The following is a 121896-nucleotide window of genomic DNA, read 5'->3' as shown; positions in this document are numbered from 1 at the left end:
CCTTCAACTGTGGAAAATTAAACCACGCATTCCACTAGTTGATGATTTGCTAGAATACAGCAATAAATGATAGAGCCATTTTTCTGCTCAGATAACAATTAGCCTTCAAAGTATTTTTCCATATAAGTCTCACAACTGTAAAGAATTGTAAGTAACTCATTACATTTTACATACGCCTTATATATAGGTTGCAAAGGCTAACAATTAAATTTATGGCCATGAAGTGTATAGGTTCAACTTTCCTATTTTTGGATCTGTTTAATATGTAGACATTAGTATTAAAGGTTACTAGATTTTCAATGAATTTCCATTGTTGGCAGAGCAACATCATAATTAAAATCATATTTGCACTCTCTTTTTCCCATTATGAATTTGATAAAGGACAAGGAGCAGTCAAAGTAAAATACTTCTTCCAGTAATGCCGATGATCATTTTACAGGACAAATGTATAGGCTGGTTTGCTGGTGGCTGTACTGCACTTAGAAAGATAAAGTGCCACTGTTCACTGAGCACCAAGAAACTCCTCCATGCTGGTGTCAAATAATCAAAGTCCATTTCCAGCTGAAATTTGTTGCATTGCAGGGCTTTTTTCCCAAAAATAATTGAAATTGGAATGATATTAAGAATATTAGCAGAGCTACAAAACAAGCTGAAATAAACTGCACATTTACAACAGAATATCAACATCCAGAATGTTATGTTCAGTCTAATTAGACCAACAAATCAAATAGTGCTTCTTGATATTCTAAATATAAAATTTTGAGAACAAAAATGGATCTTGTATGGAAAACAGTAAGTGAGAGGGAGTTGCAATATCAAAATAGGAATGTGGGTATAGTGTCCCTCACTGACTGACAGCTCCGATGTGGAGTAATAAAGATATGTGCTAAAAGCCTTTCCTGGTAGATCGAACCATTTTACTACCAGCTTCTGTCTGAAACACACTGAGACACAAACTGTTACTAAAAACAAAGACCATTACAGCTTTCACACAAGGTTTTAGAACAGAAATTACTTTGTCATGGTCATTACAGCTAAAAAGGCCAAATAATATCTTTTTTGATTTGTGTTTTGTCATTCTGTGCAACTTTATACATAAAAATATAGCTTAATGTGGAAACCTAATGCGTTTTCAATCTAAAGTTTACATTTCCAAGAAACAAATCCCTAAAATCAGCTTTCCATTTAACATACTAGAATCCACACTCAATTTCTCAACAATCCAGACAAGACTTTTGTTTATGTCTTTTTATCTTTCACATATTTTCCAAATATATACTTGCATCCATATATATTGGAATTGTGAAATCCTTAAAAGTAAAATTGCAAGACCCAACAAAAGACATGAAAAAAAATACACACAGTAACAGTTCAGCCCAATAGGCTGAATTCTCTTAAACCATATCTTAAGCCATGAATAGAAGGAATAATACTGTGAAATCACGGTTCTAATTATAAAACAGTATTAACCAGCATCTGATTGTTAAAACTTACCCCCAAAACAGATAAAAGTAGAATGACTTAGCTTTTGTACATTTTCTGAACGGCTCCACAAAGCTCCATATCAGGTGCAGTATTTACATTCTTTAATCGGTAGCGGTGAAAAAGAATCTATTTAAGTGCAGGACATTCCTAGTGTTGCAGTAGTAATTTTTTTCATTTAGAAGTCTCAAATTTACATGTCTTTTGTCTTTTTCTGAAGAGAGCTTTATTGCAAGCATGGTGGCGTGTGCCAGCCACCACCGTCACTTGGGGAGGACGGAAGAGTCCGGGTTAAAGAGCTCCTTGTAGAGAGGAGGAAACAGGCTGTTGGCTGTCTCTGGGTGCAACAGCTTGAATGCCTGGAGCTTGTCAGTGTGCAGGTTGCAAAGTGCAGTTAAAGTTGGTAACCTGGAGATCAACTGAAAGAAGAAAAAAAGTACATAGTCTTAAATGCAACTGCAAACAATGCTCTATTGACCTCATTTGTTGGGCCAGTACAAATCTTTACTGTAAACCTTGTCTACCATGTCTGGCTAGGCCACCTTTAAATGTAGGAGTACGGGGGAGCAGGATTATGTCTTTCATCCTGTTGGGCCTATCCCACTGTTCTAAATTATGGCTGATCATCTATCTCAACTACAAATTTTCAAACTATCCCCACATTTAGATTAGATTCCCTAAAGTGTAGAAACAGACCATTTGGCCCAATAAGTCCACACCAACCCTCCAGAGAGTAACCCTGACTAATGCACCTAACACTAGAGGGAATTTAGCATGGCCAATTCACCTGACCCAGACATTTTTGGACTGTGGGAGCAAACCGGAGCACCGGGAGGAGACCCACACAGACACTGGGAGAATGTGCAAACTCCACACAGACAGTCACCCAATGCAGGAATTGAACCCAGGTCCCTGGCACTGTGAGGCAGCAGTGCTAACCCCTGAGCCACCGTGCCACCCTAATATCCCTTGATTTCATTAGTAACTAGAAATCCATCAAGCTCTTCCTTAATGTTGAGCTTCCGCAACCCACTTGGGTAGAGAATTCCAAACATTCACTTTCCTCTGAGTGAAAATGTTCCTCCTCATATCAGTCCTAAATGACTTGCCTTTTATTTTGAGGCTGTGTCTGGTGCTAGATCCCACAGCCAGGGGAAACATCTTTTCTGCATCTATTCCATCTACCTCTTTAAGAGTTTTGTAAGTTTGGATGATATTCCCTCTTATTCATCCACAGAAGACAAGGCAATTCTTCTCATTAGACAATCCCACTGTCCCAAGCATTAGCTTGGTGAAGCTCTGTTGCACTCCTTCTATAGCAAGGATATAGGTGAGGAGATCAGGAGTGCACACAATACTCTAGCTGTGGCCTCATGAATGTTATACACAATTGACTTCTTTGCTCCCATGTTCAAATGCTCTTATGATACAGTGATTACCTTGCAAATTGCGTGCTACTGCTGGCAAGATCTCAGAGACTTATGAACAAGGACAACTGAATCCCTTTGGACATCAACAGCTTTTTGAACAATAAAATGTAATTTGACCCAGGTTGATTCTTGGATTTATTTTTGCTCCTTTCCACTTTAATTTTTTTTTTGTTTCTGATCCTTCATGTGCAGGTAGCACCTACACCATAACTGCGCTGAAAACCTCAGAAATTTGAAACCTTCCCTTTCACTACATTTTTCTAGTCACATGTTCCTTTGCTCAAACTTCCTATTTCTATCCTCACTCATATATGGTACAGCAAACAATGATGAGCCTGCTGCTTAGAGGTCTTGCTTTTCAGTGTCTTGCCTAGATTAATAAATTTTACTTTTAGGACTTCAACTCTCTGTATATTTATGTCATTGTTGCCAATGTGTGCCACAATCTCTAGGTCCTCACCTTTCCCCAAAAGTCCTATAGCTGTGCTGTTACTTCCTTGACCTGGAACCAGGGATGCAAAATACTGGAGCCATGTCTATACCTACAGATAAATCCATCTGTTCCTCTAACTATTGAATCATCTTGTTTTCAACACTGAAGATAAATTAATTTGCACTTTTTTGTCATTACTGAGTGACTTCATCCAGTTTCTTATAGGCCAAATTTCTTCCTGTATATAATGCTTCTTCCATAACTTTCACACTCCCATTTGACCAATTGGGGCGGCTCAAAGAATACCTTTGCTAATGTGTCGTCATCCAGGTGATTTTTATGAATCACATGCTGTAGTGCAAAATAAACTTTTTCCTGTAGCTTTTGAACCTTCCTTGGTTCCATCAACCATGGTCGATCTGAAGGAAGTGGAAAGAATACAGATGTAAAGCCACAAAACTCATTCTCTTCTCTTTTATAAGGTATTTCCTTTTAAATAGTGAATGAACTTAGGAACATGAGTTGGTCCTTGAGCCCATCAAGCCTGCTACACCATTCAATAATATTATGATTGATTTGGTTGTGGTGTCAGTTCTCCTTTCCTGCCTTCACTCCATACCCCTCCACTTTCCTTGTGGAGAATTTAGCTCAGCATGGAATAAATTTAAAGAGCCAAATTCCACTACCTTCTATGGAAGTAAATTCCACAGTCTAATAACTCTTTGACAGAAAATACTTTACCCTCATCTCTGACTTTAAGGGTAAACCTCTTATTCATATTCTACACCCCCAGTTCTATTCTCACCCACATGTGGAAAAAAACCTCTCTTTATCCACTCAATCTAGTTCCCTCAAGATCTTAAATATTTCATTAAAATCACCCATCAATCTTCTAAACTTCAATAGATGTAGGCCTAGCCTGTTCAATCTTTCCTCATGAGTCAAGTTCCTCATACAAGGAATCAGTTGAGTATATTTTCTCTGATCTACTGCTGAAGAAATTTTAATATTTTTTTAAATAAGGAGACCAAAACTATACATGGTACTCTAGACGTTGTTTCACCAACACCCTGTACAGCTGTAGTCAAACTTTCCTACTTTATTTTCCATTCACTCAATAAACAGTAAACAGCAACATTTCATTTACCTTTATAATCATTTGCTGTACCTGCATACTAGCTTTCTGTGATTCATATAGCAGGACACCCAAAACACTCTTTATCATCGAGTTCTGCAATCTCTCTCTATTTAAATGGTATATTGCTTTTATATTCTTCCTGCTAAAACAAACAAGTTCATGTTGACCTGTACTGTAGTTCACGTGTCAAACTTTTGACAACTTGCTTAAAGCATCCATACCCATTTCTAGACATTACCTTCAACTGACAATGTGTTTTTAACCTATCTTAATGTTACTAAAAAATTAGCATGCACATTCAGTCCCTTCATCAATCATTAACGTAGATTGTAAATAGATGAGGCCACAGCACTAATCCCTCTCTGGCACTCCACTCGTTACAGCTTGCCAACTTAGAAAGGATAAATTTATCCCAGATATCTGATTCGTGTTAGCTAACAAAATCTTCATCAACACAAATACGTTACCCCCTATACCATGTCATTTCATCTTATGCAGCAACCTGTGATGTGGAATCTTATCAAATACCTTCTGCAAACCCAAAGTATTCCATCTATTGTCCAAAAGTCTAACTGATCAGTTAAACTCAACTTCTGATTCACAAATCAATGTTGGCTCTACCTAATCAATTCATGATTTATAAGTATCCTGTTAACTTGTTTATCAATGCTCTTTTTTTTGTATGAGTATGTTAAACTAATTAGCCAATGATTTCTTACTTTTTGCCCCCTTTCTTTCTTGAATATGAGTGCTATGTTTACTATTTTCAAATTGTTGGGAACATTCCAGAACTAAGAAATTTTAAAACATTATACCAGTGCAACTACAATTCTTGACTCCAACACTTTGAAGACCCTGGGATTCAGGTCATCCTAATGGTTTGCCGACCATGCTTTCCCTGGTAATATTGAAGCTGTAAAGTTCATCCTCTATCCATTTTTGATTTTCAGTTACCTTTGGGAAATTTCTTTAAGTCTTCTATAGGTAGAAGATACCTTTCAAAGCCTCTGCCATTATCAATTCCCCAGACTCACTCCTTCAAGAATCATCACTGGCTTTAGTTACTTTTATCCTATTCTCATTCTTGTAGAAACTCTTGCAACCTATTATTATGTTACAAGCTAACTTCTTCTCATTTTCTACTTGCTGCTCCTTTATAGTCACTTTTTGTTAGTTCTTAATGTCCATCCAATCTTCTGACCTACAATAATCTTTGCAGTTTGTACAGTGTTTCTTCCAATTTCATTATCTCCTTATCTTCAGTATTTAGTCACAAATATTGCATCCTTCTCAAAGACCTTTTCTTTCTCACTGGGATAAATCTTTGCTCAGAGTTATATGTCTCCTTAAAGTACTGCCATACAAACTCTATTGTCCTATGTTTTAATCTCGTTCCCTAATTTACCTGAGCTAACTCTACCTTTATACCCTCGCAGTTACCTTAATTTAGCTTTAAAACATTTCTCATGGACACACTTTTCTCACTTTCAGATTAAATATTAAGTTCTATCATTTTGTGTTCACTGTCAGCTAAAGGCTTCTTTATCAGGAGGTGATAAACTGGAATACCCTTTAATTCCAAATACAATAATTTAAAAACACTTGTACATAAAGACCTGATGAAGGGCTTTTGCCCGAAACGTCGATTTTCCTGCTCCTCCGATGCTGCCTGAACTGCTGTGTTTTTCCAGCACCACTCTAATCCATAAAGACACTAACCTGGTGATATCAGAACAGCAGCTGAAAACAAAGCAATTTCTTCCTCAGTCAGCTGAAGGGAGCACAAACTCTTAGCAAAGTCAAATATAGCATTGACTAGGTCATCACATCCTGAAAGGAAATAGATATGAACGTTACAATCAATATTACCAAATCAACTAAACGTGTATATATATATATATATATATATGAGTTACACTTCTTTAAATTCTATCAATACTAATTTAGAAAAATCAATCTTATTTCATGGAGTAGCAATATAACAGCATGGCAAGCTAATAGGGCCAGTTTTTGTATAACATAATGGTTGTAGTGTGCTCCAGCTGTCTGCAAGGGTCATTGTTGTGAAACGATTCAGAATCAGTGAATAGCCAGGATTACTTATTTGAGGTCAAGAATTCAATTGCTACCAGTAGGGAAAATGACTTTGACCTTAGATAAAGTAATGGAGATTTAGATTAGATTAGATTAGATTAGATTAGATTTACAGTGTGGAAACAGGCCCTTCGGCCCAACAAGTCCACACCGACCCGCCAAAGCGAAACCCACCCGTACCCCTACATTTACCCCTTACCTAACACTATGGGCAATTTAGCATGGCCAATTCACCTGACCCGCACATCTTTGGACTGTGGGAGGAAACCGGAGCACCCGGAGAAAACCCATGCTGACTTGGAAACAGATCACTGTTCCTTTACTGTTGCTGGGTCAACCTCCTGGAATTCCCTCTCTAACAGCATTGCAGCTCTACATACAGCACATTGACTCCAGCAGTTCAAGAAGGGCAACAGCAATGTCAGTCAGACAGTCAGTACCATCTATCTCCCACCAGTTAATAAAAATTAAATCATGCCTAATATCCGATTAAATTCAAATAATTCAGTAGGTACGGGCAGCGATGACAAGGCCTGTAGATACAAGAAGAACTGGCCCTAGGACCTGACTGAAAGTCAGGAAGAAATAATTAATTATCTCACAAACAGGTCAAGATTTCCTTCACAGCTCATTTATTCTCTAGACAATTATTCATAACTTTAGATTTTGTCCAGCAGTATCAATGCTTCCTTTTTCTGTTTCTTCGCTCTGTCCTCAAGGCAGCATGGAACATTAGCTTCTTTCTATTTGTATTCACATTCAAAACCTGGGACCACTCTCACATCAATTATCCATTCTTGATCAAACTTGCTTCTTCTCCTTGTCATTGTATATGTTATGCTAAGATGCCTCACATTGTTTGAAAACACCTACAGCACAACATGCATTAATCTGCTTCTATTCTTCTGCATGCGAAGATGGGAGAAAACAGTTGGGAAATAAGGATGGGAAGAGGAAGAAGTTCTATCTCTACATGGCAAGTCAGACTCATGGAAGGGGCCACCGTCAGTATCAGGAGCAGAGGAGAATACAGTACTGGAGATGCCCAAACTGGAGGTCCGACATAACAGCCGTTTAGGAATTCTCTTTTCCTTCTTTTCCTCTAGAACCCCTATAGTGCAGATTGAGGCCATTTGGCCTATTAGGTCCACACTAACTCTCCAAAGAACATCCAACACAAAAGTCCCAGCCCCTTCATCCTATCCTTGTTACCTCACACATCTTTGGATTGTGGGAGGAAACTGGAACACCCAGCCAAAGCACACACGAAGAACATGCAAACTCCATACAGACACAAGGCTGGAATCGAATCGGGGTCCCTGGTGCTGTGAGGCAGTTCTGTTGACCACTATGCCATCGTGCCTCCCAACTCTATCTCTGATACATTCATGCTATCAAATCAGGATAGTGGTTTGTGCTGGCATTCATCTGCTACTGTTTACCTTTACCACTAAATGCTACCCTTTTTATTGTCCTCTTTTGATAGGTCCTTCAGATAACTTTGATCTTTCTGCCTCAAAGAATAAGGGAGAGAACATCACAAAGAGATGCATTTATTCACCCTCTTACCAGCATAGAAAGTGGCGTCTGGTGTGGTATAGGTGGTGCATTAGAGTGGTTTACATTTTGTACTTCATTCAACAAAAGTCAGCAGAACTAGATATTTTGTGGAAAGGATTCAGAATAGTTCCAGAGTTGGGGAAATTTTAATTACAAGGTTAGGTTGGAAAAGCTGAGGTTGTCTAACTTGGATTGATGGGTGATTTGATAAACGTGTTCAAAATTATGACAGGCTCAGATAAGGTAGATAAGGAAAATCTCTTTCAATTAGTTGTTGGTAACAGAGCCATGTGACATGGATTAAATGTTTTAAGTTCACGAGAAATATGAGGAAGAACAACTTTTATGCAATTGTTAGTAATGACCTGGAAATCACTACCCTTAAGGATGGTGAAAGCAGAAATAATGAGTTCAAAAGGAAATTGAAGGGTTATGAGGATTAAGCTGGAGATAAACTGACTAGATTGTCCTGCAGAGAGCTGGCATAGACTTAATGAGTAAGATGGTTTACTTCGGTACTGTAAATGACTTGACTCTAAAGCTCATCAAAACATTCAAGTTTCAGTGAAAAGGGTCACTGACACGCAATTTACTACAATGCTAACTAACATTCATGCAGACCGGTTAATGCTGAGAAATATCTTAACTTATTTTATAAAGCTGTCACCAAAAAGATGTTTAGTTTAATCAGGTGGTCTACTCAAAACCTTGACAAATTCTTTATTTTAAAATTATACTCAATGTCCTACATACAATATCCAATCTTGCACAGGCCTTTCCTTTGATCTTTTTCCCCTGTAATTTCACCAATTAAAATCTTCAGGAGTGTATTGGGATTTTTCTGTAAAGTCTTGAAGGAAGAGCCTTGGAGACCCCAAGAATCTCTGTGGAAATTCATTTTCTGACTGTCGTTATAACCCCAGAGGACCACAGACTATTATTCCAATAGAAAGATATAAATGGTGGTGTGTTTTAACTGAGCATCACCACCTACATTCACTCTAATTTGTGGACCACCAAGGTCCATGTATACTAAACCTAGAAATCAACACTTGAAATGGTGTTGACACATCAGTTGGTGTGCATGAACACTCAATGTATCTGCATGGCCACATAACATAGAGGGAGGTTTGGTCATCATGTTTCAGGCGAGGGTGCAATTGAGAAGGCAGGACCTTCATGGTGACCTCTGCCTGTGTGGAAATTGAACCCACAAGTCGCTGCAGTCGTCACTGCAAACAAGCTGTCCAGCCAACTGAACAAACTGACCAAATTCAGTCCCAGCTTTCCCTTTTACCCGCCTTCAAAGAGTATTCTTTATTTTGTTCAGAATGCTAACATTTACTTTCCATTATTCTGGTTCCCAATGTGTATTTTATAAACAGGGCATCTTTGTGCAGATCCTGGAAACACACCATTCCTAGTCAGGCTAAGAAACACCTCATTCCCTCCATTTCTTTTATCTGACCCATTGACATTCTTTTATTCTTGTCCTCATTAAGACAGAAGATAAGATGGGTAAAGATTATTTCTAATGGTTGACAAATACAATTCTTTTAATAATTTGTTCTTCAGACTGGTGAAACACCTCTTATGTGGCATCATGTAAAGCATCTTCTGCAAATTTATACATACATTATTCAACTAATTGCCTTGATTTATGCACTTCATGACTTTCTCAAAACATTCAACCAAATTAGTTAAAATCAAACTTTTATACAAATCTATGCTTTAAATTAAGGGGAGGTAGGTATAGGACAGATGTTAGGGGTGGATTCTTTACTCAGTGAGTCGTGAGTTCATGGAATGCCTTGCCAGTAGCAGTGGTGGACTCTCCCTCTTTATGGGCATTTAAACGGGCATTGGATAGGCATATGGAGGATAGTGGGCTAGTGCAGGTTAGGTGGGCTTGGGTCGGCGCAACATCGAGGGCCAAAGGGCCTGTACTGCGCTGTATTTTTCTATGTTCGATGTTCTATGCTGACTGTGCTCTACTGTCCCATTCTCAGTGTCACTAATTTCACTTCATATTATGGACTCTTAACAGTGTGTGAAAGTTACTTTTAAGAGTCTGAGCCATTGGGGGAAGCCTTGTTTGTTAATAACATCAATTTTAAATTCTGGCATGCACTTGGCCACATTTTTCTGATTGGTCAAAGATTAAAAGGTGATGTACCTCTATGCCTTGGAAGCAAGACTGCCCTTTCTCTAGCACCATGGATTCATTAATCTTTTGAAGTTACACCCTGAAGATAACCAGACCTAAGATAGGAGCAATTCACTAAGCTTAACTCTTACTGTGATAGTAATGTAACAATTGTACAGTTCAGTCCAATGGCACAGTTGCTACAAGAAAAAATTATTGAGGATAGTATGACTAGTTCCCTTGTTATCAACTCCCTGACCTTCTGAATTGCATTCTTACAGGTCTCGTGATCTTGTTTTACTTTTATTCCCATTATTTTTTTAATGCACAAAGATGTTTTAGATTAATTTTATTCAGCTTCCATTGCTTGAAGGTGTGGTATTACTGAAATCTATATAGAGTCATAGAGATGTTCAGCATGGAAACAAACCCTTCAGTCCAACCAATCCATGCCGACTAGATATTCTAACCCAATCTAAATCTCACCTGCCAGCACCCGGCCCATATCCCTCCAAACGCCTCTTAAATGTTGCAATTGTAACAGCCTCCACCACATCCTTTGGCAACTCATTCCATACACGTACCACCCTCTGTATGGAAACGTTGCCCCAAAGGTCTCTTTTATGTCTTTCGCCTCTCACCCTAAATCTATGCCCTCTAGTTCCGTAATTAGATTACTTACTTACTTACAGTGTGGAAACAGGCCCTTCGGCCCAACAAGTCCACACCGACCTGCCGAAGCACAACCCAACCAAACCAATTCCCCTACACTTACCCTTTCACCTAACACTATGGGCAATTTAGCATGGCCAATTCACCTAACCTGTACATTTTTGGATTGTGGAAGGACCTGGAGGAAACCCACGCAGACACGGGGAGAATGTGCAAACTCCACACAGTCAGTCGCCTGAGGCAGGAATTGAACCCGTGTCTCAGGCGCTGTGAGGCAGCAGTGATAACCACTGTGCCACCGTGGACTCCCTGACCCCAGGGAAAAGACTTTGCCTATTCACCTTATCCATGCCCCTCATAATTTTGTAAATCTCTATAAGGTCACCCTCAGCCTCCGGCGCTCCAGGAAAAACAGCTCCAGTCTGTTCAGCCTCTCCATACAGCTCAAATCCTCCAACCCTGGCAACATCCTTGTAAATCTTTTCTGAACTCTTTCAAGTTTCATAATATTTTTCCAATAAGAAGGAGACCAGAACTGAATACAATATTCCAACAGTGGCCTAACCAATGTCCTGTACAGCTGCAGCATGACCTCCCAACTCCTGTACTTAATACTCTGGCCAATAAAGGAAAGCATACCAAATGCCTTCTTCACTATCCTATCTACCTGTGACTCCACTTTCAAGGAGCTGTGAAGTTGCACTCCAAGGTCTCTTTGTTCAGCAACACTCTCTAGGACCTTACCATTAAGTGTATAGGTCCTGCTAAAATTTGCTTTCCCAAAATGCAGAACCTGGCATTTATGTGAATTAAACTACAACTGCCACTTCTCAGCCCATTGCCCCATCTGGTCCAGATCCTGTTGTAATCTGAGATATCCCTCTTCGCTGTCCACTACACCTCCAATTTTGGTGTCACCTGCAAACTTACTAACTATATCTCTTATGCTCACACCCAAATCATTTATGTAAATGACACAAAGTAGAGGACCCGCACCGATCCTTGTGGCACTCGACTGGTCACAGGCCTCCAGTCTGAAAACAACCCTCCACCACCACCCTCTGTCTTCTACCTTTGAACCAGTTCTGTATCCAAATAGCTAGTTCTCCCTATATTCTGTGAGATCTAAGCTTGCTAACAGGTCTCTCATGGAGAACCTTGTCGAATGCTTTACTGAAGTCCATATGGATCACATCTACTGCTCTGCGCTCATCAATCCTCTTTGTTACTTCCTCAAAAAACTCAATCAAGTTTGTGAGACATGATTTCCCACGCACAAAGCCATGTTGACTATCCCTAAGCAGTGCTTGCCTTTCCAAATACAAGTACATCCTGTCCCTCAGGATTCCCTCCAACAACTTGCCCACCACCAACATCAGGCTCACTGGTCATACTGGAATTGTCTCAAATTATAATTAATAAAAAGGCTTTTTCTTACCGAGAGCTTTGAATGTTTGCATGCCTCCATATTTTCCTTCAAAAAGCACTGTGTTGTTCAGTGGATTAAAGGCACGGCACATTCTGACCAACACCACCTCCAAACAACCTAACATACAGAGAAACACCATTGAAAAAAATATGCAGTGGTGAGACAGCACTGTTGATCCAAAAGTCAAAAAGTGTTAAGAAGATGCTTAATTTAAATTACCAACGTTAAAGCTAAAGAATTCCTAACAATTTGCTAAGTTTAAGCTGATTTCCTAATGTGAAAAGTTGAACAGAATGAATTGAATGAATGAACAGAAAAGATATGAAGGTGCACAGATAGGTTCCTAGAAAGAAATATACAAATCTTAAAAGACTTGTCAAGTGTTTACTTGCCTAACATGAATTTAACAAAGTTTGTTTCATGAGATGAATAGCACTTTGGTAATTTCAAAGGCCATGTGTCCCAAGTTATTATTGTTAACATTATGGGGAAATGATATGAAAATGTTGTCATTTTACATGACATTGCATTGTTATTTAATGTTCACCTCAAGGACAAAATTTTAAGCATTTTTCTTCACCAGTACACCTATATAATTTTAAGAAACTTGTTTAAATATTCTAGTTATTCCAGAGTGATGGTGCATTGGACATTCTATTTCCTTCCAGTTTACTCTTCTTTCCTCTTCTCTTGAAGGCAGTAACTGTTGCTGTGGTATATTTCCCAATATTATGTTATCTAATCCAATTCTGTTATTCAAATGACGAAGACATTACCTTTGAGAAAGATCACTTTCTTATCAGGCATGCTTATTTAATAACAGGTAAAACCATAAGCAGAGATTAGGCGAAGGAAGGTTTGCTCTTTCTGCAGTCAAGATCACACATCATTGTTTGTAGAATCATGAGTTCATAGTCTACTCCATCACAAATTACATTATCTTCAAATAATCCTCGTCATTTGTAAGGAGTTATGTAATTAATTAAACTTCTCTGCTCTTTCTGCACAGTCCAGCAATGTTCAATTCTCTTAGAAGTTACTATTGAATGTCCTACCACCATTCTTTTAGGGAGGGCATTTCATGCCATAACTGATGCCAATTGTAGTACTTTTACTGTTGATGTTTCAGCCGTCAGTTGATTTAGCACAGACTGTGCAAGTAAACTGGAACCTTCCAGAACTGTACAGCTCAGGAAAATGTCATTTGGTGCATCTATTCACTAAGCAACCAAAACCCCTGACTAAACCTGTTGTAGTATGGCACAGATTTCAGATCAGAGAAGCCTAAATCTTTTAGACAGTCATGTGACATCCCAGCATGTGACATCCCTTTATTGTGTATATAATATTGCAACATATTATAACATCAGTTAGCTGGGTATGCCTGTGATTTGCAGCTTTGTAAATAGTTATAAATAAACCTCAAGTTTTCTATCTCTCAAGAACCCAACTATCTGCATATATGTTTCTTTTAAAAATGTGCTTAAAGGATGTGGGTGTTGGTAGATGAGCGGTTGTTTCCCAGACCTTATTGCCTAGAGGGTAGTTACGAGTCATACAGTATATGCCAGACCAGAGAAGGGTGGCAAATTTTCTTCCTTTTAAAGGACATTAGTGAAATGGTTGGTTTATGACAATTGATATTAACATAAGGGTTCTTAGGATTTGAACCATTATTCCCAGGACATTAATCTAAGATTCTGGAATACTAGCCCAGTAATACCACTTATGCCATGATCTCCCCTTAGGGTGTGTTAATATATATAATGCTGGTTAACATATATAAAAACACACCTCAAAAATGTTAACAGTTGTACGATGCTTTGTATTGTTAAAAGATTCATAGGCCCCTTAAAAACTGGCAATGATGATAGTACAAGTGAAAATACAAAAATAGACACATTAAATAATGACTTTGCCTCACTGTCTACTCTGCAGAATTAGGATTGCATGCTGGATGTCCCAAAGAAACTAATGGCACTTCAGGGATGGAGTGACATTACTAAAATGAGTGTATGCAAATTAAATTAATTGAAGAAAATAATGGCAATAAGAATAACAAATCCCCAGTAGAAGAAAGCTCCCTCTAAGTGTTTAAAGGAAGTGGGTAAGAACATTGCTGATGTTCTAATCATGATCTTTTCAAGTTCTCTTGCATGGACCATTTCTTTGGATTAGCAAAGTGCACATTGGACTCTACCATTATTTAAATGAGCCAAAAGAGGAAAGCCAATGTATTATTAACTAGTAGCCAACCATTCATTTTGGAAAGTCTATCATTTTAAGATGAAGTGACTGAACATCTTCTGTTTTAGCTGATGAGAAAGCCAGCATGCTTTGTGAAGAATAGTTTCTACCTGAGGAACCTGAATGAATTTTATAAAGAAGTGACGAATTTGGTAGACATGTAAATGTCTATTAATGCTATTTATATCAATCTCCAGAAGCAGAAGACAACAATTCCCATTAGAGACTTCAGCTGTTGATTGAAGAGAGAAATAACTGACCTGTTTAAGACATTGCCTGTTCAGCAGAATACAGTGAATGGGACAATGGATGAGATTAAGGCTCTGTCTCTTTTGTCATGTCAATGTGAAAGATCCCATGGCACTATTTCAAAGAAGATCACAGGAATTGACCTCCAGTATCCTGACCGAAATTTATCCCGTAATAAACTATACAGAAACAGATTTTCCTGTTGTGGAGTCTTGTCGTGCATATTTTGCTTGCCACTTATCCTACATTACAACAGTAATTCCACTTCCAAAAATACTTGATAGGCTAGTAAAGTGTTTTGGGATATTTTGAGCTTGTGTTATATAACTGCATATCTTTATTTTTAATTCCTTTTCTAAAGGACTGAACTTGAGATTAAATTAGGTTCCCTGCAGTGTGGAACAGACTATTTGGCCCAACAAGTCCACACTGACCCTCCAAAGAGTAACCTACCCACACCCATTTTCCACTGACTAATGCACCTAACACTATGAGCAATTTAGCATGACAGATTTACCTAACCTGCACATGTTTAGATTGTGGGAGGAAACTGGAGCACCCAGAGGAAATGTACACAGACACGGGAAGAATGTGCAAACTCCACATTGACAGTCACTTGAGGCAGAAATCAAACCTGGGTCCCTGGCGCGGTGAGGCAGCAGTGCTAACTACTGAGCCACTGTGCTCTTCAGAAGTTTTGCTTTTTTTAAATACTGATGAGGCATGGACATCACTGGCTGGGCCAGCATTTATTGCCTGACCTACTTGCCCTTGACAAGGTGGTGTAAAGCTGCTTTCTTGAACACAATGGCCGAGCAGAGGCTGATAGCCAAGTTGCGTACCCATGAGAATTTGGATTCATGTCACACTACAGGTGACCCCACTGCACCACACACACACACACACACACACACACACACCTCTCTGGGGTGAATTTGCTTTTGCAGAATTGCACTGGCAGATACATTCTACTTTGTTCAGAAAGCACACAAGCTGTAGGCAGTCAGTATTTTTTATAATCTATGTGATTTTTTAAAATTCCTACTTTGGAAATAGAACCTGTCTGACTCAAGATTGGAATACATAGAGACTCTAACCTCACACCTTTAATGCATTGTCTGAGCTGAGATGTCACCTTTTTTAAAATAAAACCTTAAGTTAACTCAAGAATGTGACTTGAAACAAAGTCTTGAATGTGGATCTACACATTAATGAATTGAAACCTGCAACTCATTCTAAAAGATGAAAATCTTAACAGCAATCTAGGTTTGTTCAATACATCACATCAGTGTATGATACTATGATTATTTGCTATAAGTTCTGTGTGCTATGATTCTACTCCACTAGTCACCTGATGAAGGAGCAGCGCTCAAAAAGCTCATGCTTCCAAATAAACCTATTGTGACTCTAACCTGGTGTCGTGTGATTTTTAACTTTGTCCACCCCAGTCCAACTCTGGCACCTCCACTTCTTGAACTACTGCAGTCCTTGTGCTGTAGGTAGACTCACAATGCTGATAGGAATGGAGTTCCAGGATTTTGACCCAGTTACACTGAAGGAACAGTGATATATTTCCAAATCAGGATGGTGAGTGCTTGGAAGGGAACTTGCAGGTAGTGGTGTTCTTATGTGTCTGCTGCCTGCTATACAAAGCATTGGATAGACCACATCAGTCATGCTTTGACAGTTCTGAGCACACACATTAGGAAGGATAAGTGCAGTTTGACTGACCAGAATAATATCTGAACTTCAAAAATTAAATTATTATCCAAGGGTATTAATGGGGGTGTGACAAAGGTGATTGTGTTGAGCTACATTGTGGATCAGAATGATTGCCTTGAATTATGAACAAGCTTCAGGGTTATGTATGTTAATCCAATTGGGTAAAGACTTGTTACTTTGACTGGAATGTTTGGTAGGTGTTGCTTAATGCCTGAATTAGCGTGCATTAATGCCTTCAATTCCTTGTGACAGTGTAGATGTCAGAGGAAAATTCAAAGGGAAGCAAAGCCCAGATGTGTACCAGCATCAGCCTGTACAATTCAGTCTTCCATTTCATCTTAACTTTCATTAGGCTAAAATGATAAAAGCGAATCATTTGACAACAGAAGATATGATCAAAGATGAAATAATAGCATTGTATCACTGACTCCATAATTGTGGTTGCTTGTGAAAGTAATCACAGAAAATAATTGCATTGCCTCTTAAGTATTTTTGCCATAACCCAAAACTTAACTGAAACCTTACTCATTACTGAAATATATTTGCAACCCATACCTGATTTGAGGAGGAGTATTTGATCATTCTGACACAAGTCCATGAACCCTGTAATGCGTTTGGCGAACTCGACTACGTACTGTATTGCGTGCGTGACCTGAATTGCACATTGTTGCCATATGACTTCCCTCACCTTTTAAAAGAGAAAAACACAGTAATGGGAGGGAAAGATGAAGCAAACTACACAGAACATTTGAGGTGTGTTAGAAACAAATGTCAGAAAGAAGAGCAATAGCATTTTGAGGGGGATACCAAGGAGAAAGTTATGATATCGTTCCTGAAATTAACATTCAACTTTCCCGAGCCAGTTCAGCTATATGTGTTAGAATGGGAATGAGTAAAGGACTGGAAGTACCATCATCTTTCTCCTGGTATTCTGTTCAATTCTGATTTGAATGTTTAGGAACTCTGGGCCACACCTGCCGCCTTGACTTTCTCTCTACTTTCCTTGTCCACTTTTCATTTTTATCCACATCAACTTGGAATTCTTTTTAGAAATCTATTTTTAAAAAATGCTTTCGCCTAACTAAAAATACCACATTGCCACTGCTTTTTAAAATATACTTTTAAACTTAACAATTGCCTCTTTTGATACCATAAGTAACATATAAATCCTCTTTTCTCCTCATTTTATTCACTTTCAATTCTAATAAATGATCTATATCTGAAATGTTATTTGTGTTTGACTTTATGAATCAACCTTTTGTGTTGTTTTAACATCCTGTGTTTTAATATATTCTGAATTTAACATTTGGACACTTTATCTGCTTTCGCAGTATATAATGTATAAAATGTGGTAAATTCTGTACCATTGTTTTAATTAAAGTTAAAACTTGACTTGTCACTTAATGGAGAAAGTGAGGACTGCAGATGCTGGAGATCAGAGTCAAAAAGAGCTGATGAAGAGCTTATACTGGAAAGGTTGTCATTTAACAGTCGAATTTTAGCTTCACTGTTCTGTGGTTTCTTTGAACAGCACAGGTCCGCATTATAGACCATAACTATTTAGCTCCATTTTGCAAAACAAATATTCAAAATAAATCTGACACGCCAGTGGCACCAATCACCAATATAACCCCAAATCTTAGAACGGTATCTGTGTGATTATTTTTCACAGTCAAATACACCAGGAATGATTCCATGGTCTGTGACTCCTGACATGAGTGCCATTTGCTGGAAGCATATCTGAGGAGATTACAAGTGCCAGTGATCATCATTTTTCATCAATGGGTAGAAAATCATTGTCTCCCTCTGAGCACCGTTCTCTACTCATGAAAACAGAGAGAGCCCAGCAATTACAGTTAACAAAATCTGCAAATGATATTTTGGCCTTGAAGCTTTTGAAATAAAAACCGAATGAATCAGGCAGTACATAGTTTGAGCAAGGAGGGAACTTGAAAACCAAATGATTTTATATTTATTCCAAACTTTCTTTGAAGGGACCTCACTTTTCTTCTTCTGACCCAATTCGTATCATAAGGATGACAATTGTTACTATATTTCCCTTTCAACACAAACTTTACCACCTCTGTTATCATTTGCTATTCTCAAGCTAATCTGACCCTCACGTTCACCTTTCCATATTGCTTTATCCTGAGCTTTAAACCCATTCTGCAGCCTGTACATTGAGATACTAATCTAGAGGACCTCATGATTTTGGATATTTGCAAATGCATTGCGTCTCTAAGGCTGCTTGCTCTTTATCTCAAAGTAAGGTTGTTCGACTCCTTTCGAACTGTAACATTCCTCTATTTACATCTGTGCCTAATAATTTCTTAATACAGGTCACTAGTGTGGTGTCTAAGACTTCTCATTTCACATGTTTATTCTAGGCTGATATTTCCTTTCTTGCTGAAGTTTCCATGTCATTCATGTGTTCAGTTACATCATCATGATTTAATTGGATCTCGTTATATCAAACCTTTTAATCGAAAAACGTTGAAGAGCAATGTAAATATCAATGGTTACCTTGTTTTGGTAAGTTTTTATTTCTTCATATGTGTGCGTCTGCCATGCCAACTGTTGAAGTTCTTCCACTGTATACTGACATGTCTCCAAGTGGGACTTGATTATATTCTGTGCAATACGATCTAAGGATTACAATATATAAATTTAAGAAGTAAATTATTTGATATATTTATGTAGTTAAATTCTACTACCCTGATTGTCTGAAGATGGTTGTTCTATACATGGTAAAAACTTCAGCTGGCAATTTATAATTTTGGTTTTTAACACTTTAAAAACTCAGAGGATCGATGCATTTCTCAAGCTGAAATATCACAGTATTAGCTTCTACAATTCTATTAGAGTTTGGTCTTGGACATCCCCTCCATAAGAACATAAACAAATTACAAGCAGGAAAAGGCTACTTGGTCAATGAACTTGGGACTTGTCAACTGATTTAATCACATCCAAATGCTTTCACAAAAGGCCTCAATGATTTTATTCTCCAGGAGCACATCAATTCAATCATCTTCACTATTAATTTTAATGGTTCAATGGCATAATTTAGTCCATAAGTCTTCCCTAGTTACAGTAAAGTGATTCTGCATTACACTTCCCTCCAAATTCCTAAATATTAACTTGTGCCCCCTCTATTATTTGAAAACTTTGCTTGGTTTAGTTTTTGGTAGCATTCCTGGCAGTGAACCAAAGGGTTATGGGCTCAAATCCCAGTCCAGGAATTGAACAATGTATTCTTACACTCCAGTACATGTGTACTTAGGTGGTCTTTCAAATAAAGCATTAAATTCAGCTCTGATCTGCACTTTATAATTGATGTTGATGCTGAATAAGATAGATGCAGAACAGGTCCAGCAACTAAATCTTGGGCATCCATGAAGCAGCACCAGAACTGCATTCAAGAACAATCTGTAACATCATTCCCTCGCCAGCATAATGCTCAATCATCCATTTTCACCAATTCAAATGATAAATGCTAGCTCAATGAAGAGTGGCTGAGAGGAAGCCAGGAGCAGCACCTAAAAAAGAAAATGCCAGCCTGGTGAAGTTATAACATAAAACTATTCATAAGCCAAACAGCAGAAGCAGAATGAGGTGGTAAGAATCACAAAATCCCTACAGTGTGGAAACAGGTCATTTGGCCCATTGAGTCCACACCAACCTCTAAAGGACATCCCACTCAGATGCACTGGCCTCCTACCCTACCCCTGTAATCCCGAATTTCCCATGGCTAATCCCCCAGAACATCTCTGGACACTATGGGCAATTTAGCATGATCAATCCAGCTAACCTGCACATCTTTGGATTGTGGGAGGAAACCGGAGCACCCAAAGGAAACTCACGCAGACATGGGGAGAATATGCAAACAGACAGTCACTCGAGTGTGGAAATGAACCCGAGTCCCTGGTGCTGTGAGGTAACAATGTTAACTACTGAGCTACTGCGCTGCCCCAAACTGATAGAGATCATTCCAGGAGTGGTAATCTGAAGCTTTAACTAACTGACAGCCTGCTTTAGGAGGAGAAAAACCTCCCTTCACCTTTGCCCTCAGGCCTCAACCATAGCCAGCAGGATCAAACCTGTGCAGGGAAACCCCAATGGATTTTGAGAACTAAGTGATCCCACAACTAACTGATCAAATCAAAATTCTGCAGTCCTCTCACAGCAAGCTGTGAATGATGATGGAAAGTTAAATAAATAAATAGAAGAGTTGACTCCACAAAAATCCCTATCCTGAATGTTAGAGTATGAGCAAGTTGTAATGACATGAGAATAATTTGCTCACCGACGCTCAGTTTGACTAATGCCAGAGCCATTCAGCTCCTGACATAAATACAGACTTCTCCAAACATGGCTAAAAAGTCTGAACTGTCAGCATGACTGCCCTTGATATCAAAGTCGAAAAGTATGACGTTGGAAAAGCACTGCAGGTCAGGCAGCATCTGAACAGCAGGGGAGTTGACCCTTCTGCTTTTGCCCAAAATGCTGACTCTCCGGCTCCTCGGATGCTGCATGACCTGCTGTGTTTTTCCAGTGCTGCACGTTTTACTCTGACCTCCAGCATCTGCAATCCTCACTTTCTCCTGCCCTTGATATCAAGGTAACTGTGACTAACTGTTGCATCAAGGAATTTGAGCAAAGCTAGAATTACAGGCAAAATCCTCCCGTTGCAGTCATTCCTTGCAAAAAGCTATAGTTTTTGGAAGTCATGCCTTATCAATTGCAGTACAACTCTGGAGGACCATCTCAGGATTTGTTTTTCATTTGAAGCAGGTGGGACTTGAACCTGGCTCTCTCAGTCTAGGGGTAGGAACACCGCTACCACAGCAGAATTTTCCAGACTAACCATCTTCAGCTACCTCATCAATTATCTTTCTTCCTTCATGAAGTCAGAAGTGGGGAGGTTTGGGATGATTAAATTATTGCATAATGTTCAGCATCAGCTGTATTCCTCAAATTCTGAGGCAATCCATGCCTATATTGAGGAAGACCTAGATACCATTCAGACTGACAAGTAGCAAGTATCAAGCATTGATAATCTGCAACATGAGAGATTCTAATCATCATTCAATGACATTATCATTGCTGAAGCCCCCACTATCATCAACCTGGGAGTAATTATTGACAAGAATGGTTCAGGCTTTTATATGCTATTGCTAAAGAAACGGAGTCAGAGCCTGAGAGTTCTGTGGATCTGGTCACTCATCAAATAGTTATTTCTGGGACCTTGTTGTACAAAATCAGTGCCCATCATTCCTAATTTGTAACAGTGACTGCACTTGTTGGCTGTGAAGAGCTTTGTGCTATCCTAAGATTGTGACGCAAATGTGGCATCAAGTTCAATAATGACTGAGATCAGTGAGTGGTGAAAATCGCCTCTTTATTGAGCATCAACAGTGGCACAGTTTGAGGCAGTGATGGAACTCAAAGTACAGTCTTACAGTTGCCTCATTTATACACAGTTTTTACAAACATTAAAATTATAGCGCTATGGTCACATCTTTGTTATCTATTGTACATAAGTTTGCGTGACATCTGTCCTGTGGAAGCAGGAGATGGTTTAAGTACTTGTTAAATGCTAGCTGTTACTCCTCTTGGGATGAGAATGTCTGTCCAGTCTGAGCTTGCATAATGAAGAGGTGTTAGTCCTTTTGTGTTTAAAGTTAATAATGTTCGTAAAAATCCTTGACCTGTACGATCTAAATAAGGAAGAAATTATACATGTAGTACAAGATGGTAGTCCAAAATAAAAGTCAGAAATGCATAGTACAGTGTTAAAGAAATAGGTAGTGTATAAGGAAATTTCAAAGAGATAAAGAACAGCAAACTGAAAGGACATGCTGGTGGATGAAACTGTTTGATGTTCTGCATCCTTTTCAGGACCTGAGAGATGATTGCTAAGGGCTGATTAATATTATAACCTTTCCATAGTTTTGAGTGAGTTATGGAGATATGATGATAAGCTGGGCATTGTTCTGAGTCGGTTGCAGTATTAACACTTATTCAGAGGTAGCCTTTGATACAGAAACAGGTCTAAATGCTGCTTGAAGGGCTGAAAGGAGTTACCCCTCATGCTTCCTTTGAATCTCCCTCCTCTCACCTTAAAAATGTGCCCCCAGTCATGAAATCATCTGTCCTAGGGAAAAGACAACTACCATTAACTCTACCTTTACCCCTCATAATTTTATAAACTTCTATTAGGTTGTCTCTCAATCTCCAATGCTCCAGTGAAAGATGTTCAGGCAATCCAACCTTTTGTTATAACTCAAACCTTCCATACCCGGCAACATCCTGGTAAATTTCTTTTGAACCCTCTCCCATTTAATAATATCCTTCTTATAACTGGGCGACTAGAACTGGACACAGTATTCCAGAAGAGGCCTTACTAATGTCCTGAACATTTCCAACTCCCATACTCAAAGAACTGTGCCATGAAAGCAAGCGTGCTAAGCATCTTTGTAACTACCCTGTCTCTATGTGACACAACTTCAAAGAATTATGTACTGAACTCCTAGGTCCCTCTGTTCTACAACTCTACCTCAGGCACTACCATTAATTGTATAAGCCCTACCTTGTTTGTTGTGTGAAAACGCAATATCTCATTTTTAACCAGATTGAACTCCATCTGCTATTGTTCAGCCCATTGATTCATTTGATCAAGATCCCTTTGTAATCTTAGAAAACCATCAACTTTGGTGTCATCCACAAACTTACTAATAATGCCTTTTATATTCTCATCAAAATCATTTATATAGATGACAAACAAAAGAGGACCCAGAACCGGTCCCTGCGGAACACCATTGATGACAGGCCTCCAGTCTGAAGAGCAACCCTCCACCAACACTCTCTGCGTGACAAAGCCTAATGTATTGATTCCAGAGTCTTGGTCAACACAGATTATGGATCTGATCATCAGCTTTTCCAGACCAAGGTTAAGGCCTTATGGTGGAATGAAACATGGGAAGAGAAACCTTTGCAAATAGTGACTAGATTGTTTACTCAAGAACTTCAGTACATCTGAACAAGTCTTACAGTAGGAAATGGCTTCAAATAGAGAAACAGAACCAACCTGATAAAGATTTTCATATGGCAAAAAAATACTGCATTGAATGAAGTCTGTCTAAAAGCTGATGTAGGCACAAGGTCCAATATAACAAGTATTTGGGACTAGCAGAAGAACACTGAACAGCAAAGCAGATGGACTATCAGGGAGTGGGTTATAAAGTGTGACAAATGCTTGCAGGGCAGCCAAAAGGAATTTGTTGAAAGAATTGGTTTAGGCAACAGATGATATGGGTCAGAAAGGATAGCACAAAGAAACATAAAGGCTGTCACAGCTTCTTCAAAAGAAAGAAGTGTGGCAGTTAGTATTGATATGAAAGGGGCAGATGAGAATATGCTGTTTGAGATTTGTCATGACCATAGATTATGCAGCCATGAACTCTGAATTCATACGAGCTTGCTTCGTGCCCCCTTTAATTTTAAAGTAACGATTGCCATGATAATAGTTCATCGAGCCAAACCACTTTTGGGTATACTGAACTTTTAAGTGCAACATGCGTTGTATAACAGAAAGAAATAAGGCAAAAGATGAGGATGCTAGTTCAGTGGTTATCTAAAATTTCTGTGTGGATTGAGTTGAGTCCACAGAATGGAATGTTGAACTTGAAGTGTATCAAGAAAGTTTCAGACAGCAATATTTCAAAGGGAGAGAAATGTCAATCAAAAGCAAAACTGAACCCCGATCTCCTATGGATTGCGTAGCAAACTGTGAACATGATATGAGTTGAAAGATGGACACCTCTTTCTGGGTGAAAGATATACTCACATTTTATCCTTTCAGGAATACACAAAGAGGTTATCAGAACCACAGTCTTGGCAGTGTGATTAATTAAAGGAGATTGTGCTCACTTTATTGTCCCCATTCAAATGTCCCGAGTTGACAGCTTATAGTTTGGGAAATAAAATAGAACAGTAAATGTTGATTGCTAAAGTAAACTAGGCAATAAGGAAGCTGTAGAATGGAAAAGTGACAGAGTCAAATGAAATATCAGCTGAAGCTCTGATGCCTGGAGGAATAATAGCATTCAAAACTTTGAAATAAGTCAAAACCTCATGTAGAAAAGTGAAACTTGATCAAATTAATGCCTAGTTTCAGAAAGCTTTGATAAAGGTTTGTGATCCCTGACACTGCACAAAGGATAAAATAATTTTTCTGAAATATCAGGTCTCAAAATTGGTCCGAGAAATGATCAAAGACTCATGCTTCATTACTTCAGAAGTAAAAGGAACAGATTTGTTTCACCACATGCAAAAGGTCTCATTTTAGTGCTGCACAATATAACTGAGAGCTACATGGAGCAAGATGACAAGGAACTGTGGTTCCTCTTTGTAGAAGTCTTTGCTTCGGTCCATGTGCAAAACCTTGAATGGAATTGAAGCACTACTTTGACTCATTCAGAGACATCATAAACTTGCAAAAGATATGGTGCATATACTTGGGGACAAGGCAGAACCATTCAGTTACAGCAAAGAAATCTGATGAGTTTATCTACAGTCAGCATCTACTCCCTGTGCACATGAGAAAAATTCCAGAGAGAAGTTAGCTTTGCTCTCCCAGAACATTTTGGGATCTGTGGTGGTGACCATAACATCTGGAGGCCTACAGATCACTCACTTGTGTGAGTACTTCTTTTTATAACCAAATAGTACATTTCCTTGTCCCCTCAAGAACATTCTCTCTTTCCAAGCCTGCTACATTTTCTATTATTAATATTGCCACTGGACTTCCCATTTTCCATGACTACCTTTCCCTAAACATTTTGTATCATTGAATGTCTCACCCTCACCATTTAAAGTGATGTTTTTGTTATTGCTTTGGTATTGTATTCTTGTAAATCAGCAACTTGATTTAACATACTTTGTTAGTTTATAAATACGCATTTCAAATGTATCAATGTATTCCTCATAGGCTTTTTTCGATTACTCCTTCCCAGTATGATGGTACTTACTTTTCTAGTATTATTCATTTCACTCCTTTATGCAGCTTAATCCTCTTTACTATTTCTTTATGCGAGTGTCCTTCAATCGATCAAATTACTTGGTAATAGTATTCCACAAAAATATTTATAAATTAGAAACTTGTATCACTGCATACAGTATTTTTGTAGTCACACAGGGAAGCCAATGAATTGTAAAAAGATAATGTCTGGTTGGTTTGCACCTTCTGGCATTATTAATGTAATTGATCAGCCAGCAATTGTTTTTGTGCTTAATTTTCAGGGTCAACTGCTGCAGAGACTTGTGACTGGCCTTGGTATCTTTCACTTGACACCTCCTTCGATGATGACAATTTGGATGTCTCTGGTGGTAGCATCCTACCTGTCTTCTGCACCTGGCACCAGTGCAATTGCACAAACTCACTGTCGATTGAGTAAGAGGCAGGATCACAGCAAGAGGATCACAGACATGCGTGCAGATGTAGATAAGGGAGTCAGTAATGGTCGGAGGGCAGTTGCAGTCCTGGCTGATGCAAGGTGTCAGTGGGAGTCACACTCAACCTGGTGCACTAGCAGACCTAAACAGGAAAGAATCTGATAGAAATACTGCTTTGGTTTAAGCTGATGTATAAAGGTGATGTCTCAGATATCTCCCTCTCACACATTGTCACTCTCTTCATGGAAAATGCAATGGTACAGAGTGGCAAGATAGCACAGTGATGCCTGTTAGCAGCACTAACCTGCAAACCATCTCTGCCACGAGACACTCACTGAAGCTGGGAGTAGTACAAGGTTGTTTGTGGTCCAAGACAGAATTACGAGTGTAGCTCAGTTTATAGGAAGCAGACAATGCCATGTTGCGCTAAGAGGCAGGGGAAATTGCAGGCTGACACATTCAAGAATCGTCATCAGCAGCTCCCCAAACCTTCCATCAGTACAAGAGAGTCGTATACCCTCTGGCCCACCCAGGTTGATGGCTGATCGAAGACCTCGGGAGAAAGAGGGTTACTGCCTGCTCCCACGTCATCTGCAGATGCTAGGGATGCACCTCATTGTAGCAGTAGGAAATGTTTCAAAAAGTACACTTCTACAGGGTAAGGTAGCGTTGTTATTCATATAATTACATGAAGTAAGAAGCATTGATGTCACATTAAGATGTGGTTATGCTTGATTCAGCATGCATTTCTTTCATATCAGCCTATCCCCTTTAGAAATGTGTGATGTTTAATATCATGTGGTTTAAGGAGCCCACTTGTAGATTGAGATGCTTGTCTCTGTATGGTGACCGAGGAAGTGTATCATGAGCTCTTGGCTACAATGGCTAAGGATGTTGACTTAATCGTATTTAATAGTGATTAGGTGGTTGGAACTGGATCACTGATGTAACTTCTATGTCATGCACATAAGCAGCACTTGCTGATATCAATCGCCTTCCACGTCACTCTCTACTTCCCTGTCCTCTTCACCAGCTGAGGTTTCTGCCTTCTCTTCTTTCTCTGGTCTGATCTTATCATCTCACTGTGATGGTGTTGTTTTGCAGTCATAGCACATGATGACTATACTTTAACTGAGTTAAAAATCACGCAACACCAGATTGTAGTCCAATAGGTCTAATTAGAAGCACACTTGCTTTCGGAGCGATGCTCCTTCATCAGGTGGTAGTCCATAACCTGGTGTTGCGTGATTTTTAACTTTGTACACCCCAGTCCAACACCGGCATCTCCGAATCACGAATACTTTAACTGGGTCACATACCAAAAGTACCATAAGAGCAATCAAGACAAGAGATGCTCAACTTCAACAAGCTGCAAATGTGTTGCTGGTCAAAGCACAGCAGGTTAGGCAGCATCTCAGGAATAGAGAATTCGACGTTTCGAGCATAAGCCCTTCATCAGGAATAAGAGAGAGAGAGCCAAGCCGGCTGAGATAAAAGGTAGGGAGGAGGGACTAGGGGGAGGGGCGATGGAGGTGGGATAACATGGTTTATGGCTAGGCCAACTACTTCTTGTCATTTTTATTAATGATTTGGATATGAACAGAGGAGGTATAGTTAGTAAGCTTTCAGATGATACCTAAATTGGAGGTGTAGTGGACAGTGAAGAAGGCTACCTCAGAATATAACAGGTTCTGGATCAGATGGGCCAATGAGCTGAGAAATGGCAGATGGAGTTTAATTTAGATAAATGCAACTTGCTACATTTTGGGAAAGCAAATCTTAGCAGGACTTATTCACTTAATAGTAAGGTCCTAGGGAATGTTGCTGAACAAAGAGACCTTGGAGTGCAGGTTCATAGCTCCTTGAAAGTAGAGTCACAGGTAGATAGGATAGTGAAGAAGGTGTTTGGTATGCTTTCCTTTATTGAGTTGGGAGGTCATGTTGCAGCTGTACAGAATGTTGGTTCAGCCACTTTTGGAATATTGCATGCAATTCTGGTCCCCTTCCTATCAGAAGGATGTTGTGAAACTTGAAAGGGTTCAGAAAAGACTTACAAGGATGTTGCCAGGGTTGGGGGATTTCAGCTATTGGGAGAGGCTGAACAGACTGGGCCTGTTTTCCCTGGAGCATCAAAGGTTGAGGGGTGACCTTTTGGAGGTTTATAAAATCATGAGGGCATGGATAGACAAATAGACGAGGTCTCTTCCCTGAGGTGGGGGAGTCGAGAACTAGAGGGCATAGGTTTAGGGTGAGAGGGGAAAGATATAACAGGGACCTAACGGGCAACCTTTTCATGCAGAAGGTGGTACGTGTATGGAATGAGCTGCCAGAGGAAGTGGAGGAGGGGTACAATTGCAACATTTAAAAGGCATTTGGATGAATAGATGAATAGGAAGGTTTCAGAGGAATATGGGCTGGGTGCTGGCAAATGGGACTACATCAGGTTGGGATATCTGGTCAGCATGGACGAGTTGGAACAAAGGGTCTATTACTGTGCTGTAGGACACAAATGATTTCCCAAAAATGTTCAGGAACTAAAGGTCTAATGTGAGGGAAAAATTAAAGAAAAATCAGTATTAGTAAGAAAACAGTGGTACAGAAATTAACGTGGTTAAAAGGCTAACAAATCCCTTAGGCCTGATAATCTGCGAAAGGAAGTGGCACTGGAAATATTGAATCCATTGGGTCATCATTCAAAATTCTATCGACTCTGGACAGTTTCTACAGATTGGGGGGGGTTGCCTTTATTTAAAAATGGAGGGAAAGAATACAGCCCAGTTATCTTAAAGTCATGGGAAAATTGTAGTGTCTATCATGAAAGACATGATGATAGAACACTTGGAAAACATTAACAGAATTAAATAAAGTCAGCTTGGATTTATGAAAGGGAAATCATGATTACCCAAACTTCTAGAATTATTTGAGCATGTAACTCAATAAATAAGGGATGATGTATTTGGATTTCATAAACATTTTTGTTAAGGTCCAACGGAAGAGGTGAATGTGCAAAATTGTACCTGGGATTAAAGGTAAAATGTCTCTTGGATTGAGAATTGGTTGACAGTCTAGAAACAAAGATTGGGAATAAATGGGTCTTTTCTCAGGTTGAAGGCAATGACAAATGGTGTATTGTAGGGACCAATGCTTGGGCCCCAGCTATTCACAAAATAGATTAATGATTTAGAGAAGGGAACTAAAATGTTAACATTTCCAAGTTTGTCGATGGCATGAATCTAGGTGTGATTTTGAGTTCTGAGGAAGATGCAAGGAGGCTACATGGTAATCTAGGCAGATTGAGTAATGTAAGTCATGGTAAGTGGCTTATAACATGGCTAAATGGTGAGTTATACACTTTGGTGTGAAAAACAGAAAGGTAGAGTATAATTTAAGTAGTGATATATTGGAAAACGAGGACATACAAATGATGTACAAAGGGATCTGGCTGCACTATACAGCAGTCAGTGTAAGTAAACAGTTAAATGCAGCAAGTAACTAACAAGCTAAAATAGTTTTCTCATTTTCGTTGCAAGGGGATTTGAGTTCCGAAATAAGGATGTTGGATTGAAGTCATACAGGGCCTAGAAGGACAACACCTGAAATATTGCTCCTGGTTTTTTTCTCCTTACCTTAGGGAGAATACACTTGCCACAGATTAATAGATTAATGGATACGTAATTGCTATGACAGGGACTGGTTGCAGGATGACTAAGACTGGGAAGTGAATAGTAAAGGATCATAGATACTGAGGGGAGATAAGTAAAAAGGAAAATAAACTGTGCAGATGCTGAAAACGAGTAAAGGGATCAGTTGATCAGTAAAAGAGGATCCACGATTAAACAAACAAGATGTAGAGTCTGATCGGGTGGGGAAAAGAACTGCGAGGGACAGCAAATATTGTTCAGAGTGGTTTACAGGCCACCTGTATGTGGCACTTAGCATAGATCAGAAAATTATATCTGCATACAAGGAAATGTAGTATTCATGGGTGACTTAGTCCACAAATAGACTGATTAAATCTAATTCTGGATTAGTGGTGCTGGAAGAGCACAGCAGTTCAGGCAGCATCCAACGGGCAGCGAAATCGACGTTTCGGGCAAAAGCCCTTCATCAGGAATTTTACCTTGTTTTTACCTGATTAAATCTAATGAAAACCAACATAATGGAAAAATAATTCTTGGAATATATTTTCATTTTTTTAAAAAACTAATACATTGAGGAATCAACTAGGGCATGGGCTATTTTGGATCTAATGATCATAGCATAATTTTTCCATTGACAGTGGGGGCTTAAATCTAAACAAGAGCTTGCAAGTTTGGGGAAGATGATGACATAGTGCACTGGAAAAATACATTGAAAGCTTTGGTGCTACATAAGCAATGGCTGGTATTTAAATAGTTGATGTTTAGTTTTCAAAAATCATACATTCCTTTATGACAAAAGTACCCAACAGAAAAAGTGAGAGCCATAGCCATGAAGAAAAATTAAAGCTAGAATAAAATCAAAGGAGAGGCTAATAAAGTTGCCAAAGATAAAGTTGCAAGGCTGAGGAATGAGACTATTTTGAATTTCAGCAAAGGAGGGCAAAGAAAATGACAAAGAAAGTCAGAATAGAGTTTGCATGTAAACTAATAAGAAACATAAAAACAGAATGTTACAGGTTTTATAGCTATGTAATAAAAGGAAATTGTTACCAAGGACAGATGTGGGTCCAATTCAGACTCGGACAGGAGAGCTTAACAGGAAAACGAGTAATGACAGAGATGTTAAGAAATATTTTATGTCTACCTTCCTGGAGGAAGGCACACTGCCTCCCTGAAATAAGATCCAAGAGCTTAGAGTGTGGAACACAAATAAATTATTATTAAAAGAATAATATTTGAAAAATTAATGGGACTAAAAGTTGCCAAATCTCTAGGGCCCAATGATTACCCTTAATTGTTTTGGCCTGAACTTATTTCACCACCGTCTGGAAGAAATAATTTCTCATCTCAGCTCTGAATAGCCAACCCTTCCTAAGTATGAAGTGACCTCTTGTTCTGGGCACCTCGGTCTTCAGGAACAACCATCCTGCATTTATCAGTAAGAAGTTTTAAGTTTTCTATGAGATCTCCCCTCATTCATTTAAACTCCATTCGTTTAAACTGAATATAGTCCTAACTGATCCAACCTCTTTTCACATGTCAGTCCTACCATCCCAGAAATCAGTCTGGTAAACCTTTGGTACCCTCTCTCCATAGCCCTACCATCCTTGTTTGGATTAGGAGTCCAAAACTGCACACAGTATTCCAGGTGGTCTCATCAACGTCCACACAATTGCAGCAAGACATCCTTGCTCTTGTACTCAAATGTTAGCTTGATATTAATAGTGGAGAAAGTACAAGGATTGATGATTAAGGATGTGATTACTAGATATTTCAAAAAAGAATAATCTGATTCATCAGAGTCAAAATGATTTTTATGAAGAGGAAATCATGTTTGATAAATGTGATAGAATTTCTTGACAATGTTACTGGTAGAATTGATTAGGGTGGGGGCAGGGTGGTGGGGACCCGATAGAGGTGACGCATTTGGATTTTTGCAGAAAAAATGGATGATTCCTAGGTTGGCAGACTGTGACCATTGGCGTACTGCAAGGATTTGTGTTTGGGTCCTAGCTGATCACAATCTAGATCAATGATTTGGAGTTGGAGATCAATTGTAACGTTTCTAATTCGGAATGAGACTTCAAGAGGATTTAGAAAGGCTGGGTCTCTGGGGAGAAGCATGACGAATTGAATATAACGTGGATGTGTGCAAGATTATAGATCTTCTGAGGAAGAAAACATGTGAAGAATATTTCTTTACAAAGTGAATGCTCTTGAGTGCTTCAGAACTCATATTGGACTCAAAACTCAATTTCTCTCTCTATAGATGTACCAGACCTGCTGAGTTGCTCCACCCTTTTCTGAGAGAGATTGGAAAGTGTAGATGTCCAAAGAAAACCAGTCATCCTTGTTCATAAGTCACTGAAAAAGTTAACAAAGGTTCAGAGCCCAATTTGGAAGCTAGATGATAGATTTGCCCTTTATTGCAAGAGGATTTGAGTACAGGAGCAAAGAAATTTTGCTTCAAATGTGCATAGTACTATTTGCAGCTCTGGTCCATTTGCCTTAAGGAGGATAGAGTTGCCAAGAGGGAGAGCAGTATAAATTCACCAGACTGATCTCTCAGATGGTATGACTATCCTCTCAGGAGACATTGAGGAAAATGGGCCCCATGTTCTCTGCTGCGTAAAGGAATGAGAGGCATTATCATAAAACAAACTTATAGGAATAGATAGAGTAATACAGAAAGAATTTTTCAGTAGCTGTGGTGTCTAAAACCAAGAGATAGAATGTCAGAGTGGTAAATGATTGGAATTATTTACCCTAGTGGGCTGTGGCAGTCCAGGTATTAAATAAGTCTAAGACAGCAATGTAGTGTGGATGTAGATTAGTTTTTGCTGGTGCAGACTCCCTTGCCCAAAAGGACCTCTTCTGTACTGTATGATTCTGTGATAGATTTTTAAGTTCTAATGATATCAAGGGAAAAGGGAACATGGCATTGATGTTGATAATTAACCAATGTCGAGAATGGGAAGGAGCTTTGAGGTAATGAATGAGTTACACCATGACTGCATACCTATGGCTGTATTACAAGTCCCCATCAAGAGCTTTGTTTCTTCTGACTAAAGGTTAACAGCATATTAAGCAAACATTTCTTTCCATTAATAACCTGGGTCAGTGGCTCAACAGAAACAGTCTATTACAGCTTGAACACAGAGAAAGCTGGCAATGGCTGTTTTTCTCCTTGTAGTTCATGTCTAGCTGTTCTCATTCATCTGAAATGTTATGAATTATCCATCCCTTCTGTACTGTCTTTGCCAGCACTTTGATGCAGTAGTGAGTAGCTGGTTGGAAGATGCCCTGAGTGTTATTACATTATTGAATGCTGGAAGGAATTGGTCATGTAGTAAGTCAGAGCTGCAGTAACTTCAACATTTAGGGCATTGGATATCTACCATAAGCTTGTTGATTTAGATCTTCTTGTATTGTAGGGCAGTTCTTCCTAGAAAGGCATCATCACTTTAGCTCTTGTCTCTCTGACGTTTGGTGATTTGCCAGGATGGTTTTGAGAACTGCTAAGTGCACCTTAGGCCTGTATCTGCTTCTGTCATTTTGCTCTTTCTTGTTGCTGCCACTTGGATGCTCACATTAATTGTGGTGAAGCTTTGTATTCTTGCGAAGTGCTGACCCTCTTTAGGATTCAAGAGTGAAGCTACGCAGAGTAAATAATTTCTATGGCGCAAGTATCTTCAACCCGAAATATTCAACTGATCCACCTCAGCCATCTCCTGAGGTCCCCAGTATTACATTTGCCAACCTTCAGTCATTTCTTGATTGTCCTTGACATCAAAGCAGCATTTGACTAAATTTGGCACCAAATTTGAATATCAAGAAATGGCTGAAGGTACTTGATACTGTAAAGATCTAAGTGTCCTAAGAACATTTTGTTAATAGCAATGAAGACTTGTGTAGCAGAATTGCGATCTGGTCAAGCTGCTCCAATGCAGATACAACATTGGCATCTACCCAACAATGCGGAAAATTGCCTGGGTGTGTCTCATCACAAGTTCAATATGTCCAACGAACATCTGGTCAGGTTATGATCAAAGTGATGGAAGATCTCTGTTGTTGCACATGGTCATACCCTGGCAAATGTGGTGCGACCATTATTTATCCAACCCTGAATGTTATACAGATCTGGCTGCAGTTGTGCAAGGACAGTTTCAGCATCTGCTACATCATGAGTGGTGCTGAAAATTGCTCAATTGTTTGCAAACATCTTAGGCCTCATGATATCTATGCCAGAACTAGGCAGGGTAAATGCAGAAAGGACGTCATGATGACAGGGGAGTTTGGAACTGGGGTTGCAATTATTGGTTACAGGCTAGGCAATTTAGGATTGAGAGGAGGAGAAATTTCTTCACCGACAGTACTGAGCCTGTGGTATTCTTTACCACAGAAAGCAGACGAGGACAAGACATTGAATGTTTACGAAAAAAGATATAGTTTTGAGGGTTAAAGGGATCAAAGGGTATGAAATGAAAGCAGGAACACGGTACTGAGTCGGATGAAGGGCCATGATCATATTGAATGGCAAAGCAGGGTTGAAGGGCCAAATGGCCTAATTCTGCTCTTATACCTTATGGTATTACAGTCTTATGGCCTCCCCCTGTTCCTATTTGCTTCGTTTCTATGTGGTAGGTTGTTGGTCCTAGAACACTATCCTAAGGACCTCATGCAGAGATATCCTGTGACAGATGATTTACCTCCAACAACCAAAACTATCTTCCTGTGTCAGATAGGACTCCAACCATAGGAGAGTTTTACCCCTGATTGCTTTGGTTTTGCTCGGGCTCCTTGGTGCCAAATTTAGTCAAATGCTGCTTTGATGTCAAGGACAATCATCCATGCTTTCCCTCTCTGATTCAGCTTTTTTCCTTCTGTGTTCAGAACAAGTCTATTATGAGGTTAAGAGCTGAGTGGGCCTGTTTGAACCTAAAGTGAGCGTCAGTGAGCAGGTCGTTGCTGAGTAAGCACCTTCAATCGCTTTGATAATAACCTGACAAGGTGACAATTTGATACATTGACCCTGTGACGAGACCCAGCTGGGCAATTTTCCACACTGTGGGTAGATGCCAGTGTTGTAGCTGTATTGGAGACTCTTGACAAAGTCACAGTTTGTTCTCTAGCACAAAGAATTATGATGCATAGACTTTGCAGTATCTCGCATCTTTAAACATTTCTTGATATCACATGGAGTGAATTGAATTGACTGAAGACTGACAGTTGTAACACTGGAGACTTTGGGAGGAGGCGAAGACTATCTTCTAGATATTTCATGTTGAAGATGTTTGCACAATACCAGTTGTTTGCTCTGTCCATCTTCACCCTTGAATGTTGAAGAGATGACAGAAATACCAAGCTGCACATAATAATTGGCCCCACTGCCCTGCTATATGCTGACCCTTTAATTATTGAAAGGATTTTGAGCTTAGTCATTTCCTACCTCAGACTCCATCCCTCAAAGTGAATAGAGAAAAACAAATCTCCAAACATTATGCAGCTCCATATAGCTCACTTTCCTACAAGTCCAAGTTATTCTTGCATTGACTCATGTAGTCATGAATCATGATCTACATATAGATCACTAGCATTCAATGGGTTGATTCTTAAAAGTACTGGAGACTACAATTTTGTTCATGAAAAAGCTGTTTTAAATGCTAAAAAGAATTATGTTTATGCATATATTTATGCATGCTATTGGCTTTGAATACTAATAAAGAGCCCTCAATATCTGGTGGGTTTTCTGTTTGCTTAGTCTTCCATCATTGGTATAATTGGAAGCTTATTTCCCCATTGCCAGCAACCTGATGCATGGCTTCTTATGTAATTCTTTGAATCTGTGTGCCACCTTGCTTTCTCTAGCAGCCTTCAGAAAATACAATCTAAAGTCACAGTGAACTTTCATCTGATTACTGGCACTGGGAAATGAACTCCTGCTCCTCTTGACCCATATGCAGTGCAATTAAGACCACATGAATCCAATTGTTTTGCCTCCTTTCTCCAACTCTCAAGGCCTGGAGATCTGAGCCTCTGTAGGATAATAAGATACATAGTATTTTGTTACATTTCTTCATGAGATGTGGGCATCACTGGTTGGGTCAGCACTTATTACCCACCCCTAATTGTCCACCACATTGCTGTGGGTCTGAGGTCACATGCAGACCAGACCAGGTAAGGACAGCAGGTTTGCTTCCCTAAGAGGACATAAACTCAAATGGGTTCTTGGTGGAATTTGTATCCATGTCCTCAGAATATTGCCTGGGTTTCTGCATCAATGAAATTACCAATGTCACCACCACTCCCAGTTAGAATTGTGGTATGTAGGTTCCTTAAAACTTTCAATAATTGATCTACCTTCTCAAAGTCACCTTAACTTGCTTCCATTAAAATCAAAATCAAGCTTCATAATTTTAAACTTTTCACCTTTTCACTTGCCTCCAAGATTTTCCCTATGTATCACATGAAAAGGGAGTTTAAAAGAAATGACAACCACATCGCAGGAAGATCAGAAAGTAAAGTAACCTATTTATTTTGCAAATCTATATATGGCAAAATCTAATTTCAAAATAGATACAGGGGAGTTATGATATTGCAGTCATATCATATCAGAATCTCTACAAAACCTCAATGGCTTTTAATCATTATTTGAATAAGAAGATAATATAACATCCTCTAAATCCTTCCAGAACATTTATTTTTAGTAGAGTACAGTATTATTGCGAGTGGGTTTATTTTGTTGCTGAACTTTTATTTGCCAACAATATCACAGCCAATAACAATGGGCAGTACCCTCCTGCTCAGCTCCTTAATGTGAAGGATTTTGATGAAAATTCAAATTTACAGAGTGAATTAGCAAATTACTGGGAAATCTAACGTTTCAGTAAACCACAAGCCAATAATTTCTCAGTATATAGTAATCATTCCACCAATGAATTCTAAAATTCTGTTATCTTAAACTGATCTAACCTTTAGAATGATGTGAACCCTCAGAATACATACAGTGGATGAGATACAGTCAATGTTAAATCCTGACCCATCATATCAATCACATAACAAGGGCTGTAAGAGGTGTTGCAGAAACTGTTTCGTTTGAGTCTTCCAATATTGCTTGCTAATGACTGATTAACTAGCAATGTCGAAGCAGCACTCTTTATAAAACATGACCGGTTTCACATAGCAGTTCTTCCATAGAGGCGGCATTGTATATGGGTTGCTGTAGCATATGTTGGAACAGATCTCAGGTACCTGCACAGCAGCAGATTTCGTGTTGATAAACACATCACAAGATTGATGTCAAGATTGATTCAGTGCTCACTACCACAGCTTTCAGAAATACTGTGAAGAGATATACTATTATGAATTGCCACTGATTCATTTCTTTTCAATTCAATTTCATGCGACAGAAAACCTTTATGAGCAAACATCGGGTTGATTTTAACAATACATATTTGGGAGAAACCTAGCAAGGTATTTACTCTGGAGTTGGGGCATCCACTGCTGGCTCCCTTCCCTCCCTGAAACCAGATCAACATTCTTATTTGCAAGCTGACAGGCAGCTCCTGTTGTTAACAGCTGTTCCTCATCCCCATCCTGCCTATTCTGGGATGAAGTGGATCAGTGCCATTTATTCAAATCTAGTTGTTAAGACCAGTCTGAAACTTTGATCAGTGAATGTATTTTACCTCAATACCTAAAAAAAAATCATTACTTCGTCCTGAAAAGTACATAGGAGGAAACATCAAGATAGTGTACACCAAACATTTAGACCAAAATAGGGCATCTTGCTGAACATTTTGACCTAAATTATAAACTTTAAAACTATAACTCTTCAAAACTGAAAGGTAATGAAAATACGGTCTTATTATTGATGGTCTGTTTAGGTAATAGGTTGACATGCTAAGCGAGTGATGGAGGAAAGGTTTAGTGTACACAGCTCCAATAGCATCACCACTTGATATTACTCTAGTTCTCTGAAAGGACAAATTATGGAATGAGAGACAGTGATTAGGCAGTTTTCTTAAAGACAACTGTTGATAGAAAATTATTATAAGCATGTTATTTTTCCATTATTTAAGGCAATACTCATGAGGAAGAAAGCAATAATTTTAAACTAGAGATGGAAAAGGAATTGAATTGTATAATAGGTTAGAATTGACCTTTTCACCACTGTTTACAGTGTTGAAATGCAGACTCAGATCAAGTAAATATTCTCTAGGATTTACAGATTGTAAAGACTGTTTATGAAATGAGTTTGGTTACAACCTATTTCCTCATGGCTATAGGATGATAGTTCTCATAAATGGAAAGATGCCAACCAAATGATCCACGTGGAATACACATTTAAGTATTGGTTGGTTTTAATGGATAGACAGCATTTTACCCCAAATTACTGTATTTCAGAAATTGTTCAATTTCTTAGAAACACTATTAATTCACCAAAGCATTAAAATAATTTCACACAATGACAATTATTACAGCACAGAAGGCGGCCATTTGGCTCATAATCCCTCCATCACTTGTATTACTTAATGCCAATCACCTGCCTTTTCCCCCATTTCCCTACCCACCATTTCTATCCAAATTATCATCTAATGCCTTCTTGAATCCTAACAACTTGCTGTGAGAGTGTTTTTCTCACATCATCATCATTGCTCTGTTGTACATCATTTCAAATCTATGCCCTTTTTTATTTCTTTTATGAGCAGAATTAGCATTCAGCCATTAAAGCTACATATAGTGTATGATTGTGTAAGTTTGCTCAATACTGATGCTTGCGGTGATTTGTTTCACCAGGATGTGGGCTCAGATAAAAGTAAACAAAGTGTACAAGTCATTGAAGGCAAAACAATATAAGTACAAAACAGGCATTTTAAAATACTAAATAGAATTCCTACACAAGTAGAAATTTGGGTGCCATTCCTGCACATGAGATACAAAATATTTAACTTCCCAAGAACCTGATTTTGAAATTTACAAATAGAAATTTTTCTCTTATTTGGCTTTAATTAGACTATGTCAGTAAAAGAGCTTGCTCTCTGTCTAGCACTTTTCCCCAATGGTTGTAGAGCACACTAGTCTTATATGTAGATGTTACTTCAAAGGCATCATTCCTGAAAGATGAAGGTAAGGGCTTTGTAGTATTATTGCTAGATTATTAGCTAATGTTTTGGGGACATAGGTTCAAATCCTGCCAAGGCAAATGGTGGAATTCAATAAAGAATCTAGAATTAAGTGTCTAATGATGACCATGAAACTACTGTCGATTGTTGGAAATACCCATCTGGTATTTTTAAGAACTCATGTGACTCCCGACCTAAGTAATGTGGTTGACTCTTAACTGCCCTCTGGACAATTAGGGATGGGAAATGACCATTGACCTAGCCAGAGATGCCCAAATCCAATGAATAAAAACAGATTTGATTACAAAATCAGTTAACACCCCCTGAGTGTTTTGTTATGATATTTATTGATGATAGGCGTAAGTGGCTGATTTCTCATGGGGTTTCTTCCAATCTTCTGCCACAATGTTGATCACAAATCTAGCTGATATCCTGGAGGACTACAATTTTATGCCTGCAGTACATAATTATAAATGAGGTTTCAATGTTACTAAATTACCTGTGTTAATCAGGGACAAACCATATCCCTATACCAGCCTGTATTACCTACAAGGCACCACTGAATGATCAGCTAGATGGAAATAACTCAACCTATTTTTACCTGTCACGACAGTGCTTCATCCATCCTGCTATTTTCTCTAAGAATACACTGTGGAAACAATTACACCTGACCTTTCTTTGCGGCACAAACCTCCTTACATTCTCCTGCCAATACAACCGGAGATTTGTGATCCCATTTTGATAAATCAGAGGTATGTAGCCCGTGATTTCCAGCTCATTGCAGAATAGCATTTCCCAAATCCTAACGCTACATTTTAAAAGAGAAAAGTTAATACATATTTGAAGTATATTTTGGAATCAACTGCATAGCACAATTAGCTTTGTATTGCAAAGGAGCAGCACAGGTATGATGGTTGAGCGATGTCTTTGTACAATGTCAATTTCTACAGTCCCTGGAAGGATTACTTACAATCACTATTTAAAGGAATCGTCACTTACAGCTAGAACCAGATAAATTGACTGAAGGCAGTCAGAACCAGAAAATTTGTAGCATTGGAGAAACAATAAATCAAACACTACTATAATAAACTGGAGTTCAATTTTCCACCAATCACAGAGAATACTAGTCATAGATGCAAAATTTCACTTCAAATGCATCATTCCTGTGCAATTAGTTTTTTTTGCTAAATCAGTAGAAATCATTTAACACCTCCAGACTGCTTTCCTTTCTTATTGCTTGGTGATATGTGTAATTGGCTGATACACCTGCATCTCAAGGAGAATCAGGAAATCAACCTTAAGTTAATGAACTGCTTTCCGTGATAGAAGATACTTCTGTTATTCTTACAATACTCCTGTTTCAATTTAATTGTAAGTGGGTAGCACCCAGTGTATTAAAAATCTAATGAAGTGATATGCATAAATTTGGATTGCAAGCTTCAGTCGAGTCACCTTTTAAAGTTCTCCGCCCAAACTCAGAGCATTGTTGATGATTTGCCAAAAGTCAGTAAAGTGCCATGATTTGTTACTATGGTTAGCACAAGGAACCATGTTCCAAGTCTACCTCAGAATGGAGATCAAACAACTATACCGTGGGCATTAGTCGGATCCACACCCCTGCCATCTAGCCAAATGAGCTTGTAGCATAAAATCTGTATTTTTGGTGCTGTGGGTGCCATTCATAAAGACATCTACATAGCCAGATCAGATTTCTGATGCTTACTTTGTAGGCTGTCATGTTGGCAAGGATATACTAAGTAAATAGATGGTGATATAAGTCAATGTGCAACATTAGTTTGAAACCAGTGGTGGTGTAATGATCTGAGTGTTCCAGCTGAAACTCTTTTGACCTTCAATAACTGACAATGTATTCAATAGCAGAAAGGACAAACCATCACATTTTAAATGAATCATCAATTACTTTTAGGCTAGTGACTAAAATGATTTCTACGTTTTGCTGCTATGTCTGTTGAAGGGTTTGGTGATTGGCAAACTCTTTAGGCAGCATAGGTTATGTGCTGAGGCACTGGGTTCTAATTTGAAGGGTTCTGTTCAGACCACTTGCCTGCAGAAACAGTTGCAATCACCGACATTCCCTTGGCCTGCAAAATGGGCAGAAAAGGCAAACAGTTGAGCAATCTGTTCAAAGCAGCAGGAAGAGAGGAGGGAAGAGTACAGTTTGCAAGAGGTCAGATTTGCATTAGCTTGTGTTAAGTTCATCCTGCTATCTGCACATTGAAAAACTAGTCTGGAATACCTTGGGTTATGGGTGTCTGCGCATCCACTGACCCCGAGGCTGCCTGTCCTTATCTGAGTGTAAGGCTTTTAAATGCATTATGTACTGTGAGTATACAGCATATACAGCACTTGAGTACAGTATCTACACCTTCTCTCACATGCTTTATTCAGGGCTGGTGTTTTCACTCTTACAGATGTAACAGTCATGTGATCAGTTACATCATCATGTTTTACATGAATTTCATTTTATCACAAAATATTCACCCAGGTATTTCCGGAAAAAATACTCCAACTTCCACCTCATCGAGAAACTCTGGGAAGACTTTAATGTTCTTGTCCATAGCACATCTGGTGTCAGGAATGTATGTAGTGAGGAAAGAGGGTGGTGGGTGTAAGTGCTACCACGATACAGTTCATGGCAGGAGGACTCATGGATGCCAATCAGTGTGTGCCCAAAGACCTCATTCCAGCTTTGTTGGTAATAATCCAATGATAGTCAGGAAGCATGGCGAGGCAGATGGAATTCCAAGAAGTGTCCCTCATTTCGAAAGAACTCAGTGCCTTGTTGATAAATCTGACATCAGTAAGGGGAAACTACGAAGAGCTATTCTCCTGCTTTTCCGGTCAATCTCCTAACCTTTGATTGGCCAGCAGCTCTCAGAGGGCAGGACTTCCTCCCTTCAAAGGGCCTTGATCTCAGGGAACGCTTGCTGTTGTTCAGATAAGTGCCTGAGTTGCATTTAAAGTGGCTAATCTTCCATAAAGGCAATGATGTGGGGCTGTTGCTGACTCTTGTGCCAGTTGGTAAGACCCCATCACCTCCATCAAATAGTATCCAATATGTTAATGCTTCATTAACGAAGTCTTAATGAAACCTGTTGCAGCCTCAGATAGGTGAGGATGGCATTATCACTGGCTGAAAGCTCTTAAATACTGGACTCCTTCCAGGCTGGAACAGGTGATACTTTCAACATTTGAACATTGTTCCTCCACTGTTGCATGAGGGAGGCTCTCCATGTAAAGACAGAATCATAGGATCCCTATTGGGCAGAAACAGGCCATTCAGCCCAACAGGTCCACACTGACCCTCTTAACAATAACCCACTCAGACCCATTCCCCTATCCTATTACTCTACATTTACCCCTGACTACTGCACCTAACCTATACATCCCTGAACACTACAGACAAGTTTAGCATGGCCAATTCGCCTAAATTTGGATTGCGGAAGGAAACCAGAACACCCAAAGGAAACCCATGCAAACACAGGGAGAATATGCAAATTCCATACAGACAGTCACCCAAGGCTGGAATCGAACCTGCGTCCCTGGCATAGTGAGGTGTCATGTATATCTATGTTACATTATGCCAGCGGGAAGCAGATGGAGTGATGGTGGCAGGATATGAACTTCCCAGTGGTGCTCATGCCACTTGACTACACAAGTCACTTTCTAGGTGTCACATGAAAACTCAGATATGCCACAACCTGAAGAGATTCAACTCCCTCAGTCTCTTGCTGGGGTGTGATCACAATCTGCACAACATGGAGGTCAATGCTTGGCATTGTGGCAGCAGATATGATTTACTGATTTTGTCTCAGTCCACACTTGAGCCACGATAAGAAATCAGAGGACAAAAATAACGATGCACTGATCACTTGTCTGATGTCTTTGGTGTACAATTTAAACAAGCACAGGCAGCACATACCTAACTAAAGCCATCTGGACGTATGAAATATGATTAAGCAGACCACTGGGGTACTTAAACAATACTTCTGCTGCCTAATTTGCTCTGAAGAAGCCCAGCTCTATATTCTGAAGCATGTCTTAAGACGTATCCTGTTTTGATGCAGGCTGTATAACCTTGCCGTCAGGAGGCAAGCAGCTGAGAAGGTGGATGAGGAAGAAATGAGGACAAGAACAGTATAACCCCTTTCTATCTGTAATACCAGTAAGTGTAGCATCAATTATCAACTGACCAGTCTCACCCCTACTATAAGAAGCCAAGACCAATCTTCTGGCCTGTAATTAAGCAATTAACTCATATCTTTTTGCTGTTTATTAGTTTAACTCAGTTACAATAATCCAGCCTGAAGTGACATTGCATCCAACAGGGTCCTTTATTCGAAGTAGCAATGCTTATTTTCCTTTATGCAACATAAGAAACTGGGCCTGGATGTCAAAGAATCTAACAGATAATTACTACAGCTAACATTTATGAATGTCAAAACACTAGGGAGCCTAGTTTAAGGTGTTGGGGTGGAGGGTAGTTAAAAGGAGATCTGCGATGCCCATCTTTTCTCCCCCTCACACAGATTGTGGTGGTTGTCTGAAATGGAAAGTGGTCGAAGCAGATGTAATAGCAATGTTTAGGATGCTTTCAGACAGACACTTGAACTGGCAGGGAAGAGAGGGATATGGACCATGTGTAAGCAGATGGGATTAGTTTGAATGGCATCATGGTTGGGTCGAAGGGCCTGTTCTTATGCTGTACTTTCTATTCACAGACAAACTGGTATCTTGGCTAACATTAAACTATTATATTACAAAGGACAGCATGCTTTTATTAATGGGTCATTCTTTTTATTCAAAAATGCAGACATTACTAGCTTGGCCAGCATTTACTGCCCATTCCTAACTGTCCAGAGAACAGGCATTAAGAATTGACCACAATGTGTAAAGTGATCCCAGGGTGAGCTGGAGTATGAGATCCCTATATCCCCATGTCACATACTATGTTACAGTAATGATATAAGCATCTCTCTTAAAGTTTTACTGATATATTAACCATGAGACAAAACACATCTTCCTTTTTTGAATGATTAAAATTTCTCAACAGATACTCATGGTTGTTCATAAGCATGTATTATTCTCTTTAATAACTATACAAACATATAAAACAGGGTTTACAAGATGAACAGTTCAAAATCTAATGTAACTAATCTTAATGCAGTGATTATATACCTGACTAGAGAGGTACACATTGTCGTCTGTTGCAATGGCTTGTCAACCTGTTTGCCTTGTTACTGGCTTTTGTCACTTGACATCATTGTGCAATCATTGGTGTGTTCTTCCTCAGGCATGTTTAGTGTGCTGTACGTTGATCCAAACTGGCTTTTACCATTTCTCAACCTAGCACCATGGTCAATAATGGCTTCATACTATCTGGACTGGTTACATGTTTTATACAACATTACTAGATCTGGGTCTTTGTATTTTTAACTTTCACTCTCTGCCCAGCATGCAGTTTTGCAAGTTCTTTAGCTGTTTGCTCACCTGTATCTCCTTAATTCTCCTCTGCCTTTGGTGAAGAATGTCCACTATCTCAAATTATTAGACAATTAGTTGCTGGGCATAGTCATTTGTATTTGCCTTCTAAGCATAGGTTGTGCTGGGGATTGTAATTCTCTCTCTGTTTTCTTGCAAAAAATGCAGCAGTGCAACGTTGATATATATTAAATGATAATTGATTCAATAGTACACATGACACATTCTGCTAGACCATTTGATTGCGATGAAGATCTGATATGGGTCACTCCCTACTTAGTACTTATGTCTTGAAATAGTTAGTCTGTGTATTAAAGTGCATTGTCAGATATTGAATCATCTGGAAATAGCATTCATCATGTCAGAGACAGTTATGCTTGTTTTATAGCAAAGTCATTGAAAAATGAGAAATTTAGACAAGTAATCCATCATAATTCTGTAATCTCTCTGATCTCTTTCATTCAAGGAATAGATAGAACTTGGTATGGATTTACAAGCTTACTCCACTGCTATGCTTACCTCACAAGTAGTCATGAGTTGTTGAACATCCCGATTCATCCTATGGCCAGTGCCCAGATTCTCTTACTAGACATCTTGTGAGTTCAAGACTCTGCTGTAACATGGACAAGATATCTTGGCATAGTGCTTTTCTTGTTACTTTCTCTTGCCCTTGAAATGGCTTGCTGTGGTACACCAAATTCATCACTGTGTGGCCAAAAAGAACTAATCTTCTCAGATATTTCTTTAATACGGTGAGGCCATCTCTGGATAATGATCTTTTATACCTCTTATAGTTGCTTATTTTTCCCTCATTTGCCAATTGCAACTGTTCACACTGGTTCTGGCCAACTGATCAACCCCGAAATCATCTTCAACTTTGTAGTCTACAGCATCATTATGTTGGTCATGAGGTAAATCTTGGTCTATATTTGGGTTGGATTGTCTGCTCAGATTGTCAGAGAGAATTAGCCTGGTACCTAGTTTATGCCCACTTTAAAATCATATCCTTGTATCTTGATCAGTAGATGCTGGAAGTGTTATAGTATATCTGTTGGTGGTTGGATGGTCCAATCCTGTGGTTTGATGCCATACAATGAGTTTATGTTCAAGACAGACCAGCCAAGGAGAACATAAATTCAAGAATGGTCTTCAAATTTGGACTTTGATATAACACTTTTTACTTTATATTAATACTAAATACAGCCCTGCATTAAAACCTAAATTTATCTTCATCAAATATTCATGTGCACATACTCTTATGACTAGCTCGAAAAGGTCTATTCTAGTCTGATATATTATTCTCGACCGTTCTACCTCCAACCACACTTTATACTCTGATCTGCAAATGAGTGACATCATCATCAGGTATAATAGTAATAGAATAAGATATTACAGGAGATAACATAAGCATAATCACAAAATAATATTGTGGTATTGATATTGTGGTAATGAAAAATTCAACAGAAGTCTATCCAACTAACTTTTATGCACAAGCTTTACATTCACAGACACGAGTGATTGGGCCAAAATTCAACTGTTAGATGACTGACGAGCATGCTTTCAATATGATGTTGTGCTTCAAGCAGTTCTAGGATAAGTTGGAGTATGACATAACCTAATATAGTAATAAAGTTAAATAAAGTTTGGCAAAGAACAGAAGGAGAAGGGAAATTCTCTTGCTGACCTGCCTTTCCACTCCCTATTTTATTCCAATCATATAACAGGGCAGCACAAATTACCGAAAGGTTACCAGGAAGAAATACACATAATCCACTTACCACTAATAGAAATTGGACAGAAATCTACTCTCAAGATTTAGCATCTGGGATATAAAGTCTTCTAGGAATTGCAAGAACTGCAAATGTTCAGGGTATGACGCCATGCTACTGATATGTTTTTCTGAAGACGTGGACCAACCTTTAAAATCCTACCATAAATAGAGCATCTGTAATTGCTCATCAGTTCAGCAGGATACACAAGACTTGAGCAACAGTTTAACCCATTGTATTATAATGTTGAAAATAGAATAATAGCTGACTTCACAGAACCACAGAAGGGATATGGTGCAGTGGATGGTGCCATTCAGCCCATTATGCATACACTGGCTCTGTAAATGAGTTTCAGGGCTTACTGCCATCTCCCGCCTTTTCCCTGCACCATTGTACATTGCTTTTATTCAAATAATCATCTGAAGTTCACTTAAATGCCTCAATTGAACTTGCTTCCACTGCACATCAAAGTAGTGATTTCCAGACTTGTACTATGCACTGCATGAAAAAATTCTTTCTCACGTACTTTTGCCTATTACTTCAAACTTTGTTCTCAATAATTGAGTCATAGAGATAAGCAGCATGGAAACAGATGCTTCGGTCCAACTTGTTCATGCTGACCACATATCCTATATAAATCTAGTCCCATTTGCCAGCATTTGACCCATATCTCTCTAAACCCTTCCAATTCATATACCCATCCAGATGCCTTTTAAATGCCGTAATTGTACTAGCCTCCACCACTTCCTCTGGAAGCTCATTCCATACATGGACCAGCAACAGCATGTAAAGGTTGACCCTTAGGTTCCTTATCAATTTTTCCCCTCTCACCCTAAACCATGCCCTCCAGTTTTGGACTCCCTCACCTCAGGGAAAAGACCTTGCCTATTTACCTTATCCTTGCCCCTCATGATGTTATACACCTCTCTAAGGTCACCCCTCAGCTTCCTACACTCCAGGGAAAATAGCCCCAACTTATTCAGCCTCTCTCTATAGCTCAAACCGTTCAACACTGACAGCATCTTCATAAATCTTTCCTGAACCTTTTCAAATTTCACAATATCCTTCCTATAGGAAGGATAACAGAATTACACACAATACTCCAAAGTGGCCAAACCAATGTCCTGTGCAGTGACAACATGACCTCCCTACTCCTGTACTCAGGTAAGCATACTAAATGCCTCCTTTTATGGACAGCACTAGTTTCTCCTAATCTACTCTATCCAGCCCCCTCATGATTTTCAAAACTTTGATCTCCTCCAAGCCTCCTTCTCTCTTCAAAAATTCATTCTGAATGTCTCCAATCTAGGCTTTTAACTGAAGTTTCTCATGCCTGGAACAACTCTTGTAAATCCCTTTTGCACTTTTCCACTGTGTTCAGATCCTTCCGAAGGTGTGGTATTCTGGACTGCACCAATACTTTAGCTAAGGTATATAATAAAGAAAAGATCTAACAAGCATCTTGTGTAAGTTCAGCATAATTTCCTTGCTCCTGTACACCATGTCCCTGTAACGTCTGCTTTGTAAACTAATCTCTATCTCTGTATTGCACTTTCAATGATCTACGTTCATTTAAGTCTTTTTGCTCCTTCACACTTGAAAGAGTTTTACCCCTTATTTCATATTGTCCATTCTCCAATTTTTTTTTGTAGAAAGAGAAAATGAGGACTGTGGTTACTGAAGATCAGTTGAGAGTGCGGTGCTGGAAAAGCCCAGCAGGTCGGGCAGCAACCGAGGCGCAGGAGATTTGATGTCTCGGGCATTAGCCGTTCATCATACCTGACAAAGGGCTTATGCACAAAACGTCAATTTTCCTGCTCCTCGGATGCTGCCTGACCTGCTGGGCTTTCCCAGCACCACACTCTTGACTACAAAAATGTTTGCCTTACACCTCTCTGTATTGAACTTCATCTGCCATCTATCTGCCCACTCCTCCAACTACTCTAGGTCCTTTTTAATTCTACACTGCCCTCCTCACAGTTTGATTTAAAATTCCACAGAAGTTGAAGTTTCTTAAATTCAGGCTGTTAGCTATAATAAAGCTGTCCTGAAGTTGCTGCTACAGATGTTACAGAAATTGAGTTAGCTTGAGAGGACAGAGGTTTTCTGAAAAATGTTTGGCTACAGTAAATCTGAAGGAAATATAGGACAGGGCCAATATTGTCTGAACAACCCAAAACGTCTTGGAGACTAATTAGGAAGACGATGATTGATAGGAACAAAGAATAGCTTCCTTTGCAGTAAATGTCTCCTGTATATCTATGTATGAGTCTTGAGGAGGATGGGCTGGGTTATAAAGTATCTTCTTCTGTCCTGATATCGGAGACACCACTTTAAAATACCAATTACATGCTACAATTGCAGAATGACTTTGTTAGACTTGAGCAAGTGCAGAAAGATTTACAAGGATGTTGCCAGGATTTGAGTTCTAAGGAGAGGCTGAACAGGCTGGAGCTTTTTTTCAGTGGAGTGTCAGAGGCTGAGGAGTGACGTTATAGAGGTTTATCAAATCATGTGAGGCATGGATAAGGTGAATAGCCAAGGTCTTTTTCCTGGAGTGGCAGAGTCCAAAGCAAGAGGACATAGTTTAAGGTGTGAGGGGCAAGATTTAAAAAGGACCTGGGGGATAACTTTTTCATGCAGCGGGTGCTGCCAGAGGAAGTGGTGGAGGCAGCTATAATTACAACATTCAAAAGATGTCTGGATGGGTGTATGAATAGGAAAGGTTTAGAAAGATCTGGGCCAAATGCTGGCAAATGGGACTAGGTCAGATTGGGATGTCAGGTTGGCACAACTGAAGGGTCTGTTTCCACGCTTTATGACTCTATGACTATATATTCACTGTGTTTGCACTCACTTTTGACAATGGCTGCTGCAATGCACAACAGAGGTATTTTGCTGTTTATGAAATTACCCTCCATCAAATAATTCTATAAAAGATAATTGCAATACCTTGATTGTACAAGGGATGTCTACAATTATTTGCATGACTCTGCAATGCTGGCCATTCTAAATCCCACTGGCACAGCAGATTCCTTTTTACTTGTCATAATTTGTTGTCAGCTTGAACAATTTGTCATCTACCACTCTATAATTAAGGAGTGCCAGCAAGCTGGTGGAGTTGCTGACTGTATGTGTTGGGGAAGCAGTGGAATATATCTTCCCTCTGTATTCAGTCAATTTGATGACAAACCTATAAAAAGAGACCTCACTGGAAAAAAAACTAGGGGAACAGTCAGCATGGCATCAAATTCCATGGCCAAACCATAATTCATCGGAGGTCTCCCTGAAACAAAGTTCTGGAATCACCTCCTTGCCAAACCTGAACGTCTGGAGCTTTGCTTGTCAATCATTGCTGGTTGGTGTGCCTGGGCCTGTAAGCAAATGGCATGCTATTGAATACACCTTTGGTGACTTGACATGTTGACCAGTCTTTCTGTGCTCCTGCCTGACTTCTTCCACTGAAAGAGCTTAAAGCAATTATAATCATTCAGCTAATTGAATCCACACAGACCTTCCGAACAGAATCCCACACAGCTCCACACTCCCTACCCTACCACTCTGTATTTCCCAAGACTAGGAGACAGTGAAGTCTGCAGACGCTGGAGAGTTGAGAGTGTGTTTCTGAAAAAGCACAGCAGGTCAGGCAGCATCTGAGGAGCAGGAAAATCAATGTTTTGGGACGGAGCCCTTCATCAGGAATGGCTAACGCACACATTTCTGGACGCTATGGGCAATTTGGCAAGGCCAATCCACCAAATGTGCATATCTTTGGACTGTAGGGGTGAAACCCACTCAGACACAGCCCAAGTTTGAAATCAAACCCGTGGTCCTGGTGTTGTGAGGCAGCTGTGCTAACCACTGCGTGGCCCCAACTGAAGCACTTTTTCAGTCTTCAGAACTGAGTTCCGCAACTTCACATCATAAAATCTGGCCTCCCCTTTTATCCACAGAACATTGCCTGGGTCTCTGGATTAACACCTTATTGATAATACCACTTGACCATTGCCTCCCAATTCTTAAAGCTGATAGACATTGCTTTCTTTTAGTTGGCTGTTCCTCACTTAACCAACATGTTTTGGTTTTTATGTCCAGTTCATCAAGATGGGATTAGTACAACACATGTATGGTGCATAAAAATAACCATGTTGTGGGTTTCCTTCTTCAGTAGCTGTAATGATTGGGAGTTGTTGCCAAACTAGCTCACCACTCACTAAAATTTATATCTGGCCCTCAGGGATGCAAAACTCTCAACCAATAATATTGCTGTTCCCTTGCTACATAATTTTGACTAGTGTAATGCTTTGTGCCAACAGCAATTTCCCAGGTTACTGTCTTGCCCCTTCTCTCTTTCTTTGACATCTGAAAGACTGAGTATTCAGTGTTCAAACAACCTGTCTACAAAACAGACAGAATAATTGCTTATTTCAGAGACTGCTGTTCAATGGAAAGTCAATTATTCTGTTCAAAAAGTAAAAAAGAACATTACCATGATTACAGACTACTCTGCAATAGGTTAATCATTTGATCCTGCTGTGATAGTAAATTACTATTTTTCCATCATCCATTATTTATTCTGTTATTAGTAAGGACTATGTCAGGAATGGACAAGGTTTAAAATAATGTAACAATGTAAAAAGAATAAAACAGCTGCTGTATTATCTCTATTATCTAATTTACTAACCCACATCCAGCTGCAAATTTCCTGAACTCCCACACAAAATGCTTTTCTATTTACTTTTCTGTCAGGTTTATTGCCTGCAACTTGAGTCACAAGGAGAAGTCTTATTTTGCACTGTGGATCTCTCACAGGGAAAACACCAGAACAGAGGTAAGGTACCACAGGAAAATCAACCATCACTTGTAGCTCACCTCATTACTTATTGTTAGAAAAATCCAGATTAATTTTTCTTCCCATTGTCATTGGGCACATATCACCCATTTTTCACGGAGTCAGCAATGTATTTCATTTTAAAATATTTTTTGAGTTTGTAGCCATTGTAAATGGTATATTTTATATGTGAATTCCAAGGGAAAATTAGTAATCTCTGTGTTATATCAAGTTTAAAGATTTACTTTGTTTTCTAATATTGCTACAGCTATTGACTCCACTGTAACACAAAATATTTCCCCCTCTTATCAGACCTGCTTCTTTCCAGATTTTACATGTAAAACATACCTTTTTTTTAAAATTAGAAAACATTTAGTTCTCTTTGCTTTACTTGCTTTTCCATTTTTCTAATGCCTCCACTTAGTCCATCTTTTTTAGGGCAGTGACAATGGCAAGTTTACCCAGGGAGCAGTTTGAACAGAGAATACTTAAAACCAATTGAACCATTGGGAATGTTGCAGTTGAGAATGACATTAACATTACCATTGCCCACACAAGTGTACTGTCAGCACCAACATTACTAAATACTAATGCACAATGGAAACATAACGCAGGACACACCAAAGATTAAACCAATAATTTCCTAATCTACATGGCCTGTATCCAAAAGTACACAGAGCATTTAACAATTGAGCTAAAAGGAGCGGTCACTTTAGCATCACTTAATTGACTTTAAAAATTGGATTCTGTTTATTAGAAATCTCCTTTCTACAATCAGTTTTCCTTTTCACCAATCCAGTCTAGAATTTGAACTCAAGTTTCCAAAATTACTTGTTTTTAATCATTGCTCACAAGGAATAAATTTGTATTCTTATTTGAGAATCATGCTATGTACCATTCCTTGTATTATAAGAGAGGGAGAGAGAACAATACATTTTTTTTACTACTGGTCATGCCATGAGAGAATGGGAGAGCTATCCAAAGAAAACTTCCCTTATTTTTCAGGGCTAACATCCCCTCCAGGTTTGGAGCTCCTCTCTCTCACCTCAGATATGTAGCAAAGAATTGGCAGCAGATGTTAATAATTTCTTTACCTATTCAAACCATACTACATTGTTAGTCAACAGAAGTAGCAACTGAACTGTGACAAATGCTTCCTTATTTATAGATTATGGAACTCAAACAGAAACATTTTAAGGGATACCTAAAATATGAGAGGAGAGTATTTCATATCTCTAGTCAATAGTGAATGAATTTTTCTTCTCCTGCTGCAGGGAAGTTGCTGCTATAGGTTTGGTACTTCTTGGTTAATACATTCAAGATGGATAATTATACAGTTCAGGAAATGTTCAGCAATGGAGATAGATATGTGTGGGCTGCTACAGCAAGAGACTGTCAGAAGTAAAAAAGGAATGACAGAAAATGATCTGCCCAATTTGACTTATTGATATGCAAATTAAATTAATTACAGAATATGCAGGAGATAGGTAGACAAATACCAAATATTATTACAAGCTGGAGTGTAATTGAGGGGCTCAGCTGGTATAAACTCTGAGTAAAAGGCACACTACTCATCAATGCCATCTGTGTTAAAGCTTTGAAAAAAAAATTAGGCTCTTTATTATTTTATTTGATATTATTTACACAAAAGGCATTGAGTATTTTAAAAATAATATGAAAAGAAGCACCATCACAATAATTGTGTTTAAAGGAGTCAGGTTGCATGGCTTCTGAGCCATACAGATGAGACAGAAGCCAGGATTAGCCTGTGATATCTACTGGAAGAACTGATCTCAACTGGTATGAAGGCACAGAAATGACAACTGGCCTCAGTGCCCTTACATTAGCGAAAGAAAAATATCATATTTTAACTCCCTACCTTTCAGAGGTTCTTTAGATATACTTTTAATGCATGGTATAGCATGCGAGCATTAAAAGATGTAGCTCAACTCACAAGGAACAGAAAACTTTATAAATCAAGAGAAAAAAATCTTAGTTTCATTATGAATATTGACAATCTGGAAAAATAAATGCATGGCCATCTGGTTCACCTTATTTTATTGCCATAGTTGGCAAATGCCATCCCTTGGCTGAGCTCCAGCAATGGATTCAACTTAGCAGGGATCTGTTTACTCAGTTACAAAGTATGTGATACAGATACGTTTATTACATTGAAATAACCTGATTGTTGTTTCTGGAGATGTTTCAATGCTTGCCTGTTTATTTGCGTATGATTAAGAGGTGCAAAATGGATTGAAGGTTTCTGAAATGAAATTTTGACTACCTTTGTATAATCGACAGCTTGATGAGAAGGTGATAGGGTCAATTTTTTTTTAAAGAATGTTGAATGTTTGTTAGAAATGCTCAGAATAAGAAAAAAGTATTTCTAATATGGCTATGTAGTTTGCTGATTATGTATTAGGTACACAGATAAGTTTATCTTATTCTCCATGGAATATGGACATTGCTGGCAAGACCAACTTTTCTTGCCCACCGCTAATTGAACTGAGTAACTTGCTTGGCCATTTCTGAAGGAGTTAGAATGAGCTACATTGCTGTTGGTCTAGAGAGTTACATGTTTCTCAGACTTAGTAAAGAAATGATATGTGACCCAGATGTGATTTTACAACATGTCAGTACTATTGAGACTAGCTTTCAATTCTAAACTTGAGCTCTATTTAAATTCCCCCAACTGCCTTGGTAGGATATGAGCCCATGACCACAGAATATTACTCTGGGACTGTAGATTACTCATCCAGTAATACATCCTCATGGACATGGGAGGGTCTTAAGAGATACAAAAGGGTATGGAAAGAGGAGGTGGGGTGAGGGCTAGATGGCTAAACAATCATGAATAGAGCTTGGCCAATGACTCAGTAAATGGAGGAGAGCCTTCAAAATCTGCTAGCCTTGCTATCCACCCACCTCTGATTCCACCTCACCACTATCTCCATAGGTGCCTGACCCATCCTGAGCCTATGTTGATCCCAAAAATGATAGTAGGATGTACAGGCTTAAGATATCAGGTCACCAAATTCCCTGCACCTAGTCCCCATTTCCTTTATGAAAATACAGACCCTTCATTCCTGAGGATAAATAATTGAGCCAGTTCCTAGTGTGAAGCAAAGCACAATCAGGTCTACATTACATGGTCAGAAATTGTGTCAGTTGTACCCTCTGTCTGGTCTCCAGCTATCCCCATTTCACCACCCCCTTTATCTGCAGCTTCCCCATGCCCACCCCCAGTCCTGAAGGAGGATTACACCTGAAATGTCGACTTCTCCACCACTTGATGCTGCCTGGATTGCTGTGTTCTTCCAGCCTCCTGCCTGTATACACAAGATTTTATTGAGCTCTCATTTCATAAACTGAATAATTTTCACAATTCTGACTGCAAATTTACTAAATTTGAACTCTGGTTAATGGAACAGTTCTGACCATTTGTAACAGAAGAAATTCAGATTAAAATTAAATTATTTTAACAAACTTCAAGTTGAATCCAAAAAAACTTCTAATTTTTCAATCTAAAATTTAACTTTGAACCAACTCAACTTCACCCAATTATACTTTAATGCTTATATTTATCCTGCATTACACCAGAGAGACAATTATATTCTAGCTTACTGAGGGTTAAGATTGACAAATAGTTCAATTCAGTATTGCAGAATGACTTTTTATTGCATGCCATTTCATCCCTTCCCTATGTTTACTGGTTTGCCCAGAAGCCTGTCTCAGGAAAAGCAAGATTGTGTGGAATCTAGTTGAGGGCTATATCTCTAAAGAATTGTGTTAGTTAGCTGGACAAGTGCTGCTACTTAGCTAATCTGGTTCGAATAGATTAACACATGTGCCAGAAGGCTCGTTGTCCTTTCTTTAGGAACAAGATATGATAACATTCATTCATCATAGGCAGTTAACTTCAAATGTCTGTCACTGCTGGGATTTTGATCCTTTAATATGAGTGCACAATGAGAACATAAGAAACAGGAGCATGAATAAAGCCTAACTGTATTTTTTTTTACCCAAGATTGTGGTGGAATGGCATTGCAATGTACACGTTCCACTGTCCAGGAGCCCAGAGCTCGTCTGCTCCATCTGTTTTACTTTATTTTTCCTTTATATGCTCTTTGTTTTAAAACAAGTTTCCATTTGTTATGGTCGTTCTTTTTTCATAACTTCGGTGGAAGGAATCTTCTCCCAGCTCAGGCCCAGCAACGAAGTGGCTTCCACCTGCTCGAATGGCAGTATAAGCCTGGTACCTAGCATGGAGGGCTTCTTTGATGGCTTCCAGGTATTCCAGCAGCCCAGCATGGAGGTCTGTTCGTAGTGTGGTGGGGCAGGGCAGGGCAGGGTAGTCTGGGTCCGGCATTGTGGTGGCTTCGGCCTGGTTTTCCAGTGCGCTCCGAACCCAGCAGCTGTTAATTGAACTGTGATGAAATTTTTGTTTTCTTCTTATTATTTATGACTTCTGTCATTAATTTAGGTGCCCTGATATGGCGAATTATGAAACTTTTCATTTTTTTGTTAAAATACATGTGAGAATAAATTGCTAATGTTATTCTGTTTTCTACTGTTTTAAAATTTGTTCCCAGGAGGTGAACAACATTGTTTATATTATGTTTATTACTCATTTCTAGATATCCTGATGGTGTATTGAGACAATTCCAGAGGTATTCAGTGTTGATTGTATATTAGGTATGAGTGCCAGGTTCCCTTATTCAATGGAGCTTGCTGAACTGGTCAAGTTTTTATAACAATCATGTGGCTTTCATGGTTGCTTTCTGCTCTTTGTACAAAATAACTTGATTGGTTACATTTTCTTCCACAACTTGTCACTGAAATTTGTACTTTGTAGTTTCATGTCCTAATTTCATAGGATAGTTCCAAAGACATTGACCTTGTTACCAGGCTGACGATTTGTGAACTAAACTTCAAGTGTCCCTTATCCATAATCAGAGGGAGTGTGAAAGAGCAAGAAACAAACAGACAGGCATACAGAGAAAGATAGTCACACCAAAATAAGCAAGAGACCTCCATTTTACTTGGTTTTGCTAAACCAAATCTTGGGTTTCATAAAATTGAAAATGCACATTTTAGAAGTATACCAAATATGATCAATGTCCAGATTTTCATCCTCTAGATATGGGTTGAGATCAACTTGGTAAAAACAAGGACTGCAGATGCTGGAAACCAGAGTCTAGATTGGAGTGGTACTGAAAAAGCACAGCAGGTCAGGCAGCATCCAAGGAGCAGGAAAATTGATGTTTCAGGCAAAAGCCCTTCATCAGGAATAGAGCTCCTATCAGATGCTGCCTGACCTGCTGTGCTTTTTCAGTACCACTCTAGAGTATGGGTTGAGAGTCAGGCAATTTTTTGTCATGATTCCACCTCCCGCCTGACGGTGCTAACTCATGCTATTTTTATGGCAGAGGTAGACTGATGTCAAAGTCTAGCAGATTCTAGCAGCAGGCTGCAAGCGCAAACAGAAGTAGATGGATACAAAGACAAGGAGGCTGGAGGTTCGAGAAAACAGCCAATACACTAGGACTTTGGCTCACTTCTGCGAATGGGCATTATGTACCTTGTGCTCCGCACCCCTCATTCATCCCCCACACCCAATCATACCGTCTCATATTCTCTACAAAGGACAGAATTCATGAACCCTATTATAACATTGGGAACTCTTTCATGATGGTCATGAAACTGTCAAAACAGTGCAAAATACTGTCTTTCATTAATTTTAAAACTATAATCATCTAAGAAGCTGATAAAATTGACATAAAAAATAAAACACTCAATCTATTTCACAATTCTGTCAACAATCCTGATTGAAATTAATCCAGTAGTAGGTTTAGAGCTCAGACAAACATCACTTGCACAACTACGTTAACAAATCCTCCAGATCTGATATTAAACACTTTGAAGCCGGTTAAGAACTTGCTGGGTTGAATAGCTTGAAGCCTTTTGAAGCACTGGAACAGATAACCATCTACTCCAATGCTTGTGAGATTGAACAGATGGTTGGACTTTTGAACAAAGAAAATATTAAATTGCATATAATATTAACACATAAAATCTTAATAATAATCAATTCAGAAGAACACTATACCAAACATATAATGTACTCAAATACACCCAAACATTTACAATGTTGGTGAAAGCCTAATTATTAAATTATATTAAAACATTTAACTTATCATATCCCATTATATTACAAAACCCTGAAGGTGCCAACACATTTTGAACTTCTAATTAAAAGGTTTGACTCCAGACTAAGCATCCCTATGGTTTCGGACTTCCCTTGAGGTGATTAATTAATCCAACTCCATGTAAATAGTGGAGTTGCAAATGGCCAGTCCTGCAATGAAATGGGCAAGCATGGGACTGCAGCATAGGAGGCTCATTATCTGCGATTTTATCCCAGGGCCATTAAAAGCTTACAGCAGGAATGGAACAGACATCAGAGTCAAGTCCCTCCCCATTTTAAATCCCATTTTCCTCCATTCAAATAAGGATCAAGACATGAAAACTGACCCCATGGAAAAGACTTCTCAATCAACTAAAGAAATATTAAGGCAAGATCAGCAAGATTACATAAGCCTTTGATGAAAAGCACTAAAAATTTTGATGACTTTTTATAATTTATGAAATGTGGGTGTCACTGGCAAGGTCAGCAGTAATTGCCCGTTCCTCATTACCTAGAGGGCAGTTGAAAACCAATTATATTGTGGATCACGATTCACATGTAAGCAGGACCAGGTAAGGATAACAGATTTCCTTCCCTAAGAACACTAATGAACCATATGTCTTTTTGTCTGACAATTGACAGTGGTTATGTAGGTGCCATTTTAATGGATTCAAAAGGTTACTGTATGCCATGGTGTGCTTTGAATCCTAATTCTTAGAACATTAGCCTGGTGTTTTGGATTGCTAGTCCAATGACACATCATAAACACTGGAACTGGACTGATGGACATTTTTTCCTTTTTTGCACTAAGTTAAAAGGACTGAGTCAGGCATATAGGTGAAAATTAAATTAGGAAGGGGACAGAAAATACCAAATTTTCTGTCAACATGCTTCATTTTTGAGGAATATAACTTCTTGTTCAGATTGTCTTTTTAATGTCCACCCAAGTGCTCATTCATTACTAAAGCACAAAAGTAGCCTTTCTTTGGCTACTTAGAATTTTGCAAACTTTACAACAGTGCAGTCACCTGTCAATTCTAAACTGTGTTAGGTACAGACTCCAGTATCAGCAGTTTTGAGACAGCGAACCAAAAGCTTCAACTTTAGATGCACCTTTCTCAAATCATTCACTCCATGAAATGAACACTAAGTCCTAGATCAACATTCGCCAAATGATTTCTAATGAAACATAGTCATTGTCACGCAGAAGGTGTAAATAAATACAGCAGATTAGATTGTATTGGCAACAATTCATATGTTCAAAAAAAAAGGATTACTTTTTCTTACCAGACCTACCTATTTCAGTCATTGTTACTCCAGGAGCCAGCTGACCATTTGTAAAAGAGCTATACGTAAACAAGTTTGGAACAGGGGTGAGGTCATAAATAGGCTCTTGTTTTATTTGCTTGATTCCAGCCATGTCTATCCCAGACTGATCTGGTGATGGTTGAGCAGAATCTACACTGTAATATCCATTAGCTCCCTCAGATTGTACTTTTGGAAGATCAATGACATGTCCATTTGAATAAGTGCCACCAATTTCGTTGTTCAGGTCTGTCAAGCCATTGCTGATGCTGTTTGTATAGACACGGGTGAGGGCCTCTGCCTCACCGCTCTGCTGCTGCCGTTGCTCTTGTAGTCTCTGTTGGTGCTTTTGGACTTCGGCATATAAACTGTCCCGCTGCTTCTTGGACATTCTCCCAAACTTTACAGCTATGAAGGGAGCAAACAACAACAACAACAACAAAAAGAGGGTTTATTGTCAAGAAACTCGAAGTTGAAAGAATGTTTACCATTTCCAACCATCATAATCTATTAACGATGTCATCTAAAATACTAAAGTCACTGACTTCTAGCCAAAAGGAACGGGATATTTGTCTTAGCATCACTATACATTGAATTACTTAAAGATTACAGCAAAGAATTAGCCGAAATGGTCTGTCCACACACCAACCTCCTCCTACTGTATTCTAACTCCATGAGAGTAATCTTCAAAATCTTAAAAATTTTTCCTATTCTTACCATCACGAGACATTCCAAGGGCAAGACATTTCTGCAGGCGACAATGCTGACAACGATTCCGGTTAGTTCGATCGATTAAACAGTTTCTCTGTCGAGGACAGGAATAAGAGGCATTGTTCTGCTGACTCCTCCTAAAGAATCCCTAAAATAATAAGAGAGTCTTCGGTTATATATATTTTTTAAATGTTATATTCATTTTCGAGATGTACTTCCAAGTTTGCTGCATGAACGATTTATTAAAGCAATCATATAAACCTGTCTTTGCATTGATATTTTTGAGATAAAGTAAATGCTTTAACAAGTAGAAATTCATTTTAACAAGTTTATGGAAAATCAGCTTGTATTTCACATGTTAGGGTGAGATTTTGAAACCTGCTGCCGTTGGAAACAGACAGCAGTGAATTTAAGATGTGGTGAGTTTCTGTCCCATACCTGTCGAAAGAGGAGCTAAAGATGGGAGCTTCTGTCTCTGTGTATAAAGAGCACTTCCATGTTGTTTTAATATACACTTAAGGATCCTATTAATATACACAGGACCATTAACTACCATTTTCAGATTAGAATTTCAGAGTTCTAGAATTTTGAAGTTTTAGTTTCAAAGAGGAATTCAAAAGGTAAACTTTATTTATTTGGGTGTGACAAACCAGAAAGAACAGGAATGGTCTTCCAGATTGTATTAAAACAACATGAACTATTTCAACAATGGTTTCCTCTTTCTAGCTCCACTACATCCTAAGTCTGAGATCAGACTTCCAACAAAATAAGCCTTCCAATAAACCTTCCTATTGAGGTATCAGGTGACTGGCTGGAATATTCTGCTGACCCATCACCTGAACACCACCCTGAGAAACAAACTCCACAGTAATATTCAAATGCTGAATATTGCCATTTTTTGAAGCCTTCATAGGAATATTACATACTGGAGATAATGACATAAAAGTCAGCCTGGTGAATAAAATTCCTCCATTTTTTCAAACACTAAACCAATTATGCTTTTGCATTTACTTGGTAAATCAGTCAACCTCAGTTTTCTGCTACCTAATGTAATACTCATGTCTGTAGTTGTTCTAAATTCTTTACTTCGCAAAAGCATGTTTGACTTACCTTATAACGTGAGACACATGAGATCAAGCAGGCGATATGTCAGCTGTGCTATAAAGAGGATGTACAAGACTTTAAGTAAACTCACGCACAGCAGATAGCATATGCCATAGTGAGTGACAAAGCAAAATAGGTCTTACATCAAGTTGAATGAGTATGAAACTGCTTTCAAGACAAAAGTAATAATTGGTAACTGATCAAATAACTGTTGCGGTGAGTGAATTTGGCGTTAGTGATAAACCGGTGCGTGAATTGAAGGAAGAATTTGCTCTGAAGAAGGTGCCAAAGAAAAATGCACAGTCAGAAGACAGGCCAGCCACTGGTCTCATAGTTAGAAGTGTGTATCATGTGCATATATATAAGTGCTCTGGAAAATTGTCAGGGTAGTTACATTATCCCACAAAATAGGTCAAAGTAAACAGATTATAATAAAGATTTTAGACTATTAGCCAATTTGTGAAGTTGATTCAAGGAGTGGAACAATTTACTGTTAAAGAGAAGACCAAGACTGTTAGGTTTCTGATCGCCAAGCTGGGAATTTGTGTTGCAGATGTTTCGTCCCCTGTCTAGGTGACATCCTCAGTGCTTGGGAATCTCCTGTGAAGCGCTTTTGTGATCTTTCCTCCGGCATTTGTAGTGGTTTGAATCTGCCGCTTCCAGTTGTCAGTTCCAGCTGTCCGTTGCAGTGATCGGTATATTGGGTCCAGGTTGATGTGCTTATTGATTGAATCTGTGGATGAGTGCTAGGCTTCTAGAAAACTCATGTTGCTTGTCATCTGTGTGTGTGGCTATTAAGGATAGCTGTGTCGACACACAGATGACAAGCAACATGAGTTCGACTAGGACAACACTACAATTATAGGACAAGCCAAACAGAGAACAGCCAGGGAATTCCGAGAGGCATGGCACTTATCCACAGATTTAATTAATAAGCACATCGACCTGGACCCAATATACCGACCACTGCAACGGACAGCTGGAACTGACAACCGGAAGCGGCAGATTCAAACCAATACAAATGTCGGAGGAAAGATCACAGAAGCGCTTCACAGGAGGCTCCCAAGCACTGAGGATGTCACCTAGACAGGGGACGAAACGTCTGCAACACAAATTCCCAGCTCAGCGAACAGAACCACAACAACGAGCACCCGAGCTACAAATCTTCTCACAAACTTTGAAGACCGAGACCGCTCAAAGACTATCAAAGAACATGAAAGTAACATGACTAGCTACCAGTAATTCACCATCAGATAGTGGTAAAAACACAATTACCCATTAAGCCAACATGAATGAAGTGCTAGTAACTTTTGTTATGCCCTGCAGCCAAAGTATGGTGTGGAAGGGTTCAAGAAAAAGTCTAATGAAAATAACAGGACATGAGATAACAAAATTCAAGGTGCTACTAGTTTGCACTTCTGATGGAATTAAATTAAAGTCTCCCATAATTTCCAACCATGCTAGACTAAATACATTGCACAAAACAGTTGGATCAATGTGGATGTACTGAACTTAATGATTGATAATGTCTGTGAAATTTGGTGGGTCTGTGGCCTATATAAAAATGCAATTTATTAGTGAGCGATATGTTCCAATTCCATATAAACAATTACATCAAGTAATGGCTGTTAGAAATAACATCCACATTGAGTTATACTGGAGAGTCTGATATCCATAGTTCAACTTTTGGAAATGTGCTTCAGCAATGCATACAAGTTGACACCCATTTTGGAAGGATTTTTGGAGGCTTCATTGGTCAATTTATATGAACATCTATGGTGTGTACCACAAATTAAAATCAATAAAAGTCAAGAATATGCACTCATCCCCATATGTTCCACTAACCTCCATTCTCTTTCATCTTAGAAATAATGGATTGTTCACAGCACAACTGTTTACAACCCAACACCTTCAAAATGTACTCATTGTAGACTCAGACATTGCATTGTCTACTAGTATAAATACCTTGTACCTTCTTCTCAGTAAAGCAATGTCAGTCCTCCTTGACTTCTCACAATGAAATACCCCAAGTTTACTATCAGATAGGCTTCAGAACAGGTAATTTATCTTCTTCATTTTCCCTAAACTAAGGCTACAGTCTCAAAATATAACAAACTCAGATCTCAACTGTAGCACTATCAAACTTCATCAAACATTCATCTATGCCATCCAAGGCTTGAAGACCATTGTGACAGCTTGAATATCCACCTTCTCTCCATAGAATGTGTTGCGCTCCCCAAATTCATGCTCATCTATCCTGGTCATAAATAACCAAGTTTGTAACAGCGACTTTCCACTTCAACCACCTTGCAGCTTTTGATATGATCAACAGCGCCAATTGCCTCTACTGTTCGGCTCAATGAGACAGTCCATATTTGATTTTGCTCTTACTTATCCAATCATTGTCAAAGCATCTCTTGTAATGAGCTCTCATCCTGCCACCATCCTGTTACCATCAGAATGTCCTAGGGATATATGCTTTGTCGTGTCTTTGATCTTCATGAAAAATTACATTAGCAGACATGATTCTTCACCGTGTTTCACAGAGGTTCTACCTCTCTAGACCCACTCATTGCTTTGTTGTCAGACTGCTTGTCCACTACCTAACCTTAGACAATTCACAGTGTGCTCCAGCAAAGCACAAGTAGCACATATGATTGCCTTCAGATCTCAAGCTCTGCACTCTTGTTATGACTCCAACCCCCTCCCTTGTAAGTTGTATTAATTTTAAAATGAACCTATTCAGGCCTGTCATGACACTTCCACATTTATCAAATCCTGAGGTGGGACTTGAACCTCAATCTCCTGGCTCAGAGGTCGAGACAAAACTACTGTACGACCAAGCCTCCTTTGTAAATTGCAGCTATTTTCTAATCAACCTGTTGAGAGATATTATTGCATACCTCTGGAACAGGTGGGATTTGAACTAGGGAATTTTTAGTGCGGTATCAATTAGACTATCACTACACAACGAGAGTCACTCCTTGAAAATTGTATAATTGCTGTTTATTATGTTCAGATGCTGGACATTAAATAGGGATTCATTTGTGTTCTTACATAAAGGACCATGCTAAAATTATAGTTAAAACCCAAAAGAACTGCAGATTCTGTAAATCAGAAACAAAAACAGAAATCATAAGAAAAGCTCAGTAGGTCTGGCAGCATCTATGGAGAGAAATCAATTAACGTTTTCAGGTTGAGCGACCCTTCCTCAAATCAGGAAGGGTGACTCGACCAGAAACGTTAACTCTGAATACTCTCCACAGATGCTACCAGACCTACTGAGCTTTACCAGCAATTTCTGAAACTGTAGTTGTTAGGTTTGGAAGTGCAAGCTGGCAATTTTATGGAAATAAAAATGTGGAAGTATATAATGTTTAAGATTGAATTTTATCCTTCACCATCTGGCTTGAAACATTGCTAATCTCTTGAAACTGAACCAGACTATTCATAATCGGAGCATCCTATTCAAATCCCGTAATCCCTATCACAAAACAACCTGAATTTACTTTTGTAATATTACCCATACTTCAGCATATTTGATGTGAATCATTTACCAATTAGAGTTCATAATTTATTTTTACAGGGGCCTTCTTGCTGACTTCCTATTCTTCACCCTCCAGAAATGTTGTGTTACCTAAAACCATCCTTTTAATTCCCTATTGTGCTGAGCAAGATTTGCTGCATCCACCCTATCTTTGTTGATGTATTTTGGATCCTGATTCCCCAAGGTCCCAATTTTAAAATTGTCAGGCTTCTGTTTAAAAACAACATTATTACCTGACCATTCCAAACAATGCAAACTTACCCCATTACATCTCTTAATCTTGCTGGGGTTTAAAATAGATAGTCACAAAGATAGCATTGTGATGGTAATGCATGGTTAACACACACCTGAAGGTCGAGATGCAGGCAATGTGCTATCTTCATGTAACCTGCTCATTCAATAGGTGCAGCATTAAAATGTGTGTTGACTACATACATTTGCAAGGGACTCAAAAATGCCTAATGCTGGCCTTTACATCTGAACGGAGAAGCCAACTGTTGTGCAGAATATGCGGAGAGTCATAAAGAGAATGAAACTGGGATAGTAACTGAGTAATTACACAAGATGCAAAAGGGTGAATTCTACTGTTTTCAGATGTGCACTAGAAACCTTGAATGGAAAAAATGAAAATGAGGAGAGCTATTTGTTAAATATAGGGGGTTTGGAGAGTCTACACACTTACAGATTCAAAATAAAGTGTGAGTAGATATCAGCGGTGGTCAATGGCAGTAATCCAATCTGAACAGTGGTACTGCAGTACCATTAGGAACTCAATGGCCTTATAATGAAATGTCTACCCTGGCCAGGCAATGCAGGATCATAAAGGAGAAAGTGAAGATGAAGACACCACATTGAAATAGTTTGAGATTCATTTGCAGCTGCCAGGTCAGTTACTGATGTTGTGCAGATCTCAGAGGTTTGATTAGAGGTGAGATCTGCATGTGGTAGGACACATCAGGCATGAGTGGGTTGCAGTGGGAGGAGGGCAGGGGATCACAAGAAGGCTCCATCGTAAAGGAATTGGATGAGTACTTTGAGGGAACAACCTACAGAAGAATGCTGATGGGTATGCACAAAAGGATATCTGATACATCTGGAAACTTACCAACTAATTTATGTTTGATATCAAGGAGCATGAAGTCGTCCAGCATTAACTTGGCATTGGGATTTGTGCGGGGCTTGGAGTCCATCAATTCCAAAAGGAAAATGGTGGCCAACTCGGTTTTCATATTTGTAAATCTGATTAAAATGCAGTACCTGATGGTGAAAAGACAATTTCCACATGCAAACCGGACTGCTGTCACGCAAGGCCAACTTACTGCCATGTAAACTCAGACTTCTACTTTTATGACTGTGGATTAGTTGCTCAAAGGGCTTTACACAGCCTTGTGACCTGCCCTTCAAAGGAATTTTTGAGGCCCCACTCTAGTAAAGTAGCAGTACCTTGAAACTCAAACATACTGTACTGTCTCAGCATGACAGCATTTGTCCTCCAGCCCTGGCACCCAAACGGAGATGGTGCACTCTTCAACTGGACTCTCTGGGTTTGCACATACTCTAGGCCAACCTCAATGACTATTTACAGGCTTATCCAGCATAGTCAGCTGCCTTCCACAAAGCTGGTTGTGACCAATGTCAGAGCAAACCAAACCTCATGGCATACAGCCCCTAAGGGAATGTATTGTAATGATCAGTTTATATTTGTATGCAATATGGAATCATTTCACTTATAATACATTTATGTGTTGAAACATTTGTGTGGTAGATGTTTTTATTCTTGTACTGTGGCCAAGCATACACTGTGATGCTAACGATAAAGGGAAGATTAAATGTGTGACTGTGAAGAGAATTAAAATTTATGGTTACCGGTAAATAACTAAAATTAATTTTTCATGGCAACTTGTCATTTGGTATTCTAGGTTCCTTCATCTTCCTTCTCGTGATCTTACATTTCATTTGCTGACCGACTGTCTGTCTCTTCTGAAAGCACTGATATGCTCAAAGTGGTAAACTTACTTGTTTGCAATTTTTACCTTATTTTTCTTCTTAACCACAACCTCAATTTCTCTAGTCATCCAGCATTCCCTATGCCTAACAGCCTTAGACTTCAGACTTCTTCCCTGAATAGCAGGCACCAGATCTGCATCATTGCACCCTTGTGGTATTTTCCCAGATGACCCTCCTAGTACCTGGAATCAAGAATACCTTCCCTTATCACATGTTGTGGTATTTGCTACCTCAACAAGTATGCAGTGCTGGGTAAGGCTTGTTTAAGGCAGCTCTCTGCCATTAATCCTCCTTTGTCTTTGTATTGTCTTAGCCAGTGATTAGTGGCATAGCATAAACCAAGTTATCTGTAAGAATAATAGGGTGGTTATGGACAGGGATTTTAACTTTCCAAACATAGGCTGAGACTGCCATAGCGTTAAGGGTTTAGATGGAGATGAATTTATCAAGTGTTGAAAAGAATTTTTTCTGATTTAGTATGTGGTTGTTCCTATTAGAGAAGGTGCAAAACTTGACCTACTCTTGGGAAACAAAGCAGAGCAGGTGACTGAGGTGTTAGTTGGGGAGCGCTTTGGGGCCAGCTACCATAATTCTATCAGTTTTAAAATAGTTTTGGCAAAGGATAAATCAGATCTAAAAGTTGAATTTCTAAATTACAGGAAGGCTAATTTTGACCGTATTAGGAAAGAGCTTTCAAAAGCTGGCTGGGGGCAGATGTTCATAGGTAAAGGGATGGCTGGAAAATGGAAAGCCTTCAAAAATGAGCATATGAGAGTCCAGAGACAGTATATTCCTGTTAGGGTGAAAGGAAAGGCTGTTAGGCATAGGGAATGCTGGGTGACTAGAGAAATTGAGGTTGTGGTTAAAAGGAAAAAGGAAACATATATCAGCAATAGACATCAGAGAATGAGTGAATCTTTAGAAGAATATAAAGGCAATAGAAGAAATACTTAAGAGGGAAATCAGATGGGCAAAAAGAGAACGGGAGATAGCTTTGACAAAGAGGATTAAGGAGAATCCAAAGGGATTTTTATAAATACATTTAAAGGACCAAAGGGCAACTAGGGAGAGAACAGGGCACCTCAAAGGTAGCTGATGTGTTGAGCCACAGGAGATGGGGGAAAAATACAAAATTAGTATTTTGCATCAGTATTTACTGTGGAGAAGGACATGAAAGATATAAACATAGGGAAATAGATGGTAACATCTTGAAAAATGTCCAAATTACAGAGATGGCGGTGTTGGATGTCTTGAAATGCAAGTAGTAGTTAAAGTCCCCTGGACCTGATCAGGTGTGCCCTAGAACACTATGGGAAGCTAGGGAAGTGATCGCTGGGCTTGTTAAGATATTTGTATCATCGATAGTCACAAGTGAGGTGCCAGAAGACTAAAGTTGGCTAATGTGGTACCACTATTTAAGAAAAGTATTGAGGAAAAGCCAGAGAACTATAGACTGGTGAGCCTGACATCGGTGATGGACAAGTTGTTGGAGTGAAGCCTGAGGGACAGGATTTATATGTATTTGGAAAGGCAAGGATTGATTAGGAATAGTCAACGTGGCTTTGTGCGTGGGAGATTTTGTAGAAGTAACAAAATGGATTGATGAGGGAAGAGCGGTGGATGTGATCCATATGGACTTCAGTAAGGTGTACGACAAGGTTCCCCATGGAGAATGGTTAGCAAGGTTAGATCTCAGGGAGGACTAGTCATTTGGATGCAGAACTGGCTTGAAGACAGAAAACAGAGGGCGATGGTGGAAGCTTGCTTTTCAGACTAGAGGCCTGTGACCACAGGAGTGCCACAAGGATCGATGCTGGGTCCACTACTTTTCATATTATTATACAGTATTTATATAAATAATTTGAATGTGAACATAGGAGGTACAGTTAGTAAATTTGCAGATGACACCAAAATTGGAGGTCTAGTAGACAGCAAAGAAGGTTATCTCAGAGAACAATGAGATCTTGATCAGATGGGCCAATGGGCTGAGGAATGGCAGACAGAGTTTAATTTAGATAAATGCAAGGTGCTGCATTTTGGGAAAGCAAACCAAATGGTAAGATGGTGCTGAACAAAGAGATCTTGGAGTGCAGGTTCATAGTTCCTTGAAAGTAGAGTTGCAGGTAGATTAGGATAGTGAAGAATGCGTCTGGTATGCTTTCCTTTATTGGTATGGAGTATAGGAGTTGAGAGATCATGTTGCAGCTGTACAGGCTATTGGTTAGGTCACTTTTGGAATATTATGTGCAATTCTGGTCTCCTTCCTATGGGAAGAATGTCGTGAAACTTGAAAGGGTTCAGAAAAGATTTACAAGGATGTTGCCAGGGTTGGAGAATTTGAGCTATAGGGAGAGGCTGAATAGGCTGGGGCTGTTTTCCCCGGAGCATGGGAGGCTGAGGGGTGACCACACAGAGGTTTATAAAATCATAAGGAACATGGATAGGATAAATAGATAAAGTCTTTTCCCTGGGATGGGGGAGTCCAGAACATAAAGGCATGGGTTTAGGGTGAGAGGAGAAAGATATAAAAGGGTCCTAAAGGACAACGTTTTACATGCAGAGGGTGGTGCGTATGTGGAATGAGCTGCTGAAGGAAGTGGTGGAGGCGAGTACAATGACAGCATTTAAAAAGCATCTTGATGGGTGAATAGGAAGAATTTAGAGGGATATGGGCCAAGTGCTGGTAAATGAGACTAGATTAGGTTTGGATATCTGGTTGTCAAGAACAAGTTGGACCGAAGGATTTATTTCTGTACTGTACTTCTCTATGACCATGGAGTGGTTATTGTAGTTGCACTGTTCCTGGATAACAAGGAGGTATATTTCATGGCAGCAGTAAGTACAACTACATTGGTCAGGCATAACGAGTTGGACCTTAAGGATTTGTTGCAGATCTATCTGCTCCTTTACAGAGTCCAATTTTGCACCCAATATCCTTTCAATGGATCTCTTAGCTTGTCTCCCTGTTTATCAAACCAATGGCAGCTCCTACAGCTGCGGTCTTGGCATAATACTCTAAAATTCCTCCTCAAATCTCTGCAGCACTCTTTAAAAAAAATTCCTTAAACACAATAATTTAAGCAAGTTTCTTAGAACACCACAGAATATCTCCTTATGGGTTGCGACTTTTTAAAAAATTTATTTGGCTGATTTGGTTTTCTACACTGAAGTCATTATATAGATTTCAGTTGTTGCTGAATTATATTACTTTCCTAGTTTCTCTTGTTCTGTCGCACTGCCATGAAGAATGTGATTAATTTACTATCATAATCACTTCAACAGCGTAGTAATATTTTCCTGTAACAACCCTCATGAAAAAAAGCGAGCGGTAAATGGACCTTGTAATACAGTCTTAATCCGTTCAAACCAGCTGCTCCAGGTTTGATTTGTGCTCTCTGCTGACTTAGTTGATCTAAGTCCAATAGCAATATGACTGCAAAAATTGGCATCCACATTTCTAGGCTAGGGAGAGGAAATAATCAGTCAGGATTCTTTTCCTTGATTGTAATTTTAAAATGTTTTCATGAAGTCTTGCCTATCAGAATTGTGTAACTTTCACTAGAACACATGTGTTTTGACATGGTGAACCCAGCTATGCTTGCTTGATATAGTCAGTCATTAATTAACCCATTAAATTTATCGTCCAAACTCATATAATAGTCCCATTTTTAACTTAACCGACCCAGTGGAAAGAAAGAGCGTGTTTGGGTTGGTGTTAACATCTCATCCGATATTAATCTCCATTGATGAAAACAGAAGTAAATTTGGACATGATGTAAAACAGGTGCCTGACCTGGACTTGTCAAATTCCTGCTGAGGGGGTAAGGTTAAACTCAGGCTCTGAGAGGCTGAATGAGCATTACTGCCTGTGGACTGAGTATGGCACTCCAATAGGAGTTGAAGTGTAAATTGAATGGGAAAGAAGACAAAAAACTGATCTGCAGTCGTTATCCTCTTGTCATTGAAGTAACATTTTCAAAGCTCAATTAACCAGTAAAGTATATAGACTATGCTGTTTTACCTCCTTCCATTGATTGGTAAGGATCTCAACTGTTCTTTTCTCAGTGAGACGAATTAGACTGATGAATACTAAAGACTTGTATTACTGCAATAGCTTCAATTAATCAAGACACTTGTTAAGTTAATTTGCATTGGTGTAAACAGAATGAAACTAGTATTAGTTTGTTGGCGTAAAGACATAATGGATATGATGATACTAACTTTCACAACTGATGATCTGACTGCATAGTACATGAGCCATGAAGTTACATCTGTTTTATGTCTAGCTGGGGCATTGGTTGAAAAAAAAAGTGTCGAGCATATTGAGACTAAAGCATAAATCTGGCTTTGAAATGGACTTCTGACTGCCAGTACCCATCAGTTATTCCATTTAAACATGAACACAGTGAGAAATGTCAGCACTTTCACTGGGATTAAAGAGTTTTCTCTGAATCCAGTATTGACATTGGTATTATTATTACAGGTGTATAGCACAAGGCTGAATGGAGCTGCAAAGGAATTAAATAAAAATGACTTGAGATGTAGAGGATGAAACTTCTTGTTTAAAAAAAGATACTGGAAGGCAACTAAATGAAAAAAACTCATTATATTGGGAGCAAAATTCAACTGAGGATTCTTTATATCCATATTTAATAGAACAGTGTTAAGTTTGCAAGAAAAAATTTCTTTTATTGATTCTACAATTCTTAAATTTCTTTATATCTGTGGATTTACATCGAAGCTGACTTCAAAATATAAGCAGTGCATGCCATCTGTGCTTCTGGAATGATTCCATAATATCTTTTTGAGAGCTTTTAGCAGCTGTGATCATTTGACAACTAATGATTCCGCTTTCATTTGTGTACTGTCTGTAAAGATGCCATTGGTTAGTAGATTGTCAGAAAAAAGAAAAAAAAGTGATCTGAAATTGATGAGTAAATCACAGGAGCTTGGATTTGGTCAATGCTGTCTAACACCCATTTCTAATCATTCTCATCAGCTATGTGACACCATGTTAGACACATGCATGAATTTTAGTACAATTTCTCTTTACATACATTCACATAATATATGCAAAAGTAATCCATCTTTATATATTTATTTAACATACATTGACCATCATTGAGTGGCCAATGGAAGCTAAGGAGTCAAACAATCCAAAATGAAAATCCTGGTACAGAAGCTTTTTGTCCTCAAATTAATATGGAATTAAAGTATTCACACATATGGTGTGTGAATATGGAAATTGAGAACTCATTCCCAGGTGCAGTATCCCCTGCTCATTGTTATTTGCTAATCAACAGACAATTACCCATAAATGAATTCCTAATTAACCACAAGCTAGAGGGTTAATGTGGTGCACAAAATTGGCTTTGCATTATTTACTTAGCACCTTTGAAAAGGTGCTGCAGCAAAGGACTTTAAAACACCACTAAATAATTTGACAAGAGATCAGATGATCAGATCAAGGAAGTAGATTTTAAGTTGTCTCTGAAAGGAGCAAAGCAAAGTTGAAAATCAGAGAACAGCAGGCAGGGAACCCCAGAGCTTGGGACTGAAGCAACTAAAAGTACAGCCACCAATAGTGGAGAAATTATAATTGGGAAAGTTGAAAATATCTGAACTGCCGATACAGATATCTTGGAGGATTGTAGAGCTAGAGCTATTGACAGGTATGGGGAGGCACAAAACAAGATGAAAGTTAAAAACAAGTGTGACTTCACTGGGTACCAGTGTAGGCCAACAAGTATGGGGTGACTGAAGATTTGCTGTGTGTTAAGACATGGGCAGCTAAAGTTTTGAATGACTGAGTTGACAAAGACATGCACATGGGAAACCGGCCAAATGTCTGTTGGAATAGTCAATTCTAGTAGTAACAAAGCTTTGAATTGGGGGCAGTAATTTTCAAGTGATAAAGGTTCCTGTCGCAGCATCAATTAAAAAGGCAATGGTGAAAGTATCTTGGCAATCACAGCAGCTGTACAGCAACTTTATGAAAAAAGACAGGAAGCTAGGAAAGGTTGGATAGCTCATTAACTCAAGATGACATTTATACGTTAGTGAGCAATGATAAGTTCAAAAGATCAGTCTTAGTAGAATGAAGAAACAGAAAACTTAGGAGGTCATACATAGGAGTAGTTTATTAGCGTACTTTATTGGAGGAGGGACTTATCTTACAAAGAAAGATTGAAAAAGGTTGGGCCTGTTGGGGTGTCATGGCAGAGCCAGTTGATTGGATGATATCAATCTTTGTGACAAGAAGGTTCACAAGCTCCTCACACTTTAAGGAGAAGGAAGGGGAAAAGGGGTTTTAAAAAGGTTCTTTCTTCTAACCAAGAGAATTCTAGGGTTATGCTGGAATAATGAACAGATGAAAGCAGGATCCAATATTGTTTCGAGTGGTCCACACAGATTTACAAATCTCTATTCAAGTTTGCATCTCTTGGAGTTAAAGATTCCACCATTCAAGTCACTGAGATTGACTTTCTGAATGTGGCCAAGTTTGGACATGTTTACTTGGTCTGTACCATCATGTATCCCTGTGTAGAGGGACAGATGGCTGAATGAGTTGAATACATTATTTTACCTAGTATCTTAAAGTATGGCTTTAAGAGTTCTATTTAGCCTTTATTTGTTTTTAGGAAGAAGGATTGAGGCAGAGCTACTGAGCAGTCTGCTCCAAAGCCAATAAAGTAAACAGTTTGTGAGTCCTTGAGTTGTTTTTTTCAAGTAGGAACAATAGAAGCAGCCAGAATGGGTGGGGTCAAGCTCTCACAGAACAAGTTTTTTAAAAAAAGTCTTAGCCTTCAGGAGCAGTTGCTGGGCTCTTGAAGTTGAATATGAGCTGCTTTTCCTCTGTTACAGCTAAAAGCTGGGGGTTCTCTTCCTGCTGCTAGAGTTGCATACAAGACATTCTATTTTACTCTATTTGCCTATGCCAATGTCACTATGTTAGAACAGTTACTGTTCAGTAGTTAAATAATTTATCAGGAAACTTAACAACAATAGAGTTGTTATTTCAATTCTTTTGTTGACTTTTAACTATAGTGTATGAATAAAGTATGTTTTGCTTCAAGAGTGGTAGTTTGACCAATCAAATTGCACCTGGAACACAATGCCTGACACATGCCTTTAAAACAGGAAAAAGTCTAAGCTATCTTCATGTATTTTGATGGGACATTGTATGGTCCCAAAACAAAAATGATTTTTCAAATTTGCTCTTTTGGATTTCAGTTAGTCTACATGAAAGATTGCAATTAAATTATGTAAGCAAATTATGTAAACTGCAATGTTCAATTGAAGCAAACTCTTATACAACCGATCACGTCTGCACAGGCTGGATCTTTTGCTTGTGCATTTGGTACACAGGAGTTATTCTGAAACAGCACACAGCCAAAATTGATCATGCAGTTACACCTAGAGTGTCAACACAGCTCCAAGAGTCGTAGAGTCATAGAGATGTACAGCATGGAAACAGACCCTTCGGTCCAACCCATCCATGCCGACCAGATACCCCAACCCAAATTAGTCCCACCTGCCAGCACCTGGCTCATATCCCTCCAAACCCTTCCTATTCATATACCCATCCAAATGCCTCTTAAATCTTGCAGTTGTACCAGCCTCCACCAAATCCTCTCGCAGATCATTCCATACACGTACCACCCGCTGCGTGAAAAAGTTGCCTCTTAGGTCTCTTTTATATGTTTCCCCTCTCACCCTAAACCTCTGCCCTCTAGTTCTGGACTCCCCGACCCCAGGGAAGAGACTTTGCCTATTTATCCTATCTATGCCCCTCAATTTTGTAAACCTCTATAAGGTCACCCCTCAGCCTCCGACGCTATTTGAGAACATGTTCCTATTGCATCATCTGTTTCTTCTTCAACTTTTGCTCGCTTCTAAATTCCTGGGGAAAAAAAATCCAGTTTGTTCTCAACATACTCAACTGGCTTGGACTTGAAGAGAAATGGAATATTTACAAAGCAGTTACAATGATATTCCAAGAGGTTTTTAATTCTTAAAGCATTGTGTTAGTATAATGATTCTTTCCAAAGGCCGTCTATGGATTACCACCTTGAAGTGTGTTCCGATGGTCCTTCGATTAAAGTCATTGGGAACTCTTTGTCTACTGCCTCCCCCTTGTGTTGTCACTATGGGTGGTTCTATCTGGAACGAAGTGTGGTTTAAAAAAAATCAGCGAACTAAGCATAGGAAGTCTATGCATCTCTCTAGCTGTGAAAGCATAAGGTGGTTTGCAGTGGCAAGATATCCACTTGACAGCTTGATGACATCACCAAAATTCAACCATTGACCCAGAAAAACTGTGCACACACTGATGCTGCTACACTTATGGACTGTACTACTTCCATGTTTTCAAGCCTGCATTATCTCCTTGGATTTTTGCCTCCCATGGGTTCTGGGTATTGGGTATCTGTACTGTACTCTTGAAGCCACTGAATCTGGCTAGACTGGTCCTGCTTGGTGGAGTCTGTGACATCTTTATATGTGCCTTGAGTAACTTTTTCTCATTATCAGTATGCCCTGTAAATTCTTTATTTACATTCGAATATACAGAATACTGATTACAGCTCTTTGATAGACTCTTGGAGTCTTGATAGCATATGCCTGTTGGTGTCAGAGTACATGATCATTATTGGGAGAAAGTGAGGACTGCAGATGCTGGAGATCAGAGCTGAAAATGTGTTGCTGGAAAAGTGCAGCAGGTCAGGCAGCATCCAAGGAGCAGGAGAATCGACGTTTCGGGCATGAGCCCAAAGAAGGGCTCATGCCCGAAACGTCGATTCTCCTGCTCCTTGGATGCTGCCTGACCTGCTGTGCTTTTCCAGCAACACATTTTCAGTACATGATCATTATTAACTTGTTTAGGGTTAGGATAGAAACCTATTTATTTCCCATTATGTTGCAGTGTCGATAACATCAGCAGTGTTGCCATGTTAAATAAAGTCCTACACAGGCTTCTACAAGGGCTCATGTGCCAATTTCTGAGGCAGCTGGTGGCAGGAACAAGGACACGGCTGGGAACTGAGTGTCTCTAGACAAGCATCTGCTCAAAAGGTGACAGATGCATGACAGTTGCAAGTCCCTGGGACAGAGGTCCCATTGTGATCGGCACTGACATACTGAACCTGCTGCCTATCCTCACCTGCCCTGATATCCCATCTCACCTGTGATTTCAATCTACCTTAAGCACTCTATCACCTTCCTGGCATGTTACCCACCTGGTAATGTATGCAACTGGCCACCTCACCACCTGGCATCCTACCCAAATCAGCAATATATACACCTGGCATCCATGCAACAGACCCATCTGTCATCCTAATCCCACACTTACCTAAAATACGCACCCTTCCAAAAAACAGCTGTCTAAACGACTGGCTGTTGTGCTGGATATCTAAATGTCAGAACACAGCTCACTTACTGCTGTAAAAAGGGATTGTGGTTGGACTTGCCCCAGCTATTCTGCATTACGAGGGAAGTGATTGATATCAGGTATGCTCTGCACTTCTGAGGGAGCTGTCTTTATAATTCTAATTATTCGGTGGAAATGGAGTTCAATTCTCACTTGCAAAGAAAATAGGATTGGAGTGACAATCAGAATACAATTGCCAATTTTTAGAATATTTGGGTCAGTAGGCATGGCCTCATTCTGTCTTGTGCCAGAGGAGAAATACATAACCACATGGAGCATTCTAGATCAAAGCACTGGCACCTCTTGGATGTTTTAAGCCAATGACATAACTTAACTCTGCATCATTTGATCCCTGCAGGGTACTGACATCTTGTTTGACTGGTAATGAGCAAGGGCCTAGTACAAAGACAGCACACGTCCAAGTCCAAGGAGGAAGATCATCAATGCAACTGCACTTTAATATCCCAACCAAAGAGACGACTTCCAGTAGCAGCTCATAACCAATCTGGAAAGCATTCACACACCTAACTCCATTTCAGCATATTGGGAGTAAATATATACCACCCTGTGTCCAGACCATTCGTCATCACAACTTGTTCAATCAAAAGTGAAACTGAAATGTTATATCCTGGAAAAAATTGAACTATCTTCGTTGTCCGACAGAACAACCAAAGTCACAACTCAAGAAGGCAGCATTCCAACACCTCAGGGCTGACACTCAAAAGACCAATCTTGAAGAGAAAGGATAAAGTGATGGGAAGGGAAAGCCTGAGAAAACCAGTAATATGCTGACCATCATGACATGCAAAGGTTTTTTTTGAAGCCATCAGCACTATCTATAAAATAAAGAAAAGAGACAATATTCCCTTTACTCACAGGGTAGCTTGTCTCTTCTTAAAGAAGAGAATGAAATCTGTCAATCCTGGAAGGAACAGTTTCAACACTTCTGAACCTTGAATCCACAGTAGCAGCTGATATTGTTCAGATTATCCCTCAGTGCCCTATCGTAGAATCCATAGATGGGCCACTAATTGGGAGAGACAGCAATAAGCAAATAGATGAAAACTCGAAGCCCGTGACTCCGACAGCATTCTAGCTGGTCAGATTTTGTTCAGAGATTCCATATACTCAACTTGCAATTCAGCAGGAAAATGATCGATCCTAATTTCAGCAATGTGACAATCCTAAATATCATAAAAAGAGGGGGTTAAAACATGTTGTGGAGACTATTAGGGTACTTTCCTGTTGTCCATAACATGGAAAATCTTGCCATGCATTCTCCTGAATTACAGAGTCATAGAAACAGATCCATCAATCCAGTTCGTTCATACCAACGAGCATACCAAATGCCTTCTTCGCCAACCTGTCTTCTTGTGATTCCACTTTCAAGGAACTATGCACTTGTGTAGTCCCCACAGCCCTGTCATTAAGTAGATCAGTGCTGTCCTGATTGGCCTTACCAAATGTAACACCTCAGGTTTATCTAAATTAAACTCCATCTGCCACTCCTCAGCCCATCGGCCCATCTGATCAAGATCCCATTGTAATCGGAGGGAACCTTCTTCACTGTCCACTACGCCTCTAATTTTGGTGCCGTCTGCAAATTTACTAACCATAGTACCTATATTTACAACTAAATCATTCATACAAATGATGAATAGCAGTGGACCCAGCATTGATCATTTTGGTACACTGCTGGTTACAGACCTTCAGTCTGAAAAGCAACCCTCCACGACCACCTTTTGTCTCCTATCTTCATGCCAATTTTGTATCTAACTGGCTAGCCTCCTCGGATTCCATGTGATTTAACCTTGCTAACCAGTCTTCCATGCAGAACCTTGTCAAACACCTTGCTGAAGTCCATATAGACAATGTCTACTGCTCTGCCTTCATCGATCTTCTTTTTCAATTATTCAAAAACCCAATCAAGTTAGAGAAACACAATTTCTCATGCACAAAGCAATGTTGACTATAAAATTGTTGACTTTTTGTGGTGGAGCAAATTTTCCTAGAGACACAGGTTTCTGACCTTCCAGAGGAATCTCTGACCTGGCCTTGTTGCCAGGCAAATTCAAGAAAATTGTTAAAAACTCCACAAGAAAGTCTTCACTATATTCATCAATCTGACCAAAGCATTTGTTTCAATAAATCATGAAACTCTGGATTGCTTTCCAGAGATTTGGCAGTTCTAAGATGCTTTATCATGGTATATCAGCAACTGTGGAGTGGGGGATCTAAAGCAACACTTTCAAAATATACATCGACATTATGCAAGATTTTGTGATAGCCCCAACTAATTATAATCTATGGGACAATGTCTATTCACTTTTTTCAAAAATTCATTCATTTATTACCCAGAGGACAGTTAAGAGTCAACCACATTCCTATGGGTCTAGAGTCACAAATACACTGGGTAAGGATAGCAGTTTCATTCCCTAAAGGACATTAGTGGACATAAGTGACTGGTTGTTAACCAGCATTTGGTACCTATTTCATGGTCATCATTAAACACTTAATTCCAGAGTCTTTTTCAAAAAATTGAATTCAGATTCCAGCATCTCTTGTGGCAGGACTTGAACCCTGGTTCCAAGAATGGTACCTGTGGTCTCTGATTAATAGTTCAGAAACAATACTGTCAGGCTGTCACCTCTCCCTAATCAACTGCTCTCTGGTATGCATATTAACTACCACCTAGATGAAAAACTGTTTCATCTGTTTTCCCTTCTGGCCCATACTAAACTGACCATCATAACACATGACATCCATTATGCACATTGACAGCAGTGTCATTGCCAACTCTGCATCACGTTTACAAACCACTCAATTTCTTCAATTCTACTTAAAAGACACTTGGCTTGTTGGCAAAATAAAACCTCACATGCAATCTTAGTCAAATATCCCACCTCCAATATATATTAAATGTGAGGTATTGGAATATGTTAGGCACTTCTCTTACCTTGGCAACAATCGGTCATCTAACCGGTCACAATTAATGAAGAGATCCAGCACAATTGATTATGCACGATCTCAGCCTTCTCAAGACAGTGAACATTGACAATAAAGACCCTCAAATAAAGAAATGCTCTCACGTACAAATTAGTTGTCATTAGTATCCCCCTGAACTGTCATAATATCTGGACTATGCATCAACATGTAAGATGCAATGCCCCCACCACATTCTTTGGATTAAATGGCAAGATTGTTGAGTAAATATTAGTGTCCTTATTGAAGTTAGCAATCAGGCTAAACTCCAGCAAAACCAAATGGACTGGATTCAGTGTCCAGATAGCTGAAAAAGAATGCACCCAGACAGGTCCTGTTCTCCTAACTTTAAATGGCAAAACATTCTTGGTAAGGATAAAGAAACCTCAAAAGACAGTAAGAAGCTTTCCCTGAAGTGTGGCAGCACCAAAATTAATGACTGAGGAGTTTGCTACAAATTATACAAAATGGTGACAATTTGTTTATCAACCTGTTTTATAGAATCCCTATAGTGTGGAGACAGGCCCTTTGGCCCAACAGGTCCACACTAACCCTCTGAACAATATTCCAGCCAAACCCTTTACTCTTTACTTACCCCTGACTAATGCACCTAACCTACATATCCTGGAACACTATAGGCAATTAAGCATGGCCAATTCACCTAACCTGCATATCTTTGGATTGTGTGAGGAAACCAGAGCACCCAGAGAAAACTCATGCAGACACAGGCAGAATGTGCAAACTCCACACAGACAGTTATCAGAGGCTGGATTCGCTGTGAAGCAGGGGTCCCTGGCGCTGTGAAGCAGGGGTGCTAACCCCTGAGCCATCATTACGCCGAGTCCAAATGGCTGAGAGAGGAGGAAGGACAAGATTAATAAAAAAGGAAGCTACTCCCACATTCCAGATCTTGCCAGTTTATGGGACAACTTGCCCCATGAACCCAAATGTTTGCAGGTTAAGTATTAGCTTGTTCAGTCACATGGAGACACATGGCAAAACTTCACAATCCTAAGGAGACACCATTCTCAAATCATAGTCAGGCACAACGTCTGAAAAAAAGACGATTGTCCTTTTCTTTGTTCCACTGTGCTGTCACAAAATGTTCTCAAATCTTTTACACAGAACACTACCGATTGATTCAAAATGTTAACCTATTTGCAGTTTGTTTAAAACAATTTTTCCATCCTCCTTATTTACATAAATTCTGACTGAATAAAAAAAGTACATCAGTGATATACTTGAGTTGGTTTTAATTCACTCACGTGATGTGGGCATTGCTGGCTGGTCAGAGTTTTTTTGCCTGGTCTTCGTTGTCCTTGTCCCTAGTTGACAAATTGTCGTCTTGAATCGTTGCAGTAAATTTGCTATAGCTAGACCCACAATGTCCTTAGGGAGGGAATTCCAGGATTTTGATCCAGTGTCAGTGAAGAAATGATGATATATTTCCAAGTCAAGATGGTGAACGGTTTGGATGGAAACTTCAAGGTGGTGGTGTCTCTATGTATCTGCTGCCCTTGTCCTTTGAGATGGAAGAGGTTGTGAGCTTGGAAGGTCCTGTCTACAGACCTTTGGTGAATTTCTGCAGTGCAATGTGCAGATGGTGCATACTGCTGCTACGGAGTGGCTGGTGGAGGAGAGGGTGTCTTCTAATGGATGTAGCGCCAAATTGAGTGGGCTGCTTTGTCCTGGCTGGTGTCAAGCTTAGAGTGTTGTTGAAGCTGCACCCATCCAGGAAAATGGGGAGCATTCTATCATTCTCCCTACTTGTGCCTTGTGGATGGCAGACAGGCTTTGGGGAAATCAGGAGAAGAGTTATCCACCACAATATTCCTAACCTTTAACCTGGCTCTTGTACCCACTGTGTTTATGTAGCAAGTCCAGTTGAGTTTCTGGTCAATGGTAACATCTAGGATGTTGATAGTTGGGGAAATGTAGTGCTGGTAATATAGTTGAACATCAAGGGAGTTGGTTAGATTGTCTCTTTTTGGTGATGATCATTGCCTGGCATTTCTGTGGTGCAAATGCTACTTACCACTTGTTGTCCCAAGTTTTGATTTTAAATCAAATCTTGTTGCATTTAAACATGAATGTCAATGTCTGAGGAGTAAAAAATGGTGCTGAACATTGGGGATGTTCAGTGATGATTGCACAATTCTGACTTTATGATGACAGGAAGGCTATTGAAGAAGCAGCAGAAGATGTTTGGACATAGGACACTAGCTGGAGGGACTCCTGTAGAGATGCCATGGAGCTGAGATGACAGATCTGCAACAACTACAACCATTTTCCCATAAGCTAGGTATGACTTGAACCAGTGGAGAGTTTGCTCAGGTTATCCGTTGATTCCAGTTTTGCTAGGGCTCCTTGATGCTACACAATTGGTCGAATGTGGCCTTGATGTCTTACCTCACCTCTGGAATTCAGCTTTTTTGTCCATGTTTGAACCAAGGCTGTATTGAAGTCAACAGCTGAGTCACCATGGTGGAATCCAAACTGGGTGTCACTGAGCAGGTTAATGCTGAGTAGATGTTGCATGATAGCACAATTAATCTCACTTTCCACCATTTTCCTGATGCGTGAAAGTAGAGTGATGGGGTGGTAATTAACTGGGTTGGATTTGTCCTGCTTTGTGTACACAGGACAGACCTTGGCAATTTTCCATATTGTCTTTTAGATTCCCACGTTGTAACTGTACTGGAACAGCTTGGCCAGGAGAGCAGCAGGTTCTGGAACAAGTTTTCAATCCTATTGCTGGAATGTTGTCAGGGCCCATATCCAGTGCGTTCAACCATTTCTTGGATGGAATGGAATTGGCTGAGGACTTGTATCTGTAATGCTGGGGACTATCGGAGGAGGCTGAGATGGATGATCCAATGGCTGATGATTGCTGCGGAAGATTCAACCTTATCTTTTGCACTGATGTGTTGGGCTCTTCCATCACTGAGGAGGGGGATATTTGTGCAGTTCCTCCTCCAGTGAGTTGTTTAATTGTCCACCAACTTTTACAAGTGGATGTGGCAGGACTGTAGAGCTTAGATCTGATATGTTGGTTGTGGGATCAGTTAGGTCTATCACTTGCTGCTTATTCCATTCAGCAAACAAGCAGCCCTTCTTAGTATCTTCACCAGGTTGACACCTCATCCTCAGGTATGCCTGGTGCTGCTCCTGCACCCTCCATTAAACCAAGGTTGATCCCCTGCCTTGATGTTAATGGTTGAATGAGGGATATATCGGGCCATGAGGTTCCAGATTGTGCTGGAGTACAATTCTGTTTTTGTTGATACTCCACAGAGCATCATGAAAACCTGGTCTTGTTAGATCCAAGCGAAGTCTGTTCCATTTAGCACGGTGATAGTGCCACACAACATGGCAGAGGTTATTCTCAATGTGAGGGCGAGATTTGCCTCTTATCGATATTATCATGGACAGATGCATCCACAGCAGATTGGTAAGGATGAGTCAAGTATATTTTTCCCTCTTGCTGGTTCCCTCACCACTTCCTGCACACCCAGTCTAGAGCTATGTCCTGTAAGACCTGACCAGCTCGATCAGTAGTGCTGCTGTTGAACATGGAATTCCCTCATCCAAAGTACATTCTGTGCCCTTGGGGAAGATATAGAACATTCTCCCCACACCTTTTGAGTTAAATTCCATAGCAGTCCCCTAAACAATACAATTTTGAATTTTCACTTCTGCCTGAGGATCTTTCCCAGTGACAGGTGAAATTCAGTATAGGTCAAAAGCTACATCACTACACTGTGCAGACCATAAAAACTCAGTTTGTACACTCACAAAAAGACAATCTACCACAGAATGACCACAGTTGCATCAAAGGTGGTTCTTCATTTCTCCTGAAGCAGCAGTGTTACCTCATTTACCTTCTAAACATAAAAACATGCTACCAGAATCAACAATGCAATATTAAGGATAGAAAACATCACATTTTGCTGAATTAATTTTTTTTAATTTAAGAGACAGACTCTGGGCAATAAAACAACCCATTTCCACCCTCAAGATGTTTGAGAAATAATTTGACCTTCAGCGAGCTGGTTTATTTATTTTAATCTCTCTTACCTTACAGCCTTCACAAGTGATGACTCCATAGTGGATCCCAGAGGACTTATCACCACAGATTTTGCAAGGTATTACTTCAATTTGAGCTACAAAAATAAAAGGATAAAGGATGTATTAGCATCAGTGCAAAATGCAATGGTAGATTGAAGGAAAAATGGTCAGAAAGTGTGTGATTAGACATTTTGGGCTTGATGTTAACTTGCCTGGCAGTATGGAGCAGTGAGAGCAGTTGGTAGGCATACAGGGAATGTGAACAGAAAGGTTATCTGTAACGTTCTAACACCATATCTTTTGTGTAACATAATTGACAGATTCTTTGCTTGGAAATCCTATTGACTGGCTTATTTCTAGTCAGACATGGAGCAGTCCAGAGGAGATTGCAAGACCAAATACATGTGTGCCGCAGAAGAAAAGGGATGAGAACTATGGTGCTGTGATTGATCACCAGGTCCTGGGGAGTCCACTTCCAGGGGCTGCCGGTTCCTAGCAAGTTTTGATATTTGAGGAAGTAAGAAGTCTAGGGGAATTGAAAGACACTGGGTGGGTGAGACCTCAGCGGCGGATAAAGTAGAAGCCTTGTCGAAAGGTTTGTAGAGGAGATTGGAAGGGCAAGGGTGAGGTGTTATTGGTTTATTTGCAAGGAATTGTCTGTTATGGATCAGGCCAAACTCCCCGAAACATTTCAAGATGGTAGCCCAGACCCTAACTTTTGCTACTTGCTTTAAGCAGGTGTACAGTAGATATTCCAGGAGAGAATCAGCTGGTCAAACCAATTAATTTTAAACGAAACAATTCATTTACAAAATTACTGAATGAAACACAAAGAACAAAAAACAGAATACCAAATAATTTAACCTGTCCAAAAACTCAACAGACTATCCTAACTTAATGATGCTGTTCCAGATGTTTGCAAAAGTCCCCATAAAGATCCCTTGACACAAAAGGTAAAAATCAAACACAAGTTCTTCCAGGATAGGAGTCAGGTAGAGAGAGTACCAGCCTGGACCTGCTTCTGGGTCCAGCAGCTTTTCCACACACACTGCTAAAAAAAAAACAAATGAGAGAGAAGCTGAGCTGAGAGAACTGGCCACTCCCCTTTCATTGGACAAAAGTGAGGACCACAGATGCTGGAGATTCGAGTCGAGAGTGTCAGGCTGGAAAAGCACAGGTCAGGCAGCATCCGAGGAGCAGGAGAATTGGCGTTTTGGGCAAAAGCCGAAAGGTTTCCTGATGAAGGACTTATGCCTGAAACGTCAATTCTCCTGTTCCCCGGATGTTGTCTGACTAGCCATGCTTTTCCAGCACCACACTCCCAACTCAATTCATCTACAAGACATTGCAAAGTAACTTGTTACTGTCATGGCCACATTGCACATTGGAGGGCATGTGGGGAGGGAATGCAATTCAAAGGAAGATAGAACTAATAGCCCACAATTTCTGCTGAAAATTAATTTTCCAGAACTAAATTAAGGATCAGCTTATGGGCCTACGAGGAGCTGAACTGAAAAGATTCTGTGTGTACTTTTAATTATGCAAAAGGCTAGATCACCTGTGAGGATTTACCTCTTCTCAATTTTTAGTTTCATCTTTTAATTCTCTGCATTTGCAACAAAAAAAATTGTCAATTCTTCACAACATTATGCCACAGTACATTCAATTCTTATGGGTATACCCAAATCTGCAGTTTCAGTTCTGTTGAGTAAGCATATCCTTTGTTTTATGATATAAAAGGTGCGCAATTTGTCAGTATTTATAATTGTCAACCACAGCCAAAATGTACTCATTTGATTTCTACCCACCATACCACATGCTGTTTTCACAGCAACCCGCCATTCAGTGGATGGCGACAGAAAGGGCAGTACACCTTGCAAGAGGACATCTTTGAAAGACCACTGTATACCTAGACAACGATTGTAATCTGGCAGCATATTAGAACAACCACAAAACTGCCCAGGTTGACACTCGCTTGCACATAAACCTCATTCTCTCACTCTAGTCTCCATTTATCAACTACCCCATACACTATTCCTGTCCTACCATCCTATCTGAACAAGCTCTGTCAGTGCTACCTACTGTAAACCCGTATCATTCCCTTGTTGTCCAATAGGGGAACAGCACATATACATAAGTAAATCAGACAAGACAGAATAACGTGAGATTTATTTACAGAAAGCAAACAGGATACAAATCCAGCCAATAGTGCCTGAACTCAACCCCTACAATGCCAAACAGACTTTTGCATCTTGACCAAAGTAGTCTTCTTCCTCCTTGAAAGAAGAATCATGTTCCCGTCTCGCCATCCAAGATTTTGCTTTGTTGCCTGCTCCATTGAGTACCACACAGGATGATGCTGCGTACTCTGTCCAGATTGAGCTAAAGGGCTTCCCCCAAACTGGACCATGCAACGGATCTTCAAGAATCTTCTGTTCTGCTCTACAGTCCTGGTTGAGGCTTAGGTGACTGTTGGGACCAGGTGGACCTCATTGACTAAGAGGTTCCTGGTTGGGGTTATTAATCTGGGCCAAAGACCCCTCATGGTCAACAAGGTCCCAATCACTACAGTGGCATTACAACTGTGCTTCACGTCAGCCATGAAGATGCCCAATGATGTAAGCAGCCATGGTCACAGAGGGGAGCCTTTATCTGCCAGTAACTAGCCATGTAAGGACCCCAACCCTCAAACACAGCAGGTACATTCTGGAGCACTCTCCAGGTTAGTGCCAAGGTAGTGGGCACACAGATCCAGAAAGTGTTCAGGTGATCTGTGATCACTGTTACCCTTAATTAAATGGATGCCTTCCTATTGATGAATTCTGCAGTGTTGTGATATGGTCTCTCAATCCCATGGGTGTACAGTCAATGGTATAGTGCATCTATAGAAAGACAGCTGTGTTCCTGAGTTCTGCTGCCTGGGCTGCAGCACTGATCTCACTATTGGGATGAAAATGAATTATTGTGACCTTGTGTAGAAGACATTGGTCACTGTCTTGGTGTATTTGTGGTGCATTTGATTGAAAGATCCCACACAGGTCACCCATTGCTCCTTGGAAGGAACCATTGGCACCGACATTTGTGCAGCTGTGGTGCCTCATCGCCACTGGGAGAGACAGACTTCATACTCCTGCAGCTGGCTCAGTTCCCTCTCATAGGAAACACAGCCTGTGTCAGCAGTATGGCTGGTTTGTCCCTAGGAAATCGGGTCAGGGCAAGGAAAATCTGGCACTCATGCATCCTCGGGTGCCTGCAGCTGCAACTTCTTAGAGGTCATTGTTCCTCATACAGGTTCTCCTCCTGTATCTGTCTTTACTGCTGAGTTAGTCATCTACAGTGGCCAACGTGGGCGGCACAGTGGTTAGCACTACTGCCTCACAGCACCAGAGACCCGGGTTCAATTCCCGCCTCAGACAGCTGTCTGTGTGGAGTTTGCACATTCTCCCCGCCTCTGCGTGGGTTTCCTCTGGATCGTTTGGTCTTAGTTATTTTTGTGGAATAGGTGGATGACAAGAAAAACACAATCTGGATGCTCTGGTTTCCTCCCACAGTCCAAAAATGTGCAGGTTAGGTGAATTGGTCATACTAAATTGTCCAGTTTTAGGTGAAGGGGGAATGGATCTGGATGGGTTGCTCTTCGGAGGGTCAGTGTGGACTTGTTGGGCCGAAGGGCCTGTTTCTACACGGTAGGGAATCCAATCTAATCATGTTACCTGTGGCAGAACCCATCACTCGGTGGAAATGACCTAAATTGAGAACAGAAGGAGCAAAAGAATTTATTTAGATCTCACAACAGTCATCAGTGGCATACCCTGCAGAGGAGGGTGGAACACACCACCACACAGTGAGAAATGCTGGGCATGGATAACAGGGAATGTCCGCAGTTTACAATCTGTCTCAGAGATTTGGTAAAGGTGCCAGTTGGTTGAGTGATCACTACATATTAAAAAGAGAGGACATGCCCCTCTCAATCCTGGACCTACATCAAATGCTAAATTTCACAATGTATTCAGCACAGACTGTGTGGCCCATTCAGGACTCTTGGAAATTACATGAATAGTGTAATTCTGCCAGAATTTGAGTTTTGAACCATCATTGATGATAATTTCATCATTATATCAATTTAGAAGCAGCAATGGGAAGTAGCAAACTGGCTTTGACCAGCATTTAAACCCTAAGCACGCTGTACTCTGATTGTAAATTAAACGTAGCTGCTTTGCAAAGGATCCTGCATTTTCTCCCATTGAACTGACATTGATCCTGCCCACCCTGGGTGTTGTACCAGCCATTTTCTGCGAGCCCATCCCAACGAGAGAACAGAAAGTGATGACTAGAAATGCAGCTCATGGTGGGCACCATTAACATCAGGCTTCACTGGGTCTCCACCTAACCTCAGAGCTTCCCTGTCCATGTTTATATCGCAGTACCTTGACCGCCCATTTGGACCAAATGCTGGCAAATGGGACTAGATTGATTTAGGATATCAGGTAGGCATGGACAAGTTGGACTGAGTTGTTTTTGTGCCGTATATCTCTATGACTCCATCTTAGACCTGGTCAACACTCTCTAAACTGCACAGACATGCAGCCACTCAGTTTATTGGCACGTGGATGCATTGACTTCCAGTTTCAGAAGACATGGTGTTGCTCTTGGGAAAGTTACAACAGGAAAAACTAGCAGCAAGAAAAGTTAGAGGGACTTTAGAATAGTAGGTATGACTGGTCAGATTGTGTTTCTCTTGTCATCCACCTATTCCACAAAAATAACTAGGACCAAATGATTGTTTGGAATTATACATGTTGGTGTATTAAGATGACAGTGCTTTATATTCTAAAGACCTGTTACAGTATTCCTGGAGAGTGTAATATGCAAACAATTGCAACAAGTCTTTCCAAAAGATCATACAAGGTTTTGGAATTGTTTAGCGAAATTAAAGAATTGGATTTTAATACCCTTGTTAATTGATTTATGACAATTATTTATTTATAACTGTACTTTAAGATGGTGGAAGTAAAAATCTATGTTTCATAGAAGCACTGGCTACATTAAAAACACTTAGTGAAAATATTCTTGCTTGTGGAGAAAGTAGAAGATGAACGTATCAGTTGTATCAGAAAATTGTTGTGAAGATACCATGTATTTCTGTGTGATTTATACTTAGTTTGTGAAAAAAAACTTGCCAAACACTTTTTCAGACATCTCCCCTGTGAAACAAGATGTTAAAGGATTATGTTGAAATAATGTGAACCTCTCAAATTTTTACGGTATTAATCTTTTACAACACTATTGCTAATCTCTGTATGATATAGTATAACCATAACTAAGAAATAGCCAAAGACTAAAGGGAAACTTGAACTCTTTTTGCTGATAGTGCATACTTTTCTTAAATAGATTAAAGCCTAATCCTAAATACCACTCTGCGATATGAGCCCACGTCAAAACGCAGCTTACTGCGCACTGTTCATCGCAAAATGTTTCACAGTTATTATTCAATGTTTAAGTAAGGCTATGTGCTTTGACCCTTTACACCTAAATTTTATTGAAATAAGTTAGACCTGGGTCAAAGGAAACAATGCAACAACAGGACAATGGCGTTTTTGAACATCACAATTTTTCTTCAATTGGGTCTATTTTCACTTCCAGCAATGAATGATAAATCTACAAATAAAATACAAGCAAATGGTGGAACCGTGCAACCTCTACTAAATTTCACTGAAAAAAGCAAAATCTTTTCAGTTATAGCTTATGTTTAAGAAATATTTTATATCATAGCACAAATTAGATGTAAACCTTCGGAGCAAAGTCCTCTACTTACTTATAACTTCAGTTTTCATTTTCTGCTGTGTTTGGCACATTATCAATAAAAACAATAGCAGAAAATATTGTGATACTGTCTCCTTAACAGACAAAAATGATCCACTTGACAACCAGCACAATACTGTAATAGCATTAGAAAGGGAGAATTATTAAAGAGATGGACTGTACCATTCCAGTATTAAGGCGGCAGGGGTGTCTACAGAACTTTGAGATCATTGTTGCTTTCACTTCCTTCCCTGTTCCCTGAGCTGTGATTATCAGGAAATGTAGCTTTTGAGGAAACATTTCTGTGAACCCTTGAAGTTCCTTTTAAAAGAAAGCTGACTGCTCTGGGCTGGTGCATTTCTTTGATGAATGTAATTGGTTGAATCTCTATCCCTGTAAAATTCTGATATAGTAGCTGTACAATAGGAAGCAAGTCTCTTCAACTGACCATATGAAGCCAAAATATGGTAGTTTTTTTAAAAAAGAAAACACCTGGGCCATTACAGTACAGGTGCAAACAAGTGTCAATATTTAGAGTCAATGGCCCGAATCCAGCTGGAACAAAATAACAGTATCTTAACACAGCTGATGTTATTAATTAGGAAATTCAAATTAAGAATACATCAGGTGATGTGAATCTCCTGAACTTGCTAGTCCAGTTACAATGGAGCTGGCTAGCTCAGTTGGCCGGATAGCTGGTTTGTGATGCAGACCAATGCCCAGAGCAAGGGTTGAAGTCCTGTAGTGGTGAAGTTACAATGAAAAAAATAAGAGACCAGTTACATATCTCTGACTTTCATTGTTGGCATCCTCATTTAATTAGAAGGTTTTTTGGTCTGGATGTGTATATAAATTACTCATAGTTTACTGAACATAATAAAACATTTGGTAAATAACATTGTGCCCTTTGAACTTTATGATCCTTGACAACTGCCAAAAGCCTTCTGGCCCAAGAGTTTAATATTAGGGATAAATGGTGGTATTGTAGAAATATCATTGGATTCGTAATCTAGACAACCAAGCTCTAATGACAGGAGTCCTGCCAAAGTAACTTGTAGAATTTAAAGTTCAATTAATGGTTACAGTTAAAAAAAATGTTGGAAGCGAGTCATGTTGAAGAAATTCACTTGGTTCAGTAAAATAAGGAAGGAAATCTGCCAGCCTTACATAGTTTGGCCTATTTTGATACCATACCTTTGAGTCTGAAGTACCATGCAAGTCACTTGGTTCAAGGACAATTTAGAATGTTGTATTTGGCATAGAATCCAGATCAGACAGGACTGTACCTTTAATACCGTTGCATCTCATCTTTTCTTTTCAGATTTTGGAAAGTTAAATTTAAAGTTAAAGTAAATTTCAGGATGCAGAGACTTGTGTACATGTCAATCGACAGCAACAAGGTGAAACAAAATCGGCCACTTCATTTACGGCACCTGCCAAAGTACAGAATGTGATTTAAAACAAAATTTATGGTTCTTGGGCAATGCCGACTGGGCTAGCATTTTTGGCTTTCTCTAGTTGCCCTCAAGAAGGTGGAGGGGAGGAGGGGGGGACGTGGGGGCGGGGGGGGTGGGGGGTGGTGCAGAGTTGGGAGTTCCTCCTTGAACTGCTGAAGACCATATGCTGTAGGTAGACGTGAATTGAATTGAAAGACTTAAAGAACTGGTCATTGAATCCACACCTACCCAACTTTTCAGAAAAGCACTCTGGACAAACTTAAGGAAGTTATCTTATATGCTTTACTAGAAAAAGGAGGAGTTAAATACGCAGGTTTACATTATTTGCAAATCATTAATTCTGAAGGAACTATCAATAGGTTCAGTGAAACATCTAAATCTTGCATGAGATGTGATTCATGTCACCCATTGAGATTACTGGCATGCATGCATCTCAATGTTATTGCAATCCACAGGGTGACAAACTTATCAGCTTCAATGGCATGTATTCCAGTCTGCAACATCGGTTCCATTTAGTTTGGTTACAGCAGAGTAAAGCAGATTCAGCAAACTGTGTAAAATGGTAATCAGACACAACAGCTCAAAATCATCATCATTGGTGGGTGGTCTGAATGCATCCAATTAGGTCCCTAAGCTGGGTCTGTTCTTTCTGGTCATTCAGAAAAGAATTGTATCTCCCCAACAATGTAATTTTCAGGGCAACTAAGTAATAATTCCACAAACTCTGGATCAACACATATCAGACCATATATTATTTTTGTATTTGTTTACGGGATGTTGGTATCACTGGCTAGGATAGCAATTTTTGCCCACAGAGTCGCTCAGAGTCAGAGTCAGTCACGTTGGTGTGGGGTCTGGAGTCATGTGTAGGCCAGATCAGGCATGGATGGCAGTTTCCTTTCCTGCAGGGCAGTGAAACAAATAGGTAATTCCAAAAATTAGAAATAGTTCCCTTGGTCATTATTAGACTCTTAGTCCAGATTTTTATTAATTTTAATTTCCATCATCTGCCATGATGGGATTACAACTGGGATAGCTAGAACAGTACCTGGGTCTCTGGATGAATAGTCTAATAATAATTCCCCTCAGCCATCATCTCTCCAGAACATCTGGATGTAACAGATAACCAGGAGATTGGTGCATGAATCCCTGTAGTGGCCTGGCATTAAAAGGACATAAATCAAATCAAGTTGTGTGGAACATGTCTATTCCTTCATCATCACAGAGTGTGAAAACCTCTACTTCTGCATGAACTTTCTTCTGAACCATGGTACGAAATCATGACTGCTATCTTTTATGTCCAAGGACATGATTACCTTTTGGTGAATGGTTATTTCACCAAATTTGAATTTGTGGCAAAGCAAAGACATTACTAGTGAAATGGTTATTGACATATTGACCACCATATTCAGCATGTTTGATGAACCTCAACAAATTGTATCCAACAGTCCACTGTACCATTACACTTTCCAAGGCATTTACAGGAAACAGGGCATTCAAAATATTTTTCTCTCCACTACCCTCAGGTGAGTGGTCTTGCAGAAAACCCATGACTTGCAAAGTGATTTGCCAAAATACTTGGATAGCTATGTTGAATCCACGTGTTTCTTTTCTAGGCAATGGATTACCTTCACTGGCAGTTCATGTTTGGAACATAGATCCATACAAGCTCCACTCTCCCACACTCATCACACAACCACATGTACATGACACATTGCTGGATGGAAAGGAGAAACTAGAACGAGAGTTTGACCAACAAGTACACAGATGCTATCCCACCTTGAAGCATGAGAGTTCAGAACTTTCACATGAACACATGAGTGTCCGGCCTAGGTTATATGATAAGAGCAAGATGATGCATATACTGGAGATCTGAAGTAAAAACAGAAAGTGTTGGAGAAACTCCACAGGCATGGCAGTTGCTGTGGAGAGGGAAAAAACAGAGTTAAGATTTAGTCTGGTATGACTTTTTTTGGAACTGAAGGGGACTGGAAAATGATGCCTATTACATGTTGGCAAAGAGGGAGGAGGAATAAGTAGAACAGATTGTGAAGGAGACTACAGCAATAGACCATGAGCTAAATGGTAGTAGAGGAAAGATATATAATCAAGTTATATGTGCATGGTAGAAAATAGTAGAAAATAGATCATTTGAATTCAAATTAAACAAACATCTGGAATTAAGAGTCTAATGATGACAATGAATCCATTGTCAAGAAAAACCCATCTGGTTCACTAATGTCCTCTCAGGAAGGAAACTGCCATCCTTTACAGGTTTGGCCTACGTGTGACTGCAGACCCACAGACATGCGGTCGACTCTGAACTGCCCACTGGGCAAATTTAAGGACAGACAATAAATACTGGCCTAACTAGTGACACCCTCAGCCTGTGAATAAATTTTAAAAATTATACTCATCAACAGGGATGAATGAAGCAGAGAGCTATGGAAATAATGAAGATCTGGCATTCCAGATAATAGATGTTAAACAAAATCCACCTAACATGTCTGAAGCAAATCTAAAGCTTGCAGAGTCAACTATGCATTTTTCAGAAGAGAACTACAGCATTTCAAAGGCCACTCAGCTATTTTAACGTGAATAAATCCCAAACAATCATTAACCTATCTTATTTCAGCTTTTGGAAGTCTCCCTGGTGAATTTTATCTTGATAGTGTGAGAGCAACTTAGCATCTGGCAAGGAGAGTTCCAGTTGCCCTCAGTTCTAAGCTGCAAGACAAGGTAGAGTTAACAAAGCGCCAACTCTGACAGAATGGATTAACAGCATGGTGGCAACAAAACAACTGAGTTTGTGTACATTCAAAGGATCTCCAAACATTGAAAAGGTCTCACTGCCCCATGTCAACCATTTGAAGATATTTTGCTCCAGCTTGCTATGGAAAAGGCCTTTACTTCCCTCAATGGGAAGGATGGGTACTGGCAGGTGTAGTTGAGAGAAAGCAGCAGTTTGTGAACTATAGTTTGGGCAATATTCAGAAGATAGAGATCCTTTGCATCATAACTGGCAGAAATCAATATGATGCATCATTGCACAATATAGTTCTAATTTTAGTAATTTGGTATTTGAGGTAAATAATATAGAAAACACTACATCAATCAAATCATAATATCACAACACTAACAGCAGTCTAGTGAAAGAATTAATTTGCTGGTTTTCTGTAAATGCTTAGAATGCAACCTGTCACCAGTGCACTCAAATCTGGATGTATGCAATATGCTGTCTGATGACAGATCCAGATTCCACAATTCCCTAACTAGCCAGCCATCCTAGTTAGCCCTGTCTCATCAATTTGTATGAAACCATTAACATTTTATATCCCTCCAAATAACAGCCAAACAGATGGATTTGATCTTCAGCTGCTAATTAAAAAAGAATAGTCATCATGATTTCCAAGAAATCCTCGCAGAGTCAGCTTTTCTAAACGTCTCCATCAAAATGTCGCTTCAGATCCATCACAGAAAGTGGGAGAATTTTTAAATCACAATCCCTCCCCCACTATACTTTTCTGAGGGAGAGCTGTGAAAATTCTTTTCATACACCTCCGTGACACCTCCAACAAAATTTAACATGATCAACATCTTCCAGCCAGTAGATGCTAGGAATACCAACATTGCAGCAACTGCTGGAGGATAAACCATGAAGTGCAATTTTAGCAGAGAAACAGGAGTGGGCTCTTCAGCTTCTCAAGCCTCCTCATCTTCTCAGTCCAATCAAGGCTGATGTGCACCTCAAATCTTAGCACAATATCCCTTATTAATCTTATCTGACAAAAAAAAATCTACTGATCAGTTTTGAGTTTTAACTGCCACTACAATTGGCAGTCTTTTTAAAAAAAAAGTTAACAGTTTTAGCAACTAATGCAACAATTATATAGCTGTGATTCTATTGAAGGTAGCTCTTGTAGATCACTTGTTAACCAGTACCCAATTTGGGACAGATATTTTTGGAGAAAGGCATTTGGTGGTGTGCCCCATTGGCAAGACTTTCATCTGCATCCTGCAACTCAATGTTTTGTGGCATAATTTACTGGGAGTGCAGCTGATAAAGATCAGTGGGACACTTGGTACTCTGTCAATGGCAGACCCAATGATCTATCATCTTGACTCATGAAAATTTAAAGATTGAAAATAATTGTGGGGAAGAAGGAAGGTGAAATAGAATTGTTAAAGGATCAGATACTAAGATTGAATTTAAAAGAAAGCAAAATGAAAAGAAAGAAAAATATCCAAACAACCGTGCATTCTCAAATTGTATTTAAAAGGAAAATTAACATCTGAAGAAATTAAACTTCAGAAGTTCAGTTTGTTCTACATTCTCTCATCATATATGTGGGCATTGATTCTGTTTGTGGTTTGCTATATATACCACAAACAGTTGGGTTCTTTTGAGTCTGATGTCTAAGTTTATTTGTAGCAGTAAGTATTTACAAGGCTGTAGTATCACAGACTTATACACAGTCGAGTTTTGATGCCTACTGAAGTTACTGTAGGTTACACATAATCGATTGATTGCATTGACTTCATTACACGGAATGACTTAAGGCAAGCAGGTACCTTTTATACCAAATGTTGTGATGTCATGTAATTGATCTTAAAAAAGGTACCGGCCTGTCTGGTCAGGAATTTACCCAAAAATACAGTTCCCCATCTTTTTCCATTTAAAGAACTGGGTCCTCTCAACCCTCTATCAGACAGAACATACAAATGTTTCAAAACTTACCGACAGATTTAAGATCAGTTTCTTCCCTGCTGTTATCAGAATTATAAACGAACTTCTCGTATATTAGAGTTGATCTTTCTCCGCATCTTCTCTGTAGCTGTAACATTTTATTCAGCATTCTGTTCTATTACCCTAATGTACATATGTAACGTATAATTTGTCTAGTTAGCATGTAAAACAATACTTTTCACTATCTCAGTTCATGTGACAATAATAAATCAAAGCAAATAATTTTCAGATAACATGTAAAAGGATGTGTGTTTTTATATATATATGTGCATTCAGATGATGCCATGGTGACCAACATGACCAGGTCTAGTCCTTGTCAAGTCATGATAACTGTATTATGTAACTTCATTCTGTGGTCTGAATTTTGTCATTGAGATGAGTTCTGGATGTAAGTTTTCTCACTGAGCTGGAAGGTTCGTTTTCAAACGTTTCATCACCATACTAGGTAACAACATCAGTGAACCTCCAGGGAAGCACTGTGGTACGGCCCACTTTTTTATTTATGTTTTAGTTTCCTTGGGTTGGTGATAACATTTCCTGTTCTTTTTCTCAGGGGATGGCAATTGGGATCCAAGTCAGTGTTTATTGATAGAGTTCCAGTTAGAGTGCCATACTTCTAGGAATTCTCATGCGTGTCCCTGTTTGGCTTGTCCTAGGATGGATGTGTTGTCTCAGTTGAAATGGTGTCCTTCCGTATTTGTATTTAATGATACTGGTGAAAGTGGGTCATGTCATTCAGTCGCTAGTTGATGTTCAGGTATTCTGGTGGCTAGTTTTCTGCCTGTTTGCCCAATGTAGTGTTTGTTGCAGTTCTTGCAAGGTATTTTGCAAATGACATTAGTTTTGCTTGTTGTCTGTATAATGTCTTTCAAGTTCATTAGCTGCTGTTTTGGTATGATTTGAGATACTCAATGACAACATCAATCCAAGAAAATCTAAACATGCATAAAAAAGTGGGCTATACCACCAGTGCTAACACTTTAAATTTTCATGAAGCAAGGAGGTAGATCATTGGTTCTATCAATGACAGAGTACCAAGTGTCCCACTGATCTTTATCAGCTGCACTCCCAGTAAATTATGCCACAAAACATTGAGTTGCATGATGCAGATGAAAGTCTTGCCATGGCGGACACACCAAATGCCTTTCTCCAGAAATATCTGTCCCAAATTGGATACTGGTTAACAAGTGATCTACAAGAGCTAACTTCAGTAGAATCACAGTTATATAATTGTTGCATTAGTTGCTAAAACCGCAAACTTTTTAAAGAAAAAACTGCCAATTGTAATGGCAGTTAAAACTCAAAACTAATCAGTAGATTTTTTTTTGTCAGGTAAGATTAATAAGGGATGTTGAGCTAAGATTTGAGGTGGACATCAGCCTTGATTGGACTGAGAAGATGAGGAGGTTTGAGAAGCTGAAGAACCCACTCCTGTTTTTCTGCTAAAATTGCACTCATGGCTTATCCTCCAGCAGTTGCTACAATTTTGTTATTCCTAGCACCTACTGGCTGGAAAGCGTTGATCACGTTAATTTTGTTGAAAGTATCACGGTGGTGTATGAAAAGAATTCTCACAGTACAAACACAGAAAAGTATAGTGGGGGAGGAATTGTGATTTAAAACATCTCCCACTTTCTGTAATGGATCTGAAGCAATGTTTTGATGGAGATGCTTAGAAAAGCTGACTCTGCGAGGATTTCTTGGAAATCATGACGACGACTCTCTTTTAATTAGCAGCTGAAGATCAAATCCATCTGTTTGGCTGTTATTTGGAGGGATATAAAATGTTAATGGTTTCATACAAATTGATGAGACAGGGCTAACTAGGATGGCTGGCTAGTTAGGGAATTGCGGAATCTGGATCTGTCATCAGACAGCATATTGCATACATCCAGATTTGAGTGCATTGGTGACAGGTTGCATTCTAAGCATTTACAGAAAACCAGCAAATTAATTCTTTCACTTGACTGCTGTTAGTGTTGTGATCTTATGATTTGATTGATGTAGTGTTCTCTATATTATTTACCTCAAATGCTAAATTATTAAAATTAGAACTATATTGTGCAATGACGCATCATATTGATTTCTGCCAATTATGATGCAAAGGATCTCCATCTTCTGAATATTGCCCAAACTATAGTTCACAAACTGCTGCTTTCTCTCAACTACACCTGCCAGTACCCATCCTTCCCATTGAGGGAAGTAAAGGCCTTTTCCATAGCCAGCTGGAGCAAAATATCTTCAAATGGTTGACATGGGGCAGTGAGACCTTTTCAATGTTTGGAGATCCTTTGAATGTACACAAACTCAGTTGTTTTGTTGCCACCATGCTGTTAATCCATTCTGTCGGAGGTGGCACTATGTTGATAGATTCCTCCTTTTCTAACTCTACCTTGTCTTGCAGCTTAGAACTGAGGGCAACTGGAACTCTCCTTGCCAGATGCTAAGTTATTCTCACACTATCATCTACTTCAAGATAAAATTCACCAGGGAGACTTCCAAAAGCTGAAATAAGATTGTTTGGGATTTATTCATGTTAAAATGGCTGAGTGGCCTTTGAAATGCTGTAGTTCTCTTCTGAAAGATGCATAGTTGACTCTGCAAGCTTTAGATTTGCTTCAGACATGTTAGGTGGATTTTGTTTAACATCTATTATCTGGAATGCCAGATTTTCATTATTTCCATAGCTCTCTGCTTCATTCATCCCTGTTGATGAGTATAATTTTAAAAATTTATTCACAGGCTGAGGGTGTCACTAGTTAGGCCAGTATTTATTGTCTGTCCTTAAATTTGCCCAGTGGGCAGTTCAGAGTCGACCGCATGTCTGTGGGTCTGCAGTCACACGTAGGCCAGACCTGTAAAGGATGGCAGTTTCCTTCCTGAGAGGACATTAGTGAATTAGATGGGTTTTTCTTGACAATGGATTCATTGTCATCATTAGACTCTTAATTCCAGATGTTTGCTTAATTTGAATCCAAATTCCAATGTGGAATTTGCATCTGAGCCCCGAGAGTATTACCTGGATCTCTGGATTAACAACCTAGCGATATTATGACTAGGCCATCATTTCCCCTATCATATATATGTTAACACATTGCTTCAATGAAGCTTTTTGGGCTTCATGTTTCACCATCTCGAGCTGCTTTGCCTCAAGTCTGCAAAGCTTGTGTTGCTGCATGAAACACCAATATTAATCTAACATTTCAGATTCAATTGATGCTCTCCTTCACAGACAACATTCTACCAGTAACAAACTATTAGACCTATTGTATGGTGTAGAGTGATTTACCGGAACTATTGGCTGACATCAGTCTAGCAGCCATATTTATAGGTTTGCTTTGCAAAATAATTCAGTGCTTTTGAATTATAGCTCAGTTTTCCCATGTTAGGCAGACTTTCTTTTCTTTTTGCATGTTGTTCTGTAATATTTACACAATGTATTCTGGACTTCATATTTTTCAAATTTCTTCTGCAAATTTTCCTCCTTTTGTCTTCCCATGTATTGTACTCATTTAGCCTGCAGTGTGTCGCAGCATAATACAAAGCCTTTTTAAAAATATCATTAATGCAGTCAAGCAGATGATTTACTACCTCAAAGCTTCTGTCCATGCCAAGAACTTTTAAAAAATGTACATTTCTCCTGTGAGCAGGTATACTCTATGAAATGTTTTACACCAAAGAATAATTTTACCTTTGATGAAACAAACAGTTGTCCAAACTCTCAAGATTCAGCAAGATGTATCATTGCTATCTCGCACACTGATAAATAGCTTGTCTATCCCACAGCACTAATGCTGAACACATACTGCTTAAGTAATACTTTGAACACATACTATGTATGTAAAATCTTGAATATTTCTTCTATCTGGATAATCTGCTACTCAGTCAGGTCTAGGCAGCAATACAGGTTGCAGAAAATATTTATTTAGCATTTATAATCAGGTAATTATTCTTAATTGCTCGGTCTTTTTATTTACATCCGTGGCTATTTCATAGTTTTGCCACATGGTGGAAATATTTCAATTCTGCTTCACAGCTTCAATTTCCTTAGCAACAGGGAATCAAAGTTCACAGCCATCCTGACTCACCCAGCATTTCCAAGTTGCAGATTGTGAGTGATTTTAATTATTCCTTGGTGTTTTTCAATAATGAGATTTTAAAATTCACTAAGGTTTAAAATATTTTTGACATCATGTTTTAAGCAAATGTGATAATGGTAGGCACAACCTAATGTGAAAACAAGCCATAGCAGGATTTTTCACATGACTATGGAAGTCAACCAGTACCTTACGTGCAATTATATTCCTCCAAATAAATTCACACCGTCTAGGGCCAATTTTTTTTAATTGCAGTTTTCGACAATATTCATTCAATCGACATTACATCAAAATATACTGGATTGGTTCAATTAATGTACTGTATAATCTTGCTAATCTGTCAGTTACTTGACTAATGTGTTTGCATGACTACTGTTGTGATCTCTGCAGATATTACTGGACAAGTCAGATGCCAGACTGAAATCTGGCTTAATAGATCATTTTGTTTTTTTTGGTTTTACTGAAACATAAATGATGAAGGGCTTATGCCCGAAACGTCGAATTTCCTGTTCCTTGGATGCTGCCTAACCTGCTGTGCTTTAACCAGCAACACATTTTCAGCTGTGATCTCCAGCATCTGCAGACCTCATCTTTTTACTGAAACATAAGCATGCATTGCTGCAGATTTCATTATAACAATAAAACAGGAGTCCATTGTGCAAAAGGAAATAGAATAAACAAAACTATTGTGCAAAAGGAGATTAATAGAATTTAAGTAAAAACAATGTAAGTAAAAAAAAGTTTGTAAAATCTATCACCTTTAATCTCAACAGCATCAGAAATTACAGTAACCAGATAGGAGAGTGTGAACAGTTCAGCTTTAGCACACATCATGTTGGACTTAACAGATGCTTCAATTTCTGTTCCTGCGAAGCTTACAGACTTGAGTTTTTGAGCCTTCATGCAGCAAGTGTAAACTTATTCAACTCTAAATAACCCTTCAGGGTTTTAACCAAGCAATCTGATCTGGAACTTTGAAACTAAACAGCTTAGCCTGAGGTAACTTATTTCTTAATTATAAACCATTTCCTTTCATCAGGACTAACTGTTTAATACATCCACTTGCAGCTAAAACATCCACAAAAATGAAACCCCAATGTTTTTCCTTCCAAGCTGTGTTTACCATAATGAAAAAAAGTAATCTGACTCTAAGCTGAAAGCTTAATGCACAACTGTTTATATTACTCACTTATAAAAAACACATCACTATGGTTACAGAAATAACTACAAGTTGATCATAAACTCAAGTTCAAATCATTATGCCCATAGTTCAAAGTTAAGCTCTAAAATAAATAATATTAAAAATATCAATAAATCATATCTTATGCACATTGCTCAGACTAGAACTCAATATTCCAGCTTCTTTGTTTCCAAATACTTTCTACCAAGTTGTTTGACAAAACCTCATCGACCTGACGTATGAACTCAGGTTGCTGATCCCTTTCTCCCTAATACTTTCAATATTTTCTGAATTATTCATTCCTTCCCACCATTCCCCACTTCCCATCAACTGCTGTAGTTTTCTGTTGTTTTGGCAGCTTTTACACATTTAGCCCATTATAAAATTGAGAAACTCTAATTTGGGAGATACTGAGTGCAGGGTTTGAATTTCCTGAATATCCAATGGTAATTCAAAGCTAAATCTGTAGGAGCCCTAAGAAATTCGACAGTGATATTTTACAGATAATTAGATCAAAGGAAAAAGTGACATTTTCTCAGGTGCACATTCCCTCCCTCCTTATACTCAAAATTCTCATGGTTAAAGAGTCTGTAGATTTAACTATTACACATTTGTGAGCGACATCAAACTCATTTAAACAGTTGTGAGTTGATTATTCAAGCATGCTCAGGTTACCTTCTAGAGAGATTCCTGGAGATTATCTCAAAGCAGCTCAGTTATGAAAATGGAGGTAAGTTTATAAACATAGATTAGATTACTTACAGTGTGGAAACAGGCCCTTCGGCCCAAAAAGTCCAGACCAACCTTCCGAAGAGCAACCCATCCAGACCTATTCTCCCACACTTACCCCTTCACCTAACACTACGGGCAATTTAGCATGGCCAATTCACCTAACCTGCACATTTTTGGACTGTGGGAGGAAACTGGAGCATCTGGAGGAAACCCACACAGACACAGGGAGAATGTGCAAACTCCACACAGCCAGTTGCCTGAGGTGGGAATTGAACCCTGTCTCTGGCACTGTGAGGCAGCAGTGCTAACCACTGTGCCACCGTGCCGCCTGTATCTTATGTTACAGAAATATTTCAATATTACTGCAGACTCAGTGATATATCAAGAGAGATGGATAAGATAGCTTAGTAATAAGTCTTTCCAGGCTTACATGTACAGATGAATAATATAAAAGTGACATCCAATGGAGACTTACTAATACTCACTAAAAATGAAACATATTAGATGCAGGATATGATCCATCAAGCTCTATGGTAGTTCAGAAGCACTTTTGAAGATCAAATAATTCACATGGTCCATGTCTCTGATCAAATTAGTAACAAAAACTACACAAGGAGCAGAATTTTTTTTACTCAAAATGTGAATCTAAATTAGAACTTTTGCTCAGATTTATAATTTTCAAGAACACAGGAGTGAATTATGCTCAAGATACTTTAAGAACATCATACAATGCAGTCTCCTGATAGCTTCAAAGATGTCAGAAGTTATAAATGGGTCACATCATTTTTAGCCATTCACTATGCTGAAAGTTTATTTATTTGTGAACAATATATTATAAGGAGTCTTCAGTGATTGGTGTCATAGCCTGACGACATCAGGATATGACACCAATCCCACACCAAAATCTTATGTTTGCACTACTAAAATTTTTGGGTTATTGCACTAGACATTCAGTTTTTTAAAAGAAGTCATTCTTGTAAGTGAATCCCATGTTCCATAGAATCCAGAATGTATTTTCCAATATTTCAGAGAAAGGATTGGATCTATCAGCTGGATCTTAAAGATGGACTACAAGTAAATAGTGGAGAATATAGGAGAGGGGTGCAGGGAGGGATTCTGAATATGCTGGATGAAGGCATAACTGCTAGCAACATGGTGAAGAGGGGAGAGTGTGATACAAAAAGAAAATACCATTGGTATTATAAAATTGTGTCCACATAAGAATGTTTTACATTGGTGACTGTTTAGTTTAGACAACATTACAGCAGCATCTGTCTCAGTTCTCCAAACTTGTATTGCAAAAGCTGGCTGACCCTTTTTGTAATACCAGAATATCAATGAATACTGCTCTGTTATGATGCAAGCTTACTAAGTTCCAGCAATAAAAGGTCCATATGAATGTAGAGTAGAATAATTGCAGAGAGCACTCTATAGTGTTTCAAGTTTGGAAGTAGGGTGAAGGAGTTAAAAATATTAAAATAGGTTTCAATGAAGGCTGAATAAAAAGAAAAGAAATTATCATGAATCAGAACAGAAAAAAAATGCAAGGCTATTCCAAATCTAAATGAGAAACAAAGATGGAGCAAAATGCCATTTCAGGGAATTAGTTACCACAGTTCTAACTGAGCTGCAGGGCCCTGTGCTGGCATTGTCTCACTAACAGGGGTCCACATGGATTTGTCCCAGAAGGAAATGGAATCAAAAAGATTAGAACAATAATTGACAGACTTACATTAAGTGACAATCAAACAACAATGCAAAGAAATATCCCGACAGCATATTGTGTTTTGAAGTTGCAATTGCTGATAGATTTACATTTTCCTATAGTTCTTTTTCAGCACGTACAGGAAATTTTAAGCAGGAGCGAGCATGGATGGAGCTGTAAGTGGCTTTCTTTTATCATTTTGCCAAACAGATGGGATGCTGTTCACACATCAAATGCTTTTTATTTCTTTTTGTTGATTTCAGCCAGCAACTTGTGAAGCAGGAAGCCAATGCACTTTGAACAAAATTTGAACAATATTGTTTTTCTGGATACATCTGTTGTACTGTACAGGAAGTGTTGAACAGAACATTATCATGGAGAAGTTGAGAACCAATTTTGGTCAACTATAGGAACTAAATAAGTTTAATTTAGGAGGCAAGTTGTGGATACTTGGTTTGTTCTCCTGCTGGTTTAAGTCTGTTTACTACAGTTGAAGGCTTGATGCTATATATCAACATAAATAAGTCTGTTCAGCTGTACTCTTATTTCTGCAAAATTTGGTGTACGTCACATACATTGTACCCAGACTGTTCACAAAATCTGTTTGAAATGCTTTCTTAGTGCGTTTTCTTTTATTTTCTGTGTTACCTCACTATGTGTCATTTCTCCTTTCATGTATTATGCAACCTTATATAGTTACAATGCTCAGACACTCAGTCAGTACTTCAAAGCAGGCCAGTGGGAACAGATTTTATGTCTGAATTGTTTCTGAAGAAGAGATTTATTTTTAGACCTCTAAGGAAGTGAGACATCCAACCACTGCAAGATTTTCAAAGAATCAAATCCATATCCCCTTCCCATTCTCTGTGAATGATTAATAATCTAGTACCTAAGAAAGTCTGAAATGGGAAACACCAATGAAACCAAGATTCTGCAGCAGTCTTCATATGTACAGATCTTTCAACCACATGTGCCTTGTCTCTTTTGCTTCTGAGGGGGAATTTAGTTGACAAGCAGCATAGTCAATGTAGAAGGAATTTCTTAGGCTAACTTGCTACTGTGTTTGTGAACCTGCAGTGCAGACGGAGCAGCTCCGAAATCCTTAAAATCAAATTCTACTTTCAAAACTGTCAACTCTCAGTTCCTGGAGTGAATTTGAAATTCTGGAAGCTTTTTAAAAGGCTGCACTCAAAATGCTAATATTTAAGATAAGGGCTCAGGCAATTAATTATAATCTATTGGCATTGATGGAGGTTTGGTTGATGGGCAGAGGCTAGGAATAGATTTAAGTTGGCAGTTAAACTTACTGAAGTGTCACAAGCATAAATGTTAGGGGCGCAGCTATTTTCTTATACACTTTTTTGAGATGTGTGCACGGCTGGCTGGGCCAGTGTTTATTGCTCATCCCTAATTGCCCTTGAGACCAGGGTGGTGAGCTGACTTCTTGAACTACTGCAGTTCATTTAGTACAGGTAAACCCACAATGGAGAGTGTTCTAGGATTTTGAATCAGCGACACTGAAGGAATGGTGACATATTTCAAATCCAGGATGAGTGGCTTGGAAGGGAATTTGATCTTGTATTTTTGCCCTTATCCTTCTAGGTGGTAGTGTTATGGGTTTGGTGAATTTCTGGAGTGTATCTTGTTACTGTGCACTGTTGGTGGAGCGAGTGAAGGTTTATGGATGTGGTATCAATCAAGACGACTGCTAGGTCCTGGACGATGTGACACTTTGAGAGGTGTTGGAGTTGCACTCATCCAGTCAAATGGGAGAATTCCATCACAATCCTTGGAGATTTGTGCCTTGGAGATAGCGGAAAGCCTTTCAGGAGTCCGGAAAGGAGTTACTCACTGTAAGAATTGTTAGCTTCTGACCTGCTCTTGAAGTTGTAGTATTTACACAGCTAGTGCAATTTCTGCAATGGTGACCCTCAGGGTGTTGATAATGGGGAATTCAGAGATTGAATTTCAAATGATATTCCAGGGATATTAGTTAGAATTTGATAGAGATGGTCATTGCTGGCACTTGAATGATGTGAATACTACCTGCTACTCTTTAAAACCAAAACCCGGAAATTGTCCAGGTCTTGTAGAATTTGGACTTGGACTGCTTCACTATCTGCAGAGTTCTGAATGGAACAGAACTTTGCGCAGTCAATATCCCCACTTCTGACCTTATGATGGTGAGAAGGTCATTGATGAAACAGCTGAAGATGTTTATGGTTACGGAAGTCTGCAGAGACAACATTGTCCTAAGATTACTAATTTTCAGGTATGACTCCAATCAACTAGGTTCAAGTTGGGGAGAGGACATAAAGAGATGTAAACAGGTTAAGCGATTGCATACGAAGTGTAGCAGATACATAATAATGTGCGCAAGTGAATGATTTTTACTTAGAGTAGAAAAAGCAGATTATTTAAAAGGTGTGAAACTTTTTGATGTTAATACTCAGACACCTTGGTGTGGTTATATGAAGTATATAGATATTTATCATGCGCATACACCACACAAGAAAGTAGGCAAATATCATGTTGGCTTTTCTTGCATGGAACTGTAGCCCAAGAACAAGGAAGTTTTGCTGCATTTGTATAGCAGTGATGAGATCATGTCTGGAATTCTGGGCACATGTTTTGACCTCTGTATCAAAGGAAAAATGTTTAAAATTCCTTCAAAAGAATGTGGATGTCACTTGCTACACCAGCATAACTTAATTGAGTGTTTCGAGTAAGTTACCAAAAGGATTGATGGCAGAGCAGTAGACATTGTTTGGGTTTTAGTAAAACCTTTGACAAGGTTCAACATGGTAGGCTAATTAATAAAGTTAGATCACATGGGATTCAGGATGAACTTGCCAACTGGATACATAATGGGCTGAACAGCAGGAGACTAAGTGGACTGGAGGCATGTCACCAGTGGTATTCCACAGGGATCAGTTCTGGGTCTTCTGGTTGTCATTTAAATAAGTGATTTGGATGTAAATACAGAAGGCATGGTTAGTAAGTTTGCCGACGACAGCAAAGTTGGTGGCATTGTAGACAGTGACGAAGGTTTTCGAAGATTACAAAGGATCTTGTTCAAATGGGTCAATAGGTTGAAAAATGACAGATGGAGATCAATCTGGATTAAATATAAAGTATTGCACTTGGGTATAACAATCAAGGGGAGGTGGAGGCCCTGGGTAGTGTTGTGGAACAGAGGGACCTAGGGGTGCTGGTACATTATTCTTTGAAGTTTGAATCACATATAGACAGTTGTTAAAAAGGCATTTGGCATGCTTGCCCTCATTACGAAGTCCTTTGAGTATAGGAGTTGGCAAGTCATGTTGATGTTGTACAGGACATTGGTGAGGCTTCTTCTGGAATACTGTGTCCAGTTCTGGTTGCCCAGTTATAGGGAGGATATCAACAAGCTGGAGAGGGTTTCAAAGAGATTTACCAGGACGTTGCCAGGTATGCAAGGTTTGAGATATGAAGAAATACTGGGACTTCTCACTGAGTGGAGCATAGGAGGTTGAGAGACGACCTGACTGAAGTTTATAAAATGAGAGGTTTAGATAGAGTTAATGCTAGTTGCCTTTTCCCAGAGAATGGGGGCATTTCAAGACTTGCAGACACATTAAGGTGAGAGGAGAGAGAGATTTTTAAAAAAGGCATGTGAGACATTTCCTTTAAAAAAAAGGGGTAGTTTGCATATGGAATGGACTTCCTGAGGAAGTGGTGGTTGTGGGCACAGTTGCAACATTTAAAAGACATTTGGTGAAGTACATGAACAGGAAATGTTTGGAGGGATATGGGCCAGGAGCAGGTAGGTGGGACTAGTTTAGTTTGGTATTATGTTTGGTATGGACTGGTTGGACTGAAGGGTCTGTTTGTGTGAGGCATGACTGTGTATTGCCTTCCACATCCAACAGAAATTTTCCTGTACTTCCACACAATCATCTACTGCAACAGTTGCATCTGATATAGTCTCATTTACACTGGTGAGACAGGACGCCAACTTGCAATCGTTTCAGAGAACATCTCTAGGACACCCGCACCCACCAACCTATAGCTGAACATTAACTCCCCCTCCCACTTCACCAAGGACATGCAGGTCCTGGGCCGCCTCCATCACCAAACGCTAACCACCTGATACCTGGAGGAAGAATGCCACATCTTCCGTCTTGGGACACTTCAACCACATGAGATTGATGTGGATTTCACCAGTTTCCTCATTTTCCCCTCCCCCCACCTTATCCCAGTCCTAACCTCCCAACTTGGCATTGTCCTTTTGAATCATCCTACCTGTCCATATTCCTTCCCACCTATCTGCTCCACCATCCTCTCTGACCTTTTGAATTCCCAGCTATCTCCCCAACCACCACCACAACCCCCCCCACAAGCCTCATTCCTGATGAAGGCTTATACCCAAAATGCTGAGTGTCCTGTTCCTCAGATGCTGCCTGACCAGCTGTGCTTTTCCAGCACCACACTCTTCGACTCTGATCTCCAGTATCTGCAGTCCTCACTTTCTTCTGTGTTGCCTGCCTTAATTGCTCTCAAGAAAATGTTTGGGGATTCGAGGGATAACCAGGCCTTCACTTCAAGTACTCGGCCTGTGCTATGGAGCTATGTCAGAATAATGTCAAGTTACGCAGACTGGGACTGGGTCTGTAGGGTTCAGAGATGTTCCCTCTTATCTGATGTGTAGTTATATGTAATAAAGGTTGTTGACGCTTATTGACATGGGTATAGACTAGAAAACAGAGGGTGGTGGTGGAAGGTTGTTTTTCAGACTGGAGGCCTATGACCAGTGGAATGCCACAAGCATCGGTACTGGGCCCTCTCCTTTTTGTCATTTATATAAATGATTTGGATGCGAGCATAAGAGGTATGGTTAGTAAGTTTGCAGATGACACCAAAATTGGAGGTGTAGTGGACAGCGAAGAGGGTTACCTCAGATTATAACAGGATCTGGACCAGATGGGTCAATGGGCTGAGAAGTGTCAGATGGAGTTTAATTCAGATAAATGCAAGGTGTTGCAATTTGAGAAAGCAACTCCTAGCAGGACTTATACACTTAATGGTAAAGTCCTAGGGAGTGTTGCTGAACAAAGAGACCTTGGAGTGCAGGTTCATAGCTCCTTAGAAGTGGACTCACAGGTAGATAGGATAGTGAAGAAGGTATTTGGTATGCTTCCCTTTATTGGTCAGAGCATTGAGTACAGGAGTTGGGAGGTCATGTTGCTGCTGTACAGGACATTGGTTCGGCCACTATTGGAATATTGCGTGCAATTCTGGTCTCCTTCCTATCGGAAAGATGTTGTGAAACTTGAAAGAGTTCAGAACAGATTTACAAGGATGTTGCCAGGGTTGGAGGATTTGAGCTATAGGGAGAGGCTGAACAGGCTGGGGCTGTTTTCCTTGGAGCGTCGGAAGATGAGGGGTGACCTTATAGAGGTATACAAAATTATAAGGGGCATGTATAGGGTAAACAGGCAAAGTCTTTTCCTTGGGTTCAGGGAGTCCAGAACTAAAGGGCATAGGTTTAGGGTGAGAGGGGAAAGATATAAAAGAGACCTAAGAGGCAACTTTTTCATGCAGAGGGTGGTACGTGTATGGAATGAGCTGCCAGAGGAAGAGGTGGAGGCTGGTACAATTGCAACATTTAAGGGGCATTTGGATGGGTATATGAATAGGAAGGGTTTGGAGGGATATGGGCTGGGTGCTGGCAGGTTGGGATTAGATTGGGTTGGGATATCTGGTCGGCATGGACGGGTTGGACCAAAGGGTCTGTTTCCATGCTGTACGTCTCTATGATTCTATGACGATGACTAAGTGAGCCACCTTCTTGAAGCACGATTGCATATCTAGTTTGGGCAACCAAGAGACAGTGAAGGACCAACTATATAGTTCTAAATTAGAACATCGTGTATGAGGACAGAAAATAGGATTTAGAACAGGAAAGCTTTTGACAAGTTTGAGAAATGAAGCGAATTTGAGAATTACAATAAGACTTTAAGAGCACAAACATAGCAGCAGAATCAGGCCATTTGGCTCATCTAGACTGCTTTGCCATTTGATCATGGCTAATATGTTTCTTAACCTCATTCTCCTGCCTTCTCCCCATAACCCTTGAACTACGTACCACTCAACAACAGACCTCTGTCTCAATGATTTGGCATCCCAGCCTTTTACGGCAATGAGTTGCACAGATTCACTATCCTCTAACTGAAGAAATTTTTCTTCGTCTCAGTTCTAAAGGATCAATCTTTACTCTGTGGCTATCCCCTTGAGTCCTAGTCTCTCCTAGTAGTGAAAACATCTTAAATACATTCACTCTAACCATGCCCCTTTGTATTTTGTAAGTTTCATTCAGATTCCCCTCATCCTTCTAAATTCCAACAAGTACAGACCCAGAGTCTTCAACTGTACCTCATGACAAATATGTTATCCCCAGGATCATTCTTGTAAATCTCCTCTTGATCCCCTCCAATGTCAGCATATCATTCCTTAGATACAGGGCCCAGAACTGCTCAAAATATTCCAAATGCAATCTGACCAGAGCAGTACATCACTGTTCTTGTATTTTAGCCCTCTTGAAATGAATGTTAATCTATGCTTTCTTTGTATTTGCCTTCCTAACTGCCAACTGAGCCTGCAGGTTAACCTCAGGAGAATACTGAAGGAGGACTCTAAATTCCCTTTGTGTTACAGATTTCTGAAACCTCCCTATTTAGAAAATAGTCCACGCCTCTATTCTTCCTACAAAAGTGCATAATCTCATACCTCCTCACATTGTAATCCATCTCTCACTTCTTTGCCCGCTGTCCAAGTCCTTCTGCAACCTCTCCATTTCTGTAACACTACCTGTCCCTCCATCGATCATTGTCATCAGCAAAAGTAGCAATAATGCCCCAGTTCCTTCATCCTAATAAATCCCAGAAATGCCCAGGGTGTGAACAATTAATGTTTCCAATGTGATTCAAAGTATAATCATACTGTGATCTGTCCCAACCTGTTTAATAGGGTATTCAAAATAAAGACAAAACAGAAGCTTTGGAAAAAAAAAGTGAATAAATGTATCAAGGGGGAGGGGGGGCATTCGGTTGGTCACAAAAAAATTAATCAAAGGGATGATTGCGTCAATGGCAGAATCTTTCAATAGTGTAGTATTAGACAGGATGCATACATCAACAGTGTTTGAATTAGACTAGATAGCACTTCACCTCAGAGAAAGCGAGAACTGCAGATACTGGAGATTAGAGTCAAGATTAGAGTGGTGCTGGAAATGCACAGCAGGCCAGGCAGCATCCGAGGAGTAGGAAAATCGACGTGTTGGGCAGGAGCCCTTCATCAGCAATAGCCTGAATGATATGGTTGGAAGATTTGCATGATTGTTAATGAATTTGAGAGTTCCACCAACTTTGGATTTGAGGATGATAAACTAAAATCTTTAAGAAAAGCCTTAATTCCTTGTAAAGTAGCCAGAATCAAGCATCCAGTGAAATACTGTTCAACTGCATAACCCAATGAAATAAGTGCAAATGAAACTAGACGTGAAAAACGGCAAAGTTTTATTATTGGAAAGTCTGTAAATTTGAAATTTATGTAATTGGGTTGCTATTATATTCCTTTTATGGAACTTAACCTCTCAACTAAAGAAATTAAGCAAGTATTGTTGAGGTTAGGCGGCAGAAATTTAGAGAACAAAACATGAATTGTGAGAAAACTACACAGGTCATTTGCCCTACAAAAATTACAAGATTTACTAAAGGCAAGAGGAATTAGGGATGAGGAATACAATGAGATTATGGAAGAGATGGACAATAAATGTGAAATTTGTATGAAATATCACACAACACTGTCACAGCCAATAACAAATCTGTCCTTCGGTGTTGCTGGATCAAAGTCCTGAAATTCCCTCCCGAATGGCTCTGTGGATCTACCTACAGCTCTGCAGCTGTTCAAGAACACAGGTCATCACCACCTTCTGAAGGGAAACTAATGACAGGTAATATACTGGCCCAGCCAGTGATCCCCACATTCTAGGAGTGTCTTTTTTTTAAATGTCATGAAGGAGTGGCTACGAATTTAATGGTGCGAGGTAGGGGAAATTAAACTTTCTTTTTACATTTTGTAGAATTGGCAACCAGATATAGCCAGTTGACAATAAAACACAGAAAAATAAGAAACTAATTATGGATAACGTAATGGAAGGGTGGATAGGGACTAAATTTGGACCACTGACAAAATTTCTTATTGATAATGAGGGAGCTTGCTAATGATAAACTTGGAAATGTGTGTGCAAACATACACATTATAGTTATGAATCCGGCTGCAGAAAGTCCTTTTAGTAACAGGGTGTGTGAAAGGAACCATGGAGTCATAGACTCATGGCTCATACGATTTTGGCAATTGTTGTTAATTCACGATTTGTTGCAGATGCTCAGAGAATATACCGCAAATCAATTTGAGTTCTGTCAGTAAAGTGATCAATCACTAGTTTGGGAAGGGACTGCAAATAGCGCTATTTTTATTGAGTATTTGAATGCATAGCATGGAGATAGAAAGTCTTTCATTAAAGTTGAAGATGCAGACGGAATTTCGTGAACTTTAACTTAAAAATGTAAGGTCTTTGAAAGCCAGTGTCCGTTAGTGAGACAAAAAAAATGGGCTACTTTTGGAATATTGTGTGCAATTCTGGTCTCCTTCTTATCAGAAGGATGTTGTGAAACTTGAAAGGTTCAGAAAAAATTTAAAAGGATGTTGCCAGAGTTGGAGGATTTGAGCTACAGGGAGAGGCTGAACAGGCTAAGGCTGTTTTCTCTGGAGCATGGATAGGTTAAATAGACAAAGTCTTTCCCCTGTGATGGGGGAGTCCAGAACTAGAGGGCATTGGTTTATGCTGAGAGGAGAAAGATATAAAAGAGATTGAAGGGGCAACTTTTTCACACAGAGGGTGGCGTGTGTTTAGAATGAGCTGCCAGAGGAAATGGTGGACGCTAGTATAATTGCAATATTTAAAAGGCATCTGGATGTGTATATGAATTGGAAGGGATATGGGCCAGCTGCTGGCACAGGGGACTAGATTGGGTTGGAATATCTGGTCGGCATTGACGAGTTGGACCGAAGGGTCTGTTTCCGTGCTGTACATCTCTATGACTCTCAGGCAAAGTGATCCCTTACTAGCTTGCTGTTTCTGGACAAAATGAGGACTGTTAAGTAATATTTTCATAATCCAATAGTAATCAATGCTGTTAGGAGGGCAACACAACAGAGGGAAGGCAATACTGCCAAAACGTTTTTTTTTACACCTATGTGGGCATGCAGGGTTTTCAACCGGGGGTGATGGTTTCAGGATTCAAACATTGGGCAGCTAGGGGTGTGTCTTGCATAGGTGATTTATTTGAGGGAGACACAATGATGTTTTTTGATCAGTTAACTCGGAAATGAGCTACCTAGCAGGGACTCTTGTTTTTTTTCAAATTACTGATTATATTTTAAAAATACATACACTTTTGACTGATCCCTACAAATTTCACAGAGAAAAGGGTGCTCAGTACTAAGAACACACTTTCTATCAGCACTCTATCACTTGCCTGGGGTGGAGGGGGGGTGGGGGGGGGGGCGGAATGCGGTCCCTCAGAGGAGTTTGACCGGCTTTGTTGGTTATGGGAGAGAGAGTTGGGTGTCGAGATCTCCTCAGAGGCATAGGAAGATATTTGGGAGAACACAAGAAAGATCTCGATTTGCAATAAGACCCATGCTTTATAGTTGAAGATTCTCCACATGGTCTACTTGGCTCCAAATTGTTTATCAAAATTTCAACCAGGAGTATCTGCAACTTGTCACAAGTGTTAAGTGAGCGTGGGTACTCTTACTCATTGCTTCTGGTCCTGTGGCAGACTCTGAGGATACTGGAGCACTGTGGCAGGTGCAATAGAGAGCATTTTGAGATGAGGGTGGAGAAGGACTAGGTTTGTCTTATTCTTGGCTTGCCCAGTTTATTCCTTGTAGATGTGCATAAGAAAAAAAAACTTTTCAACATTTTCATTTTCTGTGCAAGAAAGAATATTTTTGTTGGGTGTCTGAAAATCATCCAGGCTTGTCGGGTTGGTGTAAGATTGTTGTGGAGCATATGTACAAAACTGAGGATTTTTGGCAGACATGGGGACCTTATTTGGACTACCTGGGCACAGATTTGTCCGCCACACTAATAAGGGCTTTAACGATTGTGTATTACCAGTCTAAATATCCGGGGCCAGGGGGGTGGGATGTACAAATGTATGAATGTGAGAAAACTAATGCTCTTGAGATTTGAGAGCAGTGTTTTGTTTTGTTGAGCCGTATTATTACTTTTTATTCATTTGTCGTTAGTTATTATTTAGTTAAGTAGTTAGTTTGGTTTAAAATAATTTATATATATTGATACATTTGTACGAGTGCGGTTTGGGTTATTGTTCTTTGTACTGTTTAGAGTTGTATTGCTTTGTGTTTGTTGTAATATCAAAAAAATCAATTTTTCAACAAAAATATATTTATTAAAAAAATAGATAACCTCTTGATTGCCAATGGAGAAGCAGGTGGCGAAGATTATAATTGTGAAGTGGAGGTTGGGAGGTGGGGGGGGTAATGGTAACTGCAAGGGATATAATATGATAAAGCATGACTGGAAAAGAGGTAATGCAAGAAGAGATATTTTCCACAACGTTTCTGTGGCCAGCAGCGAAAAAAGCTCACCGGATATGCTCAGCTGAGTGGGAAATATACACTGGTGCACGTGCGCATAGACAGGTTGGTGGTGACCTGGGGAGGCGTGAAACCAGCAGGGTTTACAGGATGGACTCACCAACACATATTTGGGCAGAAGGTGCAAGTGACGAGTTGAGGGGTGCTCACTGTCACTATCCATTGTATTGGAAATTTAAAATGTGTAATAGGGAATTAAATTAAAAAGGCTTTGCTGTCTTTTGTGTCATGTGAGTGCTACAGTTTAGAGGTTAACAAGTTTCACCACTTGTCTTTTAAGAGTGAGTGTTTGCTTTCCGGTAAATGGAATATTTAGTGTCCATGAAGAATTCTGGTGAAAGTCTCTAATGATGGACACTATTACATAAGAGATGCAGTCAAAACACTAAATTTGGTGACCGAGTCAAAACACTAAATGGTGTCACTCCATAGGGTTGAGCAAAAATCCCCATGGGTCAAAATCCTGGATTTTCAAATAACTTTTAAAAGTGAACAAACAAACAATGCAGCTGGGCTACCCACTGGGAAAGCACACAGACACAGAGAAAGCTGTCTGGAACCATTGTTCAGCCCAAAAATCCAATTCACACCTCCCCTGAAAGATCAACCGACAGACCTAGTGCTCTAAATTGAAACTTACCCTTCAGGCTACCCCAACCCAGACATTATGGGGTCAATACAGATATCAAGACATTCAACTTCAATCAATATTCATTATCAGACATTGCACTTAATCAAAATACATTCACACTTTGAGAAAAATTTCTGCTCCTTTTTGAGGTTTTTTTAGGTGCTGGAGGTGATTTCCTCAAAATCCAGGAGCAGTAATTACTGCTTTATATGCTGTTGCAGTGTTTTGGGACTTTTTAAAACTGCTGTCATTTTGACTTTTTTTTCCCAAGGAAAAGGAAGAACAGACAAAGGAAACAAAGGAGAGGGAGAGGGAGAGAGAGAGAGAGAGAGAGAGAGAGAGAACAGTTACTGCCTTTGCTGTTTGAATTCATGTATCGCTGGACATCGGAGTGCATCTGGGAAAATTAACAAACAATGAAATTCACAACTGATCTTTAAGGAATTGTTTGGGTAAAGTTCACAGCACAGAATCAGACGAGTTAATTGTTTTAAGTGGCCTAAATCAAGGCCACTTAAGTGAGTAGAGTGGGTTCTTTCTTGATTATATGTTTTTTGAGATAAATCTCTTGATTAAACTTAAAATATAAGCTGTAACTATTAATCTAACCTGGGGCAGTTTTGTAGAGGAATAAGATGGTGTTACTTTCTGAGTCTGTAGATTATGAAGGAGCAAAAATGGCCTTTGCAGTGATATGTGCTTCATGTCAGATGTGGGAGTTTAAAGAGAGTTTAAGGGTTACTGCAGATTATATCTGCCATAAATGCAGTTGGATGAGAATCTTATCAGATAGAATGGATCGGTTGGAGAGACAATTAGAAGCAATGACGAATTTGCAACAGCATGTGATGGATAGCAGTTGTAGGAAGAGGGGAGAGTCTCAGATACTTTGGTAGATGGGTTTACTCCAGGAAAGATAAGAGAGGTAGGCACCAAGTACAGGTGTGTTCTGTAGCTATACCCATTTCAAACAAGTATGCTGTTGGGGAAAATGTAGGAGGTGATGGATTCTCAGAGGAACATAGCATGAACAGCCAGGTTTCTGATATTGAGACTGGCTCTAATGCAACGAGGGGTTCCAAGACATCAGTTGTGTTAGGGGATTCTTTAGTCTGAGGTACAGATAGCTGTTTCTGTGGCCAACAATGAAAAATCAGAATGGTGTGTTGCTTCCCTGGTGCCAGGATCAAGGATGTCTCAGAGAGGGTGCAGAATATGCTCACAGGGGAGAGGGGTCAGCAAGAGGTCATTGTCTACATTGAAACCAATGACATAGGAAGGGAAAAGGTTGAGATTCTGAAGGATGATAACAACGAGTTAGGCAAGAATTTAAAAAGGAGGTCCTTGAAAGCAATAATATCTGGAAAATTCCTGGAACTACAAGCGACTGAGGGCAGGAATAGGAGGATAGAGCAGATGAAATCATGGCTGAGGAGCTAGTGTATGGGAGAAGGATTCACATTTTTGGATGATTGGAATCTCTTTTGAGGTAGAAGTGACCGGTACAAGAAGGACGGATTGCACAGAAATTGGAAGGGTACTAATGCAGGGAGGTTTGCTGGTGCTACTTGGGAGGATTTAAATGAGTAAGCTGGGGGGGGCGGGGGGGGGGGTTGGTGGGGTGTTGGTGGGCCCTAGGAGATAGTGAATAAAGACATCAATCGGAGACTGGTACAGTTGAGAACAGAAGAGAGTCAAACAGTCAGGGCAGGCAGGGACAAGGTAGGTCTAATAAATCAAACTGCATTTATTTCAATGCAAGTGGCCTAACGGAGAAGGCAGAGGAACTCAGGGCATGGTAAGGAACATGGGACTGGGATTTCATAGCAATTACAGAAACATGGTGCAGAGATGGGCAGGACTGACAGGATACAAATGTTACAGGAAGGATAGAAAAGGAGGCAAGAGAGGAGGGGGAGTGGCGTTTTTGATAAGGGATAGCATTACAGCTGTGCTGAGGGAGAATATTTTTAGAACATTCAGGGAAGTTATTTGGGTGGAACTGAGAAATAAGACAGGGATGATCACCTTATTGGGATTGTATTATAGACTCCCAATAGTCAGAGGGAAATTGAGAAACAAACTTGCAAGGAGATCTCAGCTATCTGTAAGAATAATAGGGTAGTTATGGTAGGTGATTTTAACTTTCCAAATATCGAATGGGACTGCTATAGTGTTAAAGGTTTAGATGGAGAGGAATTTCTTAAGTGCATACAAGACAATTTTCTGGTTCAGTATGTGGATGTACCTACTAGAGAAGGTGCAACGCTTGACCTACTCTTGGGAAATAAGGCAGGGCAGGTGACTGAGGTGACAATGGGTGGGGTGGGGGGGGGGGAGGGGGGTGGTGGGGAGAGTGCTTTGGAGTCAGTGACCATAACTCCATTAGATTTAAAATAGTGATGGAAAAGGATAGACCAGATGTAAAAGTTGAAGTTCCAAATTGGAGAAAGGCTAATTTTGACGATATTAGGCAAGAACTTTCAAAAGCTGAATGGGGGCAGATGTTCGCAGGTAAAGGGACGGCTGGAAAATGGGAAGCCTTCAGAAATGAGATAACGAAAGTCCAGAGAAAGTATATTCCTGTCAGGGTGAAAGGAAAGGTTGGTATGTATAGGGAATGCTGGATGACTAAAGAAATTGAGGGTTTGGTTAAGAAAAAGAAGGAAGCATATGTCAGGTATAGACAAGATAGATCGAGTGACTCCTTAGAAGAGTTTAAAGGCAGTAGGAGTATACTTAAGAGGGAAATCAGGAGGGCAAAAAGGGGACATGAGATAGCTTTGACAAATAGAATTAAGGAGAATCCAAAGGGTTTTTTTACAAATATATTAAGGACAAAAGGGTAACTAGGGAGAGAATAGAGCCCTTCAAAGATCAGCAAGACGGCCTTTGTGTGGAGCTGCAGAAAATGGGGGGGGATACTAAATGAGTATTTTGCATCAGCATTTACTGTGAAAAACAATTTGGAAGATATAGACTGTAGGGAAATAGATGGTGATATCTTGCAAAATGGCCATATTACAGAGGAGGAAGTGCTGGATGTCTTGAAACACATGAAGGTGGATAAATCCCCAGTACCTGATCAGGTGTACCCTAGAACTCTGTGGGAAGCTAGAGAAGTGATTTATGGGCCTCTTGCTGAAATATTTGTATCATCGATAGTCACAGGTGAGGTGCCGGAAGACTGGAGGTTGGCTAATGTGGTGCCACCGTTTAAGAAGGATGGTAAGGACAAGCCAGGGAACTATAGACCAGTGAGCCTGACCTTGGTAGTGGGCAAGTTGTTGGAGGGAATCCTGAGGGACAGGATGCACACATATTTGGAAAGGTGAGGACTGATAAGGGACATTCAAAATGGCTTTGTGTGTGGGAAATCATGTCTCACAAACTTGATTGAGTTTTTTGAGGAAGCAACAAAGAGGATTGATGAGTGCAGAGTGGTAGATGTGATCTATATGGACTTCAGTAAGGCGTTCGACAAGGTTCCCCATGGGAGACTGATTAGCAAGGTTAGATCTCATGGAATACGGGGAGAACTAGCCATTTGTATACAGAACTGGCTCAAAGGTAGAAGACAGAGGGTGGTGGTGGAGGGTTGTTTTTCACACTGGAGACCTGTGACCAGTGGAGTGCCACAAGGATCAGTACTGGGTCCACTACTTTTTGTCATTTACATAAATGATTTGGATGCGAGCATAAGAGGTACAGTAAGTAAATTTGCAGATGACACCAAAATTGGAGGTGTAGTGGACATCGAAGAAGGTTACCTCAGATTATAACAGGATCTGGACCAGATGGGCCAATGGGCTGAGAAGTGGCAGATGGAGTTTAATTCAGTTAAATGCGAGGTGCTGCATTTTGGGAAATTAAATCTTAGCAGGTCTTATACACTTCATGGTAAGGTCCTAGGGAATGTCACTGAACAAAGAGACCTTGGAGTACAGTTTCATAGCTCCTTGAAAGTGGAGTCACAGGTAGATAGGATAGTGAAGAAGACATTTGGTATGCTTTCTTTTATTGGCCAGAGTAATGAGTACAGGAGTTGGGAGGTCATGTTGCAGCTGTACAGGACATTGGTTCAGCCACTGTTGGAATATTGTGTGCAATTCTGGTCTCCTTCCTATCGGAAAGATGTTGTGAAACCTAAAAGGGTTCAGAAAGGATTTACAAGGATGTTGCCAAGGCTGGAGGATTTGAGCTATAGGGAGAGGCTGAACAGGCTGGGGCTGTTTTACCTGGAGCGTCAGTGGCTGAGGGGTGACCTTAGAGGTTTACAAAATTATGAGGGGCATGGATAGGATAAGTAAAGTCTTTTCCCTGGAGTGGTGGAGTCCAGGACTAGAGGGCACAGGTTGGTGGTGAGAGGGGAAAGGTATAGAAGAGACCTAACAGGAAACCTTTTCACACAGAGGGTGGTACATGTTTGGAATGAGCTGCCAGAGGAAGTGGTGGAGGCTGGTAAAATTACAATATATAAAAGGCATTTGGATGTGTATATGAATAGGAAGGGTTTGGAAGGATATGGGCTGGGTGCTGGCAGGTGGGACTAGACTGGGTTGGGATATCTGTTCGGCATGGATGGGTTGGACCTAGTGTCTGTTTCCATGCTGTAAATCTCCATGACTCTATGACTACTCTTAACTATCAGGAGCAAATTGACCTCAATAGGGAATACATTAACACAATGGCAAGCGTAGATTTGGTACAAAGTTAACAAGCCCACAATTAATAATAATTGCAGTCCCTGATCTCACCTGAGAGAGCTTTCCCTGCATCACAGACTAGAAGGATCCCAGCGGCTACCACCCCAAGAGTGATCCCCACAGCCATCTCCAGAAGAGGGATCTTAGTGTGATTCTCTGAGAACTATCGGCACAGCTATCTCTGGAAGAGGGATCCCGACAGCATTCTGAAACCTACCAACACAGGCTTGTTGTTTTGACCAGGGAACCAATGGTGACCCATCACGACCAGCAGACCGGAGAACAGACAACCTCCGAAAGTGACTGACCCAACCGACACCACAAGGCCTCAGTCACATCCGGAGGTGAAACCTGGCTTGTAAAAACCATCAGAAAGCAAGAAGAACCAAGTACTCACCCGATAAATCCAAAACACATCCTAGCGCATCAGCAGACTCAACCCAGACTGAAGGCCTACACCATCCAAAGTCTTCATCGAGGCACCGGGCATGGCAAGCAGGAGCAGCTACCTGTACTTCAAAATGACAAGTTCTCCTCCAGTGGTGAGCTTAATTCCAGAGACCCCAAAGAATCCAACTTAGCGAGCAGGAAGGGGGAGGTTGGTGCTTACAGTACAGGGAACCCCAAAGATAGGAAGCCTTACACTTTGTGATTAAAAACCTGCTGTTTAGCTTCAAATAGTGTTTAACCTGTGTTCAATTTAGCAGTGACTTTAATTACAATCCTCTGCACAACTGTGTCAATTTCACTGTTTTTATTTAATTTGCTTTTTTTTATTTTGTGTATTATTCTAACCTTTTTGTATATAAACAAATGAAGAGATTCTTTTGCCCTGAAACACCTGCCTATTGCCATCTTCATTTCACATTCCCTAAATAAATCCAGTGTCAGAATTAGTGATCTGGGGTGATTCGAATCATCTAAAGTTCAGCAAGTTACTAATCGTAACTCAGAATGCCTATAACTCATGGAATAGTGAGTCTTCAGTACCAGTGCATTTCTCTTTTCACAGTTGCGGCCCTTGTCCATCTTGTTAAAGTCTCCATTCCCTCTCCCCAGCAATATCCCCATCTCATCATGTGTGAGAGCTCAAGATTCTTCCTAACATAACTGATTAGATGTCAAAATATTCCTGAATATATGTTTGATTCCTGGATGAATTTGTTCAAATTACAATCACAGGCAAGGAAGAAATACAGATCAAATAATTTGACTTTGTATAAATTCATTTTCCTTGTGAGATTGGAATACTCAAGAGCCCAAAGGAATTACTAGTTGCTTGCAGTAAGGCTATAACTGTCAGCTGAGAATTTTGCATGAAACAAGGAATTACTGAAATATATTTGAAGAAATAAATAACAAAAAAGCGGATTCTGAAGCAAGAGTGATTTAAAGCACCCTACTACAAATAAGAATGGTCAGAGACTATATACCATCATAAAAACTAATCAGAAAAGTACCATCAACATAAAATTACTAAACTGAATATATTTGTCCAATAGCTATACTACCATGCTTGAGGGAGAGATAATGTGAAGTTGTTAAACTCTTGAAATCTGCACAATTGTGGGAATGTATCTGACGTGTCACGTAATGGCTACTTTATTTCAAATTGTTTTAATAATAATGGTGGACTGGGGTGCAGTGGTACATCTTCATGCAATTTGAACTTGAGGTTTTAAAGTACAACATAAAATCATAAATGAACTATTGAGAAATCAGCTGCAGAAAGCAAATTTATCTCACAAGGGTTAAAAATACATTTGTGTTTAGAGACAGCGTAATTCAAATGGATGGAACATATGAGCAAGCTGAAATATTTTGTATGTTTTAGTAGGCAATTATTTAGACAGTGGAGAAATTAGGATTAATGAAGTGTTTCTCCATTTTAAGCTCCAATTAAACAATTATAATTGGAGTTGTTAACACAGCATAGAGTCATAGAGTCAGAGATGTACAGCATGGAAACAGACTCTTTGGTCCAACTCGTCCATTCCGACCAGATATCCCAACCCAAACTAGTCCCACCTGCCAGCACCCGGCCCATATCCCTCCAAACCCTTCCTATCCATATACACATCCAAATGCCTCTTAAATGTTGCAATTGTATCAGCCCCAACTACATCCTTTGGCAGCTCATTCCACACACGTACCACCTTCTGCGTGAAAAAGTTGCACCTTAGGTCTCTTTTATATCTTTCCCCTCTAACCCTAAACCTATGCCCTCTAGTTCTAGACTCCCCGACCCCAGGGAAAACACTTTGTCTGTTTACCCTATCCATGCCTCACAATTTTGTAAACCTCTATAAGGTCACCCCACAGCCTCCGACACTCCAGGGAAAACAGCCCCAGTCTGTTCAGCCTCTCCCTGAAGCTCAGATCCTCCAACCCTGGCAACATCCTTGTAAATCTGTTCTGAACTCTTTCAAGTTTCACAACATCTTTCCGATAGGAAGGAGACGAGAACTGCACACAATATTTCAATAGTGGCCGAACCAATGTCCTGTACAGCTGCAACATGACCTCCCAACTCCTGTACTCAATACTCTGACCAATAAAGGAAAGCATACCAAACGCCGCCTTCACTATCCTATCTACCTGCGACTCCACTTTCAAGGTGCTATGAATCTGCACTCCAAGGTCTCTTTGTTCAGCAACACTCCCTAGGAACTTACCATTAAGTCCTGCTAAGATTTGCTTTCCCAAAATGCAACACCTCGCATTTATCTGAATTAAACTCCATCTGCCACCTCAGCCCATTGCCCCATCTGGTCCAAATCCTGTTGTAATCTGACGTAACCTTCTTTGCTGTCCACCCCACCTCCAATTTTGGTGTTATCTGCAAACTTACTAACTGTACCTCTTATGCTCGCATTTATGTAAATGACAAAAAGTGAAGGGCCCAGCACTGATCCTTGTGGCACTGCACTGGTCACAGGCCTCCAATCAGAAAACACAATCCTACACCACCACCCTCTGTCTTCTACATTTGAGCCAGTTCTGTTTCCAAATTGCTAGTTCTCCCTGTATTCCATGAGATCTAACCTTGCTAATCAGTCTCCCATGGGGAACCTTGTCAAACGCCTTACTGAAGTCCATATAGATCACATCTACTGCTCTGCCCTCATCCATCTTCTTTGTTACTTCTTCAAAAAACTCAATCAAGTTTGTGAGATATGATTTTGCACGCACAAAGCCATGTTGACTATCCCGAATCAGTCCTTGCCTTTCCAAATACATGTGCATCCTGTCCCTTAGGATTCCCTCCAACAACTTGCCCACCACCGAGGTCAGGCTCACCAGTCTATAGTTCCCTGGCTTGTCTTTACTGCCCTTCTTCAACAGTGCCACCATGTTTGCCATCCTCCAGTCTTCCGGCACCTCACCTGTGACTATCGATGATACAATATCTCAGCAAAGCGTTTCAAGAAAAAGGGATCAAATCCACAGGTACACTGGTCCCCTGATAATGCTAAACAAAACTACACAGCTTTCATTTGCTTTATAATGTAAAAATCACATTAGTGTGCATTTGTTACCATAAGGGTGATACAGATTAAAGTCAGTGCAAACAGCACGCTAAGGGAGAGTTATTGGATAAATATATTATCAAGCTTGAGGGAGAGATAATGGGAAGAAGTTAAACTCTTGAAATCTGCACAACAGAGGGAATGTATCTGATGTGTCATGTAGTGGCTACTTCATTTCAAATTGTTTGAACAATAATGGTGGGCTGGGGTGCAGTAGTACATCTTCACTTCATGCAATTTAAACTGGAGATCAGCTTAGACTCCCATCTTCTAGGAAGCCCAGCGCAGAGTGCTAGCTTTAGGGAGGCTTTTACCTT

The 121896-nt window shown here is 39.7% G+C and overlaps 1 protein-coding gene across 1 annotated transcript; it reads right to left on the bottom strand.

Moving 5' to 3' along the window:
* Window positions 1–1745: 1745 nt before the first annotated feature.
* rorb (RAR-related orphan receptor B) lies at window positions 1746–88116 on the bottom strand. Its single transcript, XM_060845016.1, has 10 exons — window positions 88077–88116; window positions 82271–82356; window positions 59133–59274; window positions 58407–58823; window positions 19126–19247; window positions 17158–17290; window positions 12394–12501; window positions 6203–6313; window positions 3652–3764; window positions 1746–1901 (listed from the first exon to the last, which is right to left on the bottom strand). The coding sequence occupies exons 1-10, from the start codon at window positions 88114–88116 to the stop codon at window positions 1746–1748; spliced, it is 1428 nt and encodes a 475-aa protein (XP_060700999.1).
* Window positions 88117–121896: the final 33780 nt, after the last annotated feature.

Source organism: Hemiscyllium ocellatum, chromosome 2 (genome assembly GCF_020745735.1).
Source record: "Hemiscyllium ocellatum isolate sHemOce1 chromosome 2, sHemOce1.pat.X.cur, whole genome shotgun sequence".
In the NCBI taxonomy this organism is placed as follows: domain Eukaryota; kingdom Metazoa; phylum Chordata; class Chondrichthyes; order Orectolobiformes; family Hemiscylliidae; genus Hemiscyllium; species Hemiscyllium ocellatum.
The sequence above is the reverse complement of the archived record's forward strand: the minus strand, read 5'-3'. Positions and strand labels throughout refer to the sequence as shown.

Bases quoted from the DNA above. Each gene is read 5' to 3' on its own strand.
- rorb (XM_060845016.1), bottom strand. From the start codon at position 88,116: ATGTGCCAAACACAGCAGAAAATGAAAACTGAAGTTATAA. The intron at 12,502-17,157 runs GTATGGGTTGCA...TCTGTATGTTAG, and splicing joins AATACTCCTCCTCAAATCAG to GTTGTTTGGAGGTGGTGTTG. The intron at 3,765-6,202 runs GTTAGTGTCTTT...CACTTCCTTCAG, and splicing joins TGCTGTTCTGATATCACCAG to ATCGACCATGGTTGATGGAA.